The sequence below is a fragment of the Hesperophylax consimilis genome, unplaced genomic scaffold (assembly GCF_061612785.1).
Source record: "Hesperophylax consimilis isolate HC1 unplaced genomic scaffold, BYU_Hcon_1.0 scaffold_53, whole genome shotgun sequence".
Lineage (NCBI taxonomy): Eukaryota > Metazoa > Arthropoda > Insecta > Trichoptera > Limnephilidae > Hesperophylax > Hesperophylax consimilis.
The window spans coordinates 93-144,271 of record NW_028301283.1 but is presented as its reverse complement, the minus strand read 5'-3'; the positions used below and the strand labels follow the sequence as shown (position 1 = coordinate 144,271).

General features: G+C 34.4%; 3 protein-coding genes across 3 annotated transcripts; all 3 read left to right on the top strand.

Annotated features, from left to right (window-relative positions):
* Positions 1-44,985: 44,985 nt before the first annotated feature.
* Positions 44,986-47,929, top strand: LOC149408832 (periodic tryptophan protein 2 homolog). Its single transcript, XM_089650394.1, has 5 exons — positions 44,986-45,075; positions 45,187-45,330; positions 46,425-46,677; positions 47,360-47,579; positions 47,758-47,929. The coding sequence occupies exons 1-5, from the start codon at positions 45,070-45,072 to the stop codon at positions 47,927-47,929; spliced, it is 795 nt and encodes a 264-aa protein (XP_089506520.1). The 5' UTR covers positions 44,986-45,069.
* A 2,283-nt stretch (positions 47,930-50,212) lies between these two features.
* On the top strand, positions 50,213-52,253 carry LOC149408831 (MORN repeat-containing protein 4 homolog). The gene is made up of 3 exons (XM_089650395.1): positions 50,213-50,406; positions 51,568-51,677; positions 52,099-52,253. Exons 1-3 carry the CDS (start codon positions 50,213-50,215, stop codon positions 52,251-52,253), a joined length of 459 nt encoding a protein of 152 aa, XP_089506521.1.
* Positions 52,254-81,209: 28,956 nt separating this feature from the next.
* Positions 81,210-129,327, top strand: LOC149408830 (uncharacterized). Its single transcript, XM_089650393.1, is given in 21 exon segments — positions 81,210-81,531; positions 82,202-82,307; positions 83,791-83,996; positions 90,835-91,056; positions 93,704-93,856; positions 95,352-95,744; positions 97,080-97,232; positions 97,709-97,954; positions 100,881-101,087; positions 101,508-101,760; positions 102,089-102,212; positions 102,433-102,764; positions 103,044-103,270; positions 109,069-109,265; positions 112,608-112,728; positions 115,976-116,227; positions 116,693-116,819; positions 123,658-123,749; positions 123,839-124,288; positions 124,918-125,591; positions 127,582-129,327. Coding segments are annotated over 21 exon segments (6,348 nt in total). The 5' UTR covers positions 81,210-81,402; the 3' UTR covers positions 129,266-129,327.
* The last annotated feature ends 14,852 nt before the right edge of the window (positions 129,328-144,179 follow it).

Below are 144,179 nucleotides of genomic sequence, written 5' to 3'. Positions count from 1 at the left end.
TATTTCAGCCCGTTTGGTCCCATAAAACCTGAGAAAACTGCTTGCAAAGTTCGAACCCAAGTCTGAAATTTGCGTCACTAAAAATCCTAATTTTTCTAAAAATACAACTTTATGGAGATTTTGTGAATGATTTCGATTTGTACCATGCTTCTTATCACTTTTCCTAAATTTCAGCCAATTTGGTCCATAGAACCTGAGAAAACTGCTTCAAAAGTTCGAACCCAAGTCTGAAATTAGCGTCCATCAAAATAATAATTTTTCTTAAAATAAAATTTTATGGAGATTTTGTGACTGAATTCAATTTGGTTAGCGATTCTTATGACTATTTCGAAATTTCAGCCAGTTTGGTCACATAGAACCTGGGAAAACTGCTTCTAAAGTTCGAACCCAAGTCTGAAATTAGCGTCAGTAAAAATCATAATTTTTCTAAAAATACAACTTTATGGAGATTTGTAACTGATTTCGATTTGTACCATGCTTCTTATCACTTTTCCTTAATTTCAGCCAATTTAGTCCCATACAACCTGAGAAAACTGCTTACAAAGTTCGAACCCAAGGCTGAAATAAGGCTCCATAAAAAAGATGGTTTTTCTAAAAAGACAACTTTATGAAGATTTTTTGACTGAGTTCGATTTGGATAACGATTCTTATCACTATTCCAATATTTCAGCCCGTTTGGTCCCTTAAAACCTGAGAAAACTGCTTGCAAAGTTCGAACCCAAGTCTGAAATTTGCGTCACTAAAAATCATAATTTTTCTAAAAATACTTTTTTATGGAGATTTTATGACTGATTTCGATTTGTACCATGCTTCTTATAACTTTTCCTAAATTTCAGCCAATTTGGTCCCTTAGAACCTGAGAAAACTGCTTTTAGAGTTCGAGAACCCAAGTCTGAAATAAGCGCCCATATAAATCATAATTTTTTAAAAAATTCACTTTTATGGAGATTTTGTGACTGAATTCGATTTGGATAGCGATTCTTATCACTATTTCAAAATTTCAGCCAGTTTGGTCGCATAGAACCTGAGAAAACTGCTTCTAAAGTTCGAACCCAAGTCTCAAATTAGCCTCCATAAAAAAGATGGTTTTTCTAAAAATACAACTTTATGGAGATTTTGTGACAGAGTTCGATTTGGATAACGATTCTTATCACTATTCGTATATTTCAGCCAGTTTGGTCCCATAGAACCTGAGAAAACTGTTTCTAAAGTTCGAACCCAAGTCTGAAATTAGCGTCCATAAAAATCATGATTTTTCTAAAAATACAACTTTATGGAGATTTTGTGACTGAGTTCAATTTGGATATCGATTCTTATCACTATTCCAATATTTCAGCCAGTTTGGTCCCATAGAAACTGAGAAAACTGCTTCTAAAGTTCGAACCCAAGTCTGAAATTAGCGTCCATAAAAATCATAATTTTTCTAAAAATACAACTTTATGGAGATTTTGTGAATGATTTCGATTTGTACCATGCTTCTTATCACTTTTCCTAAATTTCAGCCAATTTGGTCCATAGAACCTGAGAAAACTGCTTCAAAAGTTCGAACCCAAGTCTGAAATTTGCGTCACTAAAAATCATAATTTTTCTAAAAATACTTTTTTATGGAGATTTTATAACTGATTTCGATTTGTACCATGCTTCTTATAACTTTTCCAATATTTCAGCCCGTTTGGTTCCATAGAACCTGAGAAAATGGCTTCTAAAGTTTGAACCCAAGTCTGAAATTTGCGTCCATAAAAATCATAATTTTTCTACAACTTTATGGAGATTTTATGACTGAGTTCGATTTGGATAGCGATTCTTATCACTATTACAAAATTTCAGCCAGTTTGGTTGCATAGAACCTGAGAAAACTGCTTCTAAAGTTCGAACCCAAGTCTCCAATTAGCCTCCATAAAAAAGATGGTTTTTCTAAAAATACAACTTTATGGAGATTTTGTGACTGAGTTCGATTAGGATAACGATTCTTATCACTATTCCAATATTTCAGCCAGTTTGGTCCCATAGAACCTGAGAAAACTGCTTCTAAAGTTCGAACCCAAATCTGAAATTAGCGTCCATAAAAATCATGATTTTCCTAAAAATACAACTTTATGGAGATTTTGTAACTGAGTTCGATTTGGATATCGATTCTTATCACTATTCAAAAATTTCAGCCATTTTGGTCGCATAGAACCTGAGAAAACTGCTTCTAAAGTTCGAACCCAAGTCTCCAATTAGCCTCCATAAAAAAGATGGTTTTTCTAAAAATACAACTTTATGGAGATTTTGTGACTGAGTTCAATTTGGATATCGATTCTTATCACTATTCCAATATTTCAGCCAGTTTGGTCCCATAGAAACTGAGAAAACTGCTTCTAAAGTTCGAACCCAAGTCTGAAATTAGCGTCCATAAAAATCATAATTTTTCTTAAAATACAACTTTATGGAGATTTGTAACTGATTTCGATTTGTACTATGCTTCTTATCACCTTTCCTTAATTTCAGCCAATTTAGTCCCATACAACCTGAGAAAACTGCTTACAAAGTTGGAACCCAAGGCTGGAATTAGGCTCCATAAAAAAGATGGTTTTTCTAAAAAAAGAACTTTATGGAGATTTTGTGACTGAATTCGATTTGGATAGCGATTCTTATCACTATTTCAAAATTTCAGCCAGTTTGGTTGCATAGAACCTGAGAAAACTGCTTCTAAAGTTCGTACCCAAGTCTCAAATTAGCCTCCATAAAAAAGATGGTTTTTCTAAAAATACAACTTAATGGAGATTTTGTGACTGAGTTAGATTTGGATAACGATTCTTATCTTTATTCCAATATTTCAGCCAGTTTGGTCCCATAGAACCTGAAAAAACTGCTTCTAAAGTTCGAACCCATGTCTGAAATTAGCGTCCATAAAAATCATGATTTTCCTAAAAATACAACTTTATGGAGATTTTATGACTGAGTTCGATTTGGATAGCGATTCTTATCACTATTACAAAATTTCAGCCAGTTTGGTTGCATAGAACCTGAGAAAACTGCTTCTAAAGTTCGAACCCAAGTCTCCAATTAGCCTCCATAAAAAAGATGGTTTTTCTAAAAATACAACTTTATGGAGATTTTGTGACTGAGTTCGATTAGGATAACGATTCTTATCACTATTCCAATATTTCAGCCAGTTTGGTCCCATAGAACCTGAGAAAACTGCTTCTAAAGTTCGAACCCAAATCTGAAATTAGCGTCCATAAAAATCATGATTTTCCTAAAAATACAACTTTATGGAGATTTTATGACTGAGTTCGATTTGGATAGCGATTCTTATCACTATTCCAATATTTCAGCCAGTTTGGTCCCATAGAACCTGAGAAAACTGCTTCTAAAGTTCGAACCCAAATCTGAAATTAGCGTCCATAAAAATCATGATTTTTCGAAAAATACAACTTTATGGAGATTTTGTAACTGAGTTCGATTTGGATATCGATTCTTATCAATATTCAAAAATTTCAGCCATTTTGGTCGCATAGAACCTGAGAAAACTGCTTCTAAAGTTCGAACCCAAGTCTGAAATTAGCGTCAGTAAAAATCATAATTTTTCTAAAAATACAACTTAATGGAGATTTGTAACTGATTTCGATTTGTACCATGCTTCTTATCACTTTTCCTTAATTTCAGCCAATTTAGTCCCATACAACCTGAGGAAACTGCTTACAAAGTTCGAACCCAAGGCTGAAATAAGGCTCCATAAAAAGATGGTTTTTCTAAAAAGACAACTTTATGAAGATTTTTTGAATGAGTTCGATTTGGATAACGATTCTTATCACTATTCCAATATTTCAGCCCGTTTGGTTCCTTAAAACCAGAAAAAACTGCTTCCAAAGTTCGAACCCAAGGCTGAAATTAGGCTCAATAAAAAAGATGGTTTTTCTAAAAATACAACTTAATGGAGATTTTGTGACTGAGTTCGATTTGGATAACGATTCTTATCACTATTCCAATATTTCAGCCCGTTTGGTCCCATAAAACCTGAGAAAACTGCTTGCAAAGTTCGAACCCAAGTCTGAAATTTGCGTCACTAAAAATCCTAATTTTTCTAAAAATACAACTTTATGGAGATTTTGTGAATGATTTCGATTTGTACCATGCTTCTTATCACTTTTCCTAAATTTCAGCCAATTTGGTCCATAGAACCTGAGAAAACTGCTTCAAAAGTTCGAACCCAAGTCTGAAATTAGCGTCCATCAAAATAATAATTTTTCTTAAAATAAAATTTTATGGAGATTTTGTGACTGAATTCAATTTGGTTAGCGATTCTTATGACTATTTCGAAATTTCAGCCAGTTTGGTCACATAGAACCTGGGAAAACTGCTTCTAAAGTTCGAACCCAAGTCTGAAATTAGCGTCAGTAAAAATCATAATTTTTCTAAAAATACAACTTTATGGAGATTTGTAACTGATTTCGATTTGTACCATGCTTCTTATCACTTTTCCTTAATTTCAGCCAATTTAGTCCCATACAACCTGAGAAAACTGCTTACAAAGTTCGAACCCAAGGCTGAAATAAGGCTCCATAAAAAAGATGGTTTTTCTAAAAAGACAACTTTATGAAGATTTTTTGACTGAGTTCGATTTGGATAACGATTCTTATCACTATTCCAATATTTCAGCCCGTTTGGTCCCTTAAAACCTGAGAAAACTGCTTGCAAAGTTCGAACCCAAGTCTGAAATTTGCGTCACTAAAAATCATAATTTTTCTAAAAATAATTTTTTATGGAGATTTTATGACTGATTTCGATTTGTACCATGCTTCTTATAACTTTTCCTAAATTTCAGCCAATTTGGTCCCTTAGAACCTGAGAAAACTGCTTTTAGAGTTCGAGAACCCAAGTCTGAAATAAGCGCCCATATAAATCATAATTTTTTAAAAAATTCACTTTTATGGAGATTTTGTGACTGAATTCGATTTGGATAGCGATTCTTATCACTATTTCAAAATTTCAGCCAGTTTGGTCGCATAGAACCTGAGAAAACTGCTTCTAAAGTTCGAACCCAAGTCTCAAATTAGCCTCCATAAAAAAGATGGTTTTTCTAAAAATACAACTTTATGGAGATTTTGTGACAGAGTTCGATTTGGATAACGATTCTTATCACTATTCCAATATTTCAGCCAGTTTGGTCCCATAGAAACTGAGAAAACTGCTTCTAAAGTTCGAACCCAAGTCTGAAATTAGCGTCCATAAAAATCATGATTTTTCTAAAAATACAACTTTATGGAGATTTTGTGACTGAGTTCAATTTGGATATCGATTCTTATCACTATTCCAATATTTCAGCCAGTTTGGTCCCATAGAAACTGAGAAAACTGCTTCTAAAGTTCGAACCCAAGTCTGAAATTAGCGTCCATAAAAATCATAATTTTTCTAAAAATACAACTTTATGGAGATTTGTAACTGATTTCGATTTGTACCATGCTTCTTATCACCTTTCCCTAATTTCAGCCAATTTAGTCCCATACAACCTGAGAAAACTGCTTACAAAGTTGGAACCCAAGGCTGGAATTAGGCTCCATAAAAAAGATGGTTTTTCTAAAAAAAGAACTTTATGGAGATTTTGTGACTGAATTCGATTTGGATAGCGATTCTTATCACTATTTCAAAATTTCAGCCAGTTTGGTTGCATAGAACCTGAGAAAACTGCTTCTAAAGTTCGTACCCAAGTCTCAAATTAGCCTCCATAAAAAAGATGGTTTTTCTAAAAATACAACTTAATGGAGATTTTGTGACTGAGTTAGATTTGGATAACGATTCTTATCTTTATTCCAATATTTCAGCCAGTTTGGTCCCATAGAACCTGAAAAAACTGCTTCTAAAGTTCGAACCCATGTCTGAAATTAGCGTCCATAAAAATCATGATTTTCCTAAAAATACAACTTTATGGAGATTTTGTAACTGAGTTCGATTTGGATATCGATTCTTATCACTATTCAAAAATTTCAGCCATTTTGGTCGCATAGAACCTGAGAAAACTGCTTCTAAAGTTCGAACCCAAGTCTCCAATTAGCCTCCATAAAAAAGATGGTTTTTCTAAAAATACAACTTTATGGAGATTTTGTGACTGAGTTCGATTTGGATAACGATTCTTATCACTATTCCAATATTTCAGCCCGTTTGGTCCCTTAAAACCTGAGAAAACTGCTTGCAAAGTTCGAACCCAAGTCTGAAATTTGGGTCACTAAAAATCATAATTTTTCTAAAAATACAACTTTATGGAGATTTTGTGAATGATTTCGATTTGTACCATGCTTCTTATCCTTTTTCCTAAATTTCAGCCTATTTGGTCCATAGAACCTGACAAAACTGCTTCAAAAGTTCGAACCCAAGTCTGAAATTAGCGTCCATCAAAATAATAATTTTTCTTAAAATAAAATTTTATGGAGATTTTGTGACTGAATTCAATTTGGTTAGCGATTCTTATGACTATTTCGAAATTTCAGCCAGTTTGGTCGCATAGAAACTGAGAAAACTGCTTCTAAATTTCGAACCCAAGTCTGAAATTAGCGTCCATAAAAATCATAATTTTTCTCAAAATACAACTTTATGGAGATTTGTAACTGATTTCGATTTGTACCATGCTTCTTATCACTTTTCCTTAATTTCAGCCAATTTAGTCCCATACAACCTGAGGAAACTGCTTACAAAGTTCGAACCCAAGGCTGAAATAAGGCTCCATAAAAAGATGGTTTTTCTAAAAAGACAACTTTATGAAGATTTTTTGAATGAGTTCGATTTGGATAACGATTCTTATCACTATTCCAATATTTCAGCCCGTTTGGTTCCTTAAAACCAGAAAAAACTGCTTCCAAAGTTCGAACCCAAGGCTGAAATTAGGCTCAATAAAAAAGATGGTTTTTCTAAAAATACAACTTAATGGAGATTTTGTGACTGAGTTCGATTTGGATAACGATTCTTATCACTATTCCAATATTTCAGCCCGTTTGGTCCCATAAAACCTGAGAAAACTGCTTGCAAAGTTCGAACCCAAGTCTGAAATTTGCGTCACTAAAAATCCTAATTTTTCTAAAAATACAACTTTATGGAGATTTTGTGAATGATTTCGATTTGTACCATGCTTCTTATCACTTTTCCTAAATTTCAGCCAATTTGGTCCATAGAACCTGAGAAAACTGCTTCAAAAGTTCGAACCCAAGTCTGAAATTAGCGTCCATCAAAATAATAATTTTTCTTAAAATAAAATTTTATGGAGATTTTGTGACTGAATTCAATTTGGTTAGCGATTCTTATGACTATTTCGAAATTTCAGCCAGTTTGGTCACATAGAACCTGGGAAAACTGCTTCTAAAGTTCGAACCCAAGTCTGAAATTAGCGTCAGTAAAAATCATAATTTTTCTAAAAATACAACTTTATGGAGATTTGTAACTGATTTCGATTTGTACCATGCTTCTTATCACTTTTCCTTAATTTCAGCCAATTTAGTCCCATACAACCTGAGAAAACTGCTTACAAAGTTCGAACCCAAGGCTGAAATAAGGCTCCATAAAAAAGATGGTTTTTCTAAAAAGACAACTTTATGAAGATTTTTTGACTGAGTTCGATTTGGATAACGATTCTTATCACTATTCCAATATTTCAGCCCGTTTGGTCCCTTAAAACCTGAGAAAACTGCTTGCAAAGTTCGAACCCAAGTCTGAAATTTGCGTCACTAAAAATCATAATTTTTCTAAAAATACTTTTTTATGGAGATTTTATGACTGATTTCGATTTGTACCATGCTTCTTATAACTTTTCCTAAATTTCAGCCAATTTGGTCCCTTAGAACCTGAGAAAACTGCTTTTAGAGTTCGAGAACCCAAGTCTGAAATAAGCGCCCATATAAATCATAATTTTTTAAAAAATTCACTTTTATGGAGATTTTGTGACTGAATTCGATTTGGATAGCGATTCTTATCACTATTTCAAAATTTCAGCCAGTTTGGTCGCATAGAACCTGAGAAAACTGCTTCTAAAGTTCGAACCCAAGTCTGAAATTAGCGTCAGTAAAAATCATAATTTTTCTAAAAATACAACTTAATGGAGATTTGTAACTGATTTCGATTTGTACCATGCTTCTTATCACTTTTCCTTAATTTCAGCCAATTTAGTCCCATACAACCTCAGGAAACTGCTTACAAAGTTCGAACCCAAGGCTGAAATAAGGCTCCATAAAAAGATGGTTTTTCTAAAAAGACAACTTTATGAAGATTTTTTGACTGAGTTCGATTTGGATAACGATTCTTATCACTATTCCAATATTTCAGCCCGTTTGGTTCCTTAAAACCTGAAAAAACTGCTTCCAAAGTTCGAACCCAAGGCTGAAATTAGGCTCAATAAAAAAGATGGTTTTTCTAAAAATACAACTTAATGGAGATTTTGTGACTGAGTTCGATTTGGATAACGATTCTTATCACTATTCCAATATTTCAGCCCGTTTGGTCCCATAAAACCTGAGAAAACTGCTTGCAAATTTCGAACCCAAGTCTGAAATTTGCGTCACTAAAAATCCTAATTTTTCTAAAAATACAACTTTATGGAGATTTTGTGAATGATTTCGATTTGTACCATGCTTCTTATCACTTTTCCTAAATTTCAGCCAATTTGGTCCATAGAACCTGAGAAAACTGCTTCAAAAGTTCGAACCCAAGTCTGAAATTAGCGTCCATCAAAATAATAATTTTTCTTAAAATAAAATTTTATGGAGATTTTGTGACTGAATTCAATTTGGTTAGCGATTCTTATGACTATTTCGAAATTTCAGCCAGTTTGGTCACATAGAACCTGGGAAAACTGCTTCTAAAGTTCGAACCCAAGTCTGAAATTAGCGTCAGTAAAAATCATAATTTTTCTAAAAATACAACTTTATGGAGATTTGTAACTGATTTCGATTTGTACCATGCTTCTTATCACTTTTCCTTAATTTCAGCCAATTTAGTCCCATACAACCTGAGAAAACTGCTTACAAAGTTCGAACCCAAGGCTGAAATAAGGCTCCATAAAAAAGATGGTTTTTCTAAAAAGACAACTTTATGAAGATTTTTTGACTGAGTTCGATTTGGATAACGATTCTTATCACTATTCCAATATTTCAGCCCGTTTGGTCCCTTAAAACCTGAGAAAACTGCTTGCAAAGTTCGAACCCAAGTCTGAAATTTGCGTCACTAAAAATCATAATTTTTCTAAAAATACTTTTTTATGGAGATTTTATGACTGATTTCGATTTGTACCATGCTTCTTATAACTTTTCCAATATTTCAGCCCGTTTGGTTCCATAGAACCTGAGAAAATGGCTTCTAAAGTTTGAACCCAAGTCTGAAATTTGCGTCCATAAAAATCATAATTTTTCTACAACTTTATGGAGATTTTATGACTGAGTTCGATTTGGATAGCGATTCTTATCACTATTACAAAATTTCAGCCAGTTTGGTTGCATAGAACCTGAGAAAACTGCTTCTAAAGTTCGAACCCAAGTCTCCAATTAGCCTCCATAAAAAAGATGGTTTTTCTAAAAATACAACTTTATGGAGATTTTGTGACTGAGTTCGATTAGGATAACGATTCTTATCACTATTCCAATATTTCAGCCAGTTTGGTCCCATAGAACCTGAGAAAACTGCTTCTAAAGTTCGAACCCAAATCTGAAATTAGCGTCCATAAAAATCATGATTTTTCGAAAAATACAACTTTATGGAGATTTTGTAACTGAGTTCGATTTGGATATCGATTCTTATCACTATTCAAAAATTTCAGCCATTTTGGTCGCATAGAACCTGAGAAAACTGCTTCTAAAGTTCGAACCCAAGTCTGAAATTAGCGTCAGTAAAAATCATGATTTTTCTAAAAATACAATTTAATGGAGATTTTGTGACTGATTTCGATTTGTACCATCCTTCTTATCACTTTTCCTAAATTTCAGCCAATTTCGTCCCATAGAATCTGAGAAAACTGCTTCCAAAGTTCGAACCCAAGTCTGAAATTAGCGTCCAAAAAAATTAAAATTTTTCTAAGAATACAACTTTATGGAGATTTTGTGACTGAATTCAATTTGGTTAGCGATTCTTATGACTTTTTCGAAATTTCAGCCAGTTTGGTCGCATAGAACCTGAGAAAACTGCTTCTAAAGTTCGAACCCAAGTCTGAAATTAGCGTCAGTAAAAATCATAATTTTTCTAAAAATACAACTTAATGGAGATTTGTAACTGATTTCGATTTGTACCATGCTTCTTATCACTTTTCCTTAATTTCAGCCAATTTAGTCCCATACAACCTGAGGAAACTGCTTACAAAGTTCGAACCCAAGGCTGAAATAAGGCTCCATAAAAAGATGGTTTTTCTAAAAAGACAACTTTATGAAGATTTTTTGAATGAGTTCGATTTGGATAACGATTCTTATCACTATTCCAATATTTCAGCCCGTTTGGTTCCTTAAAACCAGAAAAAACTGCTTCCAAAGTTCGAACCCAAGGCTGAAATTAGGCTCAATAAAAAAGATGGTTTTTCTAAAAATACAACTTAATGGAGATTTTGTGACTGAGTTCGATTTGGATAACGATTCTTATCACTATTCCAATATTTCAGCCCGTTTGGTCCCTTAAAACCTGAGAAAACTGCTTGCAAAGTTCGAACCCAAGTCTGAAATTTGCGTCACTAAAAATCCTAATTTTTCTAAAAATACAACTTTATGGAGATTTTGTGAATGATTTCGATTTGTACCATGCTTCTTATCACTTTTCCTAAATTTCAGCCAATTTGGTCCATAGAACCTGAGAAAACTGCTTCAAAAGTTCGAACCCAAGTCTGAAATTAGCGTCCATCAAAATAATAATTTTTCTTAAAATAAAATTTTATGGAGATTTTGTGACTGAATTCAATTTGGTTAGCGATTCTTATGACTATTTCGAAATTTCAGCCAGTTTGGTCACATAGAACCTGGGAAAACTGCTTCTAAAGTTCGAACCCAAGTCTGAAATTAGCGTCAGTAAAAATCATATTTTTTCTAAAAATACAACTTTATGGAGATTTGTAACTGATTTCGATTTGTACCATGCTTCTTATCACTTTTCCTTAATTTCAGCCAATTTAGTCCCATACAACCTGAGAAAACTGCTTACAAAGTTCGAACCCAAGGCTGAAATAAGGCTCCATAAAAAAGATGGTTTTTCTAAAAAGACAACTTTATGAAGATTTTTTGACTGAGTTCGATTTGGATAACGATTCTTATCACTATTCCAATATTTCAGCCCGTTTGGTCCCTTAAAACCTGAGAAAACTGCTTGCAAAGTTCGAACCCAAGTCTGAAATTTGCGTCACTAAAAATCATAATTTTTCTAAAAATACTTTTTTATGGAGATTTTATGACTGATTTCGATTTGTACCATGCTTCTTATAACTTTTCCTAAATTTCAGCCAATTTGGTCCCTTAGAACCTGAGAAAACTGCTTTTAGAGTTCGAGAACCCAAGTCTGAAATAAGCGCCCATATAAATCATAATTTTTTAAAAAATTCACTTTTATGGAGATTTTGTGACTGAATTCGATTTGGATAGCGATTCTTATCACTATTTCAAAATTTCAGCCAGTTTGGTCGCATAGAACCTGAGAAAACTGCTTCTAAAGTTCGAACCCAAGTCTCAAATTAGCCTCCATAAAAAAGATGGTTTTTCTAAAAATACAACTTTATGGAGATTTTGTGACAGAGTTCGATTTGGATAACGATTCTTATCACTATTCGTATATTTCAGCCAGTTTGGTCCCATAGAACCTGAGAAAACTGTTTTTAAAGTTCGAACCCAAGTCTGAAATTAGCGTCCATAAAAATCATAATTTTTCTAAAAATACAACTTTATGGAGATTTGTAACTGATTTCGATTTGTACCATGCTTCTTATCACCTTTCCTTAATTTCAGCCAATTTTGTCCCATACAACCTGAGAAAACTGCTTACAAAGTTGGAACCCAAGGCTGGAATTAGGCTCCATAAAAAAGATGGTTTTTCTAAAAAAAGAACTTTATGGAGATTTTGTGACTGAATTCGATTTGGATAGCGATTCTTATCACTATTTCAAAATTTCAGCCAGTTTGGTTGCATAGAACCTGAGAAAACTGCTTCTAAAGTTCGTACCCAAGTCTCAAATTAGCCTCCATAAAAAAGATGGTTTTTCTAAAAATACAACTTAATGGAGATTTTGTGACTGAGTTAGATTTGGATAACGATTCTTATCTTTATTCCAATATTTCAGCCAGTTTGGTCCCATAGAACCTGAAAAAACTGCTTCTAAAGTTCGAACCCATGTCTGAAATTAGCGTCCATAAAAATCATGATTTTCCTAAAAATACAACTTTATGGAGATTTTGTAACTGAGTTCGATTTGGATATCGATTCTTATCACTATTCAAAAATTTCAGCCATTTTGGTCGCATAGAACCTGAGAAAACTGCTTCTAAAGTTCGAACCCAAGTCTCCAATTAGCCTCCATAAAAAAGATGGTTTTTCTAAAAATACAACTTTATGGAGATTTTGTGACTGAGTTCGATTTGGATAACGATTCTTATCACTATTCCAATATTTCAGCCCGTTTGGTCCCTTAAAACCTGAGAAAACTGCTTGCAAAGTTCGAACCCAAGTCTGAAATTTGGGTCACTAAAAATCATAATTTTTCTAAAAATACAACTTTATGGAGATTTTGTGAATGATTTCGATTTGTACCATGCTTCTTATCCTTTTTCCTAAATTTCAGCCTATTTGGTCCATAGAACCTGACAAAACTGCTTCAAAAGTTCGAACCCAAGTTTGAAATTAGCGTCCATCAAAATAATAATTTTTCTTAAAATAAAATTTTATGGAGATTTTGTGACTGAATTCAATTTGGTTAGCGATTCTTATGACTATTTCGAAATTTCAGCCAGTTTGGTCGCAAAGAACCTGAGAAAACTGCTTCTAAATTTCGAACCCAAGTCTGAAATTAGCGTCCATAAAAATCATAATTTTTCTAAAAATACAACTTTATGGAGATTTGTAACTGATTTCGATTTGTACCATGCTTCTTATCACTTTTCCTTAATTTCTGCCAATTTAGTCCCATACAACCTGAGAAAACTGCTTACAAAGTTCGAACCCAAGGCTGAAATAAGGCTCCATAAAAAAGATGGTTTTTCTAAAAAGACAACTTTATGAGAATTTTTGACTGAGTTCGATTTGGATAACGATTCTTATCACTATTCCAATATTTCAGCCCGTTTGGTCCCTTAAAACCTGAGAAAACTGCTTGCAAAGTTCGAACCCAAGTCTGAAATTTGCGTCACTAAAAATCATAATTTTTCTAAAAATACATTTTTATGGAGATTTTATGACTGATTTCAATTTGTACCATGCTTCTAATAACTTTTCCTAAATTTCAGCCAATTTGGTCCATAGAACCTGACAAAACTGCTTCAAAAGTTCGAACCCAAGTCTGAAATTAGCGTCCATCAAAATAATAATTTTTCTTAAAATAAAATTTTATGGAGATTTTGTGACTGAATTCAATTTGGTTAGCGATTCTTATGACTATTTCGAAATTTCAGCCAGTTTGGTCGCATAGAACCTGAGAAAACTGCTTTTAAAGTTCGAACCCAAGTCTGAAATTAGCGTCCATAAAAATCATAATTTTTCTAAAAATACGACTTTATGGAGATTTTGTGACTGAGTTCGATTTTGATTGCGATTCTTATCACTATTACAAAATTTCAGCCAGTTTGGTCCCATAGAACCTGAGAAAACTGCTTCCAAATTTCGAACCCAAGTCTGATATAAGCGTCCATAAAAATAATAATTTTTCTAAAAATACAATTTTATGGAGATTTTGTGACTGATTTCGATTTGTACCATGCTTCTTATCACTTTTCCTAAATTTCAGCCAATTTGGTCCCATAGAACCTGAGAAAACTGCTTCCAAAGTTCGAACCCAAGTCTGAAATTAGCGTCCAAAAAAATTAAAAATTTTCTAAAAATACATATTTATGGAGATTTTGTGACTGAATTCAATTTGGTTAGCGATTCTTATCAATATTAGAAAATTTCAGCCAGTTTGGTCCCATAGAACCTGAGAAAACTGCTTGCAAAGTTCGAACCCAAGTCTGAAATTTGCGTCACTAAACATCATAATTTTTCTAAAAATACAACTTTATGGAGATTTTGTGAATGATTTCGATTTGTACCATGCTTCTTATCACTTTTCCTAAATTTCAGCCAATTTGGTACATAGAACCTGAGAAAACTGCTTCAAAAGTTCGAACCCAAGTCTGAAATTAGCGTCCATAAAAATAATAATTTTTCTAAAAATACAATTTTATGGAGATTTTGTGACTGAATTCAATTTGGTTAGCGATTCTTATGACTATTTCGAAATTTCAGCCAGTTTGGTCGCATAGAACCTGAGAAAACTGCTTCTTAAGTTCGAACCCAAGTCTGAAATTAGCGTCAGTAAAAATCATGATTTTTCTTAAAATACAACTTTATGACTGATTTTGATTTGTACCATGCTTCTAATCACTTTTCCCAAATTTCAGCCAATTTAGTCCCATACAACCTGAGAAAATTGCTTACAAAATGCGAACCCAAGGCTGAAATTAGGCTCCATAAAAAAGATGGTTTTTCTAAAAAGACAACTTTATGAAGATTTTGTGACTGAGTTCGATTTGGATAAAGATTCTTATCACTATTCCAATATTTCAGCCCGTTTGGTTCCATAGAACCTGAGAAAATGGCTTCTAAAGTTTGAACCCAAGTCTGAAATTTGCGTCCATAAAAATCATAATTTTTCTACAACTTTATGGAGATTTTGTGACTGAGTTCGATTTGGATAGCGATTCTTATCACTATTACAAAATTTCAGCCAGTTTGGTCCCATAGAACCTGAGAAAACTGCTTCCAAATTTCGAACCCAAGTCTGAAATAAGCGTCCATAAGAATAATAATTTTTCTAAAAAGACAACTTTATGGAGATTTTGTGACTGAATTCGATTTGGATAGCGATTCTTATCACTATTTTAAAATTTCAGCCAGTTTGGTTGCATAGAACCTGAGAAAACTGCTTCTAAAGTTCGAACCCAAGTCTCCAATTAGCCTCCATAAAAAAGATGGTTTTTCTAAAAATACAACTTTATGGAGATTTTGTGACTGAGTTCGATTAGGATAACGATTCTTATCACTATTCCAATATTTCAGCCCGTTTGGTCCCTTAAAACCTGAAAAAACTGCTTCCAAAGTTCGAACCCAAGGCTGAAATTAGGCTCAATAAAAAAGATGGTTTTTCTTAAAATACAACTTAATGGAGATTTTGTTACTGAGTTCGATTTGGATAACGATTCTTATCACTACTCCAATATTTCAGCCAGTTTGGTCCCATAGAACCTGAGAAAACTGCTTCTTAAGTTCGAACCCAGGTCTGAAATTATCGTCCATAAAAATCATGATTTTTCTAAAAATACAACTTTATGGAGATTTCGATTTGTACCATGCTTCTAATCACTTTTCCTAAATTTCAGCCAATTTGGTCCCATAGAACCTGAGAAAACTGCTTCCAAAGTTCGAGAACCCAAGTCTGAAATTAGCGTCCATAAAAATCATAATTTATTTAAAAAATACAACATTATGGAGATTTTGTGACTGAATTTGATTTGGATAGCGATTCTTATCACTATTTCAAAATTTCAGCCAGTTTGGTCGCATAGAACCTGAAAAAACTGCTTCTAAAGTTCGAACCCAAGTCTGAAATTAGCGTCAGTAAAAATCATGATTTTTCTAAAAATACAACTTTATGACTGATTTCGATTTGTACCATGCTTCTTATCACTTTTCCTAAATTTCAGCCAATTTGGTCCCATAGAACCTGAGAAAACTGCTTCCAAAGTTCGAACCCAAGTCTGAAATTAGCGTCCAAAAAAATTAAAAATTTTCTAAAAATACCTTTTTATGGAGATTTTGTGACTGAATTCAATTTGGTTAGCGATTCTTATCAATATTAGAAAATTTCAGCCAGTTTGGTCCCATAGAACCTGAGAAAACTGCTTCCCAAGTTCGAACCCAAGGCTGAAATTAGGCTCCATAAAAAAGATGGTTTTTCTTAAAATACAACTTTATGAAGATTTTTAGACTGAGTTCGATTTAGATAACGATTCTTATCACTATTCCAATATTTCAGCCCGTTTGGTCCCTTAAAACCTGAAAAAACTGCTTCCAAAGTTCGAACCCAAGGCTGAAATTAGGCTCAATAAAAAAGATGGTTTTTTTAAAATACAACTTAATGGAGATTTTGTGACTGAGTTCGATTTGGATAACGATTCTTATCACTATTCCAATATTTCAGCCCGTTTGGTCCCATAAAACCTGAGAAAACTGCTTGCAAAGTTCGAACCCAAGTCTGAAATTTGCGTCACTAAACATAATAATTTTTCTAAAAATACAACTTTATGGAGATTTTGTGAATGATTTCGATTTGTACCATGCTTCTTATCACTTTTCCTAAATTTCAGCCAATTTGGTCCATAGAACCTGAGAAAACTGCTTCAAAAGTTCGAACCCAAGTCTGAAATTAGCGTCCATAAAAATAATAATTTTTCTAAAAATACAATTTTATGGAGATTTTGTGACTGAATTCAATTTGGTTAGCGATTCTTATGACTATTTCGAAATTTCAGCCAGTTTGGTCGCATAGAACCTGAGAAAACTGCTTCTTAAGTTCGAACCCAAGTCTGAAATTAGCGTCAGTAAAAATCATGATTTTTCTTAAAATACAACTTTATGACTGATTTTGATTTGTACCATGCTTCTAATCACTTTTCCCAAATTTCAGCTAATTTAGTCCCATACAACCTGAGAAAACTGCTTACAAAATGCGAACCCAAGGCTGAAATTAGGCTCCATAAAAAAGATGGTTTTTCTAAAAAGACAACTTTATGAAGATTTTGTGACTGAGTTCGATTTGGATAAAGATTCTTATCACTATTCCAATATTTCAGCCCGTTTGGTTCCATAGAACCTGAGAAAATGGCTTCTAAAGTTTGAACCCAAGTCTGAAATTTGCGTCCATAAAAATCATAATTTTTCTACAACTTTATGGAGATTTTGTGACTGAGTTCGATTTGGATAGCGATTCTTATCACTATTACAAAATTTCAGCCAGTTTGGTCCCATAGAACCTGAGAAAACTGCTTCCAAATTTCGAACCCAAGTCTGAAATAAGCGTCCATAAGAATAATAATTTTTCTAAAAAGACAACTTTATGGAGATTTTGTGACTGAATTCGATTTGGATAGCGATTCTTATCACTATTTTAAAATTTCAGCCAGTTTGGTTGCATAGAACCTGAGAAAACTGCTTCTAAAGTTCGAACCCAAGTCTCCAATTAGCCTCCATAAAAAAGATGGTTTTTCTAAAAATATAACTTTATGGAGATTTTGTGACTGAGTTCGATTAGGATAACGATTCTTATCACTATTCCAATATTTCAGCCAGTTTGGTCCCATAGAACCTGAGAAAACTGCTTCTAAAGTTCGAACCCAAATCTGAAATTAGCGTCCACAAAAATCATGATTTTTCGAAAAATACAACTTTATGGAGATTTTGTAACTGAGTTCGATTTGGATATCGATTCTTATCACTATTCAAAAATTTCAGCCATTTTGGTCGCATAGAACCTGAGAAAACTGCTTCTAAAGTTCGAACCCAAGTCTGAAATTAGCGTCAGTAAAAATCATGATTTTTCTAAAAATACAATTTTATGGAGATTTTGTGACTGATTTCGATTTGTACCATGCTTCTTATCACTTTTCCTAAATTTCAGCCAATTTCGTCCCATAGAATCTGAGAAAACTGCTTCCAAAGTTCGAACCCAAGTCTGAAATTAGCGTCCAAAAAAATTAAAATTTTTCTAAGAATACAACTTTATGGAGATTTTGTGACTGAATTCAATTTGGTTAGCGATTCTTATGACTTTTTCGAAATTTCAGCCAGTTTGGTCGCATAGAACCTGAGAAAACTGCTTCTAAAGTTCGAACCCAAGTCTGAAATTAGCGTCAGTAAAAATCATAATTTTTCTAAAAATACAACTTAATGGAGATTTGTAACTGATTTCGATTTGTACCATGCTTCTTATCACTTTTCCTTAATTTCAGCCAATTTAGTCCCATACAACCTCAGGAAACTGCTTACAAAGTTCGAACCCAAGGCTGAAATAAGGCTCCATAAAAAGATGGTTTTTCTAAAAAGACAACTTTATGAAGATTTTTTGACTGAGTTCGATTTGGATAACGATTCTTATCACTATTCCAATATTTCAGCCCGTTTGGTTCCTTAAAACCTGAAAAAACTGCTTCCAAAGTTCGAACCCAAGGCTGAAATTAGGCTCAATAAAAAAGATGGTTTTTCTAAAAATACAACTTAATGGAGATTTTGTGACTGAGTTCGATTTGGATAACGATTCTTATCACTATTCCAATATTTCAGCCCGTTTGGTCCCATAAAACCTGAGAAAACTGCTTGCAAAGTTCGAACCCAAGTCTGAAATTTGCGTCACTAAAAATCCTAATTTTTCTAAAAATACAACTTTATGGAGATTTTGTGAATGATTTCGATTTGTACCATGCTTCTTATCACTTTTCCTAAATTTCAGCCAATTTGGTCCATTGAACCTGAGAAAACTGCTTCAAAAGTTCGAACCCAAGTCTGAAATTAGCGTCCATCAAAATAATAATTTTTCTTAAAATAAAATTTTATGGAGATTTTGTGACTGAATTCAATTTGGTTAGCGATTCTTATGACTATTTCGAAATTTCAGCCAGTTTGGTCACATAGAACCTGGGAAAACTGCTTCTAAAGTTCGAACCCAAGTCTGAAATTAGCGTCAGTAAAAATCATAATTTTTCTAAAAATACAACTTTATGGAGATTTGTAACTGATTTCGATTTGTACCATGCTTCTTATCACTTTTCCTTAATTTCAGCCAATTTAGTCCCATACAACCTGAGAAAACTGCTTACAAAGTTCGAACCCAAGGCTGAAATAAGGCTCCATAAAAAAGATGGTTTTTCTAAAAAGACAACTTTATGAAGATTTTTTGACTGAGTTCGATTTGGATAACGATTCTTATCACTATTCCAATATTTCAGCCCGTTTGGTCCCTTAAAACCTGAGAAAACTGCTTGCAAAGTTCGAACCCAAGTCTGAAATTTGCGTCACTAAAAATCATAATTTTTCTAAAAATACTTTTTTATGGAGATTTTATGACTGATTTCGATTTGTACCATGCTTCTTATAACTTTTCCTAAATTTCAGCCAATTTGGTCCCTTAGAACCTGAGAAAACTGCTTTTAGAGTTCGAGAACCCAAGTCTGAAATAAGCGCCCATATAAATCATAATTTTTTAAAAAATTCACTTTTATGGAGATTTTGTGACTGAATTCGATTTGGATAGCGATTCTTATCACTATTTCAAAATTTCAGCCAGTTTGGTTGCATAGAACCTGAGAAAACTGCTTCTAAAGTTCGTACCCAAGTCTCAAATTAGCCTCCATAAAAAAGATGGTTTTTCTAAAAATACAACTTAATGGAGATTTTGTGACTGAGTTAGATTTGGATAACGATTCTTATCTTTATTCCAATATTTCAGCCAGTTTGGTCCCATAGAACCTGAAAAAACTGCTTCTAAAGTTCGAACCCATGTCTGAAATTAGCGTCCATAAAAATCATGATTTTCCTAAAAATACAACTTTATGGAGATTTTATGACTGAGTTCGATTTGGATAGCGATTCTTATCACTATTACAAAATTTCAGCCAGTTTGGTTGCATAGAACCTGAGAAAACTGCTTCTAAAGTTCGAACCCAAGTCTCCAATTAGCCTCCATAAAAAAGATGGTTTTTCTAAAAATACAACTTTATGGAGATTTTGTGACTGAGTTCGATTAGGATAACGATTCTTATCACTATTCCAATATTTCAGCCAGTTTGGTCCCATAGAACCTGAGAAAACTGCTTCTAAAGTTCGAACCCAAATCTGAAATTAGCGTCCATAAAAATCATGATTTTCCTAAAAATACAACTTTATGGAGATTTTATGACTGAGTTCGATTTGGATAGCGATTCTTATCACTATTCCAATATTTCAGCCAGTTTGGTCCCATAGAACCTGAGAAAACTGCTTCTAAAGTTCGAACCCAAATCTGAAATTAGCGTCCATAAAAATCATGATTTTTCGAAAAATACAACTTTATGGAGATTTTGTAACTGAGTTCGATTTGGATATCGATTCTTATCACTATTCAAAAATTTCAGCCATTTTGGTCGCATAGAACCTGAGAAAACTGCTTCTAAAGTTCGAACCCAAGTCTGAAATTAGCGTCAGTAAAAATCATGATTTTTCTAAAAATACAATTTAATGGAGATTTTGTGACTGATTTCGATTTGTACCATCCTTCTTATCACTTTTCCTAAATTTCAGCCAATTTCGTCCCATAGAATCTGAGAAAACTGCTTCCAAAGTTCGAACCCAAGTCTGAAATTAGCGTCCAAAAAAATTAAAATTTTTCTAAGAATACAACTTTATGGAGATTTTGTGACTGAATTCAATTTGGTTAGCGATTCTTATGACTTTTTCGAAATTTCAGCCAGTTTGGTCGCATAGAACCTGAGAAAACTGCTTCTAAAGTTCGAACCCAAGTCTGAAATTAGCGTCAGTAAAAATCATAATTTTTCTAAAAATACAACTTAATGGAGATTTGTAACTGATTTCGATTTGTACCATGCTTCTTATCACTTTTCCTTAATTTCAGCCAATTTAGTCCCATACAACCTGAGGAAACTGCTTACAAAGTTCGAACCCAAGGCTGAAATAAGGCTCCATAAAAAGATGGTTTTTCTAAAAAGACAACTTTATGAAGATTTTTTGAATGAGTTCGATTTGGATAACGATTCTTATCACTATTCCAATATTTCAGCCCGTTTGGTTCCTTAAAACCAGAAAAAACTGCTTCCAAAGTTCGAACCCAAGGCTGAAATTAGGCTCAATAAAAAAGATGGTTTTTCTAAAAATACAACTTAATGGAGATTTTGTGACTGAGTTCGATTTGGATAACGATTCTTATCACTATTCCAATATTTCAGCCCGTTTGGTCCCATAAAACCTGAGAAAACTGCTTGCAAAGTTCGAAGCCAAGTCTGAAATTTGCGTCACTAAAAATCCTAATTTTTCTAAAAATACAACTTTATGGAGATTTTGTGAATGATTTCGATTTGTACCATGCTTCTTATCACTTTTCCTAAATTTCAGCCAATTTGGTCCATAGAACCTGAGAAAACTGCTTCAAAAGTTCGAACCCAAGTCTGAAATTAGCGTCCATCAAAATAATAATTTTTCTTAAAATAAAATTTTATGGAGATTTTGTGACTGAATTCAATTTGGTTAGCGATTCTTATGACTATTTCGAAATTTCAGCCAGTTTGGTCACATAGAACCTGGGAAAACTGCTTCTAAAGTTCGAACCCAAGTCTGAAATTAGCGTCAGTAAAAATCATAATTTTTCTAAAAATACAACTTTATGGAGATTTGTAACTGATTTCGATTTGTACCATGCTTCTTATCACTTTTCCTTAATTTCAGCCAATTTAGTCCCATACAACCTGAGAAAACTGCTTACAAAGTTCGAACCCAAGGCTGAAATAAGGCTCCATAAAAAAGATGGTTTTTCTAAAAAGACAACTTTATGAAGATTTTTTGACTGAGTTCGATTTGGATAACGATTCTTATCACTATTCCAATATTTCAGCCCGTTTGGTCCCTTAAAACCTGAGAAAACTGCTTGCAAAGTTCGAACCCAAGTCTGAAATTTGCGTCACTAAAAATCATAATTTTTCTAAAAATACTTTTTTATGGAGATTTTATGACTGATTTCGATTTGTACCATGCTTCTTATAACTTTTCCTAAATTTCAGCCAATTTGGTCCCTTAGAACCTGAGAAAACTGCTTTTAGAGTTCGAGAACCCAAGTCTGAAATAAGCGCCCATATTAATCATAATTTTTTAAAAAATTCACTTTTATGGAGATTTTGTGACTGAATTCGATTTGGATAGCGATTCTTATCACTATTTCAAAATTTCAGCCAGTTTGGTCGCATAGAACCTGAGAAAACTGCTTCTAAAGTTCGAACCCAAGTCTCAAATTAGCCTCCATAAAAAAGATGGTTTTTCTAAAAATACAACTTTATGGAGATTTTGTGACAGAGTTCGATTTGGATAACGATTCTTATCACTATTCGTATATTTCAGCCAGTTTGGTCCCATAGAACCTGAGAAAACTGTTTCTAAAGTTCGAACCCAAGTCTGAAATTAGCGTCCATAAAAATCATGATTTTTCTAAAAATACAACTTTATGGAGATTTTGTGACTGAGTTCAATTTGGATATCGATTCTTATCACTATTCCAATATTTCAGCCAGTTTGGTCCCATAGAAACTGAGAAAACTGCTTCTAAAGTTCGAACCCAAGTCTGAAATTAGCGTCCATAAAAATCATAATTATTCTAAAAATACAACTTTATGGAGATTTGTAACTGATTTCGATTTGAACCATGCTTCTTATCACCTTTCCTTAATTTCAGCCAATTATGTCCCATACAACCTGAGAAAACTGCTTACAAAGTTGGAACCCAAGGCTGGAATTAGGCTCCATAAAAAAGATGGTTTTTCTAAAAAAAGAACTTTATGGAGATTTTGTGACTGAATTCGATTTGGATAGCGATTCTTATCACTATTTCAAAATTTCAGCCAGTTTGGTTGCATAGAACCTGAGAAAACTGCTTCTAAAGTTCGTACCCAAGTCTCTAATTAGCCTCCATAAAAAAGATGGTTTTTCTAAAAATACAACTTAATGGAGATTTTGTGACTGAGTTAGATTTGGATAACGATTCTTATCTTTATTCCAATATTTCAGCCAGTTTGGTCCCATAGAACCTGAAAAAACTGCTTCTAAAGTTCGAACCCATGTCTGAAATTAGCGTCCATAAAAATCATGATTTTCCTAAAAATACAACTTTATGGAGATTTTGTAACTGAGTTCGATTTGGATATCGATTCTTATCACTATTCAAAAATTTCAGCCATTTTGGTCGCATAGAACCTGAGAAAACTGCTTCTAAAGTTTGAACCCAAGTCTCCAATTAGCCTCCATAAAAAAGATGGTTTTTCTAAAAATACAACTTTATGGAGATTTTGTGACTGAGTTCAATTTGGATATCGATTCTTATCACTATTCCAATATTTCAGCCAGTTTGGTCCCATAGAAACTGAGAAAACTGCTTCTAAAGTTCGAACCCAAGTCTGAAATTAGCGTCCATAAAAATCATAATTTTTCTTAAAATACAACTTTATGGAGATTTGTAACTGATTTCGATTTGTACCATGCTTCTTATCACCTTTCCTTAATTTCAGCCAATTTAGTCCCATACAACCTGAGAAAACTGCTTACAAAGTTGGAACCCAAGGCTGGAATTAGGCTCCATAAAAAAGATGGTTTTTCTAAAAAAAGAACTTTATGGAGATTTTGTGACTGAATTCGATTTGGATAGCGATTCTTATCACTATTTCAAAATTTCAGCCAGTTTGGTTGCATAGAACCTGAGAAAACTGCTTCTAAAGTTCGTACCCAAGTCTCAAATTAGCCTCCATAAAAAAGATGGTTTTTCTAAAAATACAACTTAATGGAGATTTTGTGACTGAGTTAGATTTGGATAACGATTCTTATCTTTATTCCAATATTTCAGCCAGTTTGGTCCCATAGAACCTGAAAAAACTGCTTCTAAAGTTCGAACCCATGTCTGAAATTAGCGTCCATAAAAATCATGATTTTCCTAAAAATACAACTTTATGGAGATTTTATGACTGAGTTCGATTTGGATAGCGATTCTTATCACTATTACAAAATTTCAGCCAGTTTGGTTGCATAGAACCTGAGAAAACTGCTTCTAAAGTTCGAACCCAAGTCTCCAATTAGCCTCCATAAAAAAGATGGTTTTTCTAAAAATACAACTTTATGGAGATTTTGTGACTGAGTTCGATTAGGATAACGATTCTTATCACTATTCCAATATTTCAGCCAGTTTGGTCCCATAGAACCTGAGAAAACTGCTTCTAAAGTTCGAACCCAAATCTGAAATTAGCGTCCATAAAAATCATGATTTTCCTAAAAATACAACTTTATGGAGATTTTATGACTGAGTTCGATTTGGATAGCGATTCTTATCACTATTCCAATATTTCAGCCAGTTTGGTCCCATAGAACCTGAGAAAACTGCTTCTAAAGTTCGAACCCAAATCTGAAATTAGCGTCCATAAAAATCATGATTTTTCGAAAAATACAACTTTATGGAGATTTTGTAACTGAGTTCGATTTGGATATCGATTCTTATCACTATTCAAAAATTTCAGCCATTTTGGTCGCATAGAACCTGAGAAAACTGCTTCTAAAGTTCGAACCCAAGTCTGAAATTAGCGTCAGTAAAAATCATGATTTTTCTAAAAATACAATTTAATGGAGATTTTGTGACTGATTTCGATTTGTACCATCCTTCTTATCACTTTTCCTAAATTTCAGCCAATTTCGTCCCATAGAATCTGAGAAAACTGCTTCCAAAGTTCGAACCCAAGTCTGAAATTAGCGTCCAAAAAAATTAAAATTTTTCTAAGAATACAACTTTATGGAGATTTTGTGACTGAATTCAATTTGGTTAGCGATTCTTATGACTTTTTCGAAATTTCAGCCAGTTTGGTCGCATAGAACCTGAGAAAACTGCTTCTAAAGTTCGAACCCAAGTCTGAAATTAGCGTCAGTAAAAATCATAATTTTTCTAAAAATACAACTTAATGGAGATTTGTAACTGATTTCGATTTGTACCATGCTTCTTATCACTTTTCCTTAATTTCAGCCAATTTAGTCCCATACAACCTGAGGAAACTGCTTACAAAGTTCGAACCCAAGGCTGAAATAAGGCTCCATAAAAAGATGGTTTTTCTAAAAAGACAACTTTATGAAGATTTTTTGAATGAGTTCGATTTGGATAACGATTCTTATCACTATTCCAATATTTCAGCCCGTTTGGTTCCTTAAAACCAGAAAAAACTGCTTCCAAAGTTCGAACCCAAGGCTGAAATTAGGCTCAATAAAAAAGATGGTTTTTCTAAAAATACAACTTAATGGAGATTTTGTGACTGAGTTCGATTTGGATAACGATTCTTATCACTATTCCAATATTTCAGCCCGTTTGGTCCCATAAAACCTGAGAAAACTGCTTGCAAAGTTCGAACCCAAGTCTGAAATTTGCGTCACTAAAAATCCTAATTTTTCTAAAAATACAACTTTATGGAGATTTTGTGAATGATTTCGATTTGTACCATGCTTCTTATCACTTTTCCTAAATTTCAGCCAATTTGGTCCATAGAACCTGAGAAAACTGCTTCAAAAGTTCGAACCCAAGTCTGAAATTAGCGTCCATCAAAATAATAATTTTTCTTAAAATAAAATTTTATGGAGATTTTGTGACTGAATTCAATTTGGTTAGCGATTCTTATGACTATTTCGAAATTTCAGCCAGTTTGGTCACATAGAACCTGGGAAAACTGCTTCTAAAGTTCGAACCCAAGTCTGAAATTAGCGTCAGTAAAAATCATAATTTTTCTAAAAATACAACTTTATGGAGATTTGTAACTGATTTCGATTTGTACCATGCTTCTTATCACTTTTCCTTAATTTCAGCCAATTTAGTCCCATACAACCTGAGAAAACTGCTTACAAAGTTCGAACCCAAGGCTGAAATAAGGCTCCATAAAAAAGATGGTTTTTCTAAAAAGACAACTTTATGAAGATTTTTTGACTGAGTTCGATTTGGATAACGATTCTTATCACTATTCCAATATTTCAGCCCGTTTGGTCCCTTAAAACCTGAGAAAACTGCTTGCAAAGTTCGAACCCAAGTCTGAAATTTGCGTCACTAAAAATCATAATTTTTCTAAAAATAATTTTTTATGGAGATTTTATGACTGATTTCGATTTGTACCATGCTTCTTATAACTTTTCCTAAATTTCAGCCAATTTGGTCCCTTAGAACCTGAGAAAACTGCTTTTAGAGTTCGAGAACCCAAGTCTGAAATAAGCGCCCATATAAATCATAATTTTTTAAAAAATTCACTTTTATGGAGATTTTGTGACTGAATTCGATTTGGATAGCGATTCTTATCACTATTTCAAAATTTCAGCCAGTTTGGTCGCATAGAACCTGAGAAAACTGCTTCTAAAGTTCGAACCCAAGTCTCAAATTAGCCTCCATAAAAAAGATGGTTTTTCTAAAAATACAACTTTATGGAGATTTTGTGACAGAGTTCGATTTGGATAACGATTCTTATCACTATTCGTATATTTCAGCCAGTTTGGTCCCATAGAACCTGAGAAAACTGTTTCTAAAGTTCGAACCCAAGTCTGAAATTAGCGTCCATAAAAATCATGATTTTTCTAAAAATACAACTTTATGGAGATTTTGTGACTGAGTTCAATTTGGATATCGATTCTTATCACTATTCCAATATTTCAGCCAGTTTGGTCCCATAGAAACTGAGAAAACTGCTTCTAAAGTTCGAACCCAAGTCTGAAATTAGCGTCCATAAAAATCATAATTTTTCTAAAAATACAACTTTATGGAGATTTGTAACTGATTTCGATTTGTACCATGCTTCTTATCACCTTTCCCTAATTTCAGCCAATTTAGTCCCATACAACCTGAGAAAACTGCTTACAAAGTTGGAACCCAAGGCTGGAATTAGGCTCCATAAAAAAGATGGTTTTTCTAAAAAAAGAACTTTATGGAGATTTTGTGACTGAATTCGATTTGGATAGCGATTCTTATCACTATTTCAAAATTTCAGCCAGTTTGGTTGCATAGAACCTGAGAAAACTGCTTCTAAAGTTTGTACCCAAGTCTCAAATTAGCCTCCATAAAAAAGATGGTTTTTCTAAAAATACAACTTAATGGAGATTTTGTGACTGAGTTAGATTTGGATAACGATTCTTATCTTTATTCCAATATTTCAGCCAGTTTGGTCCCATAGAACCTGAAAAAACTGCTTCTAAAGTTCGAACCCATGTCTGAAATTAGCGTCCATAAAAATCATGATTTTCCTAAAAATACAACTTTATGGAGATTTTGTAACTGAGTTCGATTTGGATATCGATTCTTATCACTATTCAAAAATTTCAGCCATTTTGGTCGCATAGAACCTGAGAAAACTGCTTCTAAAGTTCGAACCCAAGTCTCCAATTAGCCTCCATAAAAAAGATGGTTTTTCTAAAAATACAACTTTATGGAGATTTTGTGACTGAGTTCGATTTGGATAACGATTCTTATCACTATTCCAATATTTCAGCCCGTTTGGTCCCTTAAAACCTGAGAAAACTGCTTGCAAAGTTCGAACCCAAGTCTGAAATTTGGGTCACTAAAAATCATAATTTTTCTAAAAATACAACTTTATGGAGATTTTGTGAATGATTTCGATTTGTACCATGCTTCTTATCCTTTTTCCTAAATTTCAGCCTATTTGGTCCATAGAACCTGACAAAACTGCTTCAAAAGTTCGAACCCAAGTCTGAAATTAGCGTCCATCAAAATAATAATTTTTCTTAAAATAAAATTTTATGGAGATTTTGTGACTGAATTCAATTTGGTTAGCGATTCTTATGACTATTTCGAAATTTCAGCCAGTTTGGTCGCATAGAACCTGAGAAAACTGCTTCTAAATTTCGAACCCAAGTCTGAAATTAGCGTCCATAAAAATCATAATTTTTCTCAAAATACAACTTTATGGAGATTTGTAACTGATTTCGATTTGTACCATGCTTCTTATCACTTTTCCTTAATTTCAGCCAATTTAGTCCCATACAACCTGAGGAAACTGCTTACAAAGTTCGAACCCAAGGCTGAAATAAGGCTCCATAAAAAGATGGTTTTTCTAAAAAGACAACTTTATGAAGATTTTTTGAATGAGTTCGATTTGGATAACGATTCTTATCACTATTCCAATATTTCAGCCCGTTTGGTTCCTTAAAACCAGAAAAAACTGCTTCCAAAGTTCGAACCCAAGGCTGAAATTAGGCTCAATAAAAAAGATGGTTTTTCTAAAAATACAACTTAATGGAGATTTTGTGACTGAGTTCGATTTGGATAACGATTCTTATCACTATTCCAATATTTCAGCCCGTTTGGTCCCATAAAACCTGAGAAAACTGCTTGCAAAGTTCGAACCCAAGTCTGAAATTTGCGTCACTAAAAATCCTAATTTTTCTAAAAATACAACTTTATGGAGATTTTGTGAATGATTTCGATTTGTACCATGCTTCTTATCACTTTTCCTAAATTTCAGCCAATTTGGTCCATAGAACCTGAGAAAACTGCTTCAAAAGTTCGAACCCAAGTCTGAAATTAGCGTCCATCAAAATAATAATTTTTCTTAAAATAAAATTTTATGGAGATTTTGTGACTGAATTCAATTTGGTTAGCGATTCTTATGACTATTTCGAAATTTCAGCCAGTTTGGTCACATAGAACCTGGGAAAACTGCTTCTAAAGTTCGAACCCAAGTCTGAAATTAGCGTCAGTAAAAATCATAATTTTTCTAAAAATACAACTTTATGGAGATTTGTAACTGATTTCGATTTGTACCATGCTTCTTATCACTTTTCCTTAATTTCAGCCAATTTAGTCCCATACAACCTGAGAAAACTGCTTACAAAGTTCGAACCCAAGGCTGAAATAAGGCTCCATAAAAAAGATGGTTTTTCTAAAAAGACAACTTTATGAAGATTTTTTGACTGAGTTCGATTTGGATAACGATTCTTATCACTATTCCAATATTTCAGCCCGTTTGGTCCCTTAAAACCTGAGAAAACTGCTTGCAAAGTTCGAACCCAAGTCTGAAATTTGCGTCACTAAAAATCATAATTTTTCTAAAAATACTTTTTTATGGAGATTTTATGACTGATTTCGATTTGTACCATGCTTCTTATAACTTTTCCAATATTTCAGCCCGTTTGGTTCCATAGAACCTGAGAAAATGGCTTCTAAAGTTTGAACCCAAGTCTGAAATTTGCGTCCATAAAAATCATAATTTTTCTACAACTTTATGGAGATTTTATGACTGAGTTCGATTTGGATAGCGATTCTTATCACTATTACAAAATTTCAGCCAGTTTGGTTGCATAGAACCTGAGAAAACTGCTTCTAAAGTTCGAACCCAAGTCTCCAATTAGCCTCCATAAAAAAGATGGTTTTTCTAAAAATACAACTTTATGGAGATTTTGTGACTGAGTTCGATTAGGATAACGATTCTTATCACTATTCCAATATTTCAGCCAGTTTGGTCCCATAGAACCTGAGAAAACTGCTTCTAAAGTTCGAACCCAAATCTGAAATTAGCGTCCATAAAAATCATGATTTTTCGAAAAATACAACTTTATGGAGATTTTGTAACTGAGTTCGATTTGGATATCGATTCTTATCACTATTCAAAAATTTCAGCCATTTTGGTCGCATAGAACCTGAGAAAACTGCTTCTAAAGTTCGAACCCAAGTCTGAAATTAGCGTCAGTAAAAATCATGATTTTTCTAAAAATACAATTTAATGGAGATTTTGTGACTGATTTCGATTTGTACCATCCTTCTTATCACTTTTCCTAAATTTCAGCCAATTTCGTCCCATAGAATCTGAGAAAACTGCTTCCAAAGTTCGAACCCAAGTCTGAAATTAGCGTCCAAAAAAATTAAAATTTTTCTAAGAATACAACTTTATGGAGATTTTGTGACTGAATTCAATTTGGTTAGCGATTCTTATGACTTTTTCGAAATTTCAGCCAGTTTGGTCGCATAGAACCTGAGAAAACTGCTTCTAAAGTTCGAACCCAAGTCTGAAATTAGCGTCAGTAAAAATCATAATTTTTCTAAAAATACAACTTAATGGAGATTTGTAACTGATTTCGATTTGTACCATGCTTCTTATCACTTTTCCTTAATTTCAGCCAATTTAGTCCCATACAACCTGAGGAAACTGCTTACAAAGTTCGAACCCAAGGCTGAAATAAGGCTCCATAAAAAGATGGTTTTTCTAAAAAGACAACTTTATGAAGATTTTTTGAATGAGTTCGATTTGGATAACGATTCTTATCACTATTCCAATATTTCAGCCCGTTTGGTTCCTTAAAACCAGAAAAAACTGCTTCCAAAGTTCGAACCCAAGGCTGAAATTAGGCTCAATAAAAAAGATGGTTTTTCTAAAAATACAACTTAATGGAGATTTTGTGACTGAGTTCGATTTGGATAACGATTCTTATCACTATTCCAATATTTCAGCCCGTTTGGTCCCTTAAAACCTGAGAAAACTGCTTGCAAAGTTCGAACCCAAGTCTGAAATTTGCGTCACTAAAAATCCTAATTTTTCTAAAAATACAACTTTATGGAGATTTTGTGAATGATTTCGATTTGTACCATGCTTCTTATCACTTTTCCTAAATTTCAGCCAATTTGGTCCATAGAACCTGAGAAAACTGCTTCAAAAGTTCGAACCCAAGTCTGAAATTAGCGTCCATCAAAATAATAATTTTTCTTAAAATAAAATTTTATGGAGATTTTGTGACTGAATTCAATTTGGTTAGCGATTCTTATGACTATTTCGAAATTTCAGCCAGTTTGGTCACATAGAACCTGGGAAAACTGCTTCTAAAGTTCGAACCCAAGTCTGAAATTAGCGTCAGTAAAAATCATAATTTTTCTAAAAATACAACTTTATGGAGATTTGTAACTGATTTCGATTTGTACCATGCTTCTTATCACTTTTCCTTAATTTCAGCCAATTTAGTCCCATACAACCTGAGAAAACTGCTTACAAAGTTCGAACCCAAGGCTGAAATAAGGCTCCATAAAAAAGATGGTTTTTCTAAAAAGACAACTTTATGAAGATTTTTTGACTGAGTTCGATTTGGATAACGATTCTTATCACTATTCCAATATTTCAGCCCGTTTGGTCCCTTAAAACCTGAGAAAACTGCTTGCAAAGTTCGAACCCAAGTCTGAAATTTGCGTCACTAAAAATCATAATTTTTCTAAAAATACTTTTTTATGGAGATTTTATGACTGATTTCGATTTGTACCATGCTTCTTATAACTTTTCCTAAATTTCAGCCAATTTGGTCCCTTAGAACCTGAGAAAACTGCTTTTAGAGTTCGAGAACCCAAGTCTGAAATAAGCGCCCATATAAATCATAATTTTTTAAAAAATTCACTTTTATGGAGATTTTGTGACTGAATTCGATTTGGATAGCGATTCTTATCACTATTTCAAAATTTCAGCCAGTTTGGTCGCATAGAACCTGAGAAAACTGCTTCTAAAGTTCGAACCCAAGTCTCAAATTAGCCTCCATAAAAAAGATGGTTTTTCTAAAAATACAACTTTATGGAGATTTTGTGACAGAGTTCGATTTGGATAACGATTCTTATCACTATTCGTATATTTCAGCCAGTTTGGTCCCATAGAACCTGAGAAAACTGTTTCTAAAGTTCGAACCCAAGTCTGAAATTAGCGTCCATAAAAATCATGATTTTTCTAAAAATACAACTTTATGGAGATTTTGTGACTGAGTTCAATTTGGATATCGATTCTTATCACTATTCCAATATTTCAGCCAGTTTGGTCCCATAGAAACTGAGAAAACTGCTTCTAAAGTTCGAACCCAAGTCTGAAATTAGCGTCCATAAAAATCATAATTTTTCTAAAAATACAACTTTATGGAGATTTGTAACTGATTTCGATTTGTACCATGCTTCTTATCACCTTTCCTTAATTTCAGCCAATTTTGTCCCATACAACCTGAGAAAACTGCTTACAAAGTTGGAACCCAAGGCTGGAATTAGGCTCCATAAAAAAGATGGTTTTTCTAAAAAAAGAACTTTATGGAGATTTTGTGACTGAATTCGATTTGGATAGCGATTCTTATCACTATTTCAAAATTTCAGCCAGTTTGGTTGCATAGAACCTGAGAAAACTGCTTCTAAAGTTCGTACCCAAGTCTCAAATTAGCCTCCATAAAAAAGATGGTTTTTCTAAAAATACAACTTAATGGAGATTTTGTGACTGAGTTAGATTTGGATAACGATTCTTATCTTTATTCCAATATTTCAGCCAGTTTGGTCCCATAGAACCTGAAAAAACTGCTTCTAAAGTTCGAACCCATGTCTGAAATTAGCGTCCATAAAAATCATGATTTTCCTAAAAATACAACTTTATGGAGATTTTGTAACTGAGTTCGATTTGGATATCGATTCTTATCACTATTCAAAAATTTCAGCCATTTTGGTCGCATAGAACCTGAGAAAACTGCTTCTAAAGTTCGAACCCAAGTCTCCAATTAGCCTCCATAAAAAAGATGGTTTTTCTAAAAATACAACTTTATGGAGATTTTGTGACTGAGTTCGATTTGGATAACGATTCTTATCACTATTCCAATATTTCAGCCCGTTTGGTCCCTTAAAACCTGAGAAAACTGCTTGCAAAGTTCGAACCCAAGTCTGAAATTTGGGTCACTAAAAATCATAATTTTTCTAAAAATACAACTTTATGGAGATTTTGTGAATGATTTCGATTTGTACCATGCTTCTTATCCTTTTTCCTAAATTTCAGCCTATTTGGTCCATAGAACCTGACAAAACTGCTTCAAAAGTTCGAACCCAAGTCTGAAATTAGCGTCCATCAAAATAATAATTTTTCTCAAAATACAACTTTATGGAGATTTGTAACTGATTTCGATTTGTACCATGCTTCTTATCACTTTTCCTTAATTTCAGCCAATTTAGTCCCATACAACCTGAGAAAACTGCTTACAAAGTTCGAACCCAAGGCTGAAATAAGGCTCCATAAAAAAGATGGTTTTTCTAAAAAGACAACTTTATGAGAATTTTTTGACTGAGTTCGATTTGGATAACGATTCTTATCACTATTCCAATATTTCAGCCCGTTTGGTCCCTTAAAACCTGAGAAAACTGCTTGCAAAGTTCGAACCCAAGTCTGAAATTTGCGTCACTAAAAATCATAATTTTTCTAAAAATACATTTTTATGGAGATTTTATGACTGATTTCGATTTGTACCATGCTTCTAATAACTTTTCCTAAATTTCAGCCAATTTGGTCCATAGAACCTGACAAAACTGCTTCAAAAGTTCGAACCCAAGTCTGAAATTAGCGTCCATCAAAATAATAATTTTTCTTAAAATAAAATTTTATGGAGATTTTGTGACTGAATTCAATTTGGTTAGCGATTCTTATGACTATTTCGAAATTTCAGCCAGTTTGGTCGCATAGAACCTGAGAAAACTGCTTCTAAAGTTCGAACCCAAGTCTGAAATTAGCGTCCATAAAAATCATAATTTTTCTAAAAATACGACTTTATGGAGATTTTGTGACTGAGTTCGATTTTGATTGCGATTCTTATCACTATTACAAAATTTCAGCCAGTTTGGTCCCATAGAACCTGAGAAAACTGCTTCCAAATTTCGAACCCAAGTCTGAAATAAGCGTCCATAAAAATAATAATTTTTCTAAAAATACAATTTTATGGAGATTTTGTGACTGATTTCGATTTGTACCATGCTTCTTATCACTTTTCCTAAATTTCAGCCAATTTGGTCCCATAGAACCTGAGAAAACTGCTTCCAAAGTTCGAACCCAAGTCTGAAATTAGCGTCCAAAAAAATTAAAAATTTTCTAAAAATACAACTTTATGGAGATTTTGTGACTGAATTCAATTTGGTTAGCGATTCTTATCAATATTAGAAAATTTCAGCCAGTTTGGTCCCATAGAACCTGAGAAAACTGCTTCCCAAGTTTGAACCCAAGGCTGAAATTAGGCTCCATAAAAAAGATGGTTTTTCTTATAATTAAACTTTATGCAGATTTTGTGACTGAGTTCGATTTGGTTAACGATTCTTATCACTATTCCAATATTTCAGCCCGTTTGGTCCCATAAAACCTGAGAAAACTGCTTTCAAAGTTCGAACCCAAGTCTGAAATGTGCGTCCATAAAAATCATAATTTTTCTAAAAATACAACTTTATGGAGATTTGTAACTGATTTCGATTTGTCCCATGCTTCTTATCAATTTTCCTTAATTTCAGCCAATTTAGTCCCATACGACCTGAGAAAACTGCTTCCAAAGTCGGATCCCATGGCTGGAAAAGCTCCATAAAAATGATGGTTTTTCTAAAAAGAGAACTTTATGGAGATTTTGTGACTGAATTCGATTTGGATAGCGATTCTTATCACTATTTCAAAATTTCTGCCAGTTTGGATGCATAGAACCTGAGAAGACTGCTTCTAAAGTTCGTACCCAAGTCTCAAATTAGCCTCCATAAAAAAGATGGTTTTTCTTAAAATTAAACTTTATGAAGATTTTGTGACTGAGTTCGATTTGGTTAACGATTCTTATCACTATTCCATTATTTCAGCCAGTTTGGTCGCATAGAACCTGAGAAAACTGCTTCTAAATTTCGAACCCAAGTCTGAAATTAGCGTCCATAAAAATCATAATTTTTCTAAAAATACGACTTTATGGAGATTTTGTGACTGAGTTCGATTTTGATTGCGATTCTTATCACTATTACAAAATTTCAGCCAGTTTGGTCCCATAGAACCTGAGAAAACTGCTTCCAAATTTCGAACCCAAGTCTGAAATAAGCGTCCATAAAAATCATAATTTTTCTAAAAATACAACTTTATGGAGATTTTGTGACTGAGTTCGATTTGGATAACGATTCTTATCACTATTCCAATATTTCAGCCAGTTTGGTCCCATAGAACCTGAAAAAACTGCTTCTAAAGTTCGAACCCAAGTCTGAAATTAGCGTCCATAAAAATCATGATTTTTCTAAAAATACAACTTTATGGAGATTTTGTAACTGAGTTCGATTTGGATATCGATTATTATTATTATTATTAATTAATTGCCGGAAACCCGGGCGTTTATTGCTATTACGATTCTTATCACTATTCAAAAATTTCAGCCATTTTGGTCGCATAGAACCTGAGAAAACTGCTTCTAAAGTTCGAACCCAAGTCTGAAATTATCGTCAGTAAAAATCTTGGGTACGAACTTTAGAAGCAGTTTTGTCAGGTTCTATGGACCAAATTGGCTGAAATTTAGGAAAAAGGATAAGAAGCATGGTACAAATCGAAATCATTCACAAAATCTCCATAAAGTTGTATTTTTAGAAAAATTATGATTTTTACTGACGCTAATTTCAAACTTGGGTTCGAACTTTAGAAGCAGTTTTCCCAGGTTCTATGTGACCAAACTGGCTGAAATTTCGAAATAGTCATAAGAATCGCTAACCAAATTGAATTCAGTCACAAAATCTCCATAAAATTTTATTTTAAGAAAAATTATTATTTTGATGGACGCTAATTTCAGACTTGGGTTCGAACTTTTGAAGCAGTTTTGTCAGGTTCTATGGACCAAATTGGCTGAAATTTAGGAAAAGTTATTAGAAGCATGGTACAAATCGAAATCAGTCATAAAATCTCCATAAAAATGTATTTTTAGAAAAATTATGATTTTTAGTGACGCAAATTTCAGACTTGGGTTCGAACTTTGCAAGCAGTTTTCTCAGGTTTTAAGGGACCAAACGGGCTGAAATATTGGAATAGTGATAAGAATCGTTATCCAAATCGAACTCAGTCAAAAATTCTCATAAAGTTGTCTTTTTAGAAAAACCATCCTTTTTATGGAGCCTTATTTCAGCCTTGGGTTCGAACTTTGTAAGCAGTTTTCTCAGGTTGTATGGGACTAAATTGGCTGAAATTAAGGAAAAGTGATAAGAAGCATGGTACAAATCGAAATCAGTTACAAATCTCCATAAAGTTGTATTTTTAGAAAAATTATGATTTTTATGGACGCTAATTTCAGACTTGGGTTCGAAATTTAGAAGCAGTTTTCTCAGGTTCTATGCGACCAAACTGGCTGAAATAATGGAATAGTGATAAGAATCGTTAACCAAATCGAACTCAGTCACAAAATCTTCATAAAGTTTAATTTTAAGAAAAACCATCTTTTTTATGGAGCCTAATTTCAGCCTTGGGTTCAAACTTGGGAAGCAGTTTTCTCAGGTTCTATGGGACCAAACTGGCTGAAATTTTCTAATATTGATAAGAATCGCTAACCAAATTGAATTCAGTCACAAAATCTCCATAAAATTTTATTTTAAGAAAAATTATTATTTTGATGGACGCTAATTTCAGACTTGGGTTCGAACTTTTGAAGCAGTTTTGTCAGGTTCTATGGACCAAATTGGCTGAAATTTAGGAAAAAGGATAAGAAGCATGGTACAAATCGAAATCATTCACAAAATCTCCATAAAGTTGTATTTTTAGAAAAATTATGATTTTCAGTGACGCAAATTTCAGACTTGGGTTCGAACTTTGCAAGCAGTTTTCTCAGGTTTTAAGGGACCAAACGGGCTGAAATATTGGAATAGTGATAAGAATCGTTATCCAAATCGAAATCAGTCACAAAATCTTCATAAAGTTAACTTTTTAGAAAAACCATCTTTTTTATGGAGCCTAATTCCAGCCTTGGGTTCCAACTTTGTAAGCAGTTTTCTCAGGTTCTATGGGACCAAATTGGCAGAAATTAAGGAAAAGTTATTAGAAGCATGGTACAAATCGAAATCAGTCATAAAATCTCCATAAAAATGTATTTTTAGAAAAATTATGATTTTTAGTGACGCAAATTTCAGACTTGGGTTCGAACTTTGCAAGCAGTTTTCTCAGGTTTTAAGGGACCAAACGGGCTGAAATATTGGAATAGTGATAAGAATCGCCATCCAAATCGAACTCAGTCAAAAAATCTTCATAAATTTGTCTTTTTAGAAAAACCATCTTTTTTATGGAGCCTTATTTCAGCCTTGGGTTCGAACTTTGTAAGCAGTTTTCTCAGGTTGTATGGGACTAAATTGGCTGAAATTAAGGAAAAGTGATAAGAAGCATGGTACAAATCGAAATCAGTTACAAATCTCCATAAAGTTGTATTTTTAGAAAAATTATGATTTTTACTGACGCTAATTTCAAACTTGGGTTCGAACTTTAGAAGCAGTTTTCCCAGGTTCTATGTGACCAAACTGGCTGAAATTTCGAAATAGTCATAAGAATCGCTAACCAAATTGAATTCAGTCACAAAATCTCCATAAAATTTTATTTTAAGAAAAATTATTATTTTGATGGACGCTAATTTCAGACTTGGGTTCGAACTTTTGAAGCAGTTTTCTCAGGTTCTATGGACCAAATTGGCTGAAATTTAGGAAAAGTGATAAGAAGCATGGTACAAATCGAAATCATTCACAAAATCTCCATAAAGTTGTATTTTTAGAAAAATTATGATTTTTACTGACGCTAATTTCAAACTTGGGTTCGAACTTTAGAAGCAGTTTTCCCAGGTTCTATGTGACCAAACTGGCTGAAATTTCGAAATAGTCATAAGAATCGCTAACCAAATTGAATTCAGTCACAAAATCTCCATAAAATTTTATTTTAAGAAAAATTATTATTTTGATGGACGCTAATTTCAGACTTGGGTTCGAACTTTTGAAGCAGTTTTGTCAGGTTCTATGGACCAAATTGGCTGAAATTTAGGAAAAGTTATTAGAAGCATGGTACAAATCGAAATCAGTCATAAAATCTCCATAAAAATGTATTTTTAGAAAAATTATGATTTTTAGTGACGCAAATTTCAGACTTGGGTTCGAACTTTGCAAGCAGTTTTCTCAGGTTTTAAGGGACCAAACGGGCTGAAATATTGGAATAGTGATAAGAATCGTTATCCAAATCGAACTCAGTCAAAAATTCTCATAAAGTTGTCTTTTTAGAAAAACCATCCTTTTTATGGAGCCTTATTTCAGCCTTGGGTTCGAACTTTGTAAGCAGTTTTCTCAGGTTGTATGGGACTAAATTGGCTGAAATTAAGGAAAAGCGATAAGAAGCATGGTACAAATCGAAATCAGTTACAAATCTCCATAAAGTTGTATTTTTAGAAAAATTATGATTTTTATGGACGCTAATTTCAGACTTGGGTTCGAAATTTAGAAGCAGTTTTCTCAGGTTCTATGCGACCAAACTGGCTGAAATAATGGAATAGTGATAAGAATCGTTAACCAAATCGAACTCAGTCACAAAATCTTCATAAAGTTTAATTTTAAGAAAAACCATCTTTTTTATGGAGCCTAATTTCAGCCTTGGGTTCAAACTTGGGAAGCAGTTTTCTCAGGTTCTATGGGACCAAACTGGCTGAAATTTTCTAATATTGATAAGAATCGCTAACCAAATTGAATTCAGTCACAAAATCTCCATAAAATTTTATTTTAAGAAAAATTATTATTTTGATGGACGCTAATTTCAGACTTGGGTTCGAACTTTTGAAGCAGTTTTGTCAGGTTCTATGGACCAAATTGGCTGAAATTTAGGAAAAAGGATAAGAAGCATGGTACAAATCGAAATCATTCACAAAATCTCCATAAAGTTGTATTTTTAGAAAAATTATGATTTTCAGTGACGCAAATTTCAGACTTGGGTTCGAACTTTGCAAGCAGTTTTCTCAGGTTTTAAGGGACCAAACGGGCTGAAATATTGGAATAGTGATAAGAATCGTTATCCAAATCGAACTCAGTCACAAAATCTTCATAAAGTTAACTTTTTAGAAAAACCATCTTTTTTATGGAGCCTAATTCCAGCCTTGGGTTCCAACTTTGTAAGCAGTTTTCTCAGGTTCTATGGGACCAAATTGGCTGAAATTAAGGAAAAGTTATTAGAAGCATGGTACAAATCGAAATCAGTCATAAAATCTCCATAAAAATGTATTTTTAGAAAAATTATGATTTTTAGTGACGCAAATTTCAGACTTGGGTTCGAACTTTGCAAGCAGTTTTCTCAGGTTTTAAGGGACCAAACGGGCTGAAATATTGGAATAGTGATAAGAATCGTTAACCAAATCGAACTCAGTCACAAAATCTTCGAACTTGGGAAGCAGTTTTCTCAGGTTCTATGGGACCAAACTGGCTGAAATTTTCTAATATTGATAAGAATCGCTAACCAAATTGAATTCAGTCACAAAATCTCCATAAAGTTGTATTTTTAGAAAATTTTTAATTTTTTTGGACGCTAATTTCAGACTTGGGTTCGAACTTTGGAAGCAGTTTTCTCAGGTTCTATGCGACCAAACTGGCTGAAATAATGGAATAGTGATAAGAATCGTTAACCAAATCGAACTCAGTCACAAAATCTTCATAAAGTTTAATTTTAAGAAAAACCATCTTTTTTATGGAGCCTAATTTCAGCCTTGGGTTCAAACTTGGGAAGCAGTTTTCTCAGGTTCTATGGGACCAAACTGGCTGAAATTTTCTAATATTGATAAGAATCGCTAACCAAATTGAATTCAGTCACAAAATCTCCATAAAATTTTATTTTAAGAAAAATTATTATTTTGATGGACGCTAATTTCAGACTTGGGTTCGAACTTTTGAAGCAGTTTTGTCAGGTTCTATGGACCAAATTGGCTGAAATTTAGGAAAAAGGATAAGAAGCATGGTACAAATCGAAATCATTCACAAAATCTCCATAAAGTTGTATTTTTAGAAAAATTATGATTTTCAGTGACGCAAATTTCAGACTTGGGTTCGAACTTTGCAAGCAGTTTTCTCAGGTTTTAAGGGACCAAACGGGCTGAAATATTGGAATAGTGATAAGAATCGTTATCCAAATCGAACTCAGTCACAAAATCTTCATAAAGTTAACTTTTTAGAAAAACCATCTTTTTTATGGAGCCTAATTCCAGCCTTGGGTTCCAACTTTGTAAGCAGTTTTCTCAGGTTCTATGGGACCAAATTGGCAGAAATTAAGGAAAAGTTATTAGAAGCATGGTACAAATCGAAATCAGTCATAAAATCTCCATAAAAATGTATTTTTAGAAAAATTATGATTTTTAGTGACGCAAATTTCAGACTTGGGTTCGAACTTTGCAAGCAGTTTTCTCAGGTTTTAAGGGACCAAACGGGCTGAAATATTGGAATAGTGATAAGAATCGCCATCCAAATCGAACTCAGTCAAAAAATCTTCATAAAGTTGTCTTTTTAGAAAAACCATCTTTTTTATGGAGCCTTATTTCAGCCTTGGGTTCGAACTTTGTAAGCAGTTTTCTCAGGTTGTATGGGACTAAATTGGCTGAAATTAAGGAAAAGTGATAAGAAGCATGGTACAAATCGAAATCAGTTACAAATCTCCATAAAGTTGTATTTTTAGAAAAATTATGATTTTTACTGACGCTAATTTCAAACTTGGGTTCGAACTTTAGAAGCAGTTTTCCCAGGTTCTATGTGACCAAACTGGCTGAAATTTCGAAATAGTCATAAGAATCGCTAACCAAATTGAATTCAGTCACAAAATCTCCATAAAATTTTATTTTAAGAAAAATTATTATTTTGATGGACGCTAATTTCAGACTTGGGTTCGAACTTTTGAAGCAGTTTTCTCAGGGTCTATGGACCAAATTGGCTGAAATTTAGGAAAAGTGATAAGAAGCATGGTACAAATCGAAATCATTCACAAAATCTCCATAAAGTTGTATTTTTAGAAAAATTATGATTTTTACTGACGCTAATTTCAAACTTGGGTTCGAACTTTAGAAGCAGTTTTCCCAGGTTCTATGTGACCAAACTGGCTGAAATTTCGAAATAGTCATAAGAATCGCTAACCAAATTGAATTCAGTCACAAAATCTCCATAAAATTTTATTTTAAGAAAAATTATTATTTTGATGGACGCTAATTTCAGACTTGGGTTCGAACTTTTGAAGCAGTTTTGTCAGGTTCTATGGACCAAATTGGCTGAAATTTAGGAAAAGTTATTAGAAGCATGGTACAAATCGAAATCAGTCATAAAATCTCCATAAAAATGTATTTTTAGAAAAATTATGATTTTTAGTGACGCAAATTTCAGACTTGGGTTCGAACTTTGCAAGCAGTTTTCTCAGGTTTTAAGGGACCAAACGGGCTGAAATATTGGAATAGTGATAAGAATCGTTATCCAAATCGAACTCAGTCAAAAATTCTCATAAAGTTGTCTTTTTAGAAAAACCATCCTTTTTATGGAGCCTTATTTCAGCCTTGGGTTCGAACTTTGTAAGCAGTTTTCTCAGGTTGTATGGGACTAAATTGGCTGAAATTAAGGAAAAGCGATAAGAAGCATGGTACAAATCGAAATCAGTTACAAATCTCCATAAAGTTGTATTTTTAGAAAAATTATGATTTTTATGGACGCTAATTTCAGACTTGGGTTCGAAATTTAGAAGCAGTTTTCTCAGGTTCTATGCGACCAAACTGGCTGAAATAATGGAATAGTGATAAGAATCGTTAACCAAATCGAACTCAGTCACAAAATCTTCATAAAGTTTAATTTTAAGAAAAACCATCTTTTTTATGGAGCCTAATTTCAGCCTTGGGTTCAAACTTGGGAAGCAGTTTTCTCAGGTTCTATGGGACCAAACTGGCTGAAATTTTCTATTATTGATAAGAATCGCTAACCAAATTGAATTCAGTCACAAAATCTCCATAAAATTTTATTTTAAGAAAAATTATTATTTTGATGGACGCTAATTTCAGACTTGGGTTCGAACTTTTGAAGCAGTTTTGTCAGGTTCTATGGACCAAATTGGCTGAAATTTAGGAAAAAGGATAAGAAGCATGGTACAAATCGAAATCATTCACAAAATCTCCATAAAGTTGTATTTTTAGAAAAATTATGATTTTCAGTGACGCAAATTTCAGACTTGGGTTCGAACTTTGCAAGCAGTTTTCTCAGGTTTTAAGGGACCAAACGGGCTGAAATATTGGAATAGTGATAAGAATCGTTATCCAAATCGAACTCAGTCACAAAATCTTCATAAAGTTAACTTTTTAGAAAAACCATCTTTTTTATGGAGCCTAATTCCAGCCTTGGGTTCCAACTTTGTAAGCAGTTTTCTCAGGTTCTATGGGACCAAATTGGCTGAAATTAAGGAAAAGTTATTAGAAGCATGGTACAAATCGAAATCAGTCATAAAATCTCCATAAAAATGTATTTTTAGAAAAATTATGATTTTTAGTGACGCAAATTTCAGACTTGGGTTCGAACTTTGCAAGCAGTTTTCTCAGGTTTTAAGGGACCAAACGGGCTGAAATATTGGAATAGTGATAAGAATCGTTAACCAAATCGAACTCAGTCACAAAATCTTCGAACTTGGGAAGCAGTTTTCTCAGGTTCTATGGGACCAAACTGGCTGAAATTTTCTAATATTGATAAGAATCGCTAACCAAATTGAATTCAGTCACAAAATCTCCATAAAGTTGTATTTTTAGAAAATTTTTAATTTTTTTGGACGCTAATTTCAGACTTGGGTTCGAACTTTGGAAGCAGTTTTCTCAGGTTCTATGGGACCAAATTGGCTGAAATTTAGGAAAAGTGATAAGAAGCATGGTACAAATCGAAATCAGTCACAAAATCTCCATAAAATTGTATTTTTAGAAAAATCATGATTTTTACTGACTCTAATTTCAGACTTGGGTTCGAACTTTAGAAGCAGTTTTCTCAGGTTCTATGCGACCAAAATGGCTGAATTTTTTGAATAGTGATAAGAATCGATATCCAAATCGAACTCAGTTACAAAATCTCCATAAAGTTGTATTTTTAGAAAAATCATGATTTTTATGGACGCTAATTTCAGACTTGGGTTCGAACTTTAGAAGCAGTTTTTTCAGGTTCTATGGGACCAAACTGGCTGAAATATTGGAATAGTGATAAGAATCGTTATCCAAATCGAACTCAGTCACAAAATCTCCATAAAGTTGTATTTTTAGAAAAACCATCTTTTTTATGGAGGCTAATTGGAGACTTTCCATTTTAGCAGTGAGTATTAATTAAAACCGCACATAAGGTTCCCATGGAAGAAGTGCTCACTTCTAAAAGATTTAAGGCGGGTTGTTTCAGAGAAATTCAAATGTAACTTTGTCATCAAATGCCATTTTGTTTTTTTGACAGTTGAAAGATCATGTCCAAATGGACAAAGTTAAATTGAATCAATTGCCAAATGGACAAAGTTCAATTGTATCAATGTCCAAATGGACAAAGTTCAATTGCATCAATGTCCAAATGGACAAAGTTCCAATGAATGAATGTCCAAATGGACAAAATTCAATTGAATCAATGTCCAAATGGACAAAGTTCAATTGTATCAATGTCCAAATCGACAAAGTTCCAATGAATGAAGGTCTAAATAGACAAAGTTCAATTGTATCAATGTCCAAATGGACAAAGTAAAATTGTATCAATGTCCGAATGGACAATGTTCCAATGAATCAATGTCCAAATGGACAAAGTTCAATTGTATCAATGTCCAAATGGACAAAGTTCCAATGAATGAATATCCAAATGGACAAAATTCAATTGTATCAATGTCCAAATGGACAAAGTTCAATTGTATCAATGTCCAAATCGACAAAATTCCAATGAATAAAGGTCTAAATAGACAAAGTTCAATTGTATCAATGTCCAAATGGACAAAGTTAAATTGTATCAAAATGGACAATGTTCCAATGAATCAATGTCCAAATGGAATCAATGTCCAAATGGACAAAGTTCCAATGAATGAATGTCCAAATGGACAAAGTTCAATTGTATCAATGTCCAAATGGACAAAGTTCAATTGTATCATTGTCCAAATGGACAAAGTTCCAATGAATGAAGGTCTAAATGGACAAAGTTCAATTGTATCAATGTCCAAATGGACAAAATTCAATTGTATCAATATGTCCATTTGGACATTGATACAATTGAACTTTGTCCATTTGGACATTGATACAATTGAACTTTGTCCGTTTGGACATTGATTTAATTGAACTTTGTCCATTTAGACCTTCATTCATTGGAACTTTGTCCATTTGGACATTGAAACAATTGAACTTTGTCCATTTGGACATTGATACAATTGAACTTTGTCCATTTAGACCTTCATTCATTGGAACTTTGTCCATTTGGACATTAATACAATTGAACTTTGTCCATTTGGACATTGATACAATTGAACTTTGTCGATTTGGACATTGATACAATTGAATTTTGTCCATTTGGACATTCATTCATTGGAACTTTGTCTTTGGACATTGATACAATTGAATTTTGTCCAAAATTTGACATTGATACAATTGAAATTTGCTCATTTGGACATTGAAACAATTGAACTTTGTCCATTTGGACATTGATGCAATTGAACTTTGTCCATTTAGACCTTCATTAATTGGAACTTTGTCCATTTGGACATTGATACAATTGAACTTTGTCCATTTGGACATTGATACAATTGAACTTTGTCCATTTGGACATTGATACAATTGAACTTTGTCCATTTGGACATTGATACAATTGAACTTTGTCCATTTGGACATTGATACAATTGAACTTTGTCCATTTGGACATTGATACAATTAAACTTTGTCGATTTGGACACTGATACAATTGAACTTTGTCCATTTGGACATTCATCCATTGGAACTTTGTCCATTTGGACATTGATACAAATGAACTTTGTCCATTTGGACATTGATACAATTGAAATTTGTCCATTTGGACATTGATACAATTGAACTTTGTCCATTTGGACATTGATACAATTGAACTTTGTCCATTTGGACATTCATCCATTGGAACTTTGTCCATTTGGACATTGATACAATTGAACTTTGTCCATTTGGACATTGATACAATTGAATTTTGTCCATTTGGACACATCTCTATGTTATTCGGCTGACGGGAAATGTGTTTTAGCCGGAGGACAATCCAAGAATATCTGCATTTACAGTATTAACGAATCAGTACTTTTAAAGAAATTCCAAATCACATTAAACAAATCATTAGATGCAATGGGCGTAAGTATACAGTTTATTTTTACAAATTCCGTAAATTCACATTAACATAACATGTTATAACCTACATCCATGTAATGTTTTTATTTAGAAATTAATATTGAATATTTTCAGGATTTTGTGAGTCGGCGCAACCTGACGGAATTTGGAAATCTGATGCTTGTGGAGAAAAGGAGTGAATTAGAAGGAGGCGATGTTAAACTAAGGTTACCAGGGGTGAAGCAAGGCGACATGGCCGATAGAAACTTTAAACCAGAGGTTTGTTAAATAATATTATAGAATCAATCAGGCTCTTTTAGATGCCATTTTCTTTTTTGTTACATTAGCTCCACATAGGAGGCCCTGAGGAAAATAATTATCCTCGGGGCCTATGTCATCTTTAGGATGCTGTGTGGAGGGTATTTTTAGTAAAAGAAGGAGAAGGAGTGTGTCCAGGAGTGACAGACATATGAATTTGTGGTTATCGTGGTGTATAAATGAAAGATCTCTCCAACTCAGGTATAGTGTTTATTTATAAGTTGAAAGCTGATTTACACTCACAATATTTCACGTTTATTTATGCACAAATACTATGGAATGTTCGCGAAACTAGGTCGTAGTACTCGTAGGTAGCAGCTGTTGACGATAGTAAATACTGAATACTAATAATTATGCTCGCTGCGTCGGGCTTATTTATATTGTTCGGCTGGTGGCAACAGCAGGTAGTTAAATGGCAACTAAATCGAGGCCACTCGCTCGGTCTGGCCCTTTCCCGAAGTTTCGGCGGCGTGGCAATTATGCCTAGGCGGCAGACTTGAACCTTCTGGCGAGTTCTCATAATGTGAAAGACCGACTTGCGATATTATTGTCGTCGTTAGACAAGTAGGTGCTTGTAGTACGTAGGTTGCTCTGTTTTGATTTCGACTGCGAGTACGTACCTAAGTAGCAAGTACGTACCTAAGTAGCGTCGAGCTGCTTATTATTAATGAATTAATCTGGATTCTTCTGCTACAAATTCATGAATGCGTTGTTCCGAAAAAGCCCTGTTGGAGTGGTCAAAAGTTCTCCCTCAACCAGTCTCCTGATCTGGCCCACCATGCGTTTGGTGGACAGACGCGTCGCTCGCCAAGATCCGGATAAACCTCATCCCATGAACCCGGCAAGCCCTGTTAAGTCACCAAACGAACTGCTTGAGGTGACCTATGACAGATGTGTCGGTTATCCAATAAATGGTTCCGGAGCGGCGGTACCCATACCCGCCTCCCTAATTGAAATCCCTGCTTATTTCTTAGTTCTGTTCTGCACGATATCAGCCTTATAAATTTAATTTTATAGCAATGTAAATTATACTATTTTTAATTTAATCCTTTCAGGTGCGAGTATTCTGTGTACAATTCTCTCCCACTGGTCAGAGCTTCTCAGTGGCTACAACAGAAGGATTGATGCAGTATTCCCTGAACACAGGTGGAGTGTTCCAGCCGTTTGAACTTCAGCTCAATGCCACTCCTCAGATGGTGAAGGAGGCCCTCAATAAGCAGGAGTGGACGGAGGCCTTGATGGCCGCTCTGCAGCTGAATGAGATGAAAATCATTCAGGAGGCTGTTGAACGAGTATCTATCAGTGATAGTAAGTTTGCACAAACAGTTAATACTTTTGTATACCTATGGCTGCAAACCATCCCAAAATAAATCGAATCATTACAATAAATCAGTAACAATAGTAGAATTACATAGTGCTGTCGCTGTCACTTCCGTCTACTCTTATGTCGAGTCTAACTCGACATTTTAAAATATTTAAAAATGTTTAAATCTGATTTATTATATCCGAATTCTTTGTAACACAATCTAAAAACGTCAAATTCTTCATTAATTATTAATTATGAATTGGTGGCAGATAAATCAATAGTAATTAAGGACAAGCAAAGGGTTACATAAATAAAATTACACTGTTTCACATTACTTAGTATTTTCCATGCTCTGGAACAGATCTTTCCTGTTTGTTTCTTAAAAACCATCTATAAATGGAATATCACTAAATTATTATACAGGGTGTCCAGGGGTAAAGTGCGCTGACTTCGGTAGGTGATTATTTTACATGATGGTACAAGTAAAATGTATAAATAAGTTTTTTTAAATTCCAACTTTTTTTCCCATAATATTTTTCTGTAGAAGATTATTTATTTTCCCATATAAACAATTCAACTTTTCCCGCAGACACCTTGTTGTAACATCGAACTTGCAACCGATTTAGTTTTTAATACAAATAAATTAATTATTGTTTATTTATTAGTTTTTTTAATTTATTTCAGTCCAGCTTACTATTGCAAGTCTTCCCGATGAATACTTGCACCGGCTTCTCAAAGCGATTTCCACTTTGTTTGAGGACAGCCGCCACATAGAGTTATACCTGCATTGGATCAGCTATGCGACAACAATACACAATTCTCGTCTGCAGGGAATGTTCGCTATGCCCACACTTCTGGCTTTAGAAAAAACACTTTCTAGAAAATATCAACAGCTGTCTGAAATGTGAGTTCTTCCCGCACAATTAAACAGATAATATTTTGTTATTACTTGCTGACTCGATGATTGAATGCTTGTCTGTCGAATGGAGGCATCAAATGTTCATTTTTCTGAAATTGTGAAACTGGTGAAATTGACATTTGAACCCCAGATCTTAATTACAAATTTGTCTTTTTTTTTACAGCTGCGATTTTAACAAGTATACAATGCAATACATTCAGGATCTCGGGAAACGCAATCGACAGAATGAAGAACAAATGGAAGTAGATGAGCACCATTCGGGAAGTGAATCTAGTGGAAGAGGAACTGCTGATTCGGAGAGTGAAGAAGATGATGTTGATGAAGAATCTACTTGAATAGGCTACTTGCATCTTAATTAAAAAAATATATGAAAAGGCATTATGTATTGTGTAAAAAACTAAACATAAATTATATATTTTTTTACTTCTCAATCTCTATCTAGTATTTTTATTAATTTTATTAACCTGTTGTGTTTTTATTTTAAATTTTTTTACCATAATTATATCCAGGTACAACCTGGGTGAGCTTTATTGAAGGGAATTTGCTCCTCTGAGAATATTCTTAAATATAAAATACTAGGTGTGATATCTTAGATAGTAGTTTAAGAGGTTACTTATAGATGGCATTGGTAACAATAAGGCCATTCATACAAGGAGATACTTACAAGCGACTCGAGTTTGTCGTGTAGCATACATGCTGCTCGTGAGTGTCCTTCATACTATTTTGCTAGTGTTCGCACACAATGTTACGCATTGACTATTGGTTTGACGTCACTTGCACGCTGCTGATAGTACTGGTAGCACACTACACGTCTTGCATTCGCATCTACTACTCGTTTGTCAGAGATGATGTTCGAACACGATTTGAATGTTAAATTCATTCTGGAGGTAGGAAAATATCCATGTTTATATAACTATAATTTACCAGAATACATGTTGTGGATTGAGGTTCGAAAGAAAAGTCAATTTGACATCATTCTCATGTAGTTCCTTGGTGGCGACAAATGTCCTCCAATTAACATTTATTTCGTTGTTTGGATGAACCTTAAATCATCTTTATATCGTTTTTTATGCTTGTAAATATGTATGAAGACGAACAATATTATTGTCTTCGTCGCTAGAGTCCCTTGACATTGTATTAATTCCATGACTGCACTTAAAGAATGATCAAGTTCAGTATAATTCAGGCAGTGCCGTGTAAAGAAACCAGCTTTAAAGAGTAGCATATATTGGTAGGTTGCGTAACAGTCTTGTAAAAATCTTTGCGTACGAAGAACCAAAAGCTGTCTATAATGCAGGGATTGAGAGGTAAATACCATTGGAAATTATTAGATGTTGATTATTTAAAAAAATTTGCGAGACAACCCATAGATAACACTAAAAACGAATTGTTTCACAGAATTGGAAAATTCATCAAATTTCAATGTTAAAATACAAGTCATGGGGCGGTTGTTACGCCGTTTTTTATTTATTTTTATTTCAAAGAAAATTTGCATTGGATGATACATTTTGAATATTATTTCAACCGCCATGTGATGGATGCCTCTGTTATGGCGAGTGAATTTTACAGATTGAAGATTTTAATATTATTCATAATTATAGTGAGTTATACAATTCCGATTCAGTTAATATTTTATGTGATAAATAATTAATTAAACATTGACAAAATTGACTTCGATAAAAACAGAACGTAAATAGGAAACTTATAAATTTGATGAATTTTTCAAATTCTGTGAAACAACCCATCCTTGTCTAATACATAACTAATGATATCCACATAAAAAGCAATATTCTAGATAGTTATATGAATGTTTCCAATTAGTAGCATTATTTAAAGTAGGGTGATGAAGTTTACATGGGCTAAGTCTGTGTACTTAATTCGATTACAAGGCTGTCCGCTGGGAAACCTTAGAAAAACACTTCAATGTTTGTATCGATGAATATCCACTGTCATTTGTGCAGCTAACCTACAAACATCCAAAATGGTTGAAGGTATGGAAAATTTTCATTAACTTTCTTTGCAAATATTTAAAATTGAATAGTTATAAGCATTCAGATGGTGAAATAAAATACATTCTGAAGATTTTTTCATAAATTTATTGTGGTGTGTGTTGTTACATTAATTTACTTTATTAAAAAGATAAAAATCAGACGGTACTAGGTAGTAGCTCATATTAACTAATAATCTTCAATTGATTGTTAGTGTAAACTTCTGATTAGTGAAGACGTTCACTTCATACTTACATTTATCTAACGGCTTCCGTGGCCGAGTGGTTACAATCCTCGGCTACGAATTCGGAGGTCGCAAGTAAATTTTCTTTGATTACTTTTTTTCATTTTACAATTTATCAATTAAAAATAATATATTTTTACTATATTTAAAATATGTAAAACCACCGTTCAGAATTAAAATGTTGCTTCAAATAGCTTTGTTTGGTGACCAGGTCTGAATAGCCAGGTAGGTACTTCCCAACCTTCTTCTTCCCCATCACCTTCCCTTCCCCACTACCTTCCACCTCACAAAATACGCCAATTGCATATGCCGTAGTCTCACTGGCTCCAAACGGTTGAGATAGTTGAATAGTGACGTGTTTATGTATATAAATCTGTTTGGCAGTGATGGATCCAGGAGTGGCAAAGACAGGGGCCTATAAATACGAGGATACGACTCGCTATATCGGGGAATGGAACTCCCGAGGACAGAAGCACGGGATGGGACACCTGGTGTTGCCAGACGGTACTAGGTACGACGGAGCCTTTACTAATGGACTGTCTTCCGGCTTGGGTGTTATGACATTCCCCGATGGTGCCAAGTAAGTTTTAAAGTTTCTCGTACTAATAAACTGCCCTTAAACTTGCGTAGATTTCACATTTGTTTTTCATACAATAATTATTCGTTATTGATGACTTGTTAACAGATCACAACTGCTTTTGTTATCAGATTGTTTTACTGTGTGTGCATATTTTCGTTATGTCAATGTTTCTGTTTCATATTATGATTCTTAAACCTTAGTATTAAGGTATGTCAAAAAGCAGGAACCTGCCAGTGGTAGTTTAAAGGAGTTGACTGTAAATAAATTTCGTGTTATCGAGATGGGAAGTTTAGGTTAATAAATCCACCTACCCGAAGTTGGATCTGGTGATGCTAGTCCGCGTCCCACACTTTTTTTTGGTTTATGTGCTCGTTGTACGGAACGGCTATGGGAACTTTTACTTCTGTCATACTAACGAAGTGTGTTGAACAGCCAACAGCACTTGTAACTTTAAAAAAGAACTACGGTCCAAGTGAATATTTTTCACATCAACGTAAAACGGGGTTTAGAAATTAGTGCCACTTTCTAAAAGGAAATAATCCTACATCATATTCTAACTACCTCATTGTTTTATATTAGCGTGTAGAATGGCCATTGCATGGAAGTTTTTTTTTGATGTAGGTACATAATGAATTTATCAATGAAGCAATTTTAAGATGTTTAACTTCTCAAGCGCCAAAAGTACCCATTGGATAAAAAAATTGTATCCCTTGAGCGCTGGCGTATCCATATGGATTAGTTGACAGGAGCTCGGCATTCCGAAGTTCAATATAAATTAATTAAATTGAGTGGAAGAAACACACAGCATTAGCAAAAAAAAAAAAATTATGATAATTTTCCTGTAAATGTCAATTATCAAATTCTGGAGTCAAGCATAACCTCACACTGAATGTTCTAAAATTTTTTCCAAATCGGTGTTACTCAGTGTTGCCACAGTAACGTAAAATTTTAATGCCATTTTATTAAAATTCTAGACTTTCTTGGAAGACTTTATGTTGGAAAACGACTCAAGGACTTTATTTAGTCCTGGTGCGGTCACGTATTGTTGTTCCAAATAAAGGCAAACAGTCAGTGACAATAGAGTTTGAGGGGAAATGTGACACTATTAATAATTGGCCCAACCACCAGCTGATTGTAATCATGTTGTGTTTGTTTGATTAGATTTGAAGGCGAGTTCATGCAGGGGTGGTTCCACGGCCACGGGGTGTTTTGGAGAGCAGATGGAATGAAGTACGAAGGGGAATTCAGAGGAGGGAGGATTTGGGGTCTTGGTAATATTGTCTTTCTTATTTTAAATCTGATAGTTAATCCTTGAAAATTAATCCACATTTAAATCTGACATTGATGTCCAAATTGATAATAATTTACTTATCTATAAAGGATATTATAATCTATCTGTCTGAAATTTGCATAGTGTTTTTGCTGTGATAATTTCTAAGGTTCATTAGGAACTTTCAGCCCGCAAGATCATTCAATCCCAATATAAGCTGTGTAGCTGAGAAATAACCGTTTAAATAAAAAATAAGATGAGACATTATATTTTATATTATTATTCAATATTTTTTCACTGTGCAGTAAGAAAGTATTATGAAAAAGTAGGTTTTAAAACTCCGGCAAAGCCAGGTATCAAATTATTGTTATAAAAATGATTGTTAAGGTCTAAATTAACACATTAAATCTTTTGGATTGCAGGCATAGTCACATTCAGTGACGGAAGCAATGGATTCCCTAGAAACGAAGGTTTCTTCCAAGACTGTCGACTCATGAGAAAGAAACGATGTGCAGAAATAATTCAGCGTGCACAGAAAGTAGCATACATGGCCAGAGCGCAATGCCAACCTATTTAACAAACAAACATCGTATTATTTATATCTGGGATTCGTAAATCATTCCTAACTTATATAAGGTAGTTATAAATTGTTCGTCTGTTCACAAAAAGTATACCCAATTTAAGATACAAAACAAAAATATTAATTAACTATTGTATTGTTAACGAACTTATACCATGGTCTGTTACATTAAAATTTCGTAATAGTATCACCAGGCTTACCTTGCCAGGGCTCCTACCACATAGCAACTTGACGGACGTAAATATCTCGCTAACGAGGATAAAGAGAATCCGACGTACCGGCCCATAATACAGAAAAAAATGGCGAATATTATAGACCTGATGGCCCGGAACAAAGGTATTTTTTGCAATTGTCAAGGGCGTATAGCTGTAGCATTCACGTGGGAGGGTTGTTGGATTAATTTTTGTTGTGTTTTTCAGGAATGTAATCTACGAGCACTATTTTTTTTGCCTCTATATTATTTACTATACTTACTTGGTAATAGTATAACTAGGCTAATGACTTCTACGGGAGAGCACCTCGACGGGCAATATGAATCTTAGCTAGCCAGAGCAACTGACATACCGGCCCATAATAAACGCAAAAACAAGCAGAATATTTTCAGTTGCATAATATGTGATTGTTATACTAAAATCAGAAACAGTACTTGTTTTGAATGTCAGTATTTTATTTAGAAGTATTTTCAAAACATTTCTCTGGAATCGAATGTACCTAAAGCGAGAATGTTTTTTCAATATTTCTGACAGTTTACATATTTATTTATTTTCGAGTTAGCTTTATTTTTTATTTTTCACATCTTCGTGTGTGCTTTTATAAACATATACACAGCATTTTATAAACAATTTATAAACATATACACAGGTAGATTGTTTGGCAAACATAATCTTTCTTTAAATATTTCAATAAAGTGACAAAAAAGAAACATTAATAATTAATGTTTTATTCCACAGCAAATTCCGGCCTAAAGAAATATGTTTTTGAATATTCTTATTTCATTACTTATAATTGCAGCACTTTTCAAAATTATTCAAAAGGTTATAGAATTTAATAAAAATAAAAATAAAAAAACTGAAATATTGAGAAAGAATGCATCAAAAATGATCAGAACCATTGGTGTAAGTAAATCGTTTTGTAACAAGTTTATCGATTTATTTATACATGTTATCGTTTTAATTTTTTGTTACTACTATTGTTTTCAGCTATCTTTCCACAACCATGATCAAAAAGAACACTGTTTATACCACATTGGAACATGTCCAGAGACAATTAATTTTAAAATCGGAGGCAGCACGCCATTCCTGGTAAAAAAATAATATTTATTTTACAAAATTTAATAATATTTAGATATGTTGTGTTACTCATTTGCCACATCCTAGGACTAATTGATTATTATTTTGTTTTATTTGTTTACTGACATGTTATTTTTCAGAAAGCATGCGCCTCCGGGTGCAAAGAAATAGTGCTGTTAATGCTTAAAAAAGGTAAAGGAATAAAAATTTCTTATCTGGTATTTAAAAATATTTCCCTTGTGAAAATATTTTGCAGAGTTTCACAATAAGTTCTAATAGGTACGTAAATGTTGTGCTTAGATGCAGGCAATGTTTATCACTTAAATATTTTTAGGTGCGGATATAAATACCACGACATCGAGAGGAGACACGCCATTATATCTTGCTGCGTGTGCCGTGATGACCAAAAATTTGATCGATTTTTCCATTTTGGATTTTCTGGTTGTAGCCGGTTAGTACTTATATTTACTTAACGTTAATTATAATTTACCGACTTGCAAACTTATCTGAGGGCATTTTAGGTCCACGGTGTAAGCTCAAGGTTCGAAAGAATATTAAACAAGGTTCGCTCATACATGGTGTAGATCGCTGATTGGTTAGAAAGTCGTAGCTTGAAGTCCGCATTTTACCGGGAGATTTGAATTGACTGCTGTATGACTTATTTATGTATTTACTAACTTACGGGAAGTTAATTGCAAGGAGAAATGTTACAATACAGCATAGGGCACCAAAACACTTATAATAATTAAAGAGAATGTCAAGTGAAGGTTTTGATGGATATGAGTCAATCATACTGTTAATAATTTACAAAATGCAGATGAGATCAAAGTCCGTCCTAAGTTTTTTCTGAAGAAGAAATAATTAATTTTACTACAAGTTCATCGTAAGAGTAATCGCCTCCTTCTAGGCCTAATTTCCATGCAATTCCCGTTAAGAAGCTATGCGGATTGTAATGATTTAGCAAACTATTTCAATATTTACCAAACTATAATGATCTGGATATGAGACAGGGAAAGTAATTTTATTCGTACGAAGAGTCTCAAAAGATGGTAGATAGAAAACGAATTTTATAAAATATATTATGATAAAACTATACTAACAGACCGAGCGATTAGTCATAATAGACCCGATATATTAAAATAGAAAATAAAACATTTTTTAACTTATTTCCACTTGTTTATTTTACCAGTACCGGTTTCATCCTATTATGGACATCTTCAGGCTGGCAATTGAAATTCTTTTGTTACAGAATTTATACAAAATTAGGTACACAATGTCAAGGTAGGTACATATGATTGGGTTATTAAATTACAATGGTTCTTTAAGGTTAATATGTCATAAATAAGAAATAATAATATAACAATGGTCACTTTCAAAAATAATAAAAAATGCTATAATTAATAATAAGTTTTCAAATGAAGCTCATACAATAAAATCAATTAAAAATAAAATTAAAGACAATAATTTAATTATCTCAAAAGCTGATAAAGGGAATAGCACAGTAATTCTACCAAAAAATATTTATATTGAAAAAGTGCAAAATGTACTAAACTCTAGTGATGTAATTTTATTGAATAAAGATCCAACCCCAAAATTTACCGCAGAAATAAATTCAATTCTTAGTACATGCAAAACACTTGTTAAAGATAAATTCCAAAAATCCTACCTCACTGTCATGAACCCCCAATGTCCACGATTGTATGGACAACCTAAAGTTCACAAATTAGATATACCAGTGAGACCCGTCGTAGCTTATAACTCAGCACCAGCCTACAAACTAGCAAAATACGCCAATAGAATCATTAAAAATACTTTAAATTTCAAACCAAAATATGGTATTAAAAATTGTTTACAACTAATACACCTGATAAAAGATATAAATATACCAAACAACGCCTCTCTAGTGTCATTTGACGTTGTTAGTCTATTCACAAGTGTACCTACAGATGAATTAAAAATAATAATCAATAACTACATGGAGAAATCCAACATAAATATTATAAAAAAGAGAGAAATTAATCAAATAATAAATGTGTGCATAAAACAAAACTTTTTTAGATTTGATAATAAATTCTATTTACAATCGAAAGGGTTGGCAATGGGTAGCCCAATCTCTCCAATTTTAGCAGAGATCATGATGGACCACTTAGAAGAGACCATTGAGAGGTTAGTGTCCTTTAAGAATGTTGTTTTCTATCGGAGATACGTGGATGACATTTTGATCGTATGGACTGGTACACAGAGGCAGCTGGATATCTTCATCAAGGAGATAAATCAAATCAATAGGTCGATTCAATTCACTATGGAGATAGGAGGAGATAGAATCAACTTTTTAGATGTAGGAATTAGGATTGTTAATAACAAGTTGGAATTTTCAATATACAGGAAGCCTACATATAGTGATAATATCATCCACAGCTCTTCGAGACATCACATCTCACACAAAATGTCGATATTCCATTGTCTAATCCATAGACTGTTACATGTACCATTGAATGATATAGATTACAATAATGAATTGAATGTTATCAAAGCTATTGCGGTGAATAATGGTTACGATAGCGGAATAATAGATAATTTAATAAAAAAGAAAAATAAAAAACTCACTATAACTTCAATTACATATGGCCTTACACCAGAAAATGAAATTGAAACAAAACAATGGTGTAAAATACCATACCTTGGGAAAGTATCAAATAAAGTTTCGAAATTGATAGACAGTGACAAGAAGTGTAAGACATCTTTTTGTAGCGTGAATTCTTTGGGTAAGATATTAATAAACAATAAGGATAAGAGAGATAAATTGGAGAACTCTGGAATTTACCAAGTGAATTGCTCGAATTGCCCTGCATGTTACGTGGGACAGACAGGAAGAGCAGTATCGACCCGTATAAAGGAGCATTTCGCATGTTGGGTAAATCGAAAGGGAGATTTATCGAACGTAGCCTTGCATTTGCTAGAGAACCAACATACTTTTGACAAGGATAGAGATGTCAAGGTTCTTCACGTTTGTGAAAAGGGACAGAAATTAGACAGATTAGAATTACTAGAAATTAATCGCCTAACGAAGAAAATTGATCGTAAATATGTCATGAATAAACAGTTGGAACATGGTGCTCAGTCACCATTAATATATCCATTGTAATTAATTTTAATAATGTTACCTTAGACTCTGAGGTAACATTTTATTCTAAGTAATTTGCGATGTATGTATTGATGATTATTGAACATTTTGATATTCATGACTTATTTACCTTAAATAACAGTTGTGTAATTTAATTATGTAATCTTCTGATCCTTTGTTACAAACGTTAAGAGTTTTGACATCTCTATCTTGATAGAAATAATTTTTGTTTTCTGGTAAATGCAAAATTATGTTCAATAGATCATAATCCCCCCCCCCCACTTTTTGATTTGCTCAACTAAGGAGGTGTTCTTTTGTACAGTTTGATTCTTCTCTTCCGGATTGTCCTGCATGGTATGCAGGAAAATTCATTATTTTATTTACTAAATTATCGATTATTCTGCTATAGTGACCATTGTTATATTATTATTTCTTAAAATTAAACAGTAACTTTGTGTTTACAAAGTTACTGTTTAATTTTAAATTATAATGTCACATCACAAAGTAACAGCTTCATATGAAGAAATATTATTTCTTATTTATGACATATTAACCTTAAAGAACCATTGTAATTTAATAACCCAATCATATGTACCTACCTTGACATTGTGTACCTAATTTTGTATAAATTCTGTAACAAAAGAATTTCAATTGCCAGCCTGAAGATGTCCATAATAGGATGAAACCGGTAGTGGTAAAATAAACAAGTGGAAATAAGTTAAAAAATGTTTTATTTTCTATTTTAATAATATATAATTCCACCAAGTATAACAGTATAATAAATAAAGTCATAAAAGACCCGATATAGTTTTACATGACAAAATTAAAAAAATAACTTATATCATTGATGTCGCTATACCAAATTCCTGTAATATTCAAAAATCTGTTAGCGAAAAATTAAGAAAATACACAGATTTAGGAAATGAAATAAAAAGAATTTGGCATTCTCAGACTATAAAAATATTACCATTCGTTATTTCGGCTACTGGCATTATACCTAGCTCTCTAATTAAAAATTTAGGCGTATTAGATCTTTCAAAAAATTATATATAAAGATGCAAAAGTCGGTCATTTTGAATACATGTAGGATAACAAAAGATTTTTTAAATATTTATGTTGAGGGATCAGTAGGATTTATAGGCCCTGTTAGAATTTCTACCGAGCCGAACCCTCTGATATGAAAATATCTGGAGTCGGTGAATTATTTTCCCATTTGATCTCTTGTGAGTTGACGTGTTGTTCTTGTATTTATTTTGCTTATATAATGCACTTACATAATGTTGATTGACTAGATCAGGGCTGTCCAAACCACGGCCCGCGGGCCGCGGTTTAGATTATTGCGGCCCATTGAACCTTTTTTTAACCGACTTCAAAAAAAAGTCCGGTTCGGTTACACCGACTACAAAGAGGTCTGTAGGTGTACCCACTGCATATAATAATACTTTATTAACTTCACTTGTATGTATGTTTGTTTGCTTGCTTGCTTGCTTGTTTGCTTGCTTGTATGTAACTCTCCTGCTGCCTTCCTCGGCCCTAGTGGTAGCCGTTTCTCAGGCTCCCTCTCCGGAATAAAAGTTACCTGTTAGAACCATAGTCGGTAATAAAGAAACTACCATTAAATAAATATAGTTTAAAGAAACTAAAAAAACACGCTTTTGTAGCATACGAAACTAAAAAGTGAAAAATAAATATAGTTTAAAAAAACTAAAAAACACGCTTTTAAATAATATCGAACTAAAAACTTCAAAATTATTTTTAAAATAAGCTTAAAGCAATAATGAATGAAAAATGATAGTATTATTGTGAAAAAGCGTCGGGCGCACGATATACGAAAAATATGGCACAAAGCGCCCACGCTTTTTAACAATAATACTATCATTTTTCATTCATTATTGCTTTAAGCTTATTTTAAAAATTATTTTGAAGTTTTTAGTTCGATATTATTTAAAAGCGTGTTTTTTAGTTTTTTTAAACTATATTTATTTTAATTAATAATTGCTTTAACTTAGTCCTTTATTTATTTCGGTAATTTTTGGATAGGGCCTGACATGCTTATTACGAATATTTTTTAGAAAAAAACTTTATATTCGCCTTAATTACTATAAAAGAACACTTTTTGCATTTCGGGCGGCGGAAAATTATGAATTTAAATTTTCAATTGCGTTAACCAAAATTCACTTCGCGAATCGATGCAGCGGCAATCAGCTGCCATTAGGTACGTCACTGTTATGTTGGTATCCCTGATACATTGATTTGTATCACAAACCATGTTACACAAACCTAGCGTAGCCGGTAAACTAGTTGAAAACTGGGATGTTTTTCTTGCCTTGACGCGAGCAGGCGTTATTAAGGGGCACTTTCCTTTGTATCACAAACCATATTGAAGATAGCAACGGTCGTATTTAGCTCTTGAATGCATCAGTGATACCAACATAACAGTGCGTTCCTAATGGCGTCGCGTTGTCGCCACATCGATTCGCGAAGTGAATTTTGGTTTTATGCAATTGAAAATCAAAATGCATAATTTTCCGCCGCCCGAAATGCAAAAAGTGTTCTTTTATAGTAATTAAGGCGAATATAAAGTTTTTTTCTAAAAATTATTCGTAATAAGCGTGTCAGGCCCTATCCAAAATTTACCTTTATTTCTTGTCACATTTTGTATGAAAGCAATTATTATTCAGATTTTAGTTCATTATCTTCTTTGTTCGAAGTTTTAAATACATTAATGAGCAAACTATTTTTCTCGCGACGAAATTCAAACGTTTTGGGTATGTTCGATCACGTCGCTCACATCACTATTGACTCGAGAATTCGGGGAATTCCCCGAACTCAAAATAGGTACCTACCGCGCATCGTTCATTGGGCATTTGTTTGTCACTTGTCATTCAACGCAATGAAAGTTTTGATTGCGCAAGGTTACTCTCAGGTTATTAAAGACTTTTACATTATTTTAAAGTTTGGTATTACGTTGTTCGCTTTGTGTTTGAGTATATTGAACTTTTCATCATGTCTACAAAGAAGAGGAAGTTAAGTGAAGAAAATCGTACATTCAATGCGAAATGGGAGTTAGACTACTTTATCTCCAACAATAACAATAAAATTCAGTGTTTGATTTGTATGCAAGTTTTATCTGTAAGTAAAGAATATAATGTTAAGCGACACTATACTTCTTTACATGAAGAAAAGTATAAAAAACATGTCGGTGAAGCAAGAAAAGTTATGGTGGCTGAGTACAAAAAAAAACTAATACAGCAAACAAGTATGTTTTCAAAAGTAAGTACTGAGAATGAACAAAGCTTGGCTGCCTCATATGAAGTTTCATTACAATTAGCCAGAGCAAAAAAACCATTTAGTGATGGAGTTTTAATAAAAAAATGCGCAGTTGAAATGGCTAAACGCTTTATGCAGCCGAAATTAGCGGAAAAGTTTGAATCTGTTGCATTATCTCATCAAACGGTGGCGCGACGAATAGAGGACATGGGTAATTATATTACAAAAAAAATATGTGATTACTTTGTAGATTGCGAATACTATTCAATATGTTTGGATGAAAGTACCGACCAGACCGATGTCAGTCAATTAATAATCTTTATACGTTGCATTTCCAAAGATTTTACAATCACGGAAGAAATGCTGGATTTAATACCATTTCATGGAACAACTAAAGGCAGTGATATATTTGAAGCGGTTAACAAAACTATAGTAGAATATGGAGGATTTCGTAAGTGTTCTTGTATTGTGACCGATGGGGCAAAAGCTATGACCGGGACAGTGACAGGATTCGCGGGACTTCTAACACAAAATGGCATTGATTGCCCGTTGTTGCATTGTATTATACATCAGGAAGCCTTGTGTGGAAAATCTTTGCGTCAAATGAATGCTATGAAAGTTGTTATAAGGATAACCAATTTGATTAGAGGTGGAAACAGGGCATTGACACATAGAAAATTTAGAGACTTTTTAAGTGAAATCGATGCAAACTATGGAGATTTACTATTGCATTCGGAAATCAGATGGCTAAGTGCTGGCCAGTGCTTGCAACGCTTTTTCGCCTTAAGAAAAGAAATACCTTTATTTCTAAAAAATGAGATATCATCTGACACTTCTGAACTACAAGATAAAATGCAAGATCCTCAGTTTCTGGCTGATCTTGCGTTTTTAACTGATATGACGCAACACTTGAATGAATTTAATTTAAAATTGCAAGGTAAAAACCTCAATATAGCCAACATGTACGGAAATGTGAATGGATTCAGAAGTAAACTGAAATTGTTCAAAACGTCTCTACAACAGCCGGCCAACTACCGCCCCATAGCGATCACATCAGTTCTGTCCAAAGTGATGGAACGTGTGATCAACGACAAACTGCTCACATACCTCGAGAAGAACAAAATTATCAACGACCGTCAATACGGATTCCGGCGGAACCGCTCGTGCGGTGATCTTCTCGCGTATGTGACGCATGTTTGGGGGCGGTGCCTGGAACGTCACGGTGAGACCCAAACGGTCGCACTAGACATATCCAAGGCCTTTGACCGGGTCTGGCACCGAGGACTTGTCAACAAATTGCATTCTTACGGACTTCCCGCATCCCTGTGTACGTGGATTGCTGACTTTTTAAGGGATAGGTCGATTCAGGCGGTTGCTGACGGTTTCACCTCTTCCTCGCACTCCATAAATGCTGGCGTCCCACAGGGATCGGTTCTGTCTCCGACTTTGTTTTTGTTGCACATCAATGACCTTTTGACATGTGCACCGATTCATTGTTACGCGGATGACAGTACAGTTCATGATAGCTTTTTGTTTGACAAGCCCCCAAAGGGCACACAAACTCCAACGGCTCGGAGGGCTTTGAAGCAGAGAATGGACGGTTATCTCGAGAGTATTTCCTCCTGGGGTAAAAATAATCTCGTCGAATTTAATGTTTCAAAGACCCAATCCTGTCTGATTACGTCTAAAAGGGATCCAAATGATAATCTAGTCTCCTTCAACGGAAGCAATCTTCCGAACAGGCCTTCCATTGATATGCTTGGTGTAACTATAAGTGACCAGCTCAGGTACGGGGGCTCCATCGAAGCCAGAGTAAAGTTGGCCTCTCAGAAGCTGGGCGTACTGTACAGGGCCCGCAGATACTTTAATAGTACACAACTGCTCACCCTGTACAAATCGCAAGTGCGCCCTACTGTCGAATTTGGCAGCCATCTCTGGTCTGGAGCCCCAAAATACCTGAAAAAAACCCTTGACTCTGTGCAGAAACGGGCGGTCCGTTTGATAGATTCCCCAATCTTAACAAACGGACTCTTTAGAGCACAGGCGTCAGGTAGGTATGCTGTCCTTGTTCTATCGGTATTACAATGGAAGATGCTCTGAGGAACTAGCGTCATTGATCCCTTCGGCACCGGTGCGTAGCCGGGATACACGCCAAACGCGCGCCCAACATTTGTACACAGTTGACACTTGTCACATGAGAACGGGTCGCTTCTACGATTCGTTCTTAAGTTCAACAGCTCGGCTGTGGAACGAACTGCCGGCCTCTGTGTTTCCTCCCTCCTACAACATGGGACTCTTCAAGACCCATGTTCACTCCTTCCTCTCCACAAAAAGACCCTCCACACAGCATCCCCAAAGATGACATAGGCCCTGAGGGAAATTATTTTCTTCAGGGCCTCCTGTGTGGAGTAAATATAAAAAAAAAAAAAAAAAAAAAAAAAAAAAAATGATTTTTCTTTTTTTTCAAGTTGTAAAGAACATTATTTAGAGATGAAAAATTTTGAAGAATGTAATTTTTTGGACCACCTCAAATACATGGACGAAATAATCGTCGAATTTGAGCGGCGTTTTGCAGATTTTAAAAAAATTGAGAGTGATATAGCTCTCTTTACTCATCCATTAACGATCGCAGTTGCGAGTGTGAAGATTGATTATCAATTGGAACTGTGTGATCTGCAATCAGACCCCTTTTACAAGGGCAGAACAGAAACAGGAATTGATTTTTTTAAGCTCCTCGCTGAACGTTTCCCGAAACTGACGAATTTCGGGCAAAAAATGGGCTCGATGATGGGCAGTACCTACCTTTGTGAAAGTGCATATTCAACAATGAAGTTTATTAAATCGAAATACAGGTCTTCATTGACAGATACTTCACAACCTGTTGAATGCCCGGAAATTCCAAGCTTTTTTGAAAAAAGCCGCGCGCAAATTACTCTCCTGCCTTTTGGTCAAACATCCGTTTAAAAACAAAGAAATTGTTTATTTTGCGATTGTTTTCTGTTTATCAGATAATGTATCTTATTATTCATATATATTACATGATAATATTGTTACAAGTTTTCCCAGAATAGCTAACTTTAACAAAAAAAAAGTGTAAAAATTTTCCCATTCGGCAAACAAATGTAAAAAAAATATATTCATAAGAAAATTAACTGATTTTTTTATTTCTACACAAACCTGAATAAACCCCTCGTGAAAAAAAATAATCCAAAGGTTTTTTCGAAGAAGTAATGCCATTGACACTTCTTTGAAAATGTAAAATATTTTCATTTATTCAAAAAAAAAATCAAACGTCAAGTGTCCACTTAAAAATTTTTTGTGTCGTATTTTATAAGTATATGATAACAATTCTTCCAGATTTCGGTAGTTTATACAACTGTTGTTACTAATAATATTATTTTGTACAAGAAACCTGTAAATAAATAATGCTAATAATAAAATTATTCATTAGGACGTAAAAATTTTGACATTTCTTACGAAGTAAATTTTCATCACTTTTCTTGGGTGAAATATTATAAAAATTACATCAAAATAATGTAGATAAAACTATCTTTCTGATGATACCTCAAATCTATTATTTCCACAATCAATTTATATAAAAAATAATGAAAGAAGTAAGAGGTTACCTTATAAAAATTCGCGACGTTTCTGCATTGTTGTCAATTCGCCCGCTATAAATGGCCGCCGGCATCCGTGTACAGATGTGTTCGAAAGAACAGGGTGACAAAAAAATCATGACTCGAGGAATAAAAATAAAATTTGCTAATATTTTTTTATTAATATTTATTTATTTATTTAAATACGTTTTTTTTTAAATTCAGATACTGTGTGGTTCAAAATAAATAAGAAAAAAAAATCATCATATTTATTTCAGTTTTAGAACAGGTACATGAAACACGTTTTTTTAATCTTTGGTCGAGAGACTGCGAAAAAAATCATTTTTCACATACATAAATTTATTATTATAATATTCAAATTTTTAGACACTGTTTCTGTCCTCCTCAAAAGTGGAAGATACAATGAATGGAAACGAAAATTCAAACAATGCAAAGATGCACAATGCACTTGTTTCAGTAAACATTTTTATTCAAATAATGCACAAATACACCCATTCAATAAATATTTAAAACCATAAATAACAACAACCAGTACCAAATTACAATCACAGATAACAAAATCCAAGTAACAAATGATAACACACATTCAACAAATAACAACCGCAACCAACATTCAAAGAACAATAACATTATAACAAACAATAACATTATGACAAACAATAACATTATAACAAACAATAACATTATAACAAACAATAACATTATAACAAACAACAACACTAATGCAAGAAATAGCGATACAATTCCTGAACTGTAATTATGGGACTGCCACTATTAGGTATGATGAATTTCCTCTTCATGGCAATTTTTAAAATTTTGTATAAAAAAAAGAATCTAAATGGAAAAAAACGATTTGAAAAAATAAATTATAAATGTTCTAGAGTGTGGTATTGTTTAAAACACCCCCCAATGCAAAGGAAAACATCGCACGCTACGCAAATCGTAGAAACATCCTTGCGTATTTTACGATGTGAACATAGTAAGCACCTTCTGCGAATGCGTCGATTCTTACTGTCCATCTTTGGGGTTTCATCTGGAAAATGGTCAAGAGAACGATTTAATCTAAGAGTGGCTCCGACGATGGAAGCGCTCGGTGCGGGTTTAATCAAAGAGGGATAGTGTCGCTCTACAAGCTCAGATGCCAATTTCATCCTGAATGCGCGGTGCAATATTGGCTTCCCTGGGTCTTCTTGGTGAAGCTGCCTAAATATCACCATGCTATTCAGGATGCTGACATTGAGCAGGCGACGAAATACCTTAATGTACCATTTGTAACCCCGCGTTCTCTCCATGCGGTAAGTGGATAACAGCGAATCTTTGGTATCCACTCCCCCCATGAAGCGATTGTACTGGACCACAGATAGAGGCATTTGGTATTTCTCTAACCCTCTTTTACCCTCAACCGTGTCGCTGTTGTGGTAGGTAGACACCATGGTGACAATTTTAATGTCATTCCAGGCAACGACTGACATGTCACCATAGTGTCTACCAATGATAGTAAGCCGTGGCACACTCTTCTTCATGCTTTTAATGATTTGAGGTACCATCTTTCGGCGGCGATTGAGGGTACCGATAAGATCGGTATTCCTTTGTTTCAGGTACCTAGTCAATGGCATGCTATTATAAAAATTGTCCATGTAGAGGCAGTACCCTTTGTCAAAGAGCCCCTCCATGAGTTTGAGTACAACTTTTGAAGTTTTACCCGAAAACCCAAGATGGTTCTCTTCGACTTCTGTATTCTTCCCCGCATACATAATAAAGCGGTACAAGTACCCTGTTGACGATTCGCACAGCTCATAGGTTTTAATGCCGAACCGAGCCGCCTTAGTGCGAATGCACTGCTTGAAACCTAGGCGACCCTTCCAGAGCAACAGGGACTCGTCTATGCTAATATCTTCGTAGGGAGTATACAGACTGGAAAACTTTTCATTCATTATATCCAATAGTGGTTTAACTTTTGCAAGCTTGTTTTGGTAACCGACTTTAGAAATTGTGTTATTGTCAACAAAGTGTAGGAACCGAATTATCAGAAGAAACCTATTACGCGACATTAGAGTCCTAAATTTAGGCATCTCTAAAATGTCTGTTGTCCAGTATTCTGATAACTGAGCTCTGTAACAAATGGACATGTATATAAGCATCGCGAAGAATACATACAGTTCAGCGACTGTAACATCTTGCCAGTCCTTCAGCCTGGAATAAGTTGTTAAATCCAACAGTCCATCCTCAGTGTTCACCTCGTCCAGTGCGCTCCATGCTTGCCTATTGGTCTCCTCCACGATATAGGACATTGTTTCCAAGTCCCATATTTTGGAGAAGATGTCATATGGAGATGTAGCGACTGTCGGAGGGAACACGTCGGGTGATGGGCCAGGTTGAAGGACGGCAAAATGCTCACGCTGACCCGTGAAGGTGGAGAAATCCTCGGACCAGGTGAAGGTCTGCTCCTCTGGATTCTCCTCCTCCCCCTCCTCCAAAGGCTCCAACTCATCCTCAGGAACATCCATATCCACCATTGACGGAAGTTCTACATCACCGGCGAGGGATTCATCCTCGCTATCAGTGAATCCGTAGAACTCCGCAACGATGTGGTCGGTTTCCTATAGACAGAAAGAAAAGAAAAAAAAATATATATACAGCTATGTAAAGCGTCCTTGAGGTAATACAAGACAAAAATGGCGCTGTAAAAGTTAGCCAAGTGTTATTATAATTACCTGAGTATTTGGAGCCCGATGCGTAGAGGAGGTTGATGGTCTCGGGTCAGCCTGCCATCCCGGAATCTGAAACTGTAAACATTAATTGTTACACGAATGTCTTTCAATTTTGGAAAGGATGAAGCGTACAACCACTATAGAACTACTACTAATACACAACATACCGTCGCAATGACTGCAAATCTTTCTTCTGTAGTGTCTTCCTCCGTTGACACGCTTGGAATCTCCATTCTATAACAATAGAAACAATCATGTATATCATTATATAATATAATCATCAATACGCCTGTATTTATAAATATTTTATACCTAAACAAAAAAAAGTTTGTTAGTACTTTTTTGCACACCCTATATAACTGATCTAATTTTGTGATATTTATCACTATTTTTATAAATAAAAAATAATATTTCTAATAAAAATTATTCGAAATAAATATTTCTAATAAATCATGTATTTTTTAAGAACCCTGTACGTCCCATACAAAATTTGAATTTGTAAAAAACGTTGATATCTGCGCGCGCAGCTAGGCGCACGCGCAAATGTCATTTCAAGATGGCCTCTCACACATACATATAAACAGTTCACGTGTATTTGTGCAGGTTTCCGATGTCTCGTATTTATTTAATTAAAAAATATTAACTAAATATTGACGAAACTAGGGCTTTTATACACAATCTCAATAGTTTTCGTTACATAATAATGTACAATCCTTATTAGATTATGCAATATTTACGTAAATATCGATAGAGAAACATAAAAATATTTGTTGGCAGATTTTTAGCGGTCGGAGACATCGGAATATCATTTTTAGTAAAATATTTACTAAATATGGACAAATCGAAGGCTGTGTTATATGTTCTCAATTGATTTATCTGCAAAATGAGATACGAAACAAAGCAAATCACACAATATATGATCCAACATAGCTAGAAATAAAACGAACATTTTTATCACGAAAACATGGCTTATACTTTGACGTAATATTTTGTCGGTTATTTTGAGTTTTCGTATTTTAAATTTACCGAAACACATGCCGTGAACAATAAACTATGTATAAAAAAAACATTACTTACGTTTTATTGATCAATTACTTCGTTTTGGCACTTTAAAATAGAACCGCGATGCGACACCTGCGACCATAAATATACCACTCTCTAGATCGATATCTTCCGGCTTTTTGTATCCAACAGAATTATACAGTACTTAACCACAGATATACAAGCAGTACCTACCGTGCGGAGCAAAACAGTAGACAAGGTAGAGGAAACTCAAGGCCATTTAAAAAAAGATGCGACCATAGACAACATAATTGCTCTCAGCCTACTCTATTCATTCACTAGCCCAAAAAAACTATTATAAAAATAAAAATGTCCTTGAAGCAGAAAAATGTCGAAATGTTTTCCAAGGGCAAGGTTCATCTGACTAAGAAAATAAACTTTTACAATGCATTTCCTTAAGATGAAACTTGTTAATCTGAGAAGAAGAAACCCAAAATGACAAGAAATTTGCAAAAACACTGAAGAAAATTTCCAAAATATGATTGTCCGACAGTACGACGAAAAATTCCGACATTTTTCAGCCTCATGAACTCATGGTTACATATGTTTAAAAATCTTTAATTTCACCAAAACAATAAGATAATACAGGATAACACTAATCAATAACATGAATAAGTTTATCGATATAATAAATAACATTTATACGTTGTGGAGGAAGACATAATGTCAAGTATGAAGCATTGTTCAAAAAACCGAACGAATAACCTAAAACTGTTAATTCACTTTAAACTTGAACTTACGTAGGTAGGTTGAATATAATATGTTTGTAACTCGCTAACACTATACTGGCTTATATTGTATTTTTATCACGAACAACTTTAACACGCAATATTTTCGACGGAAATGATAGTATTTCGGCAGAAAATGACAACCCGCGTGTATAAATAAACCACTGTCATTTTGTTTGAATGAACTGTCAAACGTCAAAATTCCGTCATCTCTTTCTGTTACACGAGTCATTATGGTAGAGAGCGAGAGATCAAACCAATCCTTCTGTTCTCACCAATGAGATCTGAGCTTTTAGCCATATTATTCGTTTTCTATAAGAATTTTGAGGTGGGCGTGGCGGTTTCAAATGAGTTTCGAGGCCAAAGCTTAGTTAAATGCCCCTGCCTGCGACAGTTATTATTTGTTGAGTGGCATCCCATAGAAAATTTAAAATGTAGATGTCGAAGGAGCTACAAGTGTTTCCAGAATATGATGCTTAAAGAACGAGAATAGCCCAAGCGATTGAGACCTTGTTTTCCATACAAATTCTTTGTACATAAGGGTTAAAATCGCATATAATTTTTTTTTTTTTTTTTTTTTAAGTTGTATGGGCCGCGCATATGCGGTCCCGGCATACGAGGTACATGCACTGCGCCTAGCTACCACTAGTATTGAGGTTGATGTTGACAGAATTGTAAAAGACAAATTAATGAAAAAGTAGATAATAAAATAACGATATTACGTATTATTACCAGTATTTTATTTTTATAAATATTTTGCGGCCCACCAATGTATTTAGTCTTTTTTATTGGCCCTGGGTCCCATCTAGTTTGGACACCCCTGGACTAGATGATCATTTGTGGAAAAGTGAGTGGAAGGGTTTAGTTTTTCCTATGGGGAAGATTTAACCCGGACAACAAAATCGGAAGCATAAAAAAAATAAACCTTAACTAATTATTATATACCGTTCCTGTTTATAAATGATATTGTAAATATATTTGATGAAGATATTATTGCGTTACTTTTCGCAGATGATCTAAAAATATTTAAAATAATCAAAAGCGCTGAAGATTGTATCTGTCTACAAAATAATTTGAACAGGTTAATTAATTGGTGTTCTCTTAACAAACTTCATCTGAACATAAATAAGTGTTATTCAATAATATTTTACAGAATAAATCAACCACAGACATAGGAATTAATAGACGAGAAGATAATGGCGAGGGGTAAAATCAACTGTTGAAGAACGAAGGGGGTAAAGCTGACTGTGATTCGTCAATAAATCAATCTGACAGTAAATAGGCATCTCGCATTATAATATCACCATTTAGTTCTTAAAATTAAAATCTGCTTTTGAATGAATAGACATTTTTACATGGGAGCGCAAATTACTCGCCACGTTATGAACAAATTTGCGAAGTCCAAATTCGGCAAAAAATTTCTTCTATTTTCAGAGTCGAATATTTCGTTTAAGTATTTAGTTAAGACACTTTTATAAATGTTCATAATTTACTTCTCAGCAACCAACCAGCTTTGTGTTTCGCGTCCAGACGTTTCTCGATGTGATAGTATATGTTTCTACAACTGATCCATATTATACGATGTGAATATGCTTAAAATAAAGTAAAATAATGCTTATATATGGAATGTAATACGACAATTGGGTTTATTCTCTTTTTCACATCTATTTTTACAAGTTTTCATATCACAAGTCAACATTTTGCCGTGTTATTTCGTAAAATGAACCGATGATGCCTCGACCATAGTTCGCACAAGAATGATGACGTCACGTTTTCAAATTTCACTTGAGGCCATACGCGAGCACAGCCGGCTCCAATGGAACCGGTATGGGGAGTGGGGATAATACGCTTTTAATCACTTAGGGCAGGTCTACTAATATTCATATGTCTATGAAATCAACCAATTATTCATTCATATAAACTCAATAACTCAATCCTTAACTCTGTCGAACAAATTAACGACCTGGGGATAACTTTCGACTCTAAATTAAACTTAATATCGCATATAAATAATATTAATAATAAAGGAATGAAAATGCTAGGCTTCATTCTTCGAAATTCCAGAGGTTTCAAGAATATTTCAACATTAAAAATTTTGTATACATCCCTGGTTCGTAGTCAAGTCGAATATAACTCCTCGATCTGGTCCCCCCACTACAAATTACATTCAGATTCAATCGAAAAAAATCAACATAAATTCCTAAGACACATTAATTTTAAACTCGGTATTCTCATTGAAAAATTGATGAAAAATCTAAATTTATTAAAACTCTCAGATCGAAGAATTATATCCGACTTAATATTTATGTTCAAAATTGTAAATGGTAGTATAGACAGTCCTGATTTAATTAACCTCATTGAATTTCATATACCCACGAGAGCTACTCGTTCTAAAATTTTGTTTAAATGCAACAATATCAGGACTGAGTATTCCAAACACTCGCTTGTACCTAGGTTGCATGAAGTTAGTAATAGATACGCAGATGTGGCAGATCTATTTAACTGCACGCAGGATGGAATCATATGGTTGCAGCCAAATTTGCAGCATCGAGACGCGACTTTCTTTCATGGCTCGAGGCCGGAAAACCCACTCTCAGGGCCGGCTGCCGAAGGCAGGAAGAAGTACCGATCGATTTTCAAAGTAGCTCTGAAAAAATGCCAACAAAGAGAAATTTAACAGCGAATGGATGGTATTGCCACCTCACTAATAAATAAAGATTTCTATAAATTTTGGCAAAAAACCTCTTCGAATCAATGAATTTCGTAACTTCCCCTCCATGGCAGGTGAAGAAGTAGCAGAAAAATCTCTGAATGTAAATTTTAGTTTGAAAACCGAAGGTAATATTACCACTAACAGCATTACTCCACATATGGTAGAAAGAGCTGTAAGAGAAATGGCTGCAGGAAAAGCCACAGGACATGACTCAATAGCTCTTGAGCACATTAAGTATGCTGGGCCAGCGATACATATTATCCTAGCAAAACTATTTTCAAATATTATGCGTTATAGGTACATCCCGAACGAAATGACAAAAACGGTAATTATACCCATAATTAAATCTAATAAACTTGATCCATCCGTTATCAATAACTACCGACCGATTTCACTCTCGACCGCACTGGCAAGAATATTTGAAAAAATTTTATCGACGGTCGTAACAGACCATCTAAAGACAGAGGATAACCAGTTCGGATTTAAATCTGCACTGTCAACATCTATGGCAATATATTCCAAGAAACCATCAGCTATTATAAACAAAGGAAAAAGCCAATCTATACCTGCTTTCTAGATCTAAGCAAAGCGTTTGGTCGTGTTTGTCACAATAAACTCTGGGAAAAACTCAGGAAACGAGCAGTTTCGGAAGATATAATAGCGATTCTTTCAATTTGTCACACGCAGCAAGAAAATGTGGTGAAATGGTCTGGCGAATTATCCAACCCATTTTATTTGAAAAGTGGCGTAATGCAAGGAGGAAGCATGTCTCCAACACTGTTTAATATATATACTGATGAATTAATTCAAAGACAGTAAGATAGGTTGCCATGTTCAAGGAGTATGTGTAAACAATATTAATTACGCAGATGATATGGTTATTCTAGCACCGTCACTTAGGGCAGTGTTCCGCAAACTTTTTATGTTCACGGTACACCTAACTAATCAAGAAATTTTAACGGTACACCAAAGAAAAAAAAACAAGGTTAATTTTGGATAGGATTGGCTAGGCTTATTACGAATTACGGCGAACTTTGAGGTTAAACTACGAAAGCTGCATGTCATCATAATTTAAAAAAACATCCCAGGTTTTGAATGGTTTGTTTGGCAAAGCAGGGTTTGTCTAGCCGGGTTTGTGTAATTATGATTGATGTTTATCACATAACAGTGACAGAATGACCGCGAACTGTCACCGAATCGGTTCGAGAAGTGAATTTTAATTTTACGCAATTGATAATTAAAATGCATCTTTTTCCGCCGCCACCAAGCCAAAAAGTTTCCTTTTATAGTAATTACGGCATATCTAATTTTTTTTTCTAAAAATTATTCGTAATTAACGTGGCCACTCCGAACCAAAATTTACCAAAAAAAATATTTTATTAATATTTATTATTAAAATCAATATAACATGAAAAGATGTTTAATGCGAAATGTGAGCCTGTTTAACTGAACACAGACGATCAAAATTTGGAACAATCGTTGATAAAGCTGCTCGCATCTCTTCGTCGATCGTCCTCAGGCGTTCTCTTTTTTTTTACTTTATCGTTGTGAGAGTTGAAAACCCCAATTCGCATAAATAGGTCGTGGCAAATGGTAATAGAATTGCAATAGCTCGCTTTGACAGCAGTGGATACTCATTTTTTACGTGGAGCCAAAAATGTGCTAACTCTGTTTCAGAAAATTTTAATTTTAGTGTCCGATCAGTTTTAAGCTCCATGAATTCTTCCTGCTCGTTTATTGGTAAATGTCCAAGGGAAATGTTTTCCGAAAATGGATTTCTTTTCCAGTCCATAGGTTGCAGGTCACACTCTCTATCAAAGCCTGCACTTTTTTTTCTGAATCGGCAGCCATGACATTTGGAAACATTTCGTTACTACCATTGGTAGCGTGGCTGATCCATAGCAGCTAAAATGTTACAATTTCTTCCTTGCATTTTTTTGTTCAGCTCATTTAATTGAGCGAATATGTCCGCCAGATATGCAAGTTTTGCTACCCATTCTTCTTTTTTAAATAGAGAAGCAAAGTCTGAACCCTGGGTTTCTTGAAATGTCTGGGTCTCATTTTTCAGCTCGTAAATCCGAGAAAGCACTTTTCCGCGAGTAAGCCATCGTACTTCTGTATGAAACAGAAGTGACTGATGATCTGCTCCCATTTCCTGACACAATGCATTAAACAGACGAGAGTTAAGCGGTCGTGACTTGATGTAATTGACAATTTTGATGACTTCTTGTAAGACAGACAACAATTCATCAGGCAGAGACTTCGTCATCAGTGCCTCTCTATGTAAAAAGCAATGTAAATTTTTAATATTAGGATTTTTTCAAAAGCCCTGGTTATAAATCCCCTATTTTTTCCTGTATAGCTGCTGCTCCGTCTGTGCAAATGCTTAAGCAGTTGCGCCATTCCAAATTATGTTCACTGAAGTACTGGTTTGTTACTCTGAATATTTCTTCTCCGGTGGTATAACCAGGTAGTGGCAGACAAAAAAAACTCCTCTTTTATTTCATATCCATCCGTGTACCTCACATTTGTGATGAGATGCGCGTAACCACTGATATCAGTAGACTCGTCGACTTGTAGCGCGAAAACTCCACTTAGCCTTAATTTTTCAATTAACGTTGATTGAATGTCGGTGGATATTTCATTAATGCGACGTGAGATCGTATCTGCTGACGCAGGTATTTTTTCGATTTTGTTAGCGGCTTCTTTGCTAATCATAATTTTGACAATTTCTTTGCAGACAGGTAAAATTAAAGTATCAGCGAGAGAATGAGGTTTCTTCGATTTAACCAGCATATTAGCGATCACGTAGCTTGCTTTTTGCGCTTTGCTTGATGTATTGAAAGACGAACTCATGAGAGTTACCCGTTTCTTAGACTGGTCTTTCATACGTTGAAAGAAGGCTTTATCTTTGTGAGCCACCGATGGGTGTTTAGTTGTTAAATGTCGTGAAAGTTTACTTGGCACCATCGAATTATTAGCCAAAGTTTCTCCACAAACAAGACATTTTGGGATTGGGCACGATTCGCCACCGCAATATATAAAGCCATAACGCACATAGCTCTCATCGTATTTCCGATCAAAAAGCTTAGGTTTTTTCTTTTTTCACTCTGCTTCTTCTTGGGAATCATTAGTTTCACTTGACAAACTTGCGGTACGTTTAACGAATTTATCCATTATAAACACGTAATATGGGATATTTTTTTGCAATTAAAAAATTCATTAAAGTTCGCGACGACACAACCAAACACTAGCATTAACGAATGACTACTAAACAAGCGGGCGTAACGTTGCCGTCGTAATTCGTAATGTTATGTTGTCACGCGCATGCACCCCGATAGCTCGTGCGCAATCACGTGATAATGTAGCAATAGCACCCCATTTATGTAGTGTAGCACACGTGATAATGTAGCGTAGCGGCGTAGCACACGGCCACTTCGCAGCGATCGAGTCCCACCCACGTCACCTCCGGCCGCCGCGCCGCACAGAAAAGTATAGACCGATTTACAGAGCACTTTGTGAGAAGTGACGCGGGACTCGCGGCACACTTACAAATGGCCACCGCACACCAGTGTGCCGCGGAGCACACTTTGCGGAACACTGACTTAGGGCACTGATGAAACTACTCCAAATGTGCGAAGATTTTCCATAAAATCATAACCTGGTATATAATACGTCCAAATCAATAGTTATGGTTTTCAAATGCAAAAACGAAAACATGCTAACACCTTCAGTATGGCTAGATGGAAGGAAAATGGATGTTAGTCGTAGCGTCAAATACCTGGGACATGTTATCACAGACGACCTGAAAGACATCGAGGATATGGAAAGGCAAAGAAGAGCGATATCCGTTAGAGCAGGTATGCTGTCAAGGTGTTTTCACTTTTGCAGTACAAACGTGAAAAATATACTTTTCAACGCATTTTGCACTTCGTTGTACACGTCAGAACTGTGGGTGGATTTCACTGCATCCCAATGGCATAAGCTAAAAGTCGCCTACAATAATGCTTATCGCCAACTATTCAGCCTACCGAGATACTGCAGCGCCACGGAAATGTTCCTGGAGGGACGAGTACACTCTTTCAGAGCGCTTCTCCGCCATCAAATGGGAAGCTTATGGCACAGACTACGCCAATCAAGTAACAGAATCATCACTGCCATGGTTGCCTGTATGGAGTCCCCTCTGATGGCCCTCTTTAGACGGGATATGTGCAAATATCCCCCATAAACGGCTGTTCACACTCATTTTTGTGTTTATATTTTTTCACTTAAATTCCGCATTTTGTGCCTGTCTGAATCACCTATGTTATTACCTCCCTTATTATTATTTTTATTACTTATTTTGTATATTATTTCAAATATGGAATGTATTGCATTGCACTACCCCTGCATACATTCTGGAATAAATTCTTATTATTATTAAATGTGTTCAGTTATCATGGAACCATTGTTTTATGTTTGTAGTAATTCAAATTATTTTCCATACCCTTTAGTTTGTTATCTTTTGAAGGTTGTAAAGTAAACGAGCAACATAACATAGACTACTCCACTCTGCACCTCGCCGCCCGCGCTGGCAACCACCGGCTGGTGCAGTGGTTACTAGAGCATGGGGCAGACCCAAATCCCAGGTCCTGTTCTGTCTCCCCCTACATCCTGGCCAGAAGGAATGGTAACATTCATTTTCATATCAGCTCTCCTAACCTAACCTAACCCAACCTTAGTTCCTTGCCCGTCTCCCCCATATGCTGGTCAACTGGAATGAATTTTCATACCATGTTTTCTGAATTCGGCTTATCAAAAATTATTATAAACAAAAAAAATTAATGTAAAATTTTGCGCTTCCATTTATTCATCGCTGTTGGTAAGTAAAAATGCAGTACTTTTTTTTTCTATAAGTAAAAACATAGTTTCTTAAAATTTAATGTGCCGTGTTGTTATCTATCATCTTCTCTATTTCTATATTTAAGCGATTAAATATGGACTTAAAAAGCCCTGGCCAGAGCATTATAATTATTATTAAAAAAGTTTTTTATTTGATCTTTCCAAATGCTAAAGAATATTACACTGTAAAATGTCACTGGAGACAAAATGCAATACACATTTTTTGGTTATACCGTATAACTCGTCAAAATGACAATTTAACAAACCTTTATTGAAAAGTGAAAAAAAATTAGTTAAGGTTTATGTTAGTTTTTTTCATCGCTTGACTTTATATCACTTAAGGTGTGTTGAGTTGTAAATGATAATATTATTATATATAATATATATGTAAAAGCACCCAATGACAAACTACTTTAAAGTAGTTTATTGGGACTTTTTGATTTTTGTATATTATTTTGATATTTAATAAAAAAAAATTTAGAAAACGAATTATTATTATTTTTATTATTTATTTTTAGAAAACGAATTTTATAAAATATATTATGATAAAATTTTTAGAAAACGAATTTTATAAAATATATTATGATAAAACTATACTAACAGACCGAGCGATATGAAAATATCTGGAGTCGGTGAATTATTTTGCCATTTGATCTCTTGTGAGTTGACGTGTTGTTCTTGTATTGTTTTGTATTTATTTTGCTTATATAATGCACTTACATAATGTTGATTGACTAGATGATCATTTGTGGAAAAGTGAGTGGAAGGGTTTAGTTTTTCCTATGGGGAAGATTTAACCCCGTCAACAAAATCGGAAGCATAAAAAAAAATAAACCTTAACTAATTATTATATACTATTCTTACTGTTTATAAATGATATTGTAAATATATTTGATGAAGATATTATTGCGTTACTTTTCGCAGATGATCTAAAAATATTTAAAATAATCAAAAGCGCTGAAGATTGTATCTGTCTACAAAATAATTTGAACAGGTTAATTAATTGGTGTTCTCTTAACAAACTTCATCTGAACATAAATGTGTTATTCAATAATATTTTACAGAATAAATCAACCACAGACATAGGAATTAATATGTGCTTTTTATTGACTCTTCTTGGCTCTCCTAATCTCTTCCTGCATCTTCTTGCGTCGTCCTGCCCTATATTTGTATTTCTTGATTATATGCATGTAAATATCTACAAAATATATTTTTTCCAGAAAAATAAATAAATCATGCATTTAAGGGTTAAGCGCCCGCATTCCCATTTTCTATCGATATATAACAAGTTTCCAATTTATAACTCTTTAAGTTATAATTTAAATATATGTTATTTTTTAATATATGTAATATCTATACATTTGTTATACTGAAACGTTAATTATATGAAATTCCCTCGATAGAGAAAAATCGCAAAGTAAGCTCTGAAAACTATTAAAAACACATTTTGTTTTCTTATTTAATATGTTATAGGCCTGAAAAAATTTACTGAAACTAAAGCATTTGTCGAGAAATTTTGGCAACGAGTCGTGCTTTCATATGTTTACCATTTTTGCTTAATTGTTTTAATTTTTTTTATATTAGCGGGGTCCCAATAAAATTCGTATTTACATATCTCCCTTTCAAACCGTTTCAGGTCATGAAGAAGTTGCTGCTCTGCTCGCCGTTTTTAATACAGTGGAATGAATTTTTTATCGTTCCAAAATTTTTATTTATATTTATTATATAATAAATTTATTTCTATTCAAAAAAATTATTTTTTTCTTTATTTAATTTTATCCTAATTGTTTGGATAAAAAATTGGCCTTCACATCCGAAGACTTTAGACGATACTTTTTTCATACCGATTCCCAAATCAGGACCTATTCGGGAAATTTTCGCTTTACACCATAAATAAATTACTCACTTTACACGATGACCATTTTCGTATTTTAGAATTTCATGGATAAATAGTAAAAGAATTTTTTGTACAAGTATATATTTTATTACATTATACACAATACAATTATTTTCAATATTTGTATTATAATATATGGATAGGAACATTGGAGGGGACCCACCATACAAATTCCGAGTCCATAAAAATAAAGAAACAAAACACAGGTTACATAAAATGTTACAAAAGTAGGTAACATAGAATATAAATTATTAAGTAAGCAAAATAGATCAACTGCTATATCTTTCAAATCAACAATAATATTGATAAAAAATAAAGATGAACACTAAGGACGGGTTGTTTCGGAGAATTTGAACAATTCATCAAATTTCAACGTTCATTTTCAAGTTTTGTGAAAGATTTTTTCAAGTTCTGTATTTATTTCAGTTTTGTCAAACAACTAGCCTACAAAGATATAATAACAGAACTTGAATAGGACTTTCACAGAACCCGAAAATGAACGTTGAAATTTGATGAATTGTTCAAATTCTCCGAAACAACCCGTCCTAACTATAATATTAACTAATTACAATATGTTATAAGTTTTCTTGTATTACTTTTTTTATTTGAAGAGATACGATTGTTTTGCATTTTTAATTAATCTGTAACATGTAGGAGACCTCGAGTAAATCATGAAAGCAAAGATTAAAGTGGTAGTACCATATCGTCTCCTTTTTGATGTTAATAAACTAACCTGATCTAAAAGTAGTTCTAAAGAGTTTTTAAATTCATATTCAAGACTACTGGCAGCGTCTAGTGCGGACTTTAAATAAATATGAGCTTTTAATAAATGATTATTTACAGTATTCTGACTCTTGTCTTCATAATTAACATTGTCATCTATATTAATATTATGATATCGTACCAACAAATTTTCTAATTGTGACCATAAACTCAATATCATAGTTTTGGGGAATAATCACTTCAATTCACTATGAGAAAGTTCATTTGTTCCGACAAATACTTTGATATTCAGATTATGGTCAACTACAACTTGAGAACTTAAATATAAATGTTTATCTACATTATCAAAGTTTGTGGCGTATAAATATGTTATGTCATTTATAGTTTTTACATTCCACTCACCGAGTTTAATTTTTATTTGCATATTTATAACAAAATCACTATAATTCACTATTGTGTCACTTTGAAAGAAAAGTTCAACTTCTTCCTCGTGTCGGTGTTTTATTTTTAACTTCATATTTTCGGGATTCACTCTATCCAGTGCCTTTTTCTTTGTTAAATAACTTGGCAAACCTTTAAAAATACTTGGTGTAGATCCGATGGCCAATTTTGGTTTTTTAGGGTGCGATATAATATCCTTTTTGTCAAAATGATTGATGCAAATGGCAGCGAAAGCACCTGGAATCCAATGTTTGCGAGGAATGGCCCTGATCCATGACTGTCTGCGTTCTTCCTCTGCTGGAAATTTGAAGATGGTAACCGCTCCTTCCTTCTTCAGAGAACTGGTGTAATTTGCTTTGCATCCGGGAACACAGCACTTATGAGGCATCTGAAAATAATATCCATTAGTAAATATATTACGTATTTTCAAAACAAATCAAATTTCACTTTGAAAACAAATCAACAATCGAGTTGAAACGAAGTATCATTTCCAAGTGCCTACTAAAAACGTGGCGGCTTATGAATTGCCCTATTATTCTCTCAGAAAGCTCTACACATGTTATTACATAGTACTATTATGTAGATTATATTATATTATCTAGTAAATTACACCATTTCTAATGATAATCTGTACAGATCCAAAGCTAAGCGTCATCCGCCATTATGAAAGTTATTGAAAACATCATTTACTACGTTCAAATTGTAAATATATTTAAAATGTCTTACCTTGACGATCGTATATAACCACCAACGTATTGTTTTACAAAAATGAAGTATAAATATTGCAGAAACGTGATGTAAAATGTAAAATAACTACTTCAATCAGTTCCAGTTGCACACACTTTCCAGACGCCTACAAAATCCATACTGGCGCATAGAAAAAAGCTACCACGAAGTCCCAAAAACAGGACTCTTTGAATGTCAGTTGGTTTTCTACAGCACGGCCTTCTATAGAGATGGCAGTGCTCGAACCGATTTTGTTAATCAAGATGGCGTCAAGCGAAGTTATTGCTGCGCGCGTCCCTATGATTTCGGACCTTTTACGGAACGAACTTTAGAATATGAAAAAGCACAAAAACCTTCTTATGTGGGCTAAAAAATGGAATATAAGGATTTAATTATACGGCGTTAGAAGATACCGAAGGCTATCGCAATCATTTACGAACTTTGGAAGAACAATTTGATGTACTGTTGTCTAAGATTCAAGAAAATATCCAAAAACAGGACACAGGCGCGCGGCTGTCCCAGCAAAAACTAAGTTACAAATTCAACGGGGGATTCTTCTTCAGGTCTGATGTATGCACGGAGTTCCAAAAAATACGATATGATTGTTTATAAAAGAAGTGTTCGTTGCAGTAGTTGATGCCCTAAAATTTGTTATGAAGGTAAAAAAAATATAATTTTTTGAAACATTCAGATATTTGTTATTTAATAATAATAACTACTAAGTTACAGTGACATTACAAAAATAATATTATTAATTGGAGTGTCACGGGCATTCTTATTTTTGTAAAATTCTTGCTATTGATCCCAAATACAGGGATGGCTTTGATATAGATCGATAAATCTAAACATCATGTCATCCGACCACTTAATACATTTTTTCATGACCGGAAGGGAAATAAAAATCGCAAGCGACTTGAAACATATGTTCACACGTTTCGATTCGGCGGGAAAATCGAACGATGACTCATACTTGAACAACAAAAGTAGACGGGCTTTCAATTTTTGTCGTGCAACTAAAAACTTGATCAACTCTGATAAAAGGCTGTTCACACTTGTCGATTAGCTTTCAAGTGTCATTCAACTCCGACTTGATCAACTAAAATCGCCCTGAGAGAAAGGGGTATTAGACAAACTGGATGAAAAAAGGTGTGGTCTAAAACGATCATAAGGCACGATTAATTTTTATTAAAAAAAAACGATTTATTAGATAACAATGAGAAACAAGTTTTTCAGTAACCGAAAATGGAAAATAATAAATTTCAATAGCTATTATGTTAAAAAAACGCATAACCTGATCTTCTGTCTTTTCTCTGCGCCATGTTTTGACATAACAATTTTAAATAGAGGTTGTTAATTAAAAAAAAAAAAACAAATGAAAAAGCAATTTTTAATTCTAAGATTTATGTTTTTGGTTAAATAAGCGAAGAAATAATACTAACCTTAAAACATTCCCAGCAATAACAATGGCCGCCAAGTGCACAATCGTAAACATTAAAATGCCTTGTTTTCCATTCCCGGAAACTGAAATACTTACTTCTCATAATTATCTAACTGAGACAAAGTATTTTTTTCAATGTGCTTATTAACCATGTACCATACCTTTTTCGTATGACAATATATTTTTTTGCAAAAATAGTACCTAAAAAAAAAAAAACTTTCACCTGAAAGGGGTACCTGCTTACCGGAGTAAATTATAATACTTCTATATAAGGCAACTATTTTGATCTTATTTTGATCATTTTCATTTTAGCTTGACAGTTGGAATTCTATGATGATTTTGTGTGGCTTTTCAATTTGCGCTGGACATGTGTAAAAAATATTTACGGAAACTATAACCACCGTTTAAAGTGGCATTTTTGTCTAATCGGAAGTGCGGCATATATGGAATAACATTTTTTCATCCGTTTATGAAGGAAAATGTATAATTGGGTGTTACATGTTACAGCTACATTCTGAAAACGATTATGGCCTCTGGAGGGAGCGATCGCCAAACAGGCACGGTGCCTAAAACAAAGGCTCGAAATAATTCCAATGTTCCTCAAGAAGTTGTCACACCTACCCGTAGAGATATTCACTCTACAAATATTATGACGGTAAGCAAAATATTTGTAGACACTTTAGAATCATCAAAATTGCATACTGAACTTGCAGTGGTGGCATTTCGTATAATTGTGTGCAATTCATATTCCACCGGTGCAATTTGTATATCAGATTGAAAAGGCGGTAACTGTTTGAATTTTGCTGACTTAATGCCAAACTCTCTTACACGCTTTTGCCACACGAGACTTCTAAATTTAGATAAGTTTGCTTACGATGTTCCAAAATTAGTAGGCAGTGCATAGAACACAGTGTAACTATGGCCAGGTTCTAGAATTCGAAGTTACCATTTTGATATAAAAAGGACCTTCTTGAAGGTACGGTATTTGATAAAATGTTGTTAAAAAGAAGCCTTAGATATGGTGGATTTCACAATGACAGTAATTTATAAATACTCCCAACTTGTATTTTTAACAAAATTGCTCACCCTGAGATATGTTCTCAGTGTTAAGTTCTGTTCTTATTCGTGTTAGCAATTTGTTTGACAAATTACAATTACGTGTCTTCCTACGTGTTAAAATATTTTGTGAATGTTGTTATTAATAGGTATATCAAGTGTCTCGCCATAACACATTTACATAAATTCACATGAATGATTCACATTCTGCTCTCAGCAACATTGTGTTTATAATTGGGTGTTTAATAACATTGTATTTCCAATAACAGACATCTGTGGATTGGCTGTCAGTATCCGAACATAATACGAGATCATCACAGAACAAATCCCGCAAGCCGACCAACATACCAACAGACAATGATTTCGCTGAATTAGGTTGGTATTCAAGTCTATATAATATTTCCCATGATTACTCAATTAATGTTATCACATGTATAAAATAGTGTATTAGTATTACATTTTGTATTACAACCATATTATGTTAACTGAATTATTTACAAGTAGATTGTACTTGGAATAATTTTGAATAAAGTTTCCGAATTCCGCCTCACGCTTATTATGCAAAAAAATTAATAACAGCACTTGGTTTCAACTTAGTTTATGTCTGGGGAGATGGTAAAAGATGCATTGCATTCCATTTTTTCTCAATCGAAGTTATGTTTGAAGGTTAGGAAATACGCATAAATTATTAAAATAACCAAAAAATTTACAACCTAAAAACCTTTTTTGTTGTTTGTTTTTGGGGTGTTATGCCGTGTTGCGCTAACTCCTTCTTTAGCCGACGTTTCGGACAGCGTTGCAGTGTCCATCATCAGGGCAGATCCGGTAGATCCGAAGATGTGTGATGTGACACATCTTCGGATCTACCGGATCTGCCCTGATGATGGACACTGCAACGCTGTCCGAAACGTCGGCTAAAGAAGGAGTTAGCGCAACACAGCATAACACCCCAAAAACAAACAACAAAAATGCTTTTGGCCGTGAGAATCTAAAAACTAACCAACCTAAAAACCTATTTTGTTTATGTTTTACATCTCCACTGACTTAAATAGTTATTCCCAGTAGTAAGTAAGTTGAAATCTAGTGTTATTTTTTTTTTAATTGCATGTTGAGGCGGAATTCAGCAACTTACCTAATTTTGTATTGAACGTTGCAGTTCTCTTTGTCTACTTTAAATTTGTTTATTGTTAATTGACACTGCATGGAAAAAATATTGATAGACTGTGAATTGATTATTAATTAAGTAGGTAGGTATTTAAGTACCTACTTACAAATATTATGATTTTACAGGAAATTTTGCTTTCGATTTATATAAGAGAAGACTAGAAACATAATTTGGACATGAGGTCCGGTTCTTTGAACTGCCTGTAACCAGTGAGAATATGGCATCCCCAGTTGTAGTGTGTTGTGGGGCTGAAAGTACTGGGGAGGGGAAGGAGTGAGGAAGAAAAAGCTTTAAAAAAAGTTTTCAAAATGTTTCTTTAAATTGGTATGAAATTTTTTGAAGACATGACTCATGTGCAGTATTCACATAAAAAAAAACTTTAAATATTTATGCAGAGTGGATGCTATGCCCAGTATTGCCCTGGAGAAAGACCACCAATCAGAATAGATACTTTGCTTGAACTGGCTTTTGGCCTTGTTTGGTGACTAAATCTGAATAGCCAAGTACTTTCCCACCTTCCTCTACCCTTCTCCTTCCTCTGCTCACTATCCATTGGGATGCTGTAATTCCACTGTCTCCAGATGGTTGGGAGCAGTGTGGACTGTTGTGCTGTATTCACATAACAAAATGATGCATGCATTATGTTGACGTGTCTCCACCTATTATTGTGGTCTAATCAATGTATCCACCTAGATTCTTCCACGACTCACGAAGGCGGCAGCAGGTTCGTGCCAGTCCGCCCGCAGCCCCGCACTCTGGTGCTCCGCCAGCGCGACCTGCTGGACAGTGCCGAGGAAAGCGCCCCCTACGGCAGCATCCTAGGGGGACACAGCCCCCACACCAGTCACACGGCTATCATGATAGTGAACCCCACCACGCCAAACTCTAATCAGAATATGGTATGAGCAAGATCAACATTCCCAGATCACAAATAACCTGAAAATATTTGAAAAACTCCTACTACCATCATTACAAGAGGAAGATGTGGCTTGTACAATGATGGAGGACTTAGGTAGCGGCGGAATTGAACCCACCACACCTGCGTGGGAACCTGATCCATTTTTTTACTCGGCTACTTATAACTGGTCAATTGTTTGTTATATTTTTTTTATTTTTTTTATTTATTATTTAACATTATAAATGATTACAATATGCAGACTTATAAATAATTTTTTCGTTATTATTCTATTTCTCCATAAGTTGAGCTCCAGGAGCTCGTGTTTATGGGAGGAGTCTTTACATTTAGTTCTAATGATTTTTTAAACAATAATCAAAAACTTTTGAAATAAATACAAACATAATATTAACATGGGTACACAAATTAGAAAATTGTTTTTTTAAAGATAATTAAAATAATACATCTTTTTACAGATTAAGTAAGCGTGAGGAAATTAAGGGTACAATATATCAAGAAAATTTTTGAAAAATAGTTTTTTTTTAAAGACAATCAAATTAATATATATTTTTTACAGATTGAGTAAGTGTAAGAAAATTAGGGGTACAATATATCATTATCCAATTTGAGGGACTTAATTAACTTTTTGAATTGTTCATAATTCACAGTTTCGGTTACACTAATTTTATTTTTGGACAATAATATATTGTACCATCTCACACCTAAATATGAATAGTGGTGCTGAGCCGTGGTCGTTCTAAGCATAGGAATGGCTATTAAGCCATTAGTTTTGAATCTATTGCTTATGCTATCTGAGGGGTGCATTTTATAAATAAAATATTCTTTATAAATTTGATATAAAGCGATTCTCTTATACAATTCTGTTATAGATGGTACATTGAATTCCTGAAATATCTCTAAAGTAGGGAGTCATATGGTTTTCTAAGGATGATTTTTATAATTATTCTTTGAATTGTAATTATTGGCTGTAAAGAAGCCTTAAAAGCCCCTCCCCACCCAATAATCCCGTACTGCAATAAGGACTGAATTAATGCATAATAAACAATTTTGATAGTTTTCTTATTTAAAATATTTTGTATATTATAGAAAATATAGATAAGTTTTCTTATTCTTTCAACAGTGAGATTAATATGGTCTTTCCATTTAACATTTTTATCTAGATACCAAGATATTTTATATTGGATTTATGATTTAGTTTCGCGCAGTCCGTATTACATGTACCGTCATTTACACAATTTTTAGAATGAATTGTTATGTTAATTAGGTTATTTGGCACATCTTCTTGTAGAGTGAAAGGAATACAATATGTTTTTTCTGTGTTAAGTGATAATAAATTGCCATCGAACCAATTTTTTATAACCTTCATATCCTGATTCGCTGCATTGGTAATTTCGATCCATGTCTTTTTTTCGATAATTATTGCAGTGTCGTCAGCAAAGGATATAAGTTTACCATTAAGTGATAATTTAAACATATGGTTAACGTAAATTATAAATAAAATTGGTCCAATAACAGTCCCTTGGGGAATTCCAAATTCTAAAGTTTCATCTACGCTAAGTGAGTTATTTAATTTTACTTTTTGGTTTCTTTTACTTTTTTTCTTAGATGGCTTTGCAGCCAATACCTTACCTTACCAATAATACCGATATCATTTAATTTATTAATTAGTTTTGTATGGGAGATACTATCAAAAGCCTTACGTAAATCAATGAAAATGCCAAGGCATTTATTTTTTTTATCTAATGCACGGTATATAGTTGAAGTTAGTTCTGCAATGGCATCATGAGTGCCTAGTTTCTCTCTAAATCCAAATTGGCTAGGACTAATTATTTTATTGTTTTCAATATAGTATAAAAGTTGCTTTTTTACGATCTTTTCGAAAATTTTTGCAATGTTTGAGACAACAGATATGGGTCGATAATTTGATATTTCTTCAGGGCTGCCAGATTTAAAAACGGGTGTTACAATAGATTTTTTATAAACGGAGGGGAATATTCCACTATTTAAACTAATATTTATAATGTGTGTAATTGGAATGCTTAATAATTCATTATAATTTTTCAATATTTCTACTGTGACTCCATCAAACCCTGGTGCAGATGCACCTTTTAATTCACTAATAATATTTTTTATGTCATCTGTTGTTACCGGTTTGAAAACTGACAGATTATTTTGTTTGTGACAGTCCTTTTCGAAATTATCTATTTTATAATTTTCATCGATTCGTGTAGCTAAATTTTGTCCGACGTTAGCGAAATATTTATTGAAGGCATTAGCACATTTTGTCGGTTCCATTAGGGCATTAATAGAATTTTTTCCGATATTAATTTTTTTAATTTGAGTTTTTTTGTTTTTTCTACTATTTATTTCATTTATTGTTTTCCATATATGTTTTACATTTTGTTTAGCCACATAAATTTCATTTTTGTAAAAGTTCTCTTTAGTTGTTTTTAGTAAACAGGTTAATTTGTTCCTAAATTTTTTATAATCTGTGTATATTTTTTTATCTAAATGAAATTTCTTTGTCAAGCGATATAACTCTTCTTTTTTTCTAATAGACACGATTAAGCCATGTGAAATCCATGGTTTTATTTTTTTGAATTTTGATTTAATTTTTATGGTTTTAATATCTGTTGATGCTGTAATATAATTGCATAGTATATTATCAAAAATATTTGCGCATGTTTCAGCACATGTTGATTCTAATACGGAACGCCATGTTTCTGTTTTTATTTTTAGGTTTAATTTATGATGGTTTAGTGAATTTTTTGTAAAAGTATTGCATTTTAAATCAATATGATTATTAATATTAAGTTTTTGTATATAGATGCAAGTGTGATGATCAGTAATATTATTTTTTAATATTATCGTGTGTAATTTGTCGGTATCTTTAGTGTTACTCCATATGTGATCGATACAAGATGGACGTTGACCCGTAATTTCTCTAGTATATTTATTATGTCATTCTCGAATTGAATATGGAATCATAGGATGGGGATCTGCTACACATACGTACCTACACAACCTGAATACGATTCAAAAAGGAATCATAAAGACCATATTGAAAGTACCAATTAGAACGCCTTCAATTGAAATATTCAATTCCTTTGACGTACCAAATGTACAGCAAATATATGCCAAAAATATATTATTGAAGCTCTTCAAAAATAACAAATCCTCTACTAGACTGTGTATGCATAACACTAGATCGAACAAAAATGATATAAAAAATATTCCAAGTTATAAAACCACATTCGGACAAAGAAACTATACATACTTTGCAACAAAACTCCATAACATCCTTCCCCAAGACATAAAACTAATAAAAAATCCTAATGAATACAAATCATTAATAAAAATATGGCTGAAAGAGGTCAATGAAAAAACCCTAATGAAAACACTAAAAACGATATAGAAGACACTAAAAACGACATAGAAGACACTAAAAACGACATAGAAGACAAATAAACCATATTTAAATAACTTTAGTCCGCCTCGGCACAGGACCCCCTAGTGAGGAGGACTAAGAAATACAATATTTTATACTTAATTTCACCATTATATTTTGTATGTAACAATTATCTTATATAGTCGCTAAAATTAAAAAAAAAAAAAAAAAAAATTTATACACAATATGAAATTCATTTCCGTCATATAATTGATAAATTCAGTTTTTATTCTGTTACTATTTTCGTTTGAAACATCTATGTTGAAATCGCCGATTATTGTTATGTTCTGTTTATTTTTTTTTGATAAGATAATGCTTCTCAATTCATCCATAAATGTGTACTCGTTTGATCCGTGTGTTCGGTAAATTGCAATAATATTAAAACACATTTTATTTACATTTAGATTAATATCTAAGCAATTAACTCGCTGCATAGGTACTTCTTCCACTGCGATGTTTGAATGGCAAAATTTAACAAATACAACAATACCACTATTTCTATTAATAGCACAAGATGTTGCGAAGTAGGTATATTCTGGTATGCAAAATTTATTGTATACGTTGGTGAATGCTTCAGTTAAAACTATAACGTCCGGTTTATGATTTAGTAAATTAATTGAGAGTAAAAATTCATTGAAATTTTGTTTCATTGATCTGATATTTAAATGGAGTACAGAGAATGAATTTGTTATTTTATCCACGATTTTATTACAATCTTTTAAAGTATGACAAATATATTCCGAAATATTAAGCGTTTTATCTAATTCCTCAGTGAAGAAATTATTCATTTTTAAAGAAATAAGGAAATAATATTGTTATAACTAATTGTCAAAAATGAATTTGATTTTGATGACAAACTATAAATTAGCAGCATATGTTCACGGATAATATCAAGGTTGACTTGAAATAGATTTGGTGACAATATTGAACAACTTAGCATTATATTACTAGTGATGATATTATAAAGATGATACATACTATGTAGTATATTAATTTTGTTTTGTATAAATAATATTTTACAAACATTAACACTTTGAGAGTAGGCTAATATTTTAATGCTTTGTTTTTGTCTTAAAATTTTACAGAAATAGTTAATTAAATATTTTTTGGATATTACTGATAAATCGTTATCTCTTCGATGGTAGATTAATAACATTGAAATGTTTCTCAATTGTTTTAAAGTTTTAGTATTAATAGCTAAATTGTGCGAAAAGTCAGAAAAGTGTGAAAAGTCAGAAAACAAGCGTATTTGAAACAAAAATATAAATTTTGGTATTGAGTTTTTAATCTCGTTAAGAATTTTAAAGTTAGTTATTAAGAATGTTAAAGTAGGTACATACCTATTCATAATTTATACGCCCTTGGGCAATAGTCATCATTTTTTTTAAATACATACAATTTTTGCTATTTGCTTTATGATTTGTATCGTTTGTTGACTTGAAAGTGTTGTTTTGGAAATCACAATTTTTGCATTTCTCTTCTTTGTTTTTATTGGGACAGTCTTTCCAAGGATGGTCCATGGCGCAGTGCAGGCACGAAGCATTCTTGTCCTTATTAAAACAGTTGACAGCTGAATTTCCAAATCTCAGGCAATGGAAGCATTGCATTATTGGATTAGCATCCTCCACCCGCACTCTGTGGTATCCAATATTAATTTTCTCTTTAGAAATGAGATATTTCCTAAGTTTTCCACTTGTTTCGACTATATAGTTTGTAAGATTGTTTTGTCCTTTTGGTTTAAGCATTTTTACTAATTTTACTGAGTTTTTCGGATTTTCATCCATGATGATTTTAATTCCATCATTTTGGGTTTTTAATGATTCTATTATTTCTTCTTCTGATAGGTCGATAGGTAGGTTTCTGATGAATAGTTTAGGATTTTTTTTTTCTAATTCTTTCGCGATCAAATTATTTTTGAAGACTATATTTATTTCTTCTGTTAGTTTTTTTGCGTGATCATTTTTGGGGCAAGAGATGATTAGTTTCTTATTTGATGCTTTTTGTACTCCATTTACTGCAATCCCCAAATGCGATGTTTTAATTTTTTTAACTATCATGTCTCGAATATCATCAGAAGTTGTATTAGTATTTTCACTTGCAATTATTAATGAGTATTTGGCCTCTGGTATAGGTATTGAGAGGGTTGACTTGTTGTACGTTGTATTAATTGATTCCTTTTTTTCCTTAAATAATTTTCAATTTTTTCTGAATGTTTTTCTTCATTTAATATAAGTTTATTTTGTAGCTCAATTATTTTTTCTTGTAGTTGAAGTTTTTCCTTGCACCATATTTCCTCTAGCTGGTGTATATCTTGTTCTATGTTACTTCTTTGTTTTGCCTCTTTGACAGATGAGCATTTTCCAATTTCAATTTTAATTGAGTCAATTAATGATTGGACACTTCGGTCCATAATGAGTTATTTTTTTGCGGGCTGTCTGGTGACTAAACGCAGCCAGCCTGCTTTATTTTTGCAACAACAATATGTTAAACTGGGTATCACTGTGGTTTGTGGTTACTGAGTTTATCGAAATTTCTGTCCGTGCGAGCTGCACGGCAGCAGAAACTAGACTGAGTTAGTAACTTATGTATATAGTTAGCTATTATTCATGTATTATGTTACACTTACACACATAAATTGTCAATTTCCTTTGTAAAAGCCTGATAGGGCGCCAATGAATAATAAATAAATAAATATTAATCCTTGGTGTGCGCAGACTCGAATTTGAATCCTGGATTGTGTACTTTTTAATAAACACAACTTTCATAAACAATAGCTCTGTATAATAATACTAGGTTATCCATGTCTATTTCTCTTTATGTACGTAATATAAATATTCATAAATTCTTATTTTATTGAAGCACTATAGACAGCGCCGCAATTAGCTTGCGTACACCAAGGGTTAAAGGATTTAAGAAACTAAAATACATTTAGCCCTTTTTGATACAGTTTGATATAGGCTTTGAACTCTGAAACAACTTTCACAAGTCACAATAATAAACTCCTCCCAACCGTCTGGAGCCAGTGAGACTATGGTATCCCCAATTGAGTTATGTTGTGATGCTGAAGGTAGTGGGAAGATGAAGGAGATGGGAAGAGGAAGGTGGGGAAGTACCTTAATTCCAGGGAGATACTGAAAGTATCTACCGCCTTGGAACGTGCCGCTAACATACTATGTATTATTTTTAAATTAATAAATTATTATGAAATAACCCTAAATAAGTTAATTTGAATGAATTTACTTCGTATCCACTCAACCACAGAGGCCATCAAATAGCCAACAAATGGATGATAATTATTAAATTACAAGACATTTACAAATAAATATTTTATCTTATATTAATTATAGTCTAAATTGTATATTTCGTCATTCAGAATAGTTCGGGTTCGGGCGCGAGGAACAACGTGCGGGGCTCCTCGTCGAGCCGCGAGGGCTCCTACAGTAACACAGCCCCCGTGTGTCCCCACCCGGCCGGCGGCGGCCCAAAGCCCACCAACACCGCCCACGATCCCCATGATTCTGTCTACCAGAATGGCGGCAACGGCCAGACACACGGCAATGAGAATATGGTGCAGAATCAACAGGAACATAACATGGTATAATATTTTAACTTTTTGTGAAAATTTAGACAAAGAGCGTTGTCAAATGTGGTGGATAACAATGATATTGATGAGCTTGTGGAAGAGCACACTCAAGAGCTGACCACAGAAGAGCTTATGGAGTTGCATTGGTTTCACACCAAGAAGTTATGGAGGTGAGTTTGTTAGTGGAGGAGGAGGAAGTAGCAGAGCAACAGTTTTCTGGCGCAATAAGAGAAATGCTAAAAGCATGGGAAACTGTTGCAACGTAATTATTTAAATAAATGTAAAAAAAATTGGGTATTTTTGGCATGGAATGCATTATAGTATTTTACATCTCTAAATAGTATAAACAAAGTCACTATCCGCTTCTCTGTTTGTGAGCTTAGTCCTTCTAAACTATGCAACGGAGTGTGATAGGGTTTTTAGTATCATTTAGAGTTTTAGAGAATTTCTTCCGGAAGGTTTATATATATAATACAAGGATATTTTATTTATTGAAAGTAGAGAAAAGTCGAGCATCACCGACTACATGTCAGCTAGTTGATTTATATGGGAAAAATTGTTTGGTTTAATGAGTGTTTCACATAACGAACGAATGAAGCTCATTATGAGAGGTTCTACTGTATATCATCACTTTAATTTGACAAGGTTGTAACTGAACATTACCTTATTCTGAGTTATGGGGTTCCAAACATTACAATGTCAATTTCTCATAACAATTGCTAAATTTATGGTTTGATCTAATGTGTTAATAGTATTTTAGTTCTTCACTACAAACAAAGAAAATAAATGTACAAATTGGATGTATATTTTTATTCTTGAACATACCTACTTGTGAAGTTAGAACCAAGTTCGACCAGCAAGGACACAATACGAGGGTGGTCTGAAAAGTTTCCGACCTAACAATGAAACAAGAATTTTTTTCTTTATTTTTCTACATGGTCTCCTTGTAACTCTACACACTTCTCCCAGCGATTCTCCTATCTCTCTAACCCGTCCAAATAGTAGTCGGCGTTTTTCTCTGCAAAATAATTGTTCACAAAGGTGATTGCCTCCTCATCTGGCGTATAATGGTGTATCCAAGTTTCATCTACAGTAATTAATCGGCACCAAAACTCGGATTTATTGCGCCTAAACTGCGCCAACAGAGCGTTGGAAATGTTCATTCGAACACGTTTTTGGTCTAACGTGAACAAACTCGGCACCCAACAGCTTTCTGTACAGCTTTCTCATGTCTAAATCTTGATTTAATATGTGACAGACATGTTCTTTGGACATTTTCATAACCTCTGCTATCTCTCTCACTTTAATTCGGCGGTTGTCTAACACTATTTGGTGAAGTTTAGCAATGTTATCGTTAGTAGTTGCAGTTTTTGGACGTCCTGAACGTTCATCGTCTCCCATGCTCTTACGGCCACTTTTAAATTCAGCTTACTAAAATTTCACTGTGGTAAATGATGTCCCCATACACAGAGTCCAACTCATCTTTGATTTGCGTAGGCGTATTGCCTTCAAAAACAAAAATTTAATAACAGCTTTATACTCAATTTTTTCCATTTTCACGAAAACACACACATCGACTCACTCAAACGACTGTAAACTAAAAACTGCACGTCCAAAATGGCCGAAACTTTGGTGAGTAACTGTCAAAAGATGCACAACTACATTCACTAACTTTTATTGACGAGTACCGCCATCTTTGCGTTGAGGTCGGAAACTTTTCAGATCACCCTCGTATATAATTTTACAAGGTTATAACGTCCTTTTTGATCCTTGTTCAACTGACATTTTGTTCCTAACTCACAGTTAGAAACAAAATGGTTTGTTTCAAAGTTTTGTTGTGTCTTTATTTTCATTATTATTAACCCTTCAGGCATCTGACATATTGCCCGTTATATTTCTTAAAGATGATGTCAGAAAGTTGGAGAACAGATCTTTGTCAAAATAAATTAAAAATAAAAGTCTGATATTAGAACTCTGGCACATTACTAACTTTGTTAATACTCAACAGAATTACTTTTGGACATAGATATGAGCTAAAGAAACGGTTTCCCATTCAAAGGTTATTTTGGTCCAAATTGTCAGTTAGAACCTTGTCAAACCATAGTGACGATGTGTATTTATTAATGTTATTTGCATAGAATTAATATTAAAATTGTATGATACCAATTTAAGTCGGCAGATTTCCAAAATAATTGGATTGCCACAACTAATAAAATCAAATTGTCAACAATTCCAATGATAATGAGTTCTTTCTGCAATATTTTCGGGAACCGGATAAAACAGAACGATGGCAAAACAGAACAGATAAAATAATAGAACAGAACAAACAGAATATGAACAGAACAGATAAAATGACCGGTCAGTGGTTGAGTGGGCATAGCGCTTGGGTCTCACCCGAGCGTCGCGTGTTCGATTCCTCGGCTGGCTAAGTCCTCCATCACAACACAAGCAACATTTTCGGCTTTCTGTGGTGGTAGTAGGAGATTTTCAAACATTGTTGGGTTATTCGTAACCCGGGAATGTTTGTCTTTCTTTAAAAAAAAAAAAAAAATAGGTTAGGGGTTAAATTAGTTTAGTTAGGTATTTTTTTTTCACTTCTCCTAACTTTTCTGTTTTTTGATGGAATCGATATTTTCAACGAGATGTTTTCCATGATCAGCTCCCGCGGACGGAGGCTGCGCGTTCCACCGGAGACAGCATGGTGGCCGCCTGCCCTGACACGGCTCGTGTGGAGCAGCGTCTCGGACAGATCCGAGAGTACATCCGTGTCACCTCCACCCTCGTGGACAGCATGAGGAACTCGGAGGATGAGGTGAGCCATTCCCCCATCAGATTTACTGAAGCTCATCCGTGCAGATTGCCCAACAAACTTATAGTAGCGTGCAGGGGGGCTTTATTCAAACTTAAAGTATTACTTTGAAGAGATGCGCCAGTGCCATATCTTGCCATGAATTCTCAAGAATGTTATGAGTCGGATTGGGTTATCTAACTAACTAACCATCACACTGTTTCTCTGCAAGGGAGGCAGAGAGGAAGGACCGCCAAACAACTCGGTCTTGGCACACACTCCTTGCCCCATTCACATTCTTTCTCTTCTATTATTCTGACTCTTGACATGGCCCAACTCAAGTATCTGGGCGTCCCTGACTTCTTCTACCATTCACATTTGAGTCATATATTCTCCTTACACTCCTTTCTTCGTTTATTCCCTCTACATGCCCAAACTAGTGATGCAACGGAAGTGTCTGAACGGAAGCAGAAACGGAAACAGATGTCAAAAGTAAATCTTAGTGGAAGCGGAAGCGGAAGTGAAAAACTTGCGGAACTTCTGCAGAAGCGGAAGCAGAGCTCTGTTGCATCACTAGCCCAAACCATCTGAATGTCCCTTTCTTAATCTTACTCATTTCTCACACTATCATACGTGGTTTTACCACACATACACCTCTGCCAGTTCCATGCCTCACTGCCATACATCAGGGTAGGTACCCACACTCCATTGTTGTTCAGTCCTCTATTAATGGAGTTATGTACCTACTCTTACCCTTCTTTCATTATCACTATCAGCCTTTCCACTTCTTCTCTCCAAATACACAAACCCTTTCGCCTGCTCCATGTATTCATCATTCACAACTTCTCAATATAAATATAAAATAAGCATAAAAAGCCAACTACTGAAATACTAGAGCTATGGCTACCAAAATTGTTATTATATTATATTACTAACCTGACCCAAGTTATTGTATTCTTATCACTACCTAACCCCGATAATTCGAACCCCAGTGATTCGAAAAAATGCGTAATTGAAATTTTCGCCAGAAAATTATTTTAATACATAATGTTTTTTAAATTCGAAGTACGACTTTTTTTTAAATTTCGATTTATGATCAAATATATTGTATTTTTACGATTTTACTTTGAAAATTTGAATCTGCGAAAAACTGGATATATTTCGTTTTAGTATGAATTTACTTTGAATAACTGAACTTGAAGGGCCGACCGCGACGGAAATCAGTTGCGAATATTCGATTTACACGGGAATAAGTCGTATTATTACGAATTTACACCAAAGAACCTATTCCGAATTTAAAGAGACGGCCGCGAAACTTGGTTTTCGCCACTTTTTTTGTTTTCTTAAAATTTCAAATTACATGAAAATTCATTAAGTCTCCTGGATTTCGAATTAACGGGGTTCTACTGTAATAGGAAATATTATCATGTTATTATAATGTTATCTATAGAATTAAACAACTTCCTTACTTCAACCAGTTGAATAATGTACGTCGTGAAATAAATTTGATGTTGTACAGTTACGAACAAGACTGATCTCGTTGAGGCGCTGTAACGATTTGCTAATGGGGACGGTTGGGAGTGTTTGCCAGGAGCCTGAAAGAGGTGAAAGGGAAGAGGTCGACAGCGACGTCGCAGACCTGATGGCAACCCTGAGCCACCTCAAAGACAGCGAGAAAAAGCTGGAAGACATACTAACAGCATATGGTGATAAATGGTCAGACGATGAAGATGAAGGCATCCTGGAGACTAAGGCTGTATGCCACGAACCTGAAACAGCAAAGACTTCGGAGTCTTCTCAAAATCAAGATTCTGAAGTGTCCATTCTGAAGGATTGGACTCCTGTGAGGTCCAACGATAGTGTGACTATCACCGATGTAACGGAAGCCAGTGAATCTAGCTTGAAAGACCAGGTGAATTATTGATGGAGCTGTACTCAAAGCTTGGACAATTCCCGCTACCGATGTTTGATTTGTTTTGCTGTTTGGTTGCTGTGTTTTTGCATGATACAATGATACAATAACCCTTATAAATGCGCAAACATTACTTTTGGATAGTTAAGGTTTCATTTGTAGGTGTTTTTAGATTCACTAATTCAAGTTAGAGGTATGTTGATCTTTAACCGTAACCGTTGTTAGCACAAAAAATAATTGTTCTTCAATGACCAACAATATTGACTGAAAAGTCAGAAGGAAAGTAGCCTCACGTAAATCACCTTCTTGGTATTCTGACAAAAGGAAATACGCATTATATAAGTGATAGTGATAAATTAAAAAAATATTTAATTTCACCTTAATTTTAAAATCTTATCAAGGTAGATGTAACTGGATGTGCCGGGTGACATTTAAATGCTAGAAATCATTTTCAAGGTGCATTTAACAACAAAAGAGCAAGGACACCTACCAATTTGTTTATGACTTATTTATAATGCAATGAAGAGAGAACAAGCCGAATATCTTAAGTTAAGAGTCCATTCGATTTTAACAGATTAATTAACATATTATAATCCTTATTCTCTTTATAAAAAGTGTTACATATTCCCTTCTGCCCTTTTACAGTTGGTATATAATGTGCTATATTATTGTCATAGATACTAAAAACAAATTGATATTATTTGAAATAACAAATGTAATTTGATTTTCTTATCATTATCAACGCTTAATAGATATCACTTCTGCATTACTGAAATGTTTGATAATTTCATTGCTATACCAATGCAGGCTGACATGTTCAACAAAGCAAAGATGTTCTTGTCAGCTGTTTTATTCTAAAATATTTGTGTATAATTGTTTTCTTAACCTTGATGTCTTGCAAACCTAACGTTTTGGCCTCTTTTTGAAAGTGTATATACAAATAATGTTGGTTTTACACAAGATGTGTGTTTTCGTGTCACCAATTGTGTGATGACCTGATTGTATGATTGGATTGGATTAAATCTTTTTAACATACTCAAATAACACGCAAGATAAAACATTGAATGTATTTTTGATATAAGTTTGGTGCCATGTTCGACAAACAATGCAATGTACAGTCTCAGTTTTAAATATATAGTACTTTAATTAGTTCAGATTTATAATTCGCAGAGAGATGCAAGAAATTCAGAGACGGTGTTGATGTATTTTGTTTGTGTTGGGACATGTTCAATGTTGTGAAACCCTATCCTTTCTTCCTATCAAACTGGAATCAGTGTTGACCCCTTTATTGTGATAATTATATTTGTGGTAACCCTGACGTTGCATGCCTTATAGGAGGCTATCCCTCGCCCCCCCTCCGCTCAGAGCAGCGTGTCGGCGTACAGCGACAATGACCTGTGGCAGAACGAACTAAAGGCGAACATGGAGATATCGCAACTGCGGCTGGCAGCTGCTTTACAAGAGCAGAAGAGACTGCTTAAGTATCAGGTATGTGTTCTTATATATTTCGTGTAAGTATAATACTGTAAAAAAATTTTCAGGCAGGAAAAATACTATCTTGGGATATTTGCGCTCTTGCTTGCTTATGTACTGGGGATGGTTCATTTGTGTTTTGACTTTAAGAGTACAAGCAGCCTATTGGTCAATTTAAAAAATTGAAAGCACCAATCAATGCGGCTTGTGCTGTTCAACTAAAAATGCCAAAAAAAACGTATTTTGAAATTATTGGCTCATACGCTGTATTTATTTATTTATTGCATATCACTATACATAAAACACTTTTTTTTTCTCATAAAAATCAACAATATTGAACTTACAACTTATCCAGCTCTCTGTCCCAACAGCTAATCAGGTTGTGAGCATTTTTTTTTGTTTTTTATGTACCACCCCCCCCCTGTAATTACACAGCATTTATTATGTTCTTCTTTATTCTACGTTTAATTACAATGAATTTATCCTTCCAGGCCGATGCTAAGGAGCAACTTGCTGAGATGCATCTCTCCCGCAACGGCCATCAGGAGCATCACGCGGGGTCCTCGGGGGGTGACCTGCACGAGCATCAACAGCACCAGGGCTCCTCGGGACCTTCCAACTACCATCACCAGCCCCTAGCCCATCAAGGTCAGGCTGCCAGGGTTTACGGCTCTAACCAGATCGGAGTGGCAACCACGCTGCCTCACGTGACCGATGGAAATCAGCACAACAATAATGTAACCATTATTTCATTTTAAAGCTAGATGATCACAAATTTCCTACTATTTAATATGAAATTTTTCCCATAAAAATCTATGTAAAATACGATAATGCATTCCACGGCAAAAAATACTCAATTTTCTTTGTTTTTATGTTTATTCAAATAAAACTACATACTTATAAATTGTTAAGGAGCAACCTGGAATTCAATGTCGATTTGCAAAAACAATTAAAAAAATCGTATTAATATTCAACATAAATAATTTACCATTGTTTTTGCCGACGCTTCAAACTTTGGTGAAAATGTGACATAGCATTATAATTGAATAAATTTGCCACCTCCTGGCCAAAGTTTCATCCAAGCCGAAGTGAGGGTCCTCTTGGTAACCCCTTCCCACGCCTTGTCAATCATCTTGAGACAAGTAACGATGTGAAAGTAATCTTTCCAAAACTCTCTGACAGTGAGTTTTTTTTGTCTTGATTGACTTGTCCCAGTCATCTCAAAACAACGCTCGAACAACAGCAAGTTGATACTATGTATACAGACTTCTCTGAGGCTTTCGATCGCGTAATACACTCAATTCTTTTAAAAAAGCTCGTCCTACTTGGTATACACAGTGACCTGCTTAGATGGATTAAATCTTACATTAGTAACCGTAATCAGGTAATCTTAATCAACGGTGTCTTCTCAAAATCTATCGAGGTAAAATCTGGTGTCCCCCAAGGGTCCTACCTAGGTCCGCTAATGTTCAACATTTATATAAATTACATTGAACTATATGCCGATGACATGAAAATATTCAAAGTTATTCGATCTCTTTCGGACTGCGAAGCGTTACAAAGTGTCTAGATATCAATGTTTCTAAATATCACACTATGACATTCACCAGAAATAAACACGTAATTAAGTACTCATATTCACTCAACAATGAACCTGTCATCTCTAAAACGGAATGTAAAGACCTCGGCGTTTACCTTGATAGCAAACTTATATATAATAAGCACATTGACTATATCGTTAATAGGTCGTATAAATATATTATGTACCTACAAATTCAACAATAACTTTGAGTGTACATCTGAAACTTTGCAGCAAAGACGAGTGGTAGCCGACTCAAAATTTATACACAGATTTATAAACAATGACATCGACTGTACCGAACTTCTGTCCCTTATTAACTTCAACATACCTTTGAGACGTACACGACATACAGTGCTATTCCACACGCTTAATTATAAAACAAATGCAGCATCTAATTCGCCAATTAACCGAGCTCTTCATACTCTAAATAATATTTGTCTAAACTCTAACATTGACATTGTTTCGGATTCACTGCCCAAATTCAAATGTGGCATCATGTCGATAATTTAAACTGTTCAATGCGCATACATACAGACACACACACACACACACACACACACACACACACACACACACACACACACACACACACAAACACTCACACATACATTACACACACTCCTATATACTACACACGTCAGCTGGTAATTAAGGAATAAACATACCACTTATCAAACATTACAAGGAAACATATCATAGGTACTCAACATGAAGTATCTTATTCCTGTATATTGTTTCATCTCTGTAAATCATGTACTGTTTGTTTCTATAATATAAAAAAAATAACATTAATTATGATAATGAAGAGCATTCAAAACATCCAAAAGTATTCCGAAGAAGGTTTTGAACAGGATAGTAATGTTCCTTGTGTAAAAAGCAACAAGGAATCAACAGGTATACGGTTATGGGATTCAGGGAACCATTACATTAATTATGACATTAATTTTTTTAAACGATCAAATTTGATCTTTTGGTGGGAAGGAGCTTATTAAAAAATTCCTGATTTTAATACAAGGGTGATTTGAGGTCTTCGCTCAGCAAAAAGACAGACGAAATGATCTTCTCTATTACAGTAGAACCTCGTTAATTCGAAATCCACGGGACAAGAAAATCAAATTTCGAAATAACAAATTCCCATGTAATTCGAAATTTTATAAAACATATTAAAAAAGACGCCAAAAATCGATTTCCTCAGCCTCCCCTTCAAATTCGGGTAGTATCTTTCGAGTAAATTCGTATTAATATGAATTATTTCCGTGTAAATCGAATTTTCGCAGCCGAAAACAGCAGCGGCTCAGTTATTTAAAGCAAATTCGTAAAAATACCACACATTTTTGATAAATCAAATTTTCACACCCTTTAAATTCATAAAAATACTATAGTATGTATCGCGAAATCTCTATTTCCGTGTAAATAGAGATTTCGCAACCAAACCCTTTAAATTCTGATATTTGGTGTAAAATTGTAAAAAATACGAAATTTTTCCGCGTAAAACGAATTTTCTCGGCCCTTCAAACTCAGATAATCTAAATAATTTCTAAAAATATGACATTCCAGTGTAAATTGATTCAGATCTACAAAATAACAATACTAATTAGGATGATGTAAAACCACTTAAAAATAAATTTTTCGGCATTTTACCGCCACGGCTGTCTTTCAAATTCAGACTTACGAAATTTTATGATTTATTTTCGCAAAAATCGAATTTTTTCGAATGACGGACAAAAATAAATTAACAAAAATTATTATTAGTTACTACGTTACCACTTTATGAATGCTCAGTGAACCATATTATTGTGTTCAATTCAAACTGAAGAATTAATCAGATAGTTAGATCAGTTAGGTTAGATTGGGTTGGGTTGGGTTGGGTTGGGTTGGGTTGGGTTGGGTTGGGTTGGGTTGGGTTGGGTTGGGTTGGGTTGGGTTGGGTTGGGTTGGGTTGGGTTGGGTTGGGTTGGGTTGGGTTGGGTTAGGTTAGGTTAGGTTAGGTTAGGTTAGGTTAAGAAAATAGGTTTTTATTTAAATTTGAATGATGTGTCCATATAACAAGTACCCTATAATTCTATAATATATTTCCCCAGTATAATTGGAACAACCAGGGAGCCCGCAAACGAGCATCGAGTTCTCGAGAGCGTGAGCTGAATGAGCGAACTCTCTCCACTGTGCGCGAACCCTCGGAGGGTCGCAGCAGTAAAGGCGGGGTGGCTGTGGCGGTGGTGTCCTCGGACCAGGCGGAGATTGACATGCTGCGGGACCTGCAGATGAGGCGACAGCATCTGGAGAGCCAGGTATGCACACTTGAGAATACTCTTCACATATGAGTACTAATGATTTAAGTCATATACTGCTGATATTTCCGTTGAAACGCCTCCATTTTTCTAATAAAAGCATGTATCGGAAAGTAAGATTACAAACCTTTTAACGGCAGGACCATTGTTATCACGACTCATTATAAATAAATTAATATCTTTCGTTGGTAATTCAATATTTTAAATTTTGGAAAATAACTGATATTTATTTGTATTTGGTTTATACCCCCATCAGTACATTAGCAACATTATCCGCTTATAGTGATGGTAGTAGGAGTTTTTCTAAATATTTTCAAGTTATTCGTTACTCGGGAATCTTTGTCTTTTTTGTTAGAAAATGTAATGATATATTTTGTATTCTTATCCTGACACGATTCTAACTAGTTTCAGAGTTCGCAGGTGGCAAAAATCCAGAATCTTCACGCGGCGACTTCTTCACTGGCTGACGCCGTCTCTATGCCCCAGACCATAGACAACGTTGGGGCCCTGGGTGGACAGGGGGGACGTGGGGAGGGGGGTAGCCAGGAGGGTGGCCGCGGAGGGTGGGGGGGCTCCGAAGCCAGCGAGGAGGAGGGGGGCACAATTGAGAACACCATCAGACACAAGGTGGCCGCCGTCAATGTGATGAAAGTGGAACTGGAAAGACTGAAAAGTGAGTAAATTAAAGTAATTCACGACGTAGAATCATTCCTATTAGTGTTTAAAAATGCTTGTTCAAGGCATGAAGTCCATAGAGATTATGGTTAATCTGTGGTAGCCTTAAGTAATTAAAAAAAAGTGTTTTCTTAAAATTTTATGTGTACATGGCAAAATGCCGTAGCTTCACTACTATATGCTCCACTTCAAAAACAGAATTGTATTATTAATGGTTTATTTATTTTATGTGTACATGGCAAAATCCCGTAGCTTCACTATTAAATGCTCCACTTCAAAAACAGAATTATATTTTTAATGGTTAATTAATTTTAATTCTTTTTCAGATATGCTAAGGTCTGTGGATTCTATCCAAAACAATTTCGGAATCAATTCAACTTTTGATGAAGAACATGTGTTTCACAATACTCCTCATATTCCTCAAGAAAACCATAATAGAAATCAAAATAGGTACATATTTATCCATTACTCGTGACTGCCGAGATTTTGTTTACCTCTTTCATAAAAATACAATTTAAACACACATTTCCTAGTGGAGACAGGCAACCATTGTTTTGACAAGACAACCTCAGGTGTCCCTATCTTGCTCTACTTTGGCGGCCTCAGTCCATCACTGGCCCAGTCTCTCCTCGCACAGCTTCTGCATCTAAAAAGAGTTTTTTTTTTCCAGAGTTTCTGAATCATCCGTGAACAATGCTCCTCTCTGCAGAACAGACTCATCTTCATCTTCTAAAATAGTGAAAGACGGCCAGTCGGGGGCCCAGAACAGTGGCGCCAACTCCAAGAGTCAGAACACTCCTCTGGGATTGTCCAGACTTCAGAATTGCATATCGTCAGGATCCAATAAGTGCACCAATGTCAGTGAGCAAAACCAAACTACAGGCACTGGTGACAGTTTTGGTTCTGGTCTGGCAGTCATCCAGCAGTTGACCCACGAGCTGAAGCAGGCAGCCCAGGGACTGAGCGAAGAGAGAAGGCGCCTGAAACACGCCACCAACAGAGGTACTAATCATTACTATCAGCACAGAAACCTGCATTGCTTTTAAACCATCCCATCTGAAATTATTTACACTGAAACTGACCACAGCAACTGAATTAATTGTTGTAAGAACTTTTACTGAATTTATTGATGTAGTAAAAATAACATAACTCTTTGTTTTTGTATTTATTTAATATAAATTAATTTTTTTTATAAATTTTTATAATATAAAAATAAATGCTTAAGATTTTTGTTGTTTGTTTTTGGGGTGTTATGCCGTGTTGCGCTAACTCCTTCTTTAGCCGACGTTTCGGACAGCGTTGCAGTGTCCATCATCATCTTCGGATCTACCGGATCTGCCCTGTCGGAGGACAAGAAGCGCACCAATAGTCTGAGCGGGGGCAACACCTCCTCCAACACGGTGGTGGGCTACCCGCCCTATGGGGGCCCGGTGGAGCGTCGCCAGCTGGCGCTTAAGGCTGAGCTGGAGGCCAAAAAGAAACAGCTGGAGCGCCTCATGAGCAAGGATGTAAGTCACCCGCACAGATTATAAAACAACAGATTTGGTCTTTATCTACAGTGTTGACTGTCACAGTGTTGAGAACACTTTATACTGAATGTTAAATAATTAAATTAATTGTTGCCTTATGTTAATTGACCAGCATACATCACTCATTCTTTTTTAGTTTCAAATGATCTGTGTGGTAACAATTTCATCATGAAATTCATGTCAAGGGTTCTTAAATATGTAATAATTTTGAAAAGTTAACTCTGTTCAGGAATGGGTTGTGGGTATTGAGGAGACACAAGTTATTAACAATTATTATTAAAACATACACAAAGGAATTTATTATGTCGCCTCACAAGAGCGGCCCTGTCTGTTCTGTACAGTGTAAAGGCAGGGGAACTATGTCGCTACCCGGTTGCTCAGCGTTTTGAGGCCGGTGAATATATATTACAACTTCTTCATTTAGATAGATTGATTTAGATCCATTGCCAATTTTAGTAAGAATAGAAGCAAATATACCGCACAGAGTTTTGGCCGTCGGGCGGAAAGAGCCGACGAGTCATGAGGCTAGCCGAATGAAGCGTCGGTCCATGCTAGTGCGTTGTCCTGTCTTAACGTACTGTGCTACGCAATAGTCAGTTTTACCTCCCCTAGGAGTGCCAAAAGATGTTTCAAATAAAATAAAAACAAAAGCTAACTGGTTATTGTGGAACTTTGCTATTGATAAGGATTCATAAAAACAACCCATTCTCATTTGGCAAATGTCAACACTTTTATCAATGTATGTTACTTGGGGCAATGACCCCATACAACAACAATCCACCTCCTCCCATAGGGGTTTTTATTAGCAACTGGAGCGCCAAGATGTTTACGATAAAATGCATTGAGCGCTGGAGATTTTCATATGTGTGGATTTGAATTTACCTGTGTTCATCAAAAAAATCATATCTCCAAATACTGATCTGTTAACTGTCGTTTAAAGCCAATGAATTTACCTATATTTCTATATTTATCTTAAGTTTGTAGGTTTCATTAAAAAAAAATCATCAAGTTCATAAACGCGTGAATTTCGTCTGATTGTTAACAAAAATGGTTCAAAACTGTACTTCTTACAGCATGTTTGTAAATGTATGTTTACAGTTTAATAATAAAAAAATAATTTTTCAAAAGAAGCAAACACATTGTGACTTGACATTTTAAATAATAAAAAGGGAAACACTTTGTTTACAGTCACTTTATTGAAATTTTTAACGTCTACCGGTTTCGGTACCTCCGTACCATCATCAGGACAGTTATAAAAATACTAACAAATACAGAATAATACACATATATATAAACAAATAGTTGAGAGAGAAAGAGATAAAAAACAGAGAGAGACAGTATCAGTTGTGGGCGGGAAGTGGGGGAGGGGAGTTAGGGATAACAGGAAACATATTTATTATAGGGCTGAACGTTAAATTTAGTTGATTATTGATAATTTCAGCCTTTGAATTGACTGATTTTTTTATTTCCAACGCTTCCAAGTTGTTAAGTCGTAAACCTATCTCATTTTTGTGAAGGACTTTAATACCCGTGTCACGGTTGAAAGTATGATCTTTATTAATTAGATGTTCTGCAAATTCTGAAAATCCCGAACTGGTTAGATATCTTAGGTGTTCTTTTATTCTAGTTTCTATATTGCGTGATGTTTGCCCTATGTAGAATGCTGGGCAATCATTACAACTAATTTTATATACGCCTGAGTGGCTAAGAACATCTTCTTTATCTTTGGCATTAATTAAAAATTTTCCTAGATTATTATTAGTATAATACGCTGGTTTAATTTCTGGGGGGAATTTAACTGTACATGTAGAGGAAAGGTTATTAATATACAAAATTCTTCTCCACTGCTGGTTGGAGTTATTATTGTTGAGAGTTGGTGGACTACTGTAGACGTATTTATTTATGGCAATACATCTTAATTTTTTTGTAAGGATTCTATCAATAAGGCCTATTTCATATCCATTATTAAGTGCTATTAGTTTAATTGTACTTAACTCATTAGCGTAATTAACATTTGATAAAGGAGTAGTGACTAAACGGTGGATCATAGAGTGGAATGCCGAATGTTTGTGGGAAATAGGGTGGTTAGACGTATTATGGATTGTAGTGTCTGTGAAGGTAGGTTTTCTAAAAATATTAAACTGAATTTTATTATCAATAATCGATAATGTGAGATCTAAAAAGTTGAGTGTCGAATTTATGCCTACTTCTAGTGTGAATTGGATCTGTTTATGTAAGGAGTTGAGGAGTAATAGGAAGGAATTAACTTAAAACTAAACGAAAACTAACTTACAACTTAAAACTAACTTACAACTTAAAACTAGGAATTTAGCTGACGCTCTGTACCCGCCCAAATACATATGATATCGTCTACATAGCGTCTCCATAGTAAAATATTTTTTAACAAAGGTGTTTTAAGTTCAAAAATATTGTTTTCAAAATTATTCATAAAAATATCGGCAATAAGTGGACTTGTGGGAGACCCCATCGGTAATCCATCTCGTTGACGGTACATTATATTATTATATTTAAAACTGTTTTGGTTCAAGCAAACATCGATAAGTTGGTTAATATCTTTTGTAAAATCCTTATGTAAGTTAGAACTATTGACTAAATTGCTTATAATATTTTTACATTCTACTACCGGAATACTGGGAAACAAATTCACTACATCAAAAGAAATGAGTTTACAGTTGCTAGGGAGGGTTAAATCTTTCAAGTGGTTGATTAATTCATGGGAATTTTTAATTGTATATTTTGGTTGAAATATATTGGAATCTTTAATTACCTTAGTAAGAAAAGAAGCAATTTTATAATTAGGTGCATTACAACAAGTCACAACCGGCCTAATTGGCCTATTAGCTTTATGTATTTTGACAAACCCATATAACCTGGGGATTTTCGGGTTTTTAGTTAAGAATTTAACCTGGTGATAAGTATCATCTTTGAATATTGGGGTTTTACACTCGTTGAATGTACTTTTAAGGGTTCTCTGGTATTTATTAGTCGGATCTACTTTTAAAATTTCAAAGTTATCAGATTCTAGGAAGTCATTAATTTTATGATTATATTCTATCTTGTTCATAATTACAACTGTATTGCCTTTATCAGCTCTGGTTAATATTAAATCTTCTTTCTTCAGTTTTTCACGGATATTTTTGGCGTGTAAGTTTTCTTGATTCTGCTTCGGCTGGAATCTTGGGATAAGGTTTTGTAAGACCTCGGCACTTTTGTAGAGGTAAGGTTTCGGAGATTTATATAACGCTGTTTCCATGTCTACTGCAACGTTTTCCACAGCACTATTGTAATTTTTATTAGTATATTTTAGGTTATATTTTAAACCTTTGGAGAGTAATTCCATTTCTTGTTGGGTAAACTGTGCCGAGGAGAGATTCTGTACACGTTCGTAGAATTTTTGAGATGATGATGTCTCCGGGTTATTGATGTGGGTATTTGATTGGCACAATTTTTTGAGTTTATTTTCCAGGGTTATCCTCTTTTTATAAGCTTTCACTGACGCAAAACTTCTAATTTTGTCATCAAAAAGATCCCATTCTACTGGGTGGAGTTCATGGACTAATTCGGTATGCAATATTTTAATATTTAGTTTTAAGTTATTTCGTTGTAGGTTAGTTTTAAGTTGTAAGTTAGTTTTAAGTTGTAAGTTAGTTTTCGTTTAGTTTTAAGTTAATTCCTTCCTATTACTCCTCAACTCCTTACATAAACAGATCCAATTCACACTAGAAGTAGGTATAAATTCGACACTCAACTTTTTAGATCTCACATTATCGATTATTGATAATAAAATTCAGTTTAATATTTTTAGAAAACCTACCTTCACAGACACTACAATCCATAATACGTCTAACCACCCTATTTCCCACAAACATTCGGCATTCCACTCTATGATCCACCGTTTAGTCACTACTCCTTTATCAAATGTTAATTACGCTAATGAGTTAAGTACAATTAAACTAATAGCACTTAATAATGGATATGAAATAGGCCTTATTGATAGAATCCTTACAAAAAAATTAAGATGTATTGCCATAAATAAATACGTCTACAGTAGTCCACCAACTCTCAACAATAATAACTCCAACCAGCAGTGGAGAAGAATTTTGTATATTAATAACCTTTCCTCTACATGTACAGTTAAATTCCCCCCAGAAATTAAACCAGCGTATTATACTAATAATAATCTAGGAAAATTTTTAATTAATGCCAAAGATAAAGAAGATGTTCTTAGCCACTCAGGCGTATATAAAATTAGTTGTAATGATTGCCCAGCATTCTACATAGGGCAAACATCACGCAATATAGAAACTAGAATAAAAGAACACCTAAGATGTCTAACCAGTTCGGGATTTTCAGAATTTGCAGAACATCTAATTAATAAAGATCATACTTTCAACCGTGACACGGGTATTAAAGTCCTTCACAAAAATGAGATAGGTTTACGACTTAACAACTTGGAAGCGTTGGAAATAAAAAAATCAGTCAATTCAAAGGCTGAAATTATCAATAATCAACTAAATTTAACGTTCAGCCCTATAATAAATATGTTTCCTGTTATCCCTAACTCCCCTCCCCCACTTCCCGCCCACAACTGATACTGTCTCTCTCTGTTTTTTATCTCTTTCTCTCTCAACTATTTGTTTATATATATGTGTATTATTCTGTATTTGTTAGTATTTTTATAACTGTCCTGATGATGGTACGGAGGTACCGAAACCGGTAGACGTTAAAAATTTCAATAAAGTGACTGTAAACAAAGTGTTTCCCTTTTTATTATTAAATAAAAAAATATATATTTTAACAGTTTTTTTTTAGTATTATTTTTATTTAAATAAAATGTAGAATGTACTTACGAAAACTTCAAAAATTATTTGTTTTTCACTTGACATATTATTTTTCAAACATAATTTATCAGACCAAAGTTTATCCTAGAATAATAAAAATTCTCTATTATCTATTTCTATAATTTTAAATTGGATTAATAATCATATAATTTACAATATTACACCTTTTATTTAAGGACAATGCACATACTGCACCGAAAAAGTAAATTTTTTGTGCAAATTAAAACTCGCTTTCACATTTTTTAAAATTTTAAATAACTTTAAATAAGCAGAGAATTTAATAACAAATACATTGATACATGATACATAACAAAATTTGTGTAAAATAAACATTCACAGGAATTTTTAACGCGACAACATACCGTCAAAAAAAAAAACTCTTCACTGAGATAATTTGTTTAGCTTTATGTATTTACTGGTGACCAGATAACTCATCAAAATGACAATTCAACACACCTATAAAAAGTGTTTTAAAGTCATTAGTGATGAAACAAAAACTAGGTTAAATAGTTACACATATGTAAACTATTTAACCTAGTTTTTGTTTCATCACTTTTCATAACTTTATAACACTTTTTATCGGTGTGTTGAATTGTCATTTTGATGAGTTATCCATGGAACCGTATTTACTAGAGAAACGAGACATCTATTGATAATCTGTGAAACTACTAGCTGTGTAATACTGTTAGCTTTGTGAATATCCAAGTTGCAAACACGTGGGAACTTTTTAAATAATTCCTATAAATGTTTTAATATATCTCTTTAAATTGGCCTTAGGCTAGCGTGCGCTCGCGTGTGTTGCGAATTGGACAAAATATGGCCAAAAACACTCCAGTGGCTAAAAATATTGCCCGATTTGCATTGAGTTGATGGTATTTTTAATCCCAAACTAATATATATTAATTTGATTGGCAGGTGGACCACAGGACCAACCAGCAGTCCCTCGCCTTGGATCAATCCGCTGTGTCCAAGCCGACCCCTTCTGGGGCTGAGGAGGCAGCGTCCATGGGGCTCCCTGGGGGGGCGGGGCTCCCGGGGCCCCCCGCTGCTGAGGATGACTGCGCCTGCTCTGCGCTGACCATGCGAACCGACATTGATAATAGGTACTCGAGGTATGTGGCGTTTAAATACCGGCAATTTTAGCAATTTATGATCTCTGCAGAATTTCTTATGGGGCATGTAAGACTACCATTCAACTAGTATCTGGTAAGTATGTATGCATTCATCCAAAATACAACAACACTAGTTGCCCATCATAACAGAATAGGGGAGAAATAAGAATTTTTAGGTTTTGAAAAATTGTTGAATAATTTCCTGGGATTGATAAAAGTTCTTTCATAAGTTTAGTATCTCACATTTCTATAATTGTCTAAAATCACTTCAAATTTAGCATTAAACTTTTGTTTGTTGTGTCTTTCAACTAATATTCATCAGCGGTTGAGAACCATGCTTTATGGAACTCAGTAAATTTTTAAATTTTAGAAATTAACTCCTCAGGCTAATTTGTTTGCTTTTGGAAACAGCTCATATAAATCGTTTTGTCTCCCTTACTGTCATGGTGAGAAATATGATCTAAACAGTGTTAGAAAGAGAAAACACCTTGCTTTATTTTTAAATCTAGAAGTTAACCATAGAAAACTTAAAATGTGGACCTCAATGGAACCAAAGTTTCCGATCGCAATTCGAAAAAATGTATGAAACTTTGTGAATTTTTCATTCATTATTTTTATATGAACGAAAAAAAAAGTGAGGTGACTGTAACATATATAATACATTTTCCTAGGTGACCGGGTATCTCATCAAAATGACAGGTCAACATACCTACAAAAAGTGATATAAAGTCATGAAAAGTGATGAAACAAAAACTAGGTTACATAGGATAGGTAACTACAATAAGATGTGTTATTTTGATATTCAAAGAAACTTTTCCCGTAAAAGATCAATGGTTTCGTTGCTTGTGTGGCACGTAGCGCCGTCTTGTTGAAATTAAACGTTGTCCAGATCAATACCATCCAATTCCGGTCATAAAAAATCATTAATCATCTCTCGATAGCGCAATCCATTCACCGTAACTGTTGCTCCAGCCTCATTTTCGAAAAAGTAAGATCCAATGACTCCGCCGGACCATAAACCGCACCAAACAGTCACACATTGAGGATAGAGAGGCTTTTCAACAATAACTCTTGGGTTTTCCGAGCCCCAGATGCGACAATTTTGCTTGTTGACGAAGCCACCGAGGTGGAAATGGGCCTCATCACTCAAGATGATTTTTCGATGGAAATCTAATAATTAATAATAGTGAATTTTAATAATTTCAATGCGTTGTTGAAGCGTGTATCGTTCCATTTTTATTAATGGCGTAATTTCTACTTGTCAAATGTCAAAAAATAACAGCTTAAAAGTAACATCTACCGAAATAGCGTGCTATTCAAAATAACACCTCTTATTGGAAAACCCTATATTTAACCTACTTTTTGTTTTATCAATTTTTAAAGGTGTGTTTAATTGTCATTTTGATGAAATATCATGGAACCATTTTCATGTGTGTTTTTATTTTTAATCGTTAACAGTAATTTTAGTTATAAAAAACGTAAGGTGAGCCATTTTTAAAACTTTTTTACTTTTGCGTTATAAATTTTAATATTTCAAAAATTATGTTTGTTTCTAATAACAACATTTGTAAGTGTATTTAATCACCTTTCAAAAACAATATTTAGTTTCAGAAATATTCCATTTAATTGGATTTTATAGCAAAGCGATAATACTCTGACCTTCTGCCAAAATATACCAGAGGCCTGGGGGGTTAATTGTATTGTCATTTAAACTACATAAATTAATATATTCTTACGCTACTTATGTTTGCAGGCCATTAGTATATAAATCGCATTATTGAGTGATTTTAAGAAATCTTAAACAATAATAATTATAGGAATGTTGAGTTAAGTGCCTTTTCACTGAAGAATATGACATATAAGAAGGTTGAGGTATTAATACATATTATGTCATCTGTTAGTCATCCTTTAGCATTGGTATGATATATTTTAATTATAATTAATATGCACCATCATGAGATGTGCAAGTGCAGTTTAGTGGAATAAATGTACATCTTGTCCGTCTTAATCATCTTCTATTTGAAATGTGTTTTTACTAACTAAAATCTTAAGTTCTTTCTCCTTCTGAACTTTAATCTATTAAATCTGGTTTCTTTAGTTAAAAACTTATAAAGTTCAAATTTTTAGTATTTATTGGTTATTCAGTTTATATTTTTAATTCACGTGATGTACCAAGTATTTGCAAGTTGTAAGTTCCACTTTTAAAAATGCCCTGTAAAAGTAAGTCATTATAATGTATGCACATTTCAAATGTAGAAAAAAAACGATATTGTCTGCTTATAATATGTTATATTTTTGGGTTTACAATTGCTTGTCTGGTTTTGAAAAGATTCTTTTTTTTAATTTGTTGATTTCCTCAACACATCAGTTCCAATGTTGAAAAGTTCACTCTCTCCTGACTTACAAAAAAAAAATGTGTTGTTTAATTGACTGAGCGCAGTGAAGTCCTTTTTTAACTCGACCATTTGGCATTTAAAAAATTGTAAATTTGTTTGTTACATTCCGGTTCAAGATGGTTGCCATGCTAGTACTACCATAAAAAAACCACCCATTAGATTGATAACTCCATGCTTTATGCATGAAACAAATTGGCCCTCTATTTAACCATAGATATTCCAATATTTAGACACACTTTATGCGTGCAACTGTTCTATATCATACACCATCGGCGAGGATAGAGGAAACTCGAAAAAAAAGGTGCGGCCATAGACAATAAAATTCTCATTCCAAGCCTATCCTATTCAATAAATAGCCTTACATATTATTTTAAAAATAAAAATATTTGAATTTCAGAATGTTCCCTCACGACAACCAGACTCTATCTGACAAAGTACTGTCCTGCGAAAAAGAGCTTTAAATTATCTTTTTTTTATACCTCATTTACTTAGGACAATCAATCAAATTGTATCAAACCACTCAGCCTCCAACAGTTTTTCCATAGATTTTCAGAGTTGTTCATTGGTGGATGTGGTTAAATTATGTGATGTCACAAGCCATGGAGATTACTGTATCTTTTCTTCGATTCAAATTTTCTATCGGAGTTATACCCTTCTGGATACTGCATGATCGTGGTTCATTCTATGATTATGGTACCTACTTACCTGCCTGAAGAAAGTTGCTAAAAAGAATTGGTGACATTTCTTTGGAAAAATTGTATAATTCCTTATTTGAAATTTAAAAAATATATAAAATATCCATGGTTTGCAATTAAGTAGGTAGGTATTTAAGTATCTACTTACAAATCTTACCCCATTTCAGAGTAAATTTTGGATTTAATTTATAAAATAAACTAGTAAATTAAGTTTAAAAAATTTAGTTTGTTGAAAAGTTCGTCATTTGCAGTGACCAAGATGACGATGAAGCCTACTTGTCTTCATCCCGGAACCAGCTGAACATCAACCAGCTCAGCGGAGAACCTTCTCACAAGCTGCCATCCAGAGGTTCATCTATTGACAACTTCAAGGTACAGATATTGCCTTTTATACTTGATTGAAATTATCATATTGATTAAAACACCCAGTCGTAATAATTTTTATTACTTAATTTAAGTCAAATCGGTTAAAGTAACCAGTTTGGAATCGGTCAAATGTTATAAGAGGGCTGCTGTAAGAATATTATAAAACGATATTAGAATTGTAATATATTATAGTGTATGGCTTGTTTGTGTACTTGCTGTACTTGGGTGGTGCACCCGTCCACTATAAAAATGTATGGACAATTTAACATAAAGTAAGATAAAATTGAGCTTACTTTCTTTTCTAATTGGTTTACCTCTTCACTTATAAGCGGACAATATCGATTTACCAATCACGGTTCCGTCAAAAAACTATCATTAGGATCAGTGGCGGCCGCTGCCCTAAAAGGGTGGTGGTTCACTGACAATCCAAAATAAAAACAATATGACAAAAAGATTATGGGTAAAAATAATTATTCCACCTACCTTATTTGTAGATAAGGTCTATTCTACGTTGTTTGTGAAGAGCAAAAACTTCTATCACTTTCGAAGTGAAATTTGGGATTGTTTGCAAATTTTTTTTTTCAATACTAAGTACAGATAAAGCATTCAAACGGTCTTGACTCATCGTGTTTCGCAAGAATGATTTAATTCGTTTTAGGGTAGAAAAACACCTTTCGCTTTCCACAGATGTCATAGGTATTGTACATATTATTTTTAAAAGCTTCACACACTCCGAAAACGACTCGACTAAATTATTTTTATAAAAAAGTTGCAAGATTGCCACTGCACCATCGGCGTTAGAGAAATCATCTCTCCCGTATATAGCACATAGTTCATTTTTCAATTTAAATTTATCTAAAAAGATGTAGGTACGTGTTCACTGTTTCATTGAAATCACTTTGAGGAAAGTTTTCTTTATATTGAGTAAAGCGTTCACAATCAAATAATTTTGATGCTAATAAATGGTTAGTAAACTCGAATCTGTCTTTGATCTGTTGTAAGAGAATATCACATACTTCGATGCAAGTTGCATAGTTCACCGTTTTATTTCTTTTTGCTTTGGGCTCACCTGTTTGGTCTATGGAATCACGAACTGTCTGAATGCATTTTTCAAATTGATATATATATATTTCTTAATCATGATGGTATCCAAAGAGCGTGATTGTAATTGTTGAAACAAAATGTCACAATGGGGTAAAATCTTGTTGAAGAAACCTAACCAATATATAAACTGTTCATCCTTAAGATAATGCAATAACATACTGGCCTGGTTTATAGTATTCGAATCATTATTATTTTGGTCTAAAATAGTTTCCATACATTGTATCAACAATTCTGAGTACGCCGAAACAGTTCTCACAGTTTTTATGTTGAAATTCCATCTTGTTGGTGGGGCAGAAGGGATTTTCTTTTTCATTACATCGTTTAACACGTTCATTCGTTTAGGAGACCTCGAAAAAAAATGGAAATGCGTGAAGATGTGCGAAAAACGTTTTTATTACATTGCTTTGTGAAACACTTTTTTCGACTATCAAATTCAGCTGATGAGCATAGCAATGAACATAATTAGCAAATGGAAAATCAGCCTTAATTTTTGCTTGAACCCCTCCAACCCTTCCACTCATAACTGAGGCTCCATCAAAGCATTGAGCTATCAATTTATTTGAACTGATGTTCAAACCTTGAAGTTCTTCAGAGATGGCTTTATACAAACCGTCAGCGCAGTGCGAGGTTGGAATTAAATATTTCCAAAAGCGTTCATAAATATGGCCCTTCCATTCATATCCGATGATCAAAACCATTTGCGTCGTCGTAGAGACATCTGTAGTTTCATCTGCTTGAATCGCAATAAATTCACATTCCGTAATTTGTCGTTTCACTTCTGTGCTGTATACTTCCATTATAGAATCCAATATGTCATTTTGAAATAGTCTTTGATGTCCCTTTAAAAACAGTGGCACTATCTAAATGTTGTTTTAATACTGCATCTAATTCTGCTACGAAATCTATTAAGCCGCGAAATACACCAGGATTTATCGAATCAAGGGTTTCGTCGTGACCACGCAATGCCAATTCGAATGCTCCACAAAATATGACACAATCTATTAATTTAGACAATATATATCTATTTTTGTCAACCATTGCATTATGTTGTTAAGTTTGCTCACGGTATCCAGAATCCAACTGTTGACGAATGTCAACTGTACCTAAAACGGCTAAACTCATAACATTTTGTAAATGTAAAGTAGATGAATTGTGCTTTTTCAACTTCTCTGATAGATGCGTTAAATCATTAATCCCACTCAACGTCCAAGTTGAATCTCCACCAAACACAAGACACGGAAAACAAAAAAAGCGATTAACTTTGTCACAACCACACAACCAAAAAGCTTTATCATAAAGTTTTTTGTCAAACACTCGAGTAAAAGCTCTTGATTTGGATTTACAATCTTGCTTAATCACGAGCACTGGACGAGGTGGACCAGAATTTTTAATTAATAATTTATTTTCAAACAAACTGTTATTATTTCTTATATATTCGACACTGATTACACTCATTTTTATTTCTTATAAAGTTACAAATTAAAAGGATTAAGTTCTGTATTTAGCTTGATCAAATTACTCGATAAATCAATACCAAAACAATGACAATAATTACGTCACGGCTCGCGATAACGACGGTAAATTATGATCTGTGACATGTGACATGTGTCATCTGTGATCTATTGTCCAATATCGAGTTCGAAGTTCGACGAACTTCGGATGTCTCCGTGTAACCTCGGGTCAAGGCTCATAAATCGGTAATCTTCGGAAATGATCGGGTTATCTCGGCGCCGTGTGACACACGGGAATTAGCTAACTCCTGGTACAAATGGGTAGATTGAGGCGCTCGCAGTGTTTTAAAAAATACATACAAAAACGTATTTTCATCCGTTTGCAAATCTGTGTACACGGCGCGGCGGATTGGCGCCGCGCAGCGGCCATACTTTATACTTGGAGAGATTAAAATCGCTCTCCTTGATAATATTCATTGCATTGTATTGGTAAGTAATATTTTTAAATGATTTTTATAGATTTTATAGTCTTCAGTAAGATATTATAAATTAATTTTAGCCATTACAATTTAGATAGTGCTGCACACGAACGCACTATGCGACCAGCCGCCACTGATTAGGATCCCACATAAAGACATATAATAATGGTTTAAACCTACACATTTGAAAAGTTGATATAATTTTTTTCTTATATCCAGGACACCAGCTATTTCGGCGATTCCACACAGTCATTGGACGGATCCTTCACTTCCCAGAGCATGAAGCACATCAAGCCCGGCAGCAGCAAGCAGCACAATCGGGAGCCGGCCCTGGCCCGCACGCTGATGGACCTGTCCCAGGAGATGCAGGAGCAGCGGGTCAAGGGGCAGGGGGAGCCGCCGCCCCAACCCATGCCCGACTGCTTCCTGACGCTGCCCGTCAGTAACAACGGGGGCACAGGGAGGAACAAGGTGACGCTTGAGACCAATTCTTCTTTCTTCATTGCCGAGGATTGCGAACACTTCAAATTCCACGGTGGACAAGGCTCCTCCATGGAGCCAATACAGATACCACCAACATTCTGGTGGTATTTGATCATTCCTTGAGATTAATATGGAATACCTACATAATTAATTAATAATTTTCGGAAGTTTTTCTCTTTTTAGTCTTTTTGAGAGATATTTCTATAAAATTCATGCTATCTCATTTTGTTTTACGATGAGATATATGATTTACATGTGGTTAAATTAAACATTAGAAAGAGAGAACAACATGTTTTGAATTTCTATTTAAAAGTTTTCCATAAACGCATTGAAGTAAAAGATAGGGTTTTTCCGTTCTGTCTTTTCAAACTCAATATAAGATCAATCTGATTATCCTTATTGAAGTTATTCAGTAGTATGTTTTTTAAAATTGAACATAATGATTGTTTTCAGGATCCATGTGACGTGAGTAATGTGTCGAACGCCAGCAGCGGCAGCACTAGCGAGGGGGACCCAATCCCTCCCCCCATGGCCACTCTTCCCCCGCGCCACCCCTCCAGGCATCTCAAGAACAATCACGGTATCTACTCACGTTTCACTACTAAACCAGGCAGAGCTCGTATCGACGTCATCATGGAGCATTCTAAAGTAATGTACGTCATAAATTATTTCGAAATCGGAAGGGGCTCGGCGTTTTATGAAGTATTATAAAATACTTGATGAGACATGAAGTCCGCGCCAAACCTGCAACTCGCAGTTACGCCCTAAAACACACACTGGTAAAATATGACATAAATATAATAAAATAAAAATTTTGGATTATCAAAATACACTGTAAAACTCATACATCGACCTCTTAATTCACATAATGTGTAACCTCCATTTATCAAATTTTAGAGAAATCACAAAAAACTGTTTTTTTATGAAACTGTTATGAATTTTAAAATTTAACAAGTAATTTTATTTTTCTGTGACACCTCATAAGAGTGCCTCTGTCTATACAGTATAAAAACGGTGGAGCTATATCGCTGCGGGTCGCGCAGCGTTGTGGGACGGGTTAAGGAAGGGGCTGTAGGAAAGGATTTATTAATACGGATTTTGAAGATTTTTGTTGTTTGTTTTTGGGGTGTTATGCCGTGTTGCACTAACTCCTTCTTTAGCCGACGTTTTGGACAGCGTTGCAGTGTCCATCATCAGGGCAGATCCGGTAGATCTGAAGATGATCTGAAGACTCCCGAGAAAGATCTACCGGATCTGCCCTGATGATGGACACTGCAACGCTGTCCGAAACGTCGGCTAAAGAAAGAGTTAGCGCAACACGGCATAACACCCCAAAAACAAACAACAAAAATGCTTTTGGCCGTGAGAATCTAAAAACTTACCGGAATTTGAAGAGTTCTGGAATAAATTAAGTAGGTGTAACAGTTTTCTGTAGCCCGTTCCACATACGAGCCTACTTACACAAAAACAAGTCGAAGAAACGACCCGTTCTCACGAACTTAGATCAACTGTGAACGGGTATTCCGCTCGCGTCTTTCGACTTTCGCGCATGTTCACCTGTGCACAGGTGATCAATGCTGATAGTTCCTTAGAGCAGGCTCCAAAAAAATGATTGTCAAACAAGCATTCCTACATTTCGGCTGTGCATTAAATATGGCAATCTGTCTATTAACATGGAATGATTCCCCAAACACCGTTGATCATTACCATCGTTGGAATGATACTAATTTAAAGGAAGCTGAAAGCCTTGCGATGTTGTGAAAGAAATTAAATATGGCAATCTGTCTATTTACATGGAATAATTCCCCAAAAACCGTTGATCATTACCATCATTAGAACGATACTATTTTAAAGGACGCTGAAAGCCTTGCGATGTTGTGAAAGAAATTAAATATTTCTTATTATTGTAGAAAGCAATCACTTTGTGGTTTGACATATTTAATAAAATAAAATACTTTTTTGTTTTAAAACCACGATATTTATTAATTTAAGAACCGACCGGTTTCGCTTTACTTAAGCATCATCAGGGTACAAATTAATACTAAACAAGAAGTACATAATGTGTGCATATATATAACAAACAAAATATAGAGGGAGACAACATGATACAAATATATTATAGAGACAACATGATACAAATATTAGCAACTCAAAGACGGTCATAAAATACATTAACATAAGTGCACAAGTAATGGAAAAAACCGCCAGATAATTATGTAGACTAATGGGTTATACCAATAAATTGGGAGAAACAAAGCATCAACTGGCATGGTGGTAAGGAGGTAAGGAGAACTGAGAATTTTTTTATGGGTTTATTGGAAACAGACCTAATATTGGACTATTTGATATTTCTAATTGATTATTAAGTATCTGACTTTTGGTTTTTACAGCTTTTTTAATTTCTAGTGCCTCTAGATTGTTTAGTCTGTTACCATGCCCGTTTTTATGTAAGATGTTAGCACCGGTGCTATGACAGAATGTATGATCTTTATCGATCAAATGATTTGCGAATTCAGAAAAACCGTTATTATTGAGGCAACGAAGATGCTCCTTTATCCTAATATTAACATTACGTGATGTCTTACCGATATAGAAAGCCGAACAATTGTTACAATTTAATTTATATATCCCCGAATGACTTAATTTATCGTCCTTATCTTTAGAATTAATTAGAAATTTACCTATATTGTTATTCGTATAAAAGGCCGGTTTGACTTCAGAAGGAAGGTTTTTTACACTTAAGGTAGAAAAGTGATTAATGAATAAAATTCGCCGCCATTGATAATTAATATTATTATCATTGATTTGAGGACAAGGACTAGCGAAGAGGAAGCGATTAATGGCTATTTGTTTTAGTTTTTTATTTAAGATTAAATCTATAAAATTTGATTCATAGCCATTATTTACTGCTATGTTTTTAATTAGTTTTAGTTCACTATCAAAATTACTATCGGACATTGGAATTGTGACTAAACGATGGACCATTGAATGGAATGCGGAGTGCTTATGTGAAATAGGATGATTGGAGGTGCTGTGTATGACAACGTCAGTATAGGAGGGTTTACGAAAAATGTTAAAATTAATTCTGTTATTAACGATCGATAAGGTCTAAAAAATTTAAGGTTGAATTGATGCCTATTTCTAATGTGAATTTAATCTTATTATGAAAAGAGTTTATAAGATTGAGGAAGGAATTCAGTTGACGCTTAGTCCCTGTCCATATACACAAAACATCATCAACGTATCTTTTCCAGTACAAGACATTTTTAATAAGATGTGAGGTACTAGATAAAAATTTTTTCTCTAAGTTATCCATGAATATATCAGCAATCAGAGGACTGGTAGGGCTCCCCATAGCTAGGCCCTCACGTTGCTGATATATAACATTATTAAATTGAAAATAATTTTGATTCAGGCATATATTAAACAAGGAAGTTAAATCTTTTATAAAATCTATAGAGAGATCGGAACTATTTAATAAATTAGAAATTAAACATTTACTCTCTTCTATGGGAACATTGGGGAACAAATTTACAACGTCAAAAGAAATTAGTGTAGAATTACTAGGGAGAATCATATCTTTCAATTCTTCTACTAATGAAAAAGAGTTTTTAAGGGTATGTTTAGGTGAAAAAACATTGGTATTTTGAAACACATTAGTAATAACGGATGATATTTTAAAATTTGGGGCATTACAACATGAAACTACTGGCCTGAAGGGGCAATTATTCTTGTGTATTTTAAGGAACCCATATAATTTAGGAGTTTTGGGATTTTTAGTTAAAAATTTAACTTTGTGATATGATTCGTCTTTGAATATTTTAGTTTTACATGCTTGAAGTGTTTGTTTCACATTTTCTTGGAACTTATTGGTTGGGTCTTTCGCAAGTATTGCGAAATTGTCACTGTCAATGAAGTCCGCCACTTTAGAATTATATTCATTTCGAGGGAGTATGATCACTGTATTCCCCTTGTCCGCTTTCGTGAGGATCAAATCTTCATCTGTTAGTTTGGCACGAATATTCTTCACTATAGTCAACTCGGGATTTGGGTTAGGTTTAAATTTAGGTATTATTTTTTGTAAAGTTTCAGCACTTTTGTAACAGAATTTTTTCGGTTTACCACATAGAGCTGTGTCTATATCCACTGCTACCTCTTCTATGGCAGCATTAAAATTATTATTCGAGTATTTAAGGTTATATTTTAATCCCTTTGCCAATAGGGATATCTCCTCAGGAAGAAAATGTACAGAAGACAGGTTCTGTACCCGGTCAAAAAATGTATGGACCGACTCCGGGTTAATAATATTAATATCTGGATTATTTAAACGGCACAAGTTTTTGAGTTTTTTATTTACTGTATTAAGTTTATTAAAAGATTTAACTGAAACTAGGTATCTCACTTTGTCGTCAAATAGGTCCCATTCTACTGGGTGCAACTCATACACTAGTTCAGTATGTAATAGTTTTAAATTAAGTTTGATATTATTACGTCGTTTGTATTCACATTTTAGATCCTCTTTCAACCACGCCAATTTAGCTTTATACATGGAAGATTGAGGAACTTTTGACGTTGTAAATTTGTTCCCCAATGTTCCCATAGAAGAGAGTAAATGTTTAATTTCTAATTTATTAAATAGTTCCGATCTCTCTATAGATTTTATAAAAGATTTAACTTCCTTGTTTAATATATGCCTGAATCAAAATTATTTTCAATTTAATAATGTTATATATCAGCAACGTGACGGCCTAGCTATGGGGAGCCCTACCAGTCCTCTGATTGCTGATATATTCATGGATAACTTAGAGAAAAAAATTTTATCTAGTACCTCACATCTTATTAAAAATGTCTTGTACTGGAAAAGATACGTTGATGATGTTTTGTGTATATGGACAGGGACTAAGCGTCAATTGAATTCCTTCCTCAATCTTATACATAAACTCTTTTCATAATAAGATTAAATTCACATTAGAAATAGGCATCAATTCAACCTTAAATTTTTTAGACCTTACCTTATCGATCGTTAATAACAGAATTAATTTTAACATTTTTCGTAAACCCTCCTATACTGACGTTGTCATACACAGCACCTCCAATCATCCTATTTCACATAAGCACTCCGCATTCCATTCAATGGTCCATCGTTTAGTCACAATTCCAATGTCCGATAGTAATTTTGATAGTGAACTAAAACTAATTAAAAACATAGCAGTAAATAATGGCTATGAATCAAATTTTATAGATTTAATCTTAAATAAAAAACTAAAACAAATAGCCATTAATCGCTTCCTCTTCGCTAGTCCTTGTCCTCAAATCAATGATAATAATATTAATTATCAATGGCGGCGAATTTTATTCATTAATCACTTTTCTACCTTAAGTGTAAAAAACCTTCCTTCTGAAGTCAAACCGGCCTTTTATACGAATAACAATATAGGTAAATTTGTAATTAATTCTAAAGATAAGGACGATAAATTAAGTCATTCGGGGATATATAAATTAAATTGTAACAATTGTTCGGCTTTCTATATCGGTAAGACATCACGTAATGTTAATATTAGGATAAAGGAGCATCTTCGTTGCCTCAATAATAACGGTTTTTCTGAATTCGCAAATCATTTGATCGATAAAGATCATACATTCTGTCATAGCACCGGTGCTAACATCTTACATAAAAACGGGCATGGTAACAGACTAAACAATCTAGAGGCACTAGAAATTAAAAAAGCTGTAAAAACCAAAAGTCAGATACTTAATAATCAATTAGAAATATCAAATAGTCCAATATTAGGTCTGTTTCCAATAAACCCATAAAAAAATTCTCAGTTCTCCTTACCTCCTTACCACCATGCCAGTTGATGCTTTGTTTCTCCCAATTTATTGGTATAACCCATTAGTCTACATAATTATCTGGCGGTTTTTTCCATTACTTGTGCACTTATGTTAATGTATTTTATGACCGTCTTTGAGTTGCTAATATTTGTATCATGTTGTCTCTATAATATATTTGTATCATGTTGTCTCCCTCTATATTTTGTTTGTTATATATATGCACACATTATGTACTTCTTGTTTAGTATTAATTTGTACCCTGATGATGCTTAAGTAAAGCGAAACCGGTCGGTTCTTAAATTAATAAATATCGTGGTTTTAAAACAAAAAAGTATTTTATTTTATTAAATATTTATTTTTTTTATTTTTTTATTTCTGCATCAAAAAAAGTGAAAACATCAAATTAAAAAAATTAAATATTTACAAACAATTATAAAGATTACAAAAAATATAAAAAAGGTTATAATTACATAACAATAAATAAAAGCACACAGATAAAAGAGAAACATTGAATTTCAAAAATTAAAATATGTAAAAATTAAAAACTCAATTTCCGTGTGTTTCTTTGAAATATACGTCCCGCTCGTTGCAGGGCGTAACTTATATTTCAAGGACCTATTCATACGTCCTACCCGTATCCGATACTAAAGTCGGGGACGCCCTAGGAAGACATGGCACGATCAAGTGAATCAGATACTCGAGTCGGGCCATGTTAAGAGTCAGAATAATAGAAGAGTATGAATGAGACGATGTATCAATGTGAACGAGGCAAGAAGTGTGTGCTAAGACCGAGTTGTTTGGCAGTCCGTCCTCTCTGCCTACCCCTCCGGGTAAACGGCGTGATGGTTAGTTAGGTAATATTGGTAGGAATAGGTAATTATACACTGCTGTAAAAGTAAAATACTAGATTTAATAGGACTAAATTCTATAGCTAAATAAAATATATTCGAAAACACCATTTCAATCCAAACGTTCTTCCTGCATTACGCTCTTCAGCAGCAACATCCTTCGTTACATGTACAGAAGTATCTTCCCAGTGCGTATAATTAGATATTTATAACACATATTTACAAAGTAAAATTGCAAGGAAGTCCAAAACCCATAAACACTCTAAGAAGATTATGTACGAGATGATGCATGAATGTGAATAGCCCTGTACACCACTGCACTCCAAATTGTAAGGAATTCCAAAGCCCCTAAACACTCTAAGAAGATTATGTACGAGATGATGCATGAATGTGAATAGCCCTGTACACCACTGCGCTCCAACTGTCCGATGCATTTCCCAACCAACAAATCATTTTTTATCAGTTAAAAGGGCAAATTAATCAATTTTACATAATATATATCATTATTATGCTATGTAAGATATATACACATTTTACATATAATTTATAATATCTACCTACATATTCTATCAAGACGTGTGAATAGGAAGATTTTTATAAACGGCTTTTAGGACGATTGTCGATGACTTGCATACGATCTCTGCCTGGGACTGGTATACCTACTTATTATTCAAAAATACAAATTGTGAATGTTTTTATGTATGTAATTTATAAAAGCTTGTTTTTATTTGATTGCAGATCATTCTAACCCTGACATGGTGCCTCCACAGTGGCATAACCCTCATTCAGAATCTCAAGTCACTATGTGGTGGCACAACAAAGCTAACCAGGTTAAAGTAAACCCCAAACAATTTATTTCCTTATTATTATTAATCTTTATAAAACTTTAGTAATTCAATTTGATTTCTTTCTATTACAGCTGCAACAGCAATTGGAGATGACCAACAACCTCTGCCAGTCTCTCCTGCAAGACAAGAGGACTGGCCAAATGACTCCTTCCACACTTAACAGTTCCTCGCAAACTACGCAAGTCCCCAACTCGATCCTCCTACCCAACTAACAGAACAACAGCACTATGAGTCTGCCCACGCACTCTACCCATCCAAACTACCCCAATTATGCAGCGGCAAACCCAGTCATGTTCCAGAACTACGCCAACAATCCCATGTTCATGCCCCCTCCCAATATGGGGATGGGAGGGATGATGATGCCCAACTTCAGCCAGGACATGATGATGGGAGCGGGGGGGCAGCTGTGGGCCCTGCAGCAACAGCAAGTGGCGGCCGCAGCGTGGGGCAGCGCTCACTGCATACAGCACCTCCTGTCTCAGCAGAGAGAGATATCCTCGCTGAGGTCCACTGTCAGCAATGTTAGTTCAAATTGCATTTATTTATTTAGTGATAATACGAGACGTGTAGGTAAATACTAAGGGCCTCCTTGGTCGAGGGGTAAGGCTCTCGACTAGCAATTCTGAGGTGGCAGGTTTATTTTGTGTTATTTCACTACTTATTCATTTAAAAATAATATATAGATAGTATATTTGCGGCACATTCCAGAGTGGAAGATACTCTCAGTGTCGCCCTGATGTAAGACCACCTGGCTTTGGTGACCATATCTGAATTGTCAGGTACTTCTCCTCCCCACCCTTTCAGCCTCAGAACTTACCCCAATTGGCCCCCTTATGCCATAGACTCGCTGCCCCCAGACGGTTAAGAGTAGTTGGGAATATCATTTTAAAATATAATCAGTAGCTAAGAAAGTCTTAAGGGAGCACATTCACATTTCATTACTTTTGCAATATTTTTGGTTCTTGGATCTTAAAAATCTGCTTTTAATTATTGATATTTTTTGTTACAAACTTTGTGACATGGCAAGTTACATTACGTCCGCGATAATACAGGTACAAATTTTCAGTTCAAATAAAACAAAAAAGCAATACAATCATTTTGTGATTTATGTATGTATTTGACTAATTTTTTTTATAATAATTTATTTCAGTTGGAGGAAAGGCTGCAAACTTTGAACCTGAACATGCCCCGAGCGCATTCCACCCCGCCCCATGTAAACTTCCCGGAGAACACTCCGAGTCAACTCGGAGCTCGGGCCAATTCGGCCCAGTCCGGTTCCCAATCACAGTACTGGAACATACAATTGCAGGCTAATCTCTCCAACACTGATACTAGCAACGCAAACGCGGCTGTCATTCCTCAATACAACCCAGCGCCCCCTCCCGGCCTGGCCAATGTCTACCCTTCAAACTTAAACCAATTGCGAGCTCCTGAAGTGACTCCGAACATCCCACCTTTCCCCGCCGAACACTTCAATAATCAGCTCCCGGCGAATTTTACCTTGCCTTCCAACCTTTACCAAAGTGATCAGTCCAGTGACATGATGAGTGTACCTCACAGCAACGTGCCTCTGAGTAACCAGCCGCTGTTTAACAATAGCGCGCCTCCCGCACAACTTAACCCTAATGTGCTGAGCAGCCAGTCCATCCCGCAGCCCATCCAGAACAACCGGAATCCCAATTGCCTGCTTAACCTAACACCGCATGTGGCTATGAATAATCCTCACCTGATGGGGACGCAAACTCTCTCTGGACAGAGTACCGCACTAAACAATCAGGTGCCACCCGGCAACCGCGCCAACAATTACTGGGACAATTTCAGGAGGTAAGTAGTGCTCATTAACTGTTCATTTCATTTTACCATATTTTATTTACTCATTCATTCTTAAAACACTAAATGCTCGCAAACATACATTTACAGAGAAATGCTTGAACTGTCAAAAATTTGAAATAGTCCACAGACTAAAGAATTTACTAGGAGTAAAATGCGGCAGGGAATTAAGGGGTCTGATATCTCGAAGCACGTTTTCCCCTGGTGTTTAAGGACGGGTTGTTTCGGAGAATTTGAACAATTCATCAAATTTCAACGTTCATTTTCGGGTTTTGTGAAAGTCCTATTCAAGTTCTGTTTTTATATCATTGTAGGCTAGTTGCTTGACAAAACTGAAATAAAAACAGAACTTGAAAAAATCTTTCACAGAACTTGAAAATGAACGTTGAAATTTGATGAATTGTTCAAATTCTCCGAAACAACCCGTCCTAAGACTTTTATTTTTTTATAATTGTGTGAACTTCTGGCAGGATTTCCTAAGTAAAAATTTAACCTCATAATAAAGTTAGTTTCAATATCGGCCGCATTGTATAATTGATAAATGTTTAGATTAGGGTCAAGTTTAACCTTTCTTAGTTCTGTGGACTAGTCATTTCTTCATCCACCTTTTATTTATGAATTGAATTTGGTTTTGGTGCAGTTCACCTCATGCACTATGTTTTGTTAAGCCGCTTCTCCAGCTATCGTTTCCACTACATTAATTACAACGAACATTGCCTCAAACATTCGAAAAGGGGACGTTCCCATCCACATTTTGCAATGTTCGTCTTTTCCGTGGCCGATGTAAAAAACTCCCCACGCATGTTAAAAACGGGAAGGCAGAGGGGGGGGATTATTTCATTTTTTTGAAAACCACTGCGCGGTGTGGTCTGTCACGAAGCATAAATCGTATGAGTTTTTGAGGTTGTGTGCACTGAGCGAGTATAATAAATTGTAAATATATAATGTCGTATGGATGATTGTTTCTATCTTTGTCTTTGAAGTCTATTGTAGACGGCCCAACAAAGCTCCGGAACAATTTTTGACGGCTGCTGTTTGGAGATTCTCAAGTGGACATCAGACTTGTATATGAATCCCCAGTTACAAGAAATCGTAATGTAGCAGCAAGTCTCATTTCCGGCGAAATAACATTTAAATATCTGGCCGAATAAATAAAACTAACTCTTCGAAATCAGTTTCCGAGAGGCGGAAGAAATTACCTATATCGAATCTGTCTTCTATTTTCAATTTTGGATATAAATTATATTTTCGAGGTCGAAGGTACGGTTCCAACTCGAAATCTGTATTCCCTACGTGGTGTAATAATTTCTACGATAACGTCTTCCTCGTCAGAAACTCATTTTGACAGTTGACAGCGAAAAACCGAGAGTACATGCGTCTTCCTCATCAGACATCTACAAAATAATGAGAAAATGTCTATGGCCACTCCCACCGTGCCCCAATGTTTCAACAAAGGGAGGAGTCGTAATGTGGACGAAAACAAAAATGTTTGATGTATTGTTTGTGGAAACGGTCACAGGAGACCACGCTTTACAGTTTCGCCAAATTGACTAATAAAATATTTTTCTTTCCAAGACCTTCTTTAAAAATTTTACCCTGGCTACATAAACCAACCAACCCATCCGGAACTATAGCTTTTCCGTCTCCCTCCAATTTTTTCCTTTTGACATTAAAATTATTCTCAATTAGTTAATACATACCTTTATAAGTAGGTGACAATATTCATATTCTTGGATATTTAATTTCCATACACTATTCTCAATGAAAATCTAGTGAAAATTTATCAATATACTCGATAATTTATACAGTTTGTTTATTGTTTACCAGCTCATAACTAAATGTAAAAAAATATTTTTGTAAAACAATAAATACGCAAGATGTTTTAAAACTTGTTTTATTAGCAAAATATTATAATCTTTATAACATTCACCATGCTGTCCAATTAGCAATAAATAAAGTTACAAAATGATCATTTGATTTTTAGCTACTCCAGACAGAATCTACTGTCGGGAAGCAGCAAGAGCAATGCGGATCCGGCCTTCCCCACCCACAGTCCTCACCCCCTGGTGGAGAGGTCCCACAACACCCTCCACTCGGGGGCCCCTTCCGCTACCCCAGGCACTGCCCAGGCTACCAACACCCCCAAGAGAAACGTCAACAATGTTTACCCCTCCGGTGCCCCACATAACTCCCAGTCTGACTTCAGCTTTGATAGCAGCACCCAACGCAGGGGACGGAGAAACTTGGCGCAAGAAACTGAATACTTCACCGCCCCACCTGATGTTCTGAACGTTAACCAAAACCTCGATGCAGAGCCTAACCAGTTATTAACTAATTTATTATCCAATTCCGAGGAACCACTGCCAGGCAACAACCGATTTCATGGCTCAGTCAACGTTAACGTCAACAGGCTGAGCACCAATCCTATCCCAGAAATCATACAAGCTCACTCTAACAATCTGAATCTGCCAAGATCTAATGGCGCTCACAAAAAGAAATCATCTTCCAAACTTCCCGCCAAGAATTCTTCAAATGCTGGAAACTATTCTTTAGACTATGCTCACAATAGAAACGTGGAAACTACCGCCAGCAATGAAGTCTTTAACCCGAATCTCGCTTGCACTAGCTCCTCCAACACACAAGAAAAATCCACAACCAAATTATTTGATCTGCTTCGCGAGAATGTTTACTCTGAAGTAACTGCTCTAATAAGCGCTAATGAATCTCGTCCACATTTTCTCATACAGTTATTTAGAGATCTACAACAGATTAGTTCAGACACATTGAGGCAAAGAGCTCTGCAATCTATACAGGAATTAATCTCACATTATTTATTGGCCGTGGAATCTGAATCCTATGACGCCAGCGATGATCACAGGAGCCTACGGAGAAATTTGAGTGGGAGTCAAAACCAAGGGGTGCCTATTGATGAGTCGGCGGTCATAAATTTAGATATTACCAATGAAATGGTGAGATTTATACTCTCTCATCACTCGGAGATTTGCAACGATGAATTAATAGAATCTTTAAGACACATGGTAATGGCAGCAAGAGGAAATCACGTTGACCAATCACAACTTGATCAGAATCTTCGCGATTGTTTTGTTAAATTTAGAGGATACAAATTGGAAGATGTGAGCGATGACTTATTGATTGCAATCTCAAGAATTCTTTCCGCTGCCGACTTAAAGAACCAGCAATCCTCCAGCGCGGCGACGGAAAGCTCCGGAGAGATAGCTCAGGCTCTGCATTCAGAGGAACGTCACCTGTCATATCAGGATAATACAAATGAAAGAAGTTTTTCACAGCATTTGTTGGGCAATTCAGAAATGGGGGCTGCGAGCAGTGTAGCCAGTATGATCGGCAGCCAGAATGAAGCCATGGGGCTGTACTCCCCACCTAACAGCTCATCTCACGAAGCATCCAACAGATACGGCAGCATGCCAGAATCCAAGATAGACTTGATAGAGAGTGTGGAGACGTACAACGGAGATTTGGCCGAAGCTGATCAGAGTCGACATGGATCGGAGACAACCGCTACGTCGGGGGATGGTGGCCTGGATGGACTCCTACCTGATGTGGTGGACACGGAGGAACAGACCCCCACTGAGGCAGGTTGCATATATAGAATTCACTTTAAGATGAAACGCCCATGTGCTTATGTATAATCAATACTTATCTCTTTAATCATAGATAATTTCATTTCTAAATAATTGCAAATAAAATAAAAAATTGTGATTGAAATTGAATCAACTAGATCTAGAATTTTTATTAATTATTTCTGATTCATTAAGTATTTCTTGAATGCAGCCATCTCATTATACTAAGATCATTATGTTTTTTATTAAAAACTAGCTGTACCCCGTCACGTCTGTAGATAGAGAAAAAATAGGGTATACATGTTGCTTTCATGCCCAACAGATGGCGCTATTTTAAAAAGCATGTTTTTACCTGTCACCTGTGGACACATTTAATATAAAGGGTGATTTTTTAAGAGCTTGATAACTTTTTTTTTAAAAAAAACGCATAAAATTTGCAAAATCTCATCGGTTCTTTATTTGAAACGTTAGATTGGTCCATGACATTTACTTTTTGAAGATAATTTCATTTAAATGTTGACCGCGGCTGCGTCTTAGGTGGTCCATTCGGAAAGTCCAATTTTGGGCAACTTTTTCGAGCATTTCGGCCGGAATAGCCCGAATTTCTTCGGAAATGTTGTCTTCCAAAGCTGGAATAGTTGCTGGCTTATTTCTGTAGACTTTAGACTTGACGTAGCCCCACAAAAAATAGTCTAAAGGCGTCAAATCGCATGATCTTGGTGGCCAACTTACCGGTCCATTTCTTGAGATGAATTGTTCTCCGAAGTTTTCCCTCAAAATGGCCATAGAATCGCGAGCTGTGTGGCATGTAGCGCCATCTTGTTGAAACCACATGTCAACCAAGTTCAGTTCTTCCATTTTTGGCAACAAAAAGTTTGTTAGCATCGAACGATAGCGATCGCCATTCACCGTAACGTTGCGTCCAACAGCATCTTTGAAAAAATACGGTCCAATGATTCCACCAGCGTACAAACCACACCAAACAGTGCATTTTTCGGGATGCATGGGCAGTTCTTGAACGGCTTCTGGTTGCTCTTCACTCCAAATGCGGCAATTTTGCTTATTTACGTAGCCATTCAACCAGAAATGAGCCTCATCGCTGAACAAAATTTGTCGATAAAAAAGCGGATTTTCTGCCAACTTTTCTAGGGCCCATTCACTGAAAATTCGACGTTGTGGCAGATCGTTCGGCTTCAGTTCTTGCACGAGCTGTATTTTATACGGTTTTACACCAAGATCTTTGCGTAAAATCTTCCATGTGGTCGAATAACACAAACCCAATTGCTGCGAACGGCGACGAATCGACATTTCACGGTCTTCAGCAACACTCTCAGAAACAGACGCAATATTCTCTTCTGTACGCACTGTACGCATTCGTGTGGTTGGTTTAATGTCCAATAAAGTAAACTGAGTGCGAAACTTGGTCACAATCGCATTAATTGTTTGCTCACTTGGTCGATTATGTAGACCATAAATCGGACGTAAAGCGCGAAACACATTTCGAACCGAACACTGATTTTGGTAATAAAATTCAATGATTTGCAAGCGTTGCTCGTTAGTAAGTCTATTCATGATGAAATGTCAAAGCATACTGAGCATCTTTCTCTTTGACACCATGTCTGAAATCCCACGTGATCTGTCAAATACTAATGCATGAAAATCCTAACCTCAAAAAAATCACGCTTTAGGTATATATAAAAACAAAATTCAAAGCAATCGGTGAAGAACTTTTGGAGATTTAAGATTTTGAACAAATGAACATTTAATTTTTTTATTTATATAGATAGAAGATAGATAGATGGGAAAGGTATTGTAATAAATACTAAATAATAATTTGTACAAGTTTATTTATAAATAACATGAGCAAACAGCAAAGAACAATAGTGGTAATAGTTAATTGAATGCTTCTATCACAGAAAATATCACAGATCTTCATTAGATCAGTTTTAAATGAAACTTAGTAACAATCATCTTAAGTGCCTGTTTCTTTTAAAGGCTGAAGCCGAATGGCTGGGACTAGACCGGGTCCCGACGCGCCTGCAGCAGACGGAGGACCCTGGAAACCAAAGCGGTGCGTATTAGTGACATGCCTTGGCGTGACCACACGCCGGGGACCAGCTTCAAGAGCCTTGAATACGAGGTACAAAAAGCTCGAGAAATTGCATCCCCGCCGTTGCCTGTAATAAATATGAATGGATTAAGTTGATGACTGCGATGGTACCTGAAACAAACAAAGACTTTAGTAACACGAAATGAAATGTTTTGTTACAGACTCGAGTCAGGCGTGAGCACCCAACAACACTCGACACGTGAGCCGACGGATTGCCAATCATAATAACATTGACTTATTTATATTTAACTTAGTGTGTGTATTCTAAAAGGCTAATAAATTTTTAAAACTATAAAAGGATATTGTTTTTATTTCAATGAAACACCTGGCGAGAATGTAAATTTTATTAGTAAAAATATTTCATAGTAACAATACAATCATATGGTACAACAATATTTAGAACACCACTTAAACTATTTAATGATAAAAATTAGTCTTAACTCAAATTAATATAATTGAATGAACAGATTTGCACAGAAAACACTACACAACACTGAGCCTTCTGCCAATTGCTACTGCTACTGGATGTAATGGAACATGTGGCAGCCGTGCGTTCCCGCCAGGAGGTCCTCCAGCGAGGGAGGTTGGGGTGGCTTGACTCTCCGTGCTCCCTCAGTCCTGTCCACTGCAGAAAACAAGGCCCAGTTTAGCGACGAGACTCGGGGGGTTAGTTAGATCATGTGCACCATGAGGCAGCGGGTTACGTCCGGGTTGCAGTGCGTAGGGCGCGCGAAGCTCTGGGGGGCCTGGTAGGCCTGTGGGGGCGGCACCAGCTCTGAAAGGCAAGCCACAGACAGTGACAATACCTGCCCAGCGAACTTACCAAGTGGAGATAAGTGAAGCACCGTCACAATCACAAGGTGACCAGAAAGCTCCGACCATGGTCGATCTTCCTCAGACTTCACCCTTAGATGGGAGAAACAAAATAAGATTATACACTTACCTAATTGGTGGTATCTATTTCGGATCATTTTTTATCAATAGTTTATTTGATTTCATCGTTTGAGCTCCATCTGGGAAGACCGACCCTGTTTCTTGAATATTGCAGAAATATTCCTAAATTGTTGCACATGAATCACTTGATTTTATATCCACTTAGTATTGAATCACCGGCTTCTGGTCAACTTATGATGCACTGTTTTTAGTACTTAGTTATTATATTTTCCCAAACCACAATTTGAAAGAGGGGTTGAGTAGTGGAACCGAATTAATAACAAATTTATTTCAAAGCAACTGAGTAACAAGTTTATACCTGAAATATTTCTACACCAAATAAATTCTATGAATTTTATTTAGATTCAAAAGTAAATATAGTACTCTTTTCACTAAACCGCCACTCCAATATCCAGGAAACGATTAATTAATGAAAGCGGTGAATTACAGTGCATACATATAAAATATGTTAAAAATGAAAACAAACACCGCTATCGATCTTTAGTATAATTTTAGTTTAAAGTTAAGGTTCCATGATTACATTACGCTTGCGAGACTTCATTTTGTAAACTTATTCAAACAAAAATGTGGCAGAATGAAACAAACAGAAACAGATGCGACACTTTCTAGAATACACAGAGGACTAACAGAAATGTTCTAAAACAAGAACAATGAACCACAGTGACTGGCAAAATGATCAGCAAGAGCAAGCTAAACGGAGGTATATTAACTAAGTGATTGAGATAACTCATCCCGTCGGTGTACAAAGCTTGGCGCTCGAGTCTAGGCACACGGCAGACTGCTAAATTTGGCATACTAATAAGGGCGAATTATAGTCATTGTTGGATAATGGAGCAGATGGACAGATTACCAAGAGTTCTGTGTTTATTATTTATTCGGGGTTTTCCTCTACCAAACCCCTCCAGCACAAAGTAATATAAAATAAAGTACCATGTTATTTTCATGATATTTAGTTAACCCTTTCTCACCCGAATTAATGTCAATGGATTAACAATTTTTTTGATTATGTACTGTATTAAAAAAACAAAATGACGAGATCGATTGATTGAAAAATAAAGGTACTGAGTAAAACCACAGTATAAAAACAAAATTATGTATATATATATAAAAAAAAAAATTATTAAAAAAATATATAGTGCTGTAACAATAGGGGGTTAAGTGCGCTAACTTTGGGGGGGGGGGTGATTCTACATGATAGTACAAGTAAAATAGATTAGTGACTTTTTTTGAAATTCCTACATTTAAAGGTTAGTGACTTTTTTTGAAATTCCTACATTTAAAGGTAGTTTTCAGGTAAAAAAAAAGTTGAGTTGTTTGTATGGGAAAAAAATGGAATTTCGAAAAAGTTATTTATCTTTTTTACTACTACCATCAAGCAGAATCACCTACCGAAGTTAGCGCTTTACCCCCCGGACATCCTGTATAATATTAAATACTACAGTTTTTGAAGACATAAGCTTGATTATTTATTTGGCATCTGAAATTTATGTTAGGTAGCGGTGGTGCTAACAAAACAGAACATGTAAGTTTGTACAAAACATTACACAAAACTAAACTAAAAAGATCAGGGCCTTTCTTTGAAAATATGTGAATATAAAAGTTTAACTGATTCAGTTTGATATTGACTGAGAAAAGATTAACATTGGTTTACTGTCATTAAGTAAATGTTTTTGAAATAGAGGATGGTTTGCCAAACTCAGAAATAGTTACATCTAATAGTTGCGTTAGTCTGTGGGAGCTTAGATAGAGATGTAAAACGTTTATCCACTTGTATGAAGTATTTTTACTGCTACAAAATACTTTCTCTTGTGCCTTAATCGAAACAAGTTTCTAAACCATTGAAGCAAAGAAGCTATTTCAGACATCACCAGAATACGTGTGCAATGTTTGCGTAACATTATGTTGGAAAAAATAAGAATAATTGTTATTAATTTCACGCAAAAGAATTTTGTGCATAGATGAATGACAAGCAAAAAAAAAAAAAACTCCAAATTGAATATAAAATACATCATCTCATATCTCTGTGAATACAAGACCAACACAATAAAAAAATAAGATTTTGAGATCATGATTTGAAAAAAATAAAAGCGAAATTATTGTTCATTACATTTAAAAGTTTATTTTCTTCATGACAGTAGTAAAATTTATATAGTAAAGTGTGAATAAATTTAATCAGGTTGTTTTCCTATACTTTAAGGTTTAATTCCATATAATCACAATAAACTTTATAAAGCAATTATGTTTGTTCATTATTTTGAACAAAAATTTTCATTTTAGACCGGCTGTGGTATTGTATTCAACACAGCGATGTAGAAAACAGTTTAAAACGTATTTAACAAATTTTTTTGTTGTTTGTTTTTGGGGTGTTATGCCGTGTTGCGCTAACTCCTTCTTTAGCCGACGTTTCGGACAGCGTTGCAGTGTCCATCATCAGGGCAGATCCGGTAGATCCGAAGATCTTCGGATCTACCGGATCTGCCCTGATGATGGACACTGCAACGCTGTCCGAAACGTCGGCTAAAGAAGGAGTTAGCGCAACACGGCATAACACCCCAAAAACAAACAACAAAAATGCTTTTGGCCGTGAGAATCTAAAAACGTATTTAACAAAAGCTATAATAAATTATTAAAATTTTTCTAGCACACCAATAAAAATGTTTTTATGATAGTACCATATAACTTGTAATTTATTTCAAAAAAATATATTTTAATGTAGGCCGTTAAGTATCTTTTTGAGTTAGTCGCACCATCCCCAACAAAATTTCCTAGTTATAATTGAAGGACAACATGTTTTTCAAATAAATGCTTATCCATGGAATCAGTAAAATTGATTAAGTAATAATATGGATTACCAGAATAATTATATCTCGGAGAAAAAATTGACTGAAGACATTGAAAAATGTAATATTGCAGATAGCGCAGGATAATGGAAAAATTAATTAGATATATTTTGTGAAAGCATTTGACTGTCGTTCCCATTCTTAAATACATTCTGAATCAACACTTACGCAAATGCATTCTGTTGTAAAACAATGTATGTATGTAGGTTACTGTAGACAGCGTATTTCACATTTCAGCGTAGCTAACAACTCAAATAATTATGACTACATTTGTGTCAAGTAGCAGAATAAGGTTATATCTTTCCAACTGTATAAACATAGGTTCATTATTTAATCAGTAAAAACACATTTTTATTTGCTTCATGAATAAAAGATAAATTCCACAACTGAATGGCGACTCCATTGTGGTTTTACTTGTTCGAATACCTTTTGTTTAAACTCTAATGAAAACTCGAAAAATTATAATTTTTAAACATTCCAAAAATGACTAACTATTGTTTATTATGTTGTTTAAAACTAGGAATCTTAACAAAGTACTATTCTTGTAATTTTTTGATAAAACTTTTAACGATGTATTGAAATCTTAACTAAGATCACCAAAACTAGTCAGTTTGCTTATGGAACCTTTTCATAAGAAATATTTAACAGAGTAATAAAGTGCTCTGCGTAATCAACAGACAAAATATTATTACCGAACCACCACAATACTTGAATTGTTCCGATTTTTATCAAGGTTTGGCAGTTTTGAGCGAGTTAGATTATAAAGATATGGAGCTGTAGTCAGTATGCTAAACCGGCTACCGGTACATTTTAGTTAAAATCGCTGTAATATTATTACATTTCATTTTGTATGCATGCCACCAGGAAATATTATTTTATTTAAAATAGTCATCGGTGTCATGAAATCACTTATCTCCACTTAAAGCAATCTGTGAATAAATAACCCATGGCAAATTAACTCAGAGAATCGGTTATTTTGCATGTACAAGTGATGACGGTAAACAGTACCATAAATATACCACTCTCTAGATCGATATCTTCGGGCTTTTTGTATGTAACGGAATTATACAGTACTTAATCACAGATATACAAGCAGTACCTACCGTGCGGAGCAGAGCAGTAGACAAGGTAGAGGAAACTCAAGGCCATTTAAAAAAGATGCGACCATAGACAACATAATTGCTTTCAGCCTACTCTTTTCATTTACTAGCCCAAAAAAACTATTATAAAAATAAAAATGTCCTTGAAGCAGAAAAATGTCGAAATGTTTTCCGAGGGCAAGGTTCATCTGACTAAGAAAATGAACTTTTACAGTTTATTTCCTTAAGATGAAACTTGTTAATCTGAGAAGAAAAATTCCAAAACATGATTGTCCGACAGTACGACGATGAATTCCGAAATTTTTCTGCCTATTTTGAACTCATTGTTACATATGTTTCAAAACTTTAATTTCACCAAAACAAAAAGACAATACAGGATAACACTAATCAATAACATGAATAAGTTGGTCGATATAATAAATAACATTTATACGTTGTGGAGGAAGACATAATATGCCAAGTATGTTACGTAATAACCTAAAACTGTCAATTCACTTTAAACTTGAACTTACGTAGGTAGGTTGAATATATGTTTGTAACTCGCTAACACTATACTGGCTTATATTGTATTTTTATCCCGAACAACTTTAACACGCAATATTTTCGACGTGAAATGACAACCCGCGTGTATAAATAAACCACTCTCATTTTGTAGGAATGATTTGAAAACTGTCAAACGGCAAAATTCCGTCATCTCTTTCTGTTACACGAGTCACTATGGTAGAGAGCGAGAGATCAAACCAATCCTTCTGCTCTAACCAATGAGATCTGAGCTTTTAGCCATATTATTCCTTTTCTATAAGAATTTTGAGGTGGGCGTGGCGGTTTCAAATGAGTTTCAAGGCCAAAGCTGAGAGAAATGCCCCTGAACAGTACCGTTAAGTTATTCAAGTACTAAACTTCAAGTGGCAATACAAGTATCGCCCCCAATGGAGACGTAACGTTCACTTTTACATGCGTATACCGAAACATAGTTTGTTTATAGAACGTACCTTCTTGTCTGAATCGCTTGAAACTTGCATAACTGACGTCATCGCTGGCTCTTTTTCTGCCAAGTGTCCGTTCCGGCGTACAGTATGACGAAATCGGAACCATGTCGCAATCCATTAACCTGGTGTCATCGCCATCATGGGGTCCTGGGCCGTGAGGTTTCGCTGGATGATGACCATAATAAGTGTTGTTTGAAATATGTATCATTTGGCTGTTTTGTTGTTCTTTTATGCTGGTACTGGTGTAGTGATTGCCACGCGCTGCTTCAACTTTGCATGATCCAAAATGATACTGAGCAGCAATTTGGGGTCGTTGTTCGAAGAAACCACTGTAGTCATAATTTGTGGCAGCCATTATTATTCTTGTTTTATTAAAAATATACTATATTTCAACAATAATTTGTGTGTAAACAGAAAACTGAGAGCACCGGCCGCAAGCAAGCGATCAAGCGATTTTGCAAAGCGTTAAGCGTAACCTTTCTATGGCCTATTTTATATTTCCGGAATGTCTTGTCATTCGAATGATGACATTTGACGACCAGCTAGAAATACTTATGTTCATAAATTTATTGATATTTGAAAGTGACCTTTAAAACATCTCTCAAGTATGGGAACATAGACTACTTTTAGAAAGCAAGTAATTTCCCGTAGAGCAAGAACCACTCTAACAAGGTCATTCAAATGACCTTTGCTAGATATTATGTTTGCGACTTGCCATAAAAGAGTATAAAAAAAATAAAAGCCATAGCTAAAATGAAACGAAGATCACGTCTAGAGGTGGGATATTGGGTACAGTGAGTCCAGGTACAAAAAAATACCTGGTAAAAATACCCGGTACAAAATACTTTCAAGTATTTTATACCTATTTTGAGTAATCTGGGGACTGGTGACGGATGGTGACAGGGACCTGAGACGTGCTGAGGTACAACTGGGGACTGGGGACGGCGCGGCGAGTCACGGGGACCTTAGGCGTGCTGAGCACTGTGAAGGGAAGTTGGGGGTAGGGAGGGGAGGAACAAGAAGGAATAACATTACTTACAGGTGTTAAAAATAAATAATGTTTGCAAACTTTTTGTATGATTTTTATTTTTTGTACATTTCCATTTTACAGCGTTATGTTGTTAGGCAGGTTTCATAAAACATTATAGTAAATTTGGTTACAGACACCTCTTTTGGAGTAATTTTAAATGAATACCATACATTAAATAATAATATATATTGTATAAAAATGTATGAATTTATTTTTTACTGTACAAAAATTATTTTACAATCCATTGAAGACTTTGACTGTCCTACTAGTCCCGTTTTTGGACAGGTAAATTGGCGATCTTGGTTCATATTACAAAATATTATATAAGAAAAAGAAACTTTGTACCAATTTGTGATTTTTTTTATTTTAAAAATAAATTGTTATATAAAAATACTTTACAAATTAAATGAAATCCCACTCTCATCCTAAAATCCCAACATTATAACGTTCAAATAAAAAAGCTAAATATGACGATATCAAAAATAAAATATATACTCGTTATAGCTTAAAATATTTAAAAAATGTTTGAAATGTGATGTGTTTGTGAAAAGGCATTTGTATTTTACAGTGCCGAAGGCAAAAATTATTCTCTTTCCCCTTTCTTCATATAACTTTCTAGCAGACGAAAGTGAGAAGTCAGTAATATTTTAAAGTACGAAGTATGTACTTAAAAACTTGTGATACAAATACTAAACCAAGTATTTTGGAAATTTGTCACAAGTACAAAGTACGGCATGAAAATACCCGGACTTTTACTGGGTACGATAAATACGCCTCTTCTCTAATCACGTCACCAATGTCAAATTTGAAATGTTGACGTGGGGGCTGCGCTATTTAAAAATATATTTGTATTCTAATGCCCGTATACTTTGAGTGATTATCATTTTTATGGTGATTATGTGTGTTACTTTTTTGTATTTAATTGTGGTTTACGTTTTAAGTAATACCTGTCAACACAAAATCATAAAAGTATCCGTTTTGGTGTAAAAATTTGAAATAATATTTATATGTTGTATTGCGCTCAAAATAATTTGTTTTGGATTATTTTTATTCAGAACCTAGTTTATAAACTTTTTAAAAATAAGATCGGTCATAATTGATTTAATTTTAATTATAAACTGTCTTGATTTATTATATGCGGTTTGATCTGCGCATTTGAAGGGTGTAAATAGTATAATCGCGTTTGGTTTAGTTAGTAAAGTTGATAAACTTATGGAATTTTATAGTGGTACTATAAATACCACATATTAAAACTTTGGGTAAAATTTCGATCGCGCTGGACTCGCTTATTATGAATATTTTTTAGATAAAACCTTTAGATTCACCTTAATTACTGTACGACACAACTTTTAACCTTCGGGGAGGTGGAAAATATTGCAATAAAAATTTCAATTACGTAAAATTAAAATCAGCTTTCGTTTTGTGAAACGAGACCGTCCATTTTCAAACTTAACTGTCAAATGTCATTTTGTTTTGTTGGTATTTCTGTTACTATAGGACGAAACGAACGGCTAGAAACACAATCGCGCGGGCGTTTTTTTTTTAATGTTAAAAAATTCCGTCAAATTAGTATTTACCTAATATGCATGCATTGTGTGCGTTGTGATTGAATTTTATTAGCTGGATTTTATTTTTTTACGTTCAAATTTTATTTAAGTTAACTATTTCTGCGATGTTGAGCGGCTACGCTAAGTTTTTGTAACATGGTTTATGATGAAAAAGAAAATGCCCCCTTTATACCGCCTGCTCGCGTCAAGGCAAGAAAAACATCCCAGTTTTCAATTAGTTTAGCGGCTACGCTAGGTTTGTGTAACATGGTTTGTGATTCAAAAGAAAGTGTCCCTTTTATACCGCCTGCTCGCGTCAAGGCAAGAAAAACATCCCAGTTTTCAATTAGTTTAGCGGCTACGCTAGGTTTGTGTAACATGGTTTGTGATTCAAAAGAAAGTGTCCCTTTTATACCGCCTGCTCGCGTCAAGGCAAGAAAAACATCCCAGTTTTCAATTAGTTTAGCGGCTACGCTGGGTTTGTGTAACATGGTTTTTGAGATATATATACCATGTTACACCAACCTAGCGTAGCCGCTAAACTATTTGAAAACTGGGATGTTTTTCTTGCCCTGACGCGAGCAGGCGGTATTAAGGGGACACTTTCTTTTGAATCACAAACCATGTTACACAAACCTAGCGTAGCCGCTAAACTAATTGAAAACTGGGATGTTTTTCTTGTCTCGTTTCACAAAACGAAAGATAATTTTAGTTTTACGTAATTGAAATTTTTATTGCAATATTTTCCACCTCCCCGAAGGTTAAAAGTTGTGTCGTACAGTAATTAAGGTGAATCTAAAGGTTTTATCTAAAAAACATTCATAATAAGCGAGGCCAGCGCGATCGAAATTTTACCGGTTGTTACATACTTTAATGGCCATGTAGTGTGGTCCTTTTTGAAATATAGTTTTGTTTGACTTTGGGATTAATGAGTTTTCTGTGAACCTTGTAGCGTGTTTATGTGTCGAGTTTTTTTGTGGGAACTTTTCTGGAGATAATCGAATTAATGAAATTAAAAGAAATTATCCCACTTCCCAACATCTCGGCAGATAGACTCATTTTCGATGACAATGCATTCTTTCAACTTTTGGTTGCAATCACATACACACGCGGACGGAAATCGGATGACATTACTGAAGTTAACATGCGAAATATTGATGTAATCTGCAATTATGTCCGTAATAATAACACGGCATAATACCCCAAAACTAGATCACTATCAATAAATCAAAATCTGAAATCGTATCGAAATAAATGGTGGTCCTACCCAACTGCGATTTGGCGCAGTAGTTAGCGCGGCTGACTCTAGTCCCTGGGGAGGAAGGTTTAATTATAATTTTTTTTTTTTAACATTTTATTTTTAAAGTTTTTTAAGTCATTTTAAAAGTTCACAGCGGATTAAGAGCCAGTCTCCGGGGAAGAAGGTCGAATCCTCAGTCAGACAAAAAATATTTGATATTAAAATGGCACAACTAGGTCGAAAATTGAAAATAGATGTATTATAGTAAAAAAATACTTACGCTAAATTTTTCACCACCTTAAACACCCATATGAGGTAAAAATTGTGATGATGACGCCGTTCTATATGTAGAGAGAACAGAAACTTTATATTCAGTAAATTAAAATGATTCACCACTTCATGGCAATTAAGAATCTAGAAAAATAACTTTACACTTTTTAGGGTTGTATTTTTAACGCTGTAGCCTGCACTTCCCGTTTAATCCATCATTCCATGTGTTTATATCGGACCCTTTAAACAAATATGTTTGAAGTTAAACAAATTAAAACCGTCTCTATGAACTGTGGCAAGATGTAATGGATTCAACTAACGTTATCTCGTAATATTATTATTGGTATGAGATATGCGAGGGAGCAGTTAATAATGTTTTGTTCTGAGATCGCGTCCTATAATAATGACCAGATGAAAGGGTTGGAAGCTAATCCGCAAGGTAAGGCGGATTTTAATATAAATGAGTGAGGCACTTTAGACGTTGCGTTAGTTCAGACGTTGTTAAGATAAGCCGACGTAACTTTTCGCGATCTCAAAATTTTACAATGAAGAAACAATTTTTAGTTTCGTTGGGAAAGGATAAAATTATTTTTAATAAAGTCACTATTAACAAATTAGAAAATGCTATTGGATAATCATGTTTCTTTGTTGAAATGCCCCCGAGATGAAATTTTATTTTATTTCACAAAAAAATGGAAACGGCTGTGCGACCTTTTTCATGGAGAAATTAAATTTAGATTTGAAGACAAAATCACCAAACTGACAAAATATTTTTTTTTCAAAAGGTGTAGCAAATATCTAATATGGATATGTGCCACTTTATTTATCTGTGCTTCAAATTATAAAATAAATAAATCTATTTTTCACAATTTTACAGGAAAATTTGGAAATTATTTGTATTGTTTAAAAAATAATTTTACCACAGAAATAATTTTACCACAATAATTTGTAATAAGCGTACACTAGTTGTATTATTTAAATAACAAACGATCGATTTACGCTGTAACACAAATTAGTAGTCTATAATTTTAAAATTTCGTTCCAAAAACCGCTTTTTTAAGATGTTTTATTTTATTTTATATTTAATTATATTTGTGTAGTAGCCTCTGGAAGTTTTTTTAATAATTTTCATTTAGTCACAAATAATTGTCAAAGTTGCCTGTTAAATCAGGAAAAATTAAATTCTGTATTTTTTTATAATTTAGCACACTAAAGTAGTAGATGTTCGTGCTATACATTTTGATTAAAATATATTAAATAATTTGTTATATTGTATATTGTCCTCGAATCCAAATTTAAGTTTCTTATGAAAAGGGCCGCGCAACGGTTGATAACATCACGAAACGGAAGTAAGATACTAAAATACCTCTAAAGATATTTGAACACATGGAAATGTTGTGTTTTAAATGATAATGTAAGAAAATAGGTATGTACTTAATATTGTACCAGTGAAAAAACCTAAGCAATATTGAGTAAACAGATCTAAAAATACTGATTCTTCTCCACCTCCTTCTTCCCTTCACCTTTTCTCTCCCATTTTACCTCTTATTACTCCTATTATTTCACTTTATAATTGTCTATATGATAGTCCCATTGGTTTCTGGAATTGATCCCAAAAACAAATTAAGACCGAGGGCGAAGGCATGTCACCTTTCTAGGAAAAAAATGATTTTTAGTGTGGTGTTAATGCGATCTCAAGAAGTAAATTTTTTATTGATGGGTAGTAAATAATTATTCTGGTGGGTAATCTGACAGTTGTGTTCTTCGTATTTTTTGTTCCATCGTTGTACTAATTATGGTAGTTTATACTCTGTAAACTAGTAAACTATACACAATTATAGTAGTAGGCGTAGTGTATTCAATTAATCGGCTGGCTAAATCCTCCTTCACAACACAAGAAACACTTTACGCTCACTGTGGTGGCAGTAGGAGATTTTCAAGATTGTCAAGGTTATTCATAACCCGGGAACATTGGTCTTTATTTATGGATTACAAACTACCATAGAAGTGACTATATTGCAGTACACAGTATATATAATAATTATAGAAGTTGTACTAATTATAGAAGGTCATAATCTATAAAATAGTATACCATAAACTTGAAGTTAAAAGCTCGGAAGGTACGGTGGTAAAGACGAGGAACACAACAAAAGTTGTACGATTTTATACGCTTATTCATTATCGAGCTGCCTCATTCATATTCGGTTGTCTCTTTCAGACGTTTTTTAGAAAATCCTTCCCTTACAGTTATTACAATGCCTGTTTAAGAACACACCAACATATTATACTATTGAGAGGTCAGACATCATACGAAGCGAATGACTGAAATAATCTAGCATGCCAAGACCCAAAAGAGAAAACAGTGCTGAATTGCGGACGATAGAAGTAAATAAAATACATGTTAATATTTTAAAAAACTTAAAATTTCAAATTTTAACATTTCACCCATCTTACTCGTATTAATATCTTTACTACACCCCCATCATTGACATTCCTTTAAGTGTTATTACGATATTAAGTTTATTTCTGGAAAATCAGTTTTGACCTTTCAGTTTCTTGCACTTTCTTGATATTGCTGAAGCGTTATTTGACGTCTGCGGGAACAAACAACTAGTCCATTATTATTATTTTCATCCACCCGCAGGATATTCCACTTACTTAAACTTGAATGCGAGGGATGGAGAGCTCATCACATTTGTATGAAATAATAAAGCACTTTTAATTCGGCTGGAAAATTGTATTCAGAACATAAATATTATTATGGAAGTTTATTCACGTGATATTCGAATATGTTTTTAATTTATTCATGAGTTTTAAACTCAACATGGGTATTATTTAAAAAAAATCGCTTTATTCTTTAAGAACAAAGAATAAGGGATATATAATGGTTTTCTTATAGACAA

Bases quoted from the DNA above. Each gene is read 5' to 3' on its own strand.
- LOC149408832 (XM_089650394.1), top strand. The intron at 45,331-46,424 runs GTTTGTTAAATA...TAATCCTTTCAG, and splicing joins ATAGAAACTTTAAACCAGAG to GTGCGAGTATTCTGTGTACA. The intron at 46,678-47,359 runs GTAAGTTTGCAC...AATTTATTTCAG, and splicing joins ACGAGTATCTATCAGTGATA to TCCAGCTTACTATTGCAAGT.
- LOC149408831 (XM_089650395.1), top strand. From the start codon at position 50,213: ATGGATCCAGGAGTGGCAAAGACAGGGGCCTATAAATACGAGGATACG. The intron at 50,407-51,567 runs GTAAGTTTTAAA...TTGTTTGATTAG, and splicing joins ACATTCCCCGATGGTGCCAA to ATTTGAAGGCGAGTTCATGC. The intron at 51,678-52,098 runs GTAATATTGTCT...TTTGGATTGCAG, and splicing joins AGGGAGGATTTGGGGTCTTG to GCATAGTCACATTCAGTGAC.